This window comes from Stegodyphus dumicola, chromosome 6 (genome assembly GCF_044657685.1).
Source record: "Stegodyphus dumicola isolate Sdum_Otavi_A_Nest chromosome 6, ASM4465768v1".
Lineage (NCBI taxonomy): Eukaryota > Metazoa > Arthropoda > Arachnida > Araneae > Eresidae > Stegodyphus > Stegodyphus dumicola.
In genome coordinates this window covers 122460455-122604633 of record NC_140773.1, presented here as the reverse complement: position 1 = coordinate 122604633, position 144179 = coordinate 122460455, and the positions used below count along the sequence as shown (strand labels likewise).

At 33.9% G+C, this 144179-nt stretch overlaps 1 protein-coding gene across 1 annotated transcript; it reads right to left on the bottom strand.

Moving 5' to 3' along the window:
* Positions 1 to 53149: 53149 nt before the first annotated feature.
* Positions 53150 to 106602, bottom strand: LOC118198546 (dnaJ homolog subfamily B member 6-B-like). The gene is made up of 7 exons (XM_085818875.1): positions 106364 to 106602; positions 104452 to 104562; positions 101611 to 101720; positions 100980 to 101216; positions 92247 to 92334; positions 78395 to 78517; positions 53150 to 54362 (listed from the first exon to the last, which is right to left on the bottom strand). The coding sequence occupies exons 2-7, from the start codon at positions 104514 to 104516 to the stop codon at positions 54260 to 54262; spliced, it is 726 nt and encodes a 241-aa protein (XP_085675001.1). The 5' UTR covers positions 104517 to 104562; positions 106364 to 106602; the 3' UTR covers positions 53150 to 54259.
* Between the last annotated feature and the right edge of the window lie 37577 nt (positions 106603 to 144179).

Below are 144179 nucleotides of genomic sequence, written 5' to 3'. Positions count from 1 at the left end.
AAAAGCTTGACAATATTATAGCAGTATCTTGCTTCTATAAATTCTGATAAATAACATGTATGCCAAGCATATTGAACGGAGCAGAGAGACATGCATTTGCTAAAGGATGTTGGTGAACATTCGACAGTCCATTTTATGGTGTGATTACGTCCTTTAATTTAAAAAGTGGTTTCAAATCTGAAACGGTATCTTGAGTAACTTTTGAAAGAATATGGTAAACCATTTCACTAGTTGCATATGAAGGTAGTTGATGAACAGTACATTTATGTGTACGCGTCCTTGAAATAATTTCATGTGCTTTTCCTGATTGTTGGAGAAGATAATTTAAATGTTAGACATCACCCTTGGTTTTGCAGTGAACAGCGATTTCTCCGTTATTGATTGGTACTATTTTCATTACGTGAGTTTCAGTATTTTCAGTTTGGAGGATATGCTGAAGTTTATCAGGTAATTTTGATATATTTCGAGCATCATTGCCATATATGAGAAGTACTGGATCCTTTTGTTGTGTTTTCAGAGCTTGTGCATATGAGTGTTTGTAATTTCATTCATGGATTTCTTGAACCACAGAATTAGCTACAGAGTTTTCTCGTACATCATTAAGGTAAAGTGAAGGTTCTTGATTTGTTATGGATTCCATAGTTGTTGCAATATCTTTTCAATTTGCGTCCTGAGAGATTGGAGAATTCAAGTCAGGTATTGCAAAATTGTTGTTTCGATTTACATCCTGAGAGACTGAAGAATTCTTGTCAGGTTCCTTGGTTAACTGGTATAGAGTTGTGCGAAGGCTTTGTAATTCCTGCCTAAGTACAGTTGGTAATCCGTATTTGGAGCTGTAGCGAAAATGACTTTGTAAGGTTTTAATTTAAACTAACCAAATTTCTTTTTATTTTAAGTTACCCTTTCCTGTAAACTCTTATTTCAACTTCCCTTCAGAATGAGCGCGCGGTTCAGCTTAATGTTAATTTGTGTTGGAGCCAAGTTTTGTATTTAAAGGTTAATGAGAAACTTCTCAAGTGTGAGAGGGCTTTTAGTCTCAGACCACTTCGGCTCGGTGGACGATCGCCAGACTAGTTAGTATTTAAATTCTTACGCCTTAGCGCTGTTACTCTAATACTTATTGAAGTGATTTAAGTGCGCTAGTAATTAGCTAAGGCTTGCTACGCACCATAGATAGGCCAAATCTCGCGTTTAAGCTCTGAGAACAGCGACTATTTAAATTTCTACTTAAGCTTTACTTTAAATTGTTTGATTGTTCAGTTTAGACCCAAGCGCGGTCATTATTTTTTTGTTATCACTTCCGAGCTGGGAGTTGTTGTAAATAGTGATTTGAATAAAAGGGTATTTTACACCCTTCTTACGTTGTAGTTCTTCTAGCACTCACAGGAACATAGCTGCATTCAGCTCACTGTTCGAGATCAGGACCTTGATACTGTCACCAGTATGTTTGCCAAGAGTATGCATAGGACACATTGTCCTGACTCTGACGGCTGAAGAAAAATAAGGGGATGGCCTGAAAAGCAAGAAGACGAACCTGAGGTACCAGCAGTACCTGTACAGAACCCGGAATCACCAACTCCTGCCCTAGAAGGATTTGGCTACATTGTGCAAACCACGCGGGCATCCATGAAACCAGCGGCAAGTTTTAACGGCAGGACAGCCGTAATCAATTTCCTGGAAAAACTGGATGCACATTTTATGTTATATCCAGTCCACGAGTTTGTGACAGGTGACGGCGGACGGGGACGCCTGCTGTTTAACATAGGTAAACAGGCGTGTGTCCCACGCCCTCCCCTATCTAGGAATAACAACTCCCTGGGGCCCCGTGAGGCTGCCTCGGGAATTTATGATACAGATCTAAAGATCAATACATTCCCAAGCAGAGGCTGAGGATTATTGTTTGACAATTGTTGCGTGACAATAACTTTGTGGGTGTGCATGGCTGTTGGAATAACACAGCTACATAAAAATATACAAAACAAGTACAAGAATAGATACATATACAGACAAAAGCAAACAAATACTAACAAATACGAACATAAGGATGCATTGATATTAAGATAAATATGAAGAGAGACACATATGTATGATACAAAAGTAGTACAAGAGTAATAAATACTTTAAAAAAAAAGAAACTAAAATACAGAGTGGGGTAAAGGGGGTCATATGTGTATTTCTGGTATCCTTGTGGTTGTAAATGTGCTGTGAGTACTTAAACACAGAGATGAAGCAATGGGTACTGGATGTAGAGTTATGGCTCCAGGAGTTAGTGTTAGAGTTCGCTGAAAGTACAGTCTGCACTATAGTTCAAATTTGCAAGAGTTCAGGCTACACTTTAGTTTAGTGTACACTGTGGTAATAATAGCACTAAATTGGAGTTTGGAAGAGTCACTGAGTTTTAATGCAATTGCTATAGGTTGGTACTGTCGTTACAGCGCAGACACTGTGTTAGGCACAGTAATTTCAGTACACTGTCACAATGGTTGCACAGTTACTAAGACTGTGAACAAGTTTAAGAGAATTATCTAAGTCACGGTGTAGGTACTGATGTTCACTGATGTGCGCACTTATGTAGTGCTTAGCCATAGTCGGAGTTGGTGCATGATGTATACGTGCGGTGTACCATGCATTGGTACAGTCACACGTGCCACCAGCGCTTTGAAGGGCCAAGCGCTAAGTTGGTTTAAATATATTGGAAAGAAACTTTTGGGTGAACCAGGAAGCCCCACCTATACGTATGAAAATTTTAAAAGTTCTTTGGTGGAAGCATTCCCGGTCGTATGAGATCGAGCCAGACTAGAGGCGGAACCTTTTAGCAGATATCAAGAAAAAATCGAAGATTTGTCAAATTTTATAAGAAAGATTCAAGTTTTCAAGCTTTTGTATAGAAATCGCCCGGATCCTGAAATCATTCAAGTTGTAATCCCTAGACTACTGCCCCAAGTTCAAGATTTTATCGATCTCAGAAACCCAACGACTTTGGATAAATTATTCGAACTCGCCGTGCAGTTTGAAAGTCGGAAGAGCTGCAGACAACGAAAGACGTCGCCAATTTGAGCGAAGAAGTCAGTGGAATACGCCAAGACCGCAGCAGAAGCAACAACAGAACTACGCGAATAAGGCGAAGCAATGGCCGAAGAAAGATGGATCCCCAAAATGACCGGCGAATGGCGAAATTTTCATCGTAAAGCAGGGAAAAACTCAGAAACTGGGCAAATTAAGAAGGATTCGACTAAGCAAGATTTAAATTAAGGGAGATTTCTTTAAGGAAGGTGGAGAAAGTCGAAGTCCTGAAAAATCCTTCCGCGATTAATTTAAACACCGTTAAAAATTTAGTCGTTAAAAATTTAAGTTTACCGAAGATTGAAGTTTTAATAAATAATATACCGGCGACGGCTCTTTTGGATACAGGTGCGCAAAACAGCTTCATTTCTGAAATTTTTTTCAAGAAACACTTCCGTCGTTATAGAATTTTTAGTGGAAGAGACTTGAATGTTATAGCGGCCCAAGGAGAGAAGTGTAAATGTCTAGGAAAAGTGTCACTTTTTGTGCGTATCAACGACGAACAGGTAAAAATTTTATTTTATATTGTGCGAGACCTACAAACATGTGTTATCCTTGGTGTGAACTTTTTCAGATTGGCAGAAGCCACAATTGACTTTCAGGAAGCCAAGCTAGCAGTCACGATGCAACCAGTTAACAAGAAGGACGATGAGCCCCCGGAGCTTGATCTACAGCATTTGCCGGCAGAAGAGAAAGAAAAACTTCAGGCCTTGGTAAGTGAATTCTCAAATTTATTTAGTGATGTACCTGGTTTCACTCAGGTCACCAGTCATGAAATCCAGACCGGGGATGCCCAACCAGAAAGGCAGAAGCCATATAGATATGATAAGGTTTGGAAGAAATATTAAGGAAATGTTGAAGAATAAAATAATTACTCCTATTTCTAGCAGTTATGCTAGCCCAGTAGTTTTATACAAGAAAAACAACGAGTTCCCGATTACGCACCCGAAGCGGTGGCGTTTCGCTGTAGACTATCGTAAGTTAAATTCCGTCACAAAATATCCCGTATATCCTTTACCTATTATCGAGGAGGTAATCCGCAATATTACCTCCACGAAATACATGTCCACACTAGATCTTACGAGTGGGTATTTTCAGATTGGGGTAAAACCTGAAGATGTCCCCAAGACCACCTTCATAATAAAGTCTGGCACGTACGCATTTCTTAGGATGCCTTTCGGTTTATACGGCGCGCCGGCAACTTTCCAGAGCTGTGTGGACATTGTCTTAAGACCGATCCTTGGTAAGAGTACGTTCATTTATTTGCACGATATTATAATTACAAGTAATAGTTTGGAACAACATTTAAAAGATTTAAGACAAGTGTTTTTATTGTTAAACGAAGCCGGTTTAAAAGTAAATGCATCCAAATGTAAAATTGCCGCAAAAGAATTACGTTATTTAGGATTTAAAATTTCTCAGAATGGCATTGAAACCGATAAGTCCAAGATTATAGCTATCCAAAATTATCCTGCTCCTAACACAGCTAAAAAGTTATCATCGTTTTTTGGTATGTGTTCATACTAGATCCTTCATAAAAGATTTTGCTAAAATGGCTGAGCCATTGCTTAAATTGAAGAGGAAGAAAGCTGGTTTTCGTGGTCAGCAGAAGCCAACTCGGCATTTCAAAAATTAAAAGACGCCCTAACACAAGCCCTCGTTTTAAAATTCCCGGAGGGGGATAAAGGACTAGAAATTTCAGCGGACGCTTCAGATTTTGCGGTTGGGGCAGTTCTTTCCCAAAATGGGCAGCCCGTGGCCTTTTTCAGTCGAACTTTAAACGAAACATAGAGAAACTATTCGGCCACGGAAAGAGAAACTCTAGCAGTTTTATTAGCGGTGCACAAATTCCACGTTTACTTTGGAAGTTCTCCAGTAACTGTGTATACCGACCACGCTGCGGTCACCAGACTCTATTCCGGAAAAAATTTATCGCCGAGATTAATAAGGTGGGCACTTAAGTTACAAGAATATAATCTAGTAATTAAACACACTCCGGGAAAGGAGAACGTTGTGGCAGATGCTTTAACTAGAAACAATTTGGATGAAAACGGAAATACAGTTAGAATAGCTATGCTTGCATCAAAAGTTTTAGAATCTCGTGAAACAGTAATAGCCGAACTGGGAAAAGATCCTGAGTTCAAAAATATATACAATTATTTAGCCGACCCTGAGAATTTCAGCCATCAAGATAATGTGTCGATAAGAAATAGGACGGCAAATTATGAAATAATTGATGGACTTCTTTTCTATACAAAAACTAGTAACGAAAATCACGAGTTTAGGCCGGTTATTTTAGCCAGCTAGCCTTAGATTTAGTATATTGGAAGAATTGCACGATTCGCCTATTTCTGGCCATTTGGGCCAGCGAAAAATGTCTCATTCTAATGTAACGCTTTCTCCGGCACAATCAGTTTCTTCAGTCTTTGAATCTTCTTCTGGCTCTATAAAAGATTTGGCTCCAGAAAAGGTTACTGGGAACCATCTAGCATTTATTAATGAATCCTATGATGGTATCTTAGCATTTTTAGTTGATGCTAATGCAAAACATAAATTAAATAATAAAGATGCAGCGAAACTTAAAATTTTGTAAGAAATATCAGATCACATTCAAACAAACGTGAATTATACATAGCTCACCTGGAAGGTTTTCACACCTGCTTGAAGGAAAGAGTCTCTTCATTGGAGAAAAAGAATTCTTTGTTGGAAAAAAGACTTTTAGAACTTGAGTTAAATTTTAATCAGTTAACACAGCTTGACCAAGCCACTGTCTTACCACATTCGGAAATAGCGTCCGATTTACAGGCCTGTCATTCCCATAGTTTAGACGGTAAATTTGATAAAGTGAATTCGGAGTTATCTTCTTCAGAAATTGTTAGACTTACTTCGAAGCCTTCACAGGTAAGGAAGATTCCAGCTCAACAGGATCACGTTTTGATTATCAAAGCTAAAGATACAAGTAGATCGCCAGACAGTATTAAGACGCAATTAGTTCAGATTATTAACCGCAAAGGCTCGGAGTAAATATTTTACAAGTTCGTCCAACAAGAGCCAAAGAGTTACTTGTTCGTTGTAAAGAGGAAGAGCAATTAGTGACATTGAAAAAAGCCATTTTGGAAAACTCGGATTTGAAGGAACATTTGGACCTGAGAATTCCAAGACTGCCAAGGGTGTCTTTCATAGTTTTTGGGGTTCCTCAGGATAGTACTTCTGAGGAACTATAAATAGCTTTTCAAGAACTCTTATCTTCAGGTGAGAAGAATTTTGTTTTTCCCAGGGAACCCAGACCCAGAGCAGACGGTATGTGCAACTGGCTTATTGAGGTGTCTAGAAAACAGGCACAATTGTTGAAGGACCTGAAGAGAGTCTATATTGGTTTCGCATCGTGCTTCTTTCGAGAATTTCATAAAGTGACGCGTTGTTATCACTGTCAGGCCTTTGGTCATTTAAGTCGAATTTTCAAATATCCACCGGCCTGTGCAAAGTGCGGGAAGGGCCACCTACTCAGGAGTGCTCCGAAAGCATTGCAAATTGCGTCAATTATATTCACTCCAACGCCTCTGCAGGAACGAAGTACGAGACATCACATCAGGCTAGCTCATCACAATGTCCGCTATACAGGCAGGAGATTCTTCGCCTCAGCAACACTCAGAAGTGACAGGCTAAATGAACATACCGGTTACTCAGAGCATCTCAGGTCTGACTTGTGCACAAGTAAATTTACAGAGATCAAGGGCAGCTACTTTTAATTTTATTGATTTTATGATTAGAAATGAAATACAGCTCGTTCTCTTACAAGAACCTTATGTCAAAAATGGCAAGACCATTGAATTACCAAACTTTAGTAAGATATTCTTTTCTGGTTCTTTTAAAGCCTTGATAATATATAACGGCCTTCTAAATCCATTTTTTGTGGCGAGAACTTTAGATGCAGTGACAATTCGCTTGCAATTTATCAATAGAAGTATTAATATTACTAACGTTTATTTTCCACCGACGGATGATTTAGATAACAATTTAACCGAACTTTGTTCGCATATTATTCATAATGATCATTTGCTTATTGCGGGTGATTTTAATGCTACGAGTCCTCTTTGGGGTGGAAATCAAGAAGATCATAGGGCTGCTAAAGTTCTTGATTTTATCCTACAAAACAGACTGTGTGTTCTTAATTCCTCCGATTCAGAGCCAACATTCTTGACTGTCAGAGCCAAGGGTTGGCCTAATATTACATTAGCTTCATCTCCGTTTGCAATTTCTTTAACAAATTGGAGGGTGTTGACAGGTTTGTCTATTAGTGATCATCAAATTATTTTGTTTGCAATTGGAATCTCGGAAGACATAATTTTGAAACGTAGATTTAAAACTTCATATGGCGGACATGAAAAATTCATTGAGAAACTTCGTCCACGAATTTCTCAATTTCTCAATTTATTTGAATCTAATACTTCTCGAGAGGATTTAGAGAATAACTACGACTTTTTTATTGGCTCACTGATGGATGCAGCAACAGCGTCCTATAAGTCAAAAAGAGTACGGATTAAAACCTCTACATCATGGTGGTCCGACTCGCTCACAATAAAAAGGAACAAAGTTCGTGCTTTGAGGAGACGTATGCAAAAAGAAAGAGATGACAATATAAGGCATTCACTTTACCATTTCGGTACTATTCCGTTTGGAGGACCGTAACAAAATTGCAGCGAAAATGTACGCGCAAAAGCGCCAAACCTTGCAAACGCGCGTATTTAACAGCGCGCCAAATCTAGCGTACGCGCTGATTTCAGATTGCGTAAGTTTATGTAGTTCTATATTTCTTAGGACGCCAATGAAATACTAGTTTAATTTTAATATCCTTTTTTGATTTTAAATCCTTTTTAGATATCCTGTGGATTTAACAATTTGGGAATTGCCCATAACGAAAAGTCTGCATTAGAATTAGAATCACCCACTGCTTGACGCGTTTTTAAGAATTGCGCATACTCGGTATCCATGTACACATCGACCTATTTTCACTTAAAAAAAAATCCCAGAATTGCACAAAAATGTCAGTGCGCACACCCTTAATTTTATCTATGTACACATCGACATATTTTTTCACTTAAAAAATAAAACAAAATTGGCAAAAATCCAATTGTTTTTACCCTTGTAAAAAGCGCAAACAAATAAGTGGGCGATTCTGCACTTTACCGAGAATTTTTCAAAGAAAAGACATGATTCATTATAGAAAATTATGTTTGAACAACCAACGAGATGAAATTATGCTTTAGCGATAACTCGATAGCGAAATAGCGATGCAGGCATCCATTCAGTTACGTTTAGCAATTTTTATATAAATTATAATAATGATCTGAAATAGTTATTTACTTTTATGCTTCCATTCAGTCGTGTTTAGCCTTTTTTATATAAATTATAATAATAAAAAAGTGTTATATGAAATCAACCTTTCATCTAAATTAAAACATCAATCTTAGATAGTTATTTACTATTGTACTTCCTTTCTTGCGTTATGGTTGCCGTAGTTATTTTTGGCAGCACTGGTATCAACAATAGTTTGGCGAATTTTTACGGCCCTCAAAACCGAATAGTACAAAAATTTCTTATAAGAAGAAACTACCAATTCTTAGAAGATTGATTATAAAGACAAAAAAGTGAATCCTGGAAGGCATTTTGTGCAGCTATTGAAACTCCTTATGGCATTACTCAAAAGATTGCAGTGGACAGAATATTTCGACCTCTTCAGCTGCCAGTAGAGGTACCTCCGGACTGTACTTCTCTGGGAGAGAAATATAAAAAAAAATTATATGAGTTATTTCAATTGGATTTGGAAATTGACGATATGGATTTACATAAAGTAATGCGAGAAAAATTTAAAAATCAAACTTGGAATTCTACTGTAAGTGACTCTGCCCTGCTGGAGCTTGAGGAGTTAGAAAATGCAATTCGTTCTCTACTGTCTAAGAAGGTTTTCGGACAAGACGGTTTTGATAATATTATCATAAAGATACTTTTCAAATAATTCCCCCAATTTTTGTTATCTTTATATCAAGCATGTGGGAAATTGGCTTTATTTCCACGACAGATGAAAATTGCCGAAATAGTTTTATTTGCGAAAAAAGGTAAAGATCCTGCTATTTTGTTTTCTTATAGACCAGTGAGTCTTCTTTCTTCTTTAAATAAACTCTTTGAAAAATTATTATTGAACAGACTAAATTAGTTTCTAACTGAAAATAAAGTGATCAGTGACTTTGGATTTAAAAAGGGGGTTTCAACTGAAATGGCTGTTTCTAATCTGCTGAACACAGTAGAAGGCAACAGGGATGGTAACAGGCACACGTTAATCATCTCCATTGATATACGTGGTGCATTTGACACGGTCTGGTGGTCGGACATAATTGATGCATTGGATAGCGCAAACTGCCCTGTAGAAATTTTGAATTTAATTCGAAATTATTTGGAACAACGCAAAATTCAATTAACCCTTGATAATGAAATTTTAATAAAAGATTTGCAAAAAGGCTGTCCATAGGGTTCCTGTTCAGGACCAACCCTGTGGAACTTAGTCGCTAATACGGCCTTTGGTATGTTTGAAAATACTGAACAAGTAACTCTACAAGCTTATGCCGATGATTTTCTGTTAATTATCTCAGGCGTAAAGGATATTGAAGTAAGAGCTCAACAAGCGATTAATAAGTTTGAAGAGTGGGCAGACATGCATAAATTAAGAATTTCCGAAGAAAAAACTACTATGTTGTTTATCGGTAGGAAAAGAAAAATGCGTCGAAATCCGTCAGTAAAAATCCATGGAAGGCTTATAAAATGTGCAAACACCTTGAAATATTTAGGCTTTGTTATCAGTAATACGCTGTTTTAGTTTCTTACATCTTAAACGTCTTAAACAGAGATGTGCCATTCTTACGAATGGCATGACAAAGACTATGGGCCTGAATTGGGGTACTTCCCCAAAAATCTTGCGACTGTGGTATAAAACAATCACTGAAAGAGTTCTTTTGTACGGAGTCTCCATTTGGGGTTCTGATATGAGCAAAACTATGAGTGGCTTACTGAATTCAATATAGAGGCATCAGCTATTGCTTATTTCCAAAGGTTATAGAACAACCTCGACAGCCTCACTGCAGATTTTGGCGGGTATACCTCCATTAGATCTGCAGGCTCAAAGAGACTCTTTCTTAGGACGGATCCTACGATTACGATTGAATGGGGATTTATGGAACCAACATCACCTAGTAAATGATTATGAACTACGGGTTCCATCTAATCTTGGCTATCCTGCCTCTTTAAAACTCAAATCTGCAGTCAATTTATACTGTACGGCTCCAGTAGCCAATGACATTGCTCTATTTACAGATGGTTCTAAAACTGAACAGGTTGTGCATTTTGTGTATTTAACAATACTCAAAGGTATATAAACTCGAAGGCTTGATGACAGAAATACTGTTTTTCAGGCAGAACTTTTAGCGATAAACGCTGCTCTCACTTATGTTAAAAGAAATCTATCGGGCAAGACTAAGATCTTCAGTGATTCATTATCTAGTCTGCAGGCTATCTTAGACATTACGAATAGAAATCCAACTGTACGAGTTATTGAAGAGAAATTGCTAAGATTTAATTCTGAAAGACCACTTCTTATCTGGGTGCGAGCTCATGTTGGCATACTGGGCAATGAAGAAGCAGATACTTTAGCTAAATGTGCTGTTGCCCACCAGCGGCCGAGCGGTAAGGTCGCTGAACACTAGTAGTTCGGTCCGAGGTTCGAATCCCGCGAACGGGCTGGCTGCATGGGTGTTTTCGTGGTTTTCCCCATGTGTAACGTGTATACGAGCCAGTTTCCCTTAGAAAGTCCTCCCCGAAGGCATCCCTCCCCTTAGGCAGATATCCCTAGTGTGCTTTGCCATAATTAAATACACCACACTACACCTAAATGGGCTGCTAATGATATCAACAGAATTGAAAATCCAACGAAATTGCCTTTTTCACACTTGAAGGGCAAGACTTTAAATGCACTGCTTGCGAAATGGCAGGAAAGATGGGCTAATGACTCCACAGGAAGACGAGTCTTCTCTTTCTTCCCAAAAGTTTCACTCAGTCAAAGAAGCACATCGAATTTTTATACTCAATTTTTCACCGGTCATGGAACTTTTAATACATATCTCTTTCGATTTGGACTACGTACGACTGAACTTTGTTCTTGCGGGGAGTTGGGAGACCCTGAACACTTTATCTTTCACTGCTCATTTACTAAAAAACTTCACTTGAATAAACCTTTAGATCAACACAGGCCAAAATGGGCTGATCTGATATTAAAAAACTCTAGTGAGAGTAAGAAATTTAAGGAAATTATGCTTTTCTGTCAGGAGTTGAAATTTTCTGTAAATAATTCTCTCAGATCATCTCTATTAGAAATGAGTAATTGACTTTCAGCGACAGTTAGATTTTTTTACTGCATTAGATTTTTACTGCATAATGGTAATTGTTTAACTTATTGTGTTTGATGCTTATTATTGTTCAGTTTTGTTGTTTCCACTACTCATGTTACTGATTTAAAATTAGAAATGGTTTTACGCAGAACAGACGTATCTGACATTGAATGCATCTATGCTCTTATAAATTGTAACGGTTACTTGTAGCCTATTACTTTCTTATATTGTACAAATAGTCGGTTTTATTTGTGACGCACGTAGTATTTGTTGTATGGTACTGAAATCGTTCTTAATCATGTATATATCATGATTATTTTATTTACATTTGTCTTAGCGATGCCAGAAAACCTAATCTAGAAGAATTATTTTTTATACCTTTTTGCACTTTTCTGAATTGAATAGTTGACCTGTTTTTGTGAATTTGATTGGTTTTACTTGAGTTCTCTATTGTAAAATTTGCATTTAAGGCAGTATTTTATAATAATTTTCTTTGAATTATTTTTGAATGCATTTGGTTTTTGAATTTGAAATTTTTCATATCATTATGTTGGCATTATTCTTGTACTGTAAATCTATCGCGTTGTCAGCAAACCTGATGTAGAGTTTTTTATATTACTTGGAGTGGTTTTGCTTTTAAACCATATTTATGTTTTGTATTGTAGTAATATGTCAGGTTTAGTGTGTTTAATGATAATATTGTTCAGTTATCAAAGTTATTGGTTCTTAATTCTGAATTCATATGAAGAAATTTTATTTGGCAGTTTATTTTTGTCTTAGTTTACCTTTATACATTTTTTCTAAATTGAATGGTTCTTCTTGATATTGTGAATCTAATTGAAATTAATTGTGTATAATACAGTAATGGATGTATTATATTTTGTTTGTTTGTTTGTACCATAGTTTTTATTTAAATTAGTTGGACTCAGTTTTGAAAGTATTTCGTATTTTCAAAACAAATTATGAAAGTATACTTGGTTTATTGTTTGAATACTATAGGTACTACTTGTAACATGCTTTCTTTAGGGTTTATTAATGACTATATTACTTATATCCTTGTGTTCTTGAAGGCCTTGTATGCCACTGTAAACTTATTTTGCTTAGTGATAATAAATAGCTTCTGGAGGCAGGGGCTTTAATCCGTGTAAGGCAGACATCATGTTAGCTAGGTAATGAAGCCCCTGTTCTCTGGTTCTCTGTCCAAAGAGTTCGCGAGGGAGTTTTTTTTTCCCGAACTGCAAAAGTTTACTAGGGCGTATGTCAAGTCATGCCCAACATGCCAATTTAATAATTACATTAATTTCCGTCCGGCCGGGTTCTTAAATAGTGTTAAATCAGAATTCCCAAATGAAAGAATAGGGATTGATTTACTTGGACCTTACCCCAGAAGTAAATTTAACAAAAGCCGATATCTTTTAGTTAATTTAGTAGACCATTTTAGCCAAGTGGTTGGAATTGATTCCGTTAAAACGTGCTTCTGCTAAAATCGTAGTGGATTCAATTTTAAATAAGTATATTTTAAAGTACGGGGAGCTCCTAAAAGTTATTTCCGATAATGGTCCCCAATTTGTTAGTAATATTTTTGAGGAAATGTGTGTAAAACTGGGCATATGGCATTTAAAAATGGTCCCGTATCGATCGCAGTCAAACGTAGCGGAACGGGTTAACCGAAACGTAGTTAAAATTATTCGAAGCTATATAAAAAATTATCACGCTACCTGGGATAACCATATAAATGAGTTAGCATATGCCCTTAGAACGGCTAAACACGACACAACGTTGAGAACACCTGCTGAACCTTTTCTTGAAAGAAAGATTTTGGGGCCCTTAAATAAACTCTTCTTTGTCCAGGAAAGGGCACAAGAGTTTAAAATGACAGATATTCAAAAATTGATAGATGAAGCGAAAGGGAATTCTGAAATAGCCCAAAGAAAGCAAAAATACTGTTATGATCAAAAGAGAAGAGAGGTGAATTATAAAGTCGGAGATGAAGTCTTGAAGATTAAACATGCCTTATCGAATGCCCCAGAGGAAAAAGTGGGGAAAATTTTTCCGCGTTTTGAAGGCCCTTTCCTTATTGAGAAAATCACTCAAGCAGTGGTAGTGTTAAGAGCCAATAACGGCGAGAAAATTACTGCCAATGTGGACCAACTGAAGCCATATTATAATCGTAATAGAATGAAAATCTTTGAGGAATTTTTGCAGGATCCGGGGAGACCGACTTCCACGGAGGACTTACCTCAGCGGCAACAACCAGAACCGGCAACAATTGCGACGAGGGGTCAGAAACAAAAAGACCCTTGTCAACAAAGTAGAAGAAATAAGAGGACGAAAGTCGCCGTGGACCAAGGAATAAAGAGGAAGAGCGAAGGGAATAGGACTTCGAGCAGAAATATTAGACCAAAGAAGAATGGACAAGGCCAAGCCAAGGCAGTAAAGAGGGTAGCGGAAATGTCAGAAAGGAGCCTGAAACCAAGCAGCCCCGGTTGCAGCCTGATAATCAAAGTTCCCGAATACAGCAGGAGGCCGGACCAACGACGAACGAGGTTCCAGGAGCAGAGGAGAAATCCACCGAGGTGTCCAGGGAGGTCATCGACCAAACGCCCAGCAGAGCAGCCGAGAGGCGGGAGCAAATGTCCCAGACTGGAGCCTAGCTGTGTTAAACGGAAGCGTGAGATGGAGACCAATGGTCGCTGCCCCAGGTCAAGGAGGAAGTTAAATCAAGCAGAGCTCTTCGCAACCTTCGACGACTGGGTAAAGAAACGAATGGATGACTACAACAAGAGATAAGTAGCATTTCTGATGCCAACGTTAATTTCCAGGTATTACTGCAAGTTGCAGAATCTCTTTTACCTCAAGCGAGGTTGACTTATACGCCAAGTGGGCGATAAACGATTACTTATCTTGAAAATTGTTTTGGTTTAAATTATAATTTTTTTTGCGAAGATTTAAAATTACTTAATTAATATTTCTAAGATAGACTGTGAAGTGTTGCGAAGATATTACTGTTGTGAAAGCAATGAATTGCTGTGAAAATGTTAGCTAAATGTTTTTGTATTATAATACTTTGTCGAAAGACTTGTAAATTTTTAAAATTAAAAGTTGGTAGAAGTAAAACACAATTTAGTCTAGACTATTGTCCCAGTAGAATGCGATGTTAAGAAAATAACTTTGAAAAGTATATGGAAGCCCTTGCTGTAAACTTAGAAATTTAACGCATTTATTGTATCTGGTGATTTTTATGGAATTGTTAAAATTTTTTATGAAATGTTGTAACAAAATAGATTTATTGTATCAATGCACGTTAGGTTCAAAGTTAATTTTGGAATGAAGCAAATTTTATGTAAACTAGGAATGGTATGCATGAAAAAATGTGCGCTAGAAGCAATAATATGCAAGTTAATAGTAGGCTCTCCACCAAATACACATAGAGTGTTAGACTTGAAGTTAGTTAGAACCTCAGGTTTAGCTGTTTATAGGGTGTCTTCTGAGGTTTTGGTATGTCAAATTCTAACTAATGTTAAGTCGAACGTAGGCGGTAGAGTCGAACACCCCCGGACAAAAAACACTTGCAATTGCGGTTCGCTCTTCATCCAACACCGGTGGAGAGCATTGGAAAAAATTTAATTTTTTGCTTGAATGAGGGCTGTCTGCATGAACGTTTTCGTGGTTTTCCCCATGTGTAGCGTGTATACGAGCCAGTTTCCCTTAGAAAGTCCTCCACGAAGGCATCTCTCCCCTTAGGCAGATAGCCCTCGAGTGCTTTTCCATAACTCAACACACCAACACCAACACCTTTGCTTGAATGATTATGTGTGTGAAGTTACAGGGTAAGAAAACAAGTCTTTGTTAACTAGCACTTATTGTTATTATGTTTTACTAAAGTATCTTTCCTTCCAGATGTTGTTGGAAGGAGTGTGCGAAAGAGATAAACACAAGACAGATGACGATGTATGTAAAGTCCAGTTCATTCGTCTGTAAATTGTAGGAAATTCTATTTTCTGTAAAAGATTGGCCTAGGTTAGGAGAAGTTAAGATTTATTTTATTTTATTTTATTTTATTTTATTTATTTTAATTTATTTTTTTTAGAATCGCAAAGTTTTAATCAGGTCCGTTTGGACCAGTATAGCTCAACTTTTGCCAATTCATTTCATTTTAAGTTACCCTTTCCTGTAAACTCTTAATTCAACTTCCCTGCAGAATAAGCGAGCGGTTCTGCTTTATGCTAATTTGCGTTGGAGCCAAGTTTTGTATTTAAAGGTTAGTGAGAAACTTCTCAAGTGTAAGAGAGCTTTTAATTTTAGACCACTTCGGCTCGGTCGACGTTCGCCCGACTAGTTAGTATTTAAATTCTTACGCCTTAGCGCTATTACTCTAATACTTACTGAAGTGATTTAAGTGCGCTAGTACTTAGCTAAGGCTTGCTACGCACCATAGATAGGTCAAATCTCGCGTTTAAGCTCTGAGAACAGCGACTATTTAAATTTATACTTAAGCTTTACTTTAAATTGTTTGATTTTTCAGTTTAGACCCAAGCGCGGTCATTATTTTTTTGCTATCACTCCCGAGCTGGGAGTTACTGTAAATAGTGATTTGAATAAAAGGGTATTTTACACCCTTATGTTGTAGTTCTTCTAGCATTCACAAGAACATAGCTGCATTCAGCTCACTGTTCGAGATCAGGACCTTGATACTGTCACCAATATGTTTGCCAAGAGTATGCATAGGCCACATAGTCCTGACAACTTATGTCCATGCAACGTGAATAGATATGGTATGGAACAGGAGTTGGTGTGATGGTGTTTTCGTAGCGTTGTTCACTTGTATCTCAGATCGAGAGATGATCATGGTCGTTAATATCAACATCAGTAGATAAGGAGCTGACCGGAGATAACGTTGGAAGTTTAGTTTGGAAAGGAGTGCAATTGCGAGATTATATATTTGTTAAATGTTAAATGCGAATACTCATGTATTTTTACTTTTTCAGCGTACCTTTCTCTTAAAATTCGTCGTGCGCAACATTGCACGGGAAAATGAAACAGTTTTACTATAATTGTACTAAAAATAGCAAACTAAATACAAAAACCATAACAGTCACTTGATGAAGAATCAAAACACAATTTATTCATCCGTATTACACAGGAGAGTTCCAAAGACAGGCTTACAGCCATGAAAAACTATGGTAAACATGCTGAAACAATCAGAGACACAACCTTCAGGCTATAACAGTGAAGGTAGCTTAATGGCAAAGCACTAAAGTACAGTTCTCGACTCGTTCGATCGCTCTCGAGCTAATCTCTGAAATCAAGACACTATCACTGAATTCAACACACTATGCTATTACTCATGCAGGCAGGGTATATATAGCTTTTGACCTGCCTTCTAGAGTATTCTCGGGAAAACCATTAAGGATTCGTTATAGAATGTTCTCGCTTCGTCTATGGCATATCGCCAAACGGCCAATTTCTTGCCAAATCTGGCAACCCTGTGTTTTCTTGCCACTTTGATCAAAATTGTCAGAAACAGCATTTAGTTAATTTTTGCATGCTTATCTTTTCCTTATTATTAAATCTATCATTTTTATATCCGGAGTTATAGCGTGCACCCGTAAATTTTAATCTCATTGTTTGTATTGAAAGTGTGCGTTAAACGCCAGAATATACGGTATTAAAATTGCTGTGAAGTCTATATAACAGATCGGCTTGAAAAAACTGGTTACAGCTATTTAACTTTGAATCATACATTGAATTTTGTTATTCCAACTAAGGGTCTTCACATCAAAATGTGGAAAGATTATGGGGCTCTGTTAAATGGTGAAATAAAAGACAAAGATATGCGGCTGGACATCATCATATCTTTTGGCATTTATGTGGCGGTAATCCTTTGGTAAAGATAAGCCTTTTGATGCCATATTAAAATCAATTGCGGAGATAAAGCAGCTACAAATTATAAAATATTAGTTTAAACTCTTCTATAACCGTGGTGCCGTTTCGATAACGAGGGCCGTGAAAATCATATAGCACCGATTTTTATTATAAGAATGGATAAATTATTTTCCCTTTATTTCTTACTGGAAAAGTTTATTTGCTATAAGCACAAAAATTTGGAATGGATTAATTACATATACTGAGGTTCCATTGTAATTCTAACTAAAAAGATAAACCAGGTGATAATATTGAATTTTTAGACATAGAAAATATATATCTGCGGATAAGAGTGATGTTCAAAAAAGCTTTGTAGGTGAATTACGAATTAATCAACTCTTCTAACAGTTAAGTTTTAAAGATACTGCATTATATACGTTTAGTGATACTTAATCCTGGAATATGCAGAGCAGATTGTTTTTACATTATAATGCATTTGCTCTGTTCATATTATTTTTAATAAAATTGTGAAAACCACGTGCATATCTTCAACAACTGTATGTGAAGTAAGTGTGGGTAGGAATTACACAGAGAAGGGTTAAACGTGCTCTTTATTAAACTTTTTTAAATTCACAATGCGTTGACTTGACGCTAACACACTACATCTCACTTGAGCGGTAACTGACATAACCAGAAACTAAACTAAAATTCGAAGATGTTAACAAGTAGTAGAAATCACGTTATATGGATCAGAAAACTGATACTTAAAACCGCGTCGAAACTAGTGGCAGCAAAGTAAAAGCTGATATACCACATAAACCAGCAATAACTGCGGAATTAGAAACTCACGCAACAGAGGTGACGGTAATAGCTCAGGCTCTCTAATTTTCCTTGTAAAAACTCAGTATTTAAATTTTTTCTCCCCAAAGTAGAATTTGCATTTCTTCACGTGCGTTACCAAATTTAAATATTCTGGCTTTGACAATTAGGGAAATGAAGGCTTATAGGAAAGCTTAAAATTAAACTTAACTTGTTAGTTAAAATATATATAAATCTTTACAAAATGATTATGAAGATCTTATTAGAGAATGGTATATATTAAGAACTGCCAAAGTAATATACTTCATGTCATTTCTTGTCATTTAAAAAATTCACAGTTCTTAGGAATATTTTGAAATGGAAAAATTCTGTAGAACAAAAATTTCATACTTTAGCAATATTGATTAAAGTTGCATTATGTCACTCTCATTCGTCAGCAGCAACTAAATCCAGTGAATAAGAATAGAGTAAGGAATTGGTTACAAATGTAAGCATGATTGTAAATTATTTCTTGTTATTAGGCAGAATATTTACTGTGGCAATAACTAATTCTGGATGTCGTTCTGATTCACATTCAAAAATGGTGTACTATCAATATGTATAGGTATGATGCAGTAAGGATGTTTTAACGTTTAAGAATAAGTTACGTATAGGCCTGTTAAGTTAAGAGTATGGTTTATCTTTTAATAAATGTTTGTTTGTCTTTTAGAAAAGTCTTATGATTTATTAAATTAAATACAGAAGAAGCCTGGATGAATTTCTCCTCTTAACAAAGAAATAATTAAAACATCAGTGACAAAGTTTGTAATTGCTTAACAAAAAAAAAAAAAAAAAAAAAAAAAAAAAAAAAAAAAACAGCAAAATCTGCTTAAATGATGAATTAATAATTCTAGTACTATTATTTTTAAAAATGATGTAATTAGCATATTTGAATATAAATTATAGGAAATAATTAAAACGTCTATCTGGAAACATGTTTATTTTATCAATGTACACTAGAACTCAACCTGTGGTCTGCAGAACACTGATGCTCTGTGAAACCTCTTCGAGTGTTCCGCGGAAAGACCTCCCCCCTAAAAAAAGAAAATCTGAAAGGATTCAGATTTTAACGTCGCATCAGAGAATTTATTAAAGTTTTCACACTTATGCCACACACAAAATTCAAAATCAAAATTATAAAATATTAAAAAACAGCGTATGTTTAGAATTCCCCATAGAGTGTTAGGGGTTGCCATATTCGCTGTGTTATTATTATTTTGAAAAATAGCCTCTTGAGGAGTCATGCCTAAAATACTTATCATAAAAAATATCTAATGACTTTAATGAGTTCAGGTCGAGTCATTTCACAAAAATATTTAACATTTCTAATTAGACATCTCATGGTTTAAAAGCATTTTGATTTAAATTAAGCAGACCACCAGTTACCAGTTTCATTTTTCTGCTATATTGTGCCCAAAAATGAGCATATTTTTTTTATAAACAATTTTGTACTCAAATCAGCAGTCAAAACTGTTTCAAATATTGCATTTGTCAATTTAAGATTGTAGGGTTTATATTTATTTTAACTAACATTTATTTTAAGTTTAAACTATCTTTCCTGTCAAGCCTTACTTTTCCCTGGAACTGCCAATGCCAGAATATGTAAATTTGAGTAGAACGCGCAAGGATTCAAATTATCAGCGGAAGTATTCTGATTTAAATAGAAGGAAACAAGTTCGGTGTGAGATTTTCTCTTACTTAGCGAGCGCGGAGGTAGTTAGCGAGAATTGAAGAACCCCGCGTTGCGGCCTGTGTGCTTGGCGGGAAGTAGTGGTCATCGTTCCAGTGAGCTTCAAGTCTGCTGAATTAGCAGCGGTATTGTAAAACGCGGTGAGTTAGTTATTTTAGAGAGCCTCGTAGTTAGAATCTTGTCTTTATTTTCTTTTCAGGTTATTATTTTTATTTGACTGCCAAGTTGGCACCGTCTGTAAGCGTCAAGAGAACGCAATTGTAATTTATTACGTTGAATAAAAAGGGACTTAAACCCTTCACAAGCTTCTATCTTTTATACAAGTTTTCACAGTCACCTCTTGGTTGCGTGCAAGTTGGAGGCGCGCAACGTTATATTGGCGCCCGAACACTTATCGAGCTGAAATGGCCGAAAACTGGATGGAAGCCGCTGGACAACACCAAGAAATGACAACGCAGTTAGAAGGATTTGGATACCTGGTCCAGACTTTGAGAGCATCAATCAAGCCAAACGTCTATTTCGACGGAAAAAATTCGGTGTCCGTATTTTTAGAAGGTATAGAAAACCACTTTCAGCTCTACCCTGTGCCTGAAAGACAAAAAGTTGCCATCGCCACATCAGCACTAAAGCGCCGTTCCCACTGGGGTTTATCTGAGCTAACGGAGTCAGTTCCCTGTGTCGACTAGCTCCGCTGTGCCTGCAGTTCAGATTTTTCAACTTGCTGCTCTATGGGGAAAAACTGGTTTTGGGGATGGGTCGACTGCGTTAGTTGTGTTCGTTAGCTCAGATAAACCCCAGTGGGAACGGACCTTAAGAGGACAGGCCGCGCTATGGTGGAAAAATATAGGCAAATTTCTTCTAGGTGAATTTGGAAGCCCGACATATATATTTGAAAATTTCAAAAAATCGTTAGTAAAGGCATTCCCCATAGTGAAAGATCGCGCACGGCTGGAAGCCGAGCTATATAGTTTCTATCAACGGGATACAGCAGATTTGACGGACTTTATTTTACGAAAAATCAAGCTAACGGATATGCTGTATGGGAAAAAACCCGATGCGGAGATTATTGAAATAATATTACCAAGATTGTTACCCGCTGTCCAAGACTACTTTGAAATTAGAAACCCAAACACATTGCAGGAACTTTTCGAATTGGCGGTGAAGTTTCAAAATCGCAGAATAGCGGAAAAAGCGAGAGGGGAAACATATTCTCAACATACCCGAAGGAAGGAGGAAACCAGAAATGGAAATCGCTCATATGGGGGAAAGAACTATCAAGCTAACGCATCGAAACTCGAAGGTCAAGGCCCAAAAAGAAAATTTGAAAATAAGCATCCGCGTACCCAGAAGACACAGATTGAAAGGAAAGCTTTAAACGACTAGAGGGGCCTGTGAAAGGGAGGGTCCAGACCCCGGAAGTTTTAAAAAAACCCTCAAATAGAGATTTAAATACAGTCATCGTAAAAAACTCACAGCTACCAATTATACAAGTCCTGGTTGGCGATGTACCAGTAGAAGCCCTCATCGATACAGGAGCAGAAGGAAATTTCATGAGTGAAAAGTTCTTCAAAAAGAATTTTTATAGGATACGACTATTTAAAACCAGAAATACGGAAATTATAGCGGCGCAAGGAAAAACATGTCACTGCATCGGGAAAGTATCATTAAACGTACAGGTAAAAGAGGAAAATCTCAAAGTATTAATTTTTGTGGTGAAACACCTGCAACACTCTCTTATTTTAGGTATGGACTTTTTAAGGGCCGCGAGGGCCAAATTAAATTTTCAAGATAGTTCCGTGGTGCTGGAGATGGACCAGAGGGTGGTGGAACCTGTGGAGACACCTGAATTGGACCTTAGCCATTTGAATGACCAGGAAAGTAAAGCAATACAGCAAGTGGGGAGTAATTTTTCTCATTTGTTTTCAGAAAAACCAGGAAACTGTCAAATCGTGACTCACAAGATTCAATTAAATGCCGAAAAACCTTGTAGGACTAAACCGTATCGCTATGATAAACAAAAAGACTTAATCATCGAAGAACATATTCAGGAGATGTTAAAGAATAAAATAATAACGCCCATAAATAGTGAGTACGCGAGTCCAGTCGTACTATGTAGGAAAAAGAACGAGTTTCCTCCTTCAGATAAAAGGGCTTGGAGGTTTGCTATCGATTATAGAAAACTAAATAGTATCACTAAATTTCCAGTTTACCCTTTGCCGGTTATAGACGAGATCATTAGACAGATCAAATCGACAAGATATATGTCTACTTTGGACTTAACGTCTGGCTACTATCAAATAGCTATGAGACTCGAAGATATACACAAAACCGCGTTTATAACAAAATCGGGCACTTATGCATTTTTTTACGCATGCCCTTTGGGTTGTGTGGGGCCCCATCAACATTCCAGAGAGCTATGGACATTGTTCTAAAGCCTGTCCTAGGAAAATCAACTTTAATTTATCTAGATGATATAATTATAACGAGTAGTACGTTGGAACAACACATTAATGACCTCGAACAAGTTTTTAAATTATTAAAAGAGGCCGGTCTTACACTTAACGCCTCAAAATGCAAGTTCGCAACTAAAGAACTTAAATATCTCGGTTATAAAATTTCGCAATAGGGTATAGAAACGCAAGATTCAAAAATAAAAGCTATTAAGAATTTCCCACCGCCCAACACCGCCAAGAAACTTTCGTCTTTCCTTGGATTATGTTCTTACTATCGATCTTTCATAAAAGATTTCGTTAATATTGTTGAACCACTCTTAGTAATCAAAAGAAAAAAGAGTAAATTTACGTGGACAGCGGAAGCTAACACAGCTTTTGAAAGATTAAAAGAAGCGCTTATTAATGCCCCTGTTTTAAAATTCCCTGAGGGGGACGAAAACCTGGAAATTGCAGCAGATGCGTCAGACTATGCGGTGGGTGCAGTTCTTATGCAAAATAACCATCCGCTGGCATTTTTTAGTAAAACGTTGAATCAGACACAAAGGAATTATACAGCTACAGAAAGAGAAACATTAGCCGTATTAATGGCTGTACACAAATTTCGAGTTTATTTCGGCAAATCGCCAGTAACAGTCTTTTCGGATCATGCGGCTGTTGGTAGACTTTACTCGGGAAAAAACCTAACGCCCAGGTTAATAAGATGGGCTTTAAAACTCCAAGAATATAATATCACAATAAAATATAAACCGGGTAAGGAAAACAATGTAGCTGACGCACTTTCTCGTATAAAACTGGACGACGAAGAAAATGAACTTAAATGCGCTGTGTTGACTTCAAAAATTTTAGATTCTAGAGATACGGTTATTACTGAACTGAAAGCTGATCCTGAATTTGGAAATATCTATGCTTATTTGAAAGACCCCGAAAGCTTTGAGCATACAGATATCGATGCGATAAGAAATAGAGCAAAAAACTATGAAATAATAGATAATTTATTATTCTATACGAAAACAACAAACGAAAATCTTGAGTATAAGCCAGTCATCCCAGCCTCACTTTGATTAAGCATTTTGAAGGAGTTGCACGAAAAAAAAAAACAGCGGGCCACCTAGGGGTCAGAAAGACTTTAAAAAGGGTACGCGAGGCGGTATATTTCCCGCAATTATACAAAATAGTAACGGCGTATGTCAGGTCCTGCAATCAATGTCAGTTAATAAATGATATTAATTAGAGCCCGGCCGGGTACTTAAATAGCATTCGCGCTACATTTCCGAATGAAATTTTAGGAATAGATCTCCTTGGTCCCTTCCCCCAGAGCGAGTTAAATAAAAATCGTTTTCTTTTAGTAATAGTAGATCATTTTTCAAAATGGATAGAAATTGTTCCTCTTAAACGCGCGTCAGCCAAAACAGTCGCAGATGCATTCTTACACAGATACATTTTAAAATACGGTGCACCGATAAAAGTCATTAGCGATAACGGAAAACAATTCATTAGTCAAGTATTTGAAAACATATGCAATGGACTTGGCATACGCCATATCAAAATGGTTCCGTATAGACCACAGGCTAACATAGCAGAAAGAGTTAATAAAAACATAGTAAAAATAATTCGCAGTTACGTGAGCACACATCACAAGCGCTGGGATGGCTACATAAATGAATTAGCTTATGCTTTAAGAACGGCACATCATGATACTACGGGAAAAACTCCAGCAGAATTATTTTTAGGCAGAAAGTTAATTACGCCTTTAGATAAATTATTCTTTGTGCAACAAAGAGAGCAGGAGTTTAAACAACAAGATGTGCAAAAGTTGATTGATCAGGCGCTTAAAACCTCGGATACGGCAAGAAATAGACAAAAGTTATATTATGATAGAAGACGCCGTGAAGCAGATTTTAAAGTTGGGGATAAAGTATTGAAACGGAAATTTTCTTTATCAAGTGCCCCAGACAATTTTATGGCAAAGCTAGCTCCAAAGTTTGAAGGCCCCTATGTAATTCAGGAAATCAAAGGGGTAGTATTATATCTTAAGAACGACAGAGAGGAAATCTGTAAAGCAAGTCCCGACCAGGTGAAAAAATACTATAATCCAAATGATTTTGAAATCCTTAAAAGTTTCTTGCAGGACTCAAGTCTAAACGAAATAGAAGGGCCAGAGACTGCAACAACTATTCCACCACCCAAGAAACGGAGAACTGAAGAGAGACCTAGCACTTCTACAACCCGGACGTCGGTATCAAAAAGAAAAAATGATTTTCAAACTCCGGCGTTTAAGAGAAACAAAAATACAGATGAACCGGGTAAAGAAACCGTGGTAAAGACGAAAACACCACCTACAAAGGATGGCAGGAGAAATTACACATCAAGGAGAACGCGCATACGGCCACAGAGTCAGGTGCCAGCAAGGCCGCCGTTCCGGAAACTGAAACGCCAGCAGGAGGCACAAAAATACGAGGAACAGAAGAAATTCAAGAAGGACTCCAGACCGGAGGACGTCAAGACCAGCCGTCCCAGGCAGAAACGCAAAGGCCAACAAGCAGACGATTACTCCGTCAAGAGGCCAGCATGTAGAGGACGCAAAAGAAAGAGCAGCGTGGACGACACTCGGAGATCAATAAGGAGAAGATTGACATCCATGAAACCTCTAACTTGGGATCAATTTTGCCAAAAACGGATGACGGAGTTTCAAGCATCGAAAACTCAAAGATAAGTTAAAACCTTCTATAAATTTTTTTCTCTTTTGTTCCGAAATGTTATGCATAAGTACGAAGTTCTATGTTTTGACGAAAGTCAATATGTCTCGGTTGAGACTTAGTTTTGTTTTACTTTATTTAGCTAAGGCAAAAGTATTATTTTCTTTAAGTGTAAAAGCTAAAAACAAGCATTTTCTGTTGGTCGAAAGACTAATTCTGTTATGTTAAAGCCAAAATTTGGCCGAAGATAAAAATAACTTCGTATTCTTGTATTAATGAGAATTTTAGTTTCAGTGCCGCCAGCTTGGCGAAGAATGAGTAAAGTAAAATATTATTTTCTCTTATTCATTTTATGGTAAATTGTAAAAATCATATGTATTAAAATTTTGTAAATGTACGTAAATACTTGAATGTTATGTAAAAGTAGAATTTAGTCTAGAAGCATAAAATTTTAGATGCTAAAAGTAAATGCTCAAAAGGAATGAATTCAAAATTTAAGTATTAAATTGTAGATAAAGTCATGCTTTAGAGCGAAAGCCTGCATGTTTAAAGATGAATGAGGGGGAAGTTAGAATGAATGTGTTTTGTAGGGTTCTCCACCTACATTTGAATTTTTAAGAATATTAAAGTAGCTCATTGAGTTGTAGAATGTCGAGTAAGGTGTGTCTATTTGGTTGTTGAATTCTAACAAATCATGGTGGTTAGGGGAAGTGTTGTAAGACTAAAACACGAATATTCCCGTTTGACACCACACGTGGTGGAGAGCCAGGGTAAAGTTAAATTAATGCTTTAAAAATTGAATGAATGTGAATTAAGGAATAACTAAGGAAAAAGAATCGTTTAAAAACAAAAATTTATTGTGTCAAGAAAGTGTAAATTATAATGTATTTAGAAAGATACTGATACTTATTCCTTCCAGATGCTGGAAGGAAAAGACCAAGATTGATTGATGAAGTCCAGGAAAAGTTGCTGTAAGAAGAGAAAGTTATAAGTATGCACAGAATTTTAGTATACAATTTGTTACATAAGATTTTTTTTGTGTAAACGAGGTTCTCGACAGTTAGTTCAGAATTATAGAAACTTACAACAGGTCGTTTGTAGGACCTGCTTCCAAGTTTTCCAAATTCTGGCAACGGCAAATGTAGGGTTTATATTTATTTTAACTAACATTTATTTTAAGTTTAAACTATCTTTCCTGTCAAGCCTTACTTTTCCCTGGAACTGCCAATGCCAGAATATGTAAATTTGAGTAGAACGCGCAAGGATTCAAATTATCAGCGGAAGTATTCTGATTTAAATAGAAGGAAACAAGTTCGGTGTGAGATTTTCTCTTACTTAGCGAGCGCGGAGGTAGTTAGCGAGAATTGAAGAACCCCGCGTTGCGGCCTATGTGCTTGGCGGGAAGTAGTGGTCATCGTTCCAATGAGCTTCAAGTCTGCTGAATTAGCAGCGGTATTGTAAAACGCGGTGAGTTAGTTATTTTAGAGAGCCTCGTAGTTAGAATCTTGTCTTTATTTTCTTTTCAGGTTATTATTTTTATTTGACTGCCAAGTTGGCACCGTCTGTAAGCGTCAAGAGAACGCAATTGTAATTTATTACGTTGAATAAAAAGGGACTTAAACCCTTCACAAGCTTCTTTTATACAAGTTTTCACAGTCACCTCTTGGTTGCGTGCAAGTTGGGAGGCGCGCAACGTTATAAGATAATTTTTAATTACACCGGAAATAAGGCATTTTTACTTAAGGTTCGCTTTTTTCTGACGAAGATACGGAACTGGAAAATCCATTTAACAGGAGTTAAATGTTAAGAAAAACCATGTACTTTTTAAGTACACTGCAGAAAAAAAAAGTGGGATAGTTCTATATATCCCGTCCTATTGGACCGATTGACGAAATTCAAATTGGGTTTTTCATATCTCGAAAGTGCAACATAGGATATATATTAGATTTATATCTAGCTTTGTTCTAGGTATTTTGACACAACATCGGACTTTTCTGAAATGACATGCCAATTGCTTTCCGTATTTCGATTCTACGAGTTAAATTATGCCTAAATATTAACTTTTGGTGCGAAATTTACGGAGAAATTGAAAAATTTATCTTGGCGTATTTTTTCAGTTTGCGCCAAGAATAATTCACTTGGCAAACTTCTTAATTCATGGCAATCTATTTTCCTTTCCCTTTTTATAGTGCGTGAAAGAGGAGAAAGTCACATTGTTCCTACTTTGTAATAATTTTAACAAAAAGCGTAAATCACATTAGATGCTATTATCAGTTTCAACAAATATGCCAAATTTAAAAACGCGGCAATAATATATATATAAATTCACGTATACCATCGGAAATTTTGAATAAAAACCTCCAATTTTTTGCAGGTATGCTTAGAAATACATCTACTTTAAGATCATGGTAAAGTTTATAATGCAACGTTTTTCGAAAAATTTAGGAAAATTATTTTTAAATAAATCATAAAAAACGTGCGAATTATATTTGGACTAAGCTTAAATTTCGAATTCTGGAAGAAGGAATCAAGTAAGTGTAATAAAAAATGTGAGATATTAATAAATCCATACCAAATTGAATTAACATTGAGGAGCTTAAATTTTGAGAGCTAATTTTTTAAAAATTACTCGTGCGATTTTTTACAAAACTTGACAGTTTGGCAAAATTTAAGTCGTAGAATCGAAATATGGAAAAAAATTGGCACGTTATTTCAGAAAAAGTTCAATTTTGTGTAAAAATACCTATATTAGAACAATGTTATATATAAATCTAATATATATCCTAAGTCGCGCTTTCGAGACATGAAAAACGCAATTTGAATTTCGTCAACCGGCCCAGAGTAGAACGGGGGAGATACAAAACTTTTTTCTCCCCGAGTGTATTTACATTTTTATTTCTTTTCAAAATTCAGCTTTCGTATAATATATTTTAAAACATGGAGATAAGGAAAGATTCCCCCCATTTTCTTCTCGAGTAACTTTTTTTTTCATTCTGTTTCATTTCATTTCAACTGTCCCCCCCCCCATTCCTTTTCGAGCAAACACACAAAGAATGGTTTTTGGAACACTTTGGAATCCAGTCTTTCCTGAATTACTAGAGGCATTTATTAGAAACACTGCAAAGTAAAAAAAAAAAAAAAAAAAAAAAAAAAAAAAAAAAAAAAAAACACTGGCCAAATCAGGGAAGTTCTCTTTCGCGGCAAAACTGTTAAGCAATTAAAAAGTAGAAAAAATAATTTGTGAACTGCGTTCATTGCTTTTCAATCACTTGGTTTCCTACTTAGTAACAGAAAGATTAAATCTGAAAATCTCTCTGTGTATCTTACGCTCTTGTAAGATCTGTGAATCTTACGCTTTGCTCAGTGGCATCACGCTCTTACGTGGAAATAATAAGTATTCTATTTGAGGATGTGGCAACACATTCCTCGTGATTAGCCGATTATGGATTAAAAATTAAAGAAATCCCAATTCCAGAGGGATAGCTGGAAACTAATACAAACATACTCGTATATACTCTTTGATGCCAAAAATAATGGGGAGTCCTGAATCACTTTCACATGAGGATTTAATGAATAAAAAATATAAAAGAAAATCTGAAAGGTTTCAGATTTTAAATTACGTCCAAAGGGCCTTTTTTTTAAACATTTTGTGTGTTACCTCTATTTATTAAATACCATGTTCTTAAACCATAAAATTCTGCACTTAAACCATAAAATTCTGTTCAAGAGCAATATTGCAAAATAATTTTAAATTGAGCATAGTTTTAGAATTTCCGATACACACTCTCGCGCGCTGGAGATAAAAAATGTTCTTCGTACAGTGTTGCCATTGCTCGCTTAGAAATCGCTGAGTTTGTTAATCGAAAATTCGTTAAGCGTTACAAAATATGAAATAAATAATAAAACAAATTCCAAAGTTGGGCTTCCAGATGCCCATATTCGCAGTAGGATTACGTCATTCAAAATTTAATGGCTCTAGGTACAGTTGTTTTATCACGAAGGGAGAAACATACATGCATTTATGCAGATTCTTCATTGTTTAATTTCTTCAAATATAATATAGGGCGAAAATATTTGGTGGCAACAGTCTGAAAAGTGAAAGGACATTCAGAGTGATTCGACGCAAAATCGCAAAACGAAAGCCATAGTCCCTCAGGAACAGTGGCGTAGCGAGGGGGGGGCAAGGGGGTGTATGATGCCTCGGGCGCTGCTCGCAGAGGGGCGCCGAATGGTCTCCAAACATGATTTTCATCATATCACTGTGCTTTTTTCGGGGGGCGCCAAAAAGGTATTGTGCCCCGGGCGCCAGTTATGCTCGCTACTCCACTGCTCAGGGACGAAGCCCCTTTGGACTAATTAGCTAAAATTTTTAGGAATAGATTATGGTAGAAACCTTAAAACCACGTCTAATACTGCAAATGACCAGAATATTTAATAGAATTATTTCATCAAACCAATCATCAGACTCTTCCCTTCCATTGACATTATATTATCTCTGAGGTTTTACTGCATAAAACATTTCACAGCTAACGCAGAAAAACAAAAGCACCTATGCCATTAGTCATGATTTCAATTACAAGAGAAAGAAAATGTTGAGAAAATTTACACACCTGTTATTCTCAATCAGTGTGCACTTTTTTCGTGTTTTTTTTTTAATTTGTTACGTGCATTCGATTCGAATACAGTTTCAGACCATTAGGATAAGGAATAAGTCTGGAATCGATAATATTTTCCATAATCTTCCTCATGCTGGGAAGAAAGCAGTTGGGACAAAAATTCTGACAAAGGCTTATGGTCTTTGTTTGGTTTCGGAATAAGAACAATACAGGTGGTCTCGTACAACGCGATGTAGGAAATGCGTGGCGGCTCTGCCTATAGTCTTCAAATGGGTAAACCTTACCCGACACAGCGCGCCGGCGAAAACTTACCCCTAGATAGAAATTCTAGGAACTGACGCATGTTCATTCTCGTTATTCATTTGACCACCGAGAGCATCATGTTTGTGCGACAGCTGTAACTTGCTTATTTTTCTATTACTGTACTCTTACGTAGACATTCTGAGCGTGAATAAAGTTGTTTCATGTAAGAGTACAACCTAAGTAAAACTTTTAAAGTAGGCCGAACGCCCATAAATGGGTCATATTCATTTTCACGGCCACTATACCTGATAGCAATCTAAACTGAGAACACATATAACACTAGAACGACCTTTTCACCCTGTGCTTCAATTTATCCATACGCACCAAACTGCTTGCGGTTGTCCGATTCCTCCAATTCGCTGCACATTTGGCGACTTCTTGCCATGCCTAGTGTGATGATTGATTTTGAAAGGTTCCTTAGTTTGCTGTCATCCGTGGTGTTATTAATGCGACTTCTTTCTTCTCACGCATTATTATATATATATATTACTTATATATTTTACTTAATTTTGCAGCATATTGCACAAAATGTTATCTAGACCATATTGGTCATACAGTATTGTACTAACTACCTTGCTTGTTATATTATTTCTTTTTTGCAGCTATAAGCGCAAAAAGTTTCAGTAAGTTCTGATGTTTTTAGTTTTTTAGGTTTTTAAGCTTTAGCTTATAAGTTGCCGGAAATTGTTTACAGTTCCACTTTTACGATAGGTTAGTCTTCCTTCCAAAAAACACTGTAAAGCAGGCTAGCTCCCTCTTTACATTTAATTACTGACTGTATTTTTTTTGCCATTACTAGTTTCCAACGCTTAGTATTTTACTGTGTTTATTTTCTTTTACTCGTGTAGCATAATTTCTCACCCTTCAATGACATTGTTTTTTTAAATGTGTTGAACTTTTTGGAGCCACAGCTCCTGGTAACTTTTAGGCGAGCTTACTACAATTTCTAATTTACTTAATTTTGCAGCATATTGCTCAAAATGTTATCTAGACCATATTGGTCATACAGTATTGTATTAACTACATATATATATATATATATAAGGAGGTATTAATTAGATTACAAAATATTTACATAAGATTAATGTTAATTAAAGTCAATCGGAGAGTACACGCCTGCATATTATCGTGTAGTCCTATTAAGATATACGGTGAGTGCACGTCTGCGATAATCGTGCAGTCACTTCCGACGCTGTCCAAACCCTAACTGACTCTGCCCTGCGGCAATCAATCGCCAGAGGGAGTTGTACAAACTATTTCCCTCGAATACCAGAGGGAGGTAGGTATCAGACATTACACCTAGCGAATAAAGTTTTTTTTTTTTTTTTTTTTTTTTTTTTTTTTTTTTTTTTTTTAGCAATGAAGCTTCAGTTAAATCTAATTGTTAATTCTAGAGCAATTAATCTCCATGTTTTTCATTTCAAAAGTAAAAAAAAAAAAAAAAAAAAAATTAGATTATTAAGAAGTTTGTTTAATTATTCAGCATAACAGTTGCTTTCTTTTCCTCCCAATCAGTGAATGAATGAGCGGTTACTGATGAAATATTTTTATGTACATAAATTAAAGAAAATTTTGAAAATGTTACACCATAAAAGGCAGTTTTTCTCTTTTCAACAGAGAATAACATTTTTTGTATTAAGTTGGTTTCTTCTACAACCGGATTTACCACAAAGCGGTATTTTCAAGGAATGTATCTGGCACGTTAGAAGCAGGTCTACCTATACTTGAATTTATCCATGACATTGGAAAATGAGAAAGAAATAAACGTGCAACTTCACGATAACTTCCTCACAAGCATTTTATTTGAGATATTTATCAGCACTTGATGCCTTGCGATTTTTTTAATTCTTAATTATCTTTGTCGGGAGTTGTAAAATTGCACAGCGGAAAGCCTGCACGAGGAATTAATTTGATCTTTGAAGGTGTGTGTAGCGAATAGTTTATCCAACAGATGGCAAGCTCCTTTGGTAATTGTCAATGCGCATGCGCAAGCGGAGTGTAAAAAGAAGTATGTTATTAGGAGAATGAGCTTTCGTTAATAATGTTGCTGCGCGTTTTCGCTGTGTAAATAAAAGTATATTTTTATATCATAGATGTTCTTTACTCTCGAATGCGAAGCACTAGGTTAGTGCACGAATCTCTTCTGATTCAGAAACCATTTTCAAACCGTGGATCACCACAATAAAAAGTGGCGTCCGCGACAGGATGCATTAGTTAGGTAAAGGACACTTTTGATGGTTTAACAGCAGAAATGGAAACCTTGAAAGTAAGAAGAATAACACTGCGTGCAGCCTTCACGAAAGCATATAATAGCCTACATGGACATTTGAATGAGTCAGAATTGAACAGTGATGCTCTATTATCGTCCCTGGAAATTCTGAAAGATAAAGGAATTCGACTGCAACAGTTGGATGAAGAAATATTGGATCTCCTATCAAAATCGAAAGAAGTCTCGCAAGAAGAATATACTAAAGAATTTGAGTCATGTGAGACTTACAAGGAGAAATTAATAGCAGCCAGGATGAAAGTGAAGCAAATCACTGTGAAACTAGAGAAAAATTTGCTGACTCATGCATCGATAAATGAAACCAGAACTGTTGATTCAAGAACAACGGCAACGAATTTGAAGTTTCCGAAAATAAATTTGATTGAATTTACAGGTGATCCACGACAATGGTTGAATTTCTGGAATACCTTTAGTAAGATACACGAAGATCCAATGCTAGATGATCATTTGAAATTCGTATATCTGATCCAGGCTACTGCTACCAAATCGAAAGCTCGGTAAAAAGCACTTGTGGAAGTTAGACGTTATTGGTATAAATGACCCAGTTGAGTCTAAAAAGAAAGCTGAAATTCATAAGGAGACCATGCAGTATTTTGAGGAAAATTTGAATTTGGATTCAGACGGGAGATATGAAACTGCATTACCTTGGGTACTGGACCCCTCTCGCTTGTCTAATAATAAAACGTTGGCAGAAAAACGCCTGACTAATACGCGAAGGAAATTATTAGATTCGAATCAAATTAAAGTTTATCAAGAAGTATTTGATACTTGGTTGAAGGAACGAATTATTGAAGAGGTAAATGAAGGCGAAGTAGATAGAGAGCACTATTTGCCTCATAGGCCGGTTTTTAAAGAATCTAGCGAAACTACGCGAGTAAGGCCAGTTTTTGATGCTTCGGCACACGCCAAAGGAGAACTTTCCTTAAATGATTGTCTTGAGAAAGGTCCCAACCTAATAGAAATAATTCCAACATTGTTGAATCGTTTTCGGAAATATCCTGTTGCAGTAATTTCAGACATTGAGAAAGCCTTCTTGCAGATTGGTATAAGAGAGAAGGATAGAGATTATTTGCGTTTCTTTTGGAAAGGTGCAGAAGAAGAGAATACTAAAATTTACAGATATTGTTGCGTGGTTTTGGGGCTTAACTGTAGTCCATTTTTGTTAACCGCTACGTTGAACTATCATTTAAATCGTGCCCCAGATCAGTTTACAGTTACAGCCAACATTTTGAAGGAGTCCTTCTATGTTGATAATTGCCTGACTAGTTTTAAGAATGTTGAAGAATTGAATAGATTTGTACTAGAATCGAGAATGTTATTGTCACTGGGAAAGTTTAATCTTAGAGGATGGCAGTCGAATTGTGAAACCGAAATAATTCCCAACTCTAAATTAGATACATTCGTTTGCGTTTTAGGGTTAAACTGGGATTTGAAGGATGATACTCTTTCCTGTAAAATTGAGTCACTAAAGAAAGAGGAGATTGTCGCGAGTAAACGAACACTCCTTTCTTGCGCGCATAAGTTATTTGACCCAGTAGGCTTCCTTTCTCCCGTTACCCTGTTCCCAAAGGTGATATTGCAAGAGTGTTGGAAATTACGATTAAATTGGGATCAAAAATTGCCAGAACATTTAGAAAAGAAGTCCATGCAATGGGTAAAGGAAATGAAACTGCTGTATGATGTCAAAATTCCAAGATGGCTTAATATTGACAGATCGGTTAACGGAGATGTAAGTCTTCATGTTTTCAGCGATGCCAGCAAGCATGCCTATGCTACCTGTATTTTCTTAAGAGTGAAGACCGAAAATAAGGTTTATTTAAATTTTGTGCAAGCACGCACTAGAGTTGCGCCTTTAAAGAGTATATACATTCCTCGTTTGGAATTATTATCCTGCTTAATCGGAGCATGCTTGGGACGTATGGGCTTTTCAGATTTGAACATGCCAAATTTAAGAACATTCTTCTGGACTGACTCAACAACGGCTTTGTGCTGGATCCAGCGAGACGTACGGTGGGGAACTTTCGTTTAGAATCGTGTCCAAGAAATCAGAACACTTACAAAAATAGAAGATTGGCATTACATCCCTTCGGAGCTGAATGCCACCGATCTCCCTTCTAGAGGCTGTTCAGTTAAACAGTTTTTGCTGTCGAAATGGTGGGAGGGCCCATCATGGCTGTTAGAACCAGAATTGTTATGGTCAAGAGGCACCGATTTGCCGGACGAAGAGATCATAAATTCAGAAAGGCGTAAATCAGTATTGACAACTCTTAACAAAGATTTTAAACCTGACAATTGGTATTACAGGTACTTTTCATCCATAAAGAAAATTGTACGCATGTTAGGTTGGATTCTTAGGTTTTACTTTAAATTACGAAGAATTACAAACGAAACCTCCAAAATTTTGTCAGTTTCGGAAATTGAAAGAGCTGAGATAAATCTTATGTTATTGGTTCAAAGAGAATCATTTAAGAGTGTGAACGATGATAAAATTAAAGACCTCAGACCTATAGTTGATCGTGATGGTTTGATCAGAGCTAAAACCAATATTTCTTATCGCGACGATACTGATGACTTTAAGTTTCCTGTCATTTTGCCATCTGATCATGCAGTAGTAAAATTACTAATAATGGATGCACATAATGAGCTGCTGCATGCTGGTACTTCTATGGTGATGTCTCACTTGCGGGAAAAGTATTGGATCCTCAAAACTCGTAAGACAGTACGAAACTGCATTAGAAAATGTGTTAAATGTCAAAGATTTAAATCCAAAAGTTGTGATGTAACTCCAGGAATTTTGCCGAAAGATAGAGTACGTGATGCAAATGTTTTTGAGATAGTGGGTGTCGATCTGGCAGGACCCCTCTACCTTAAAGATGGTCGAAAAGCTTATATTGTTCTTTACACATGTGCGGTCTATAGGGCCATTCATCTGGAGTCAGTAACATCCTTGACAACTGAAGCTTTTTTTCAGTCATTGAGACGTTTCATTTCTCGTCGCGGAAGACCATCTATAATATACCTCAGACAATGGCAGTAATTTTAAAGGAGCGGAGAGCCTTCTGCATACAATTGATTGGGAGAGTCTGCGATCAAAGGCCGCTGAGCAAATAATTCAGTGGAAATTTATTCCTCCCTCCGCACCTTGGTGGGGCGGTTGGTGGGAACGTTTAGTTCAAATGGTGAAACAGATTCTGAGAAAAGTTCTAGGTCGTGCTGCCCTGGATTACGAGGAGTTGCTTACAGTACTATGCGACTGTGAGAGAGTAATCATTACTAGGCCACTTACCTACGTGTCGGAAGACGTTGAAGATTCATCCCCATTAACTCCAGAAATGTTCCTGCGGGAGATTTCCAAATCAGGAGTACCTGATATCGATACAGTGGATAAGGAAAAACTGAGTAAACGAGCTAAGTATCTACAAAAGGTGAGAGAACAACTTAGAGCAAGATTCCGTGTGGAATATCTAGGACAGTTACGTCAGCAGTCCATTAAAAACTCTATAGCTAAACCTTTCCAGGTGGGTGAAATTGTTCTACTTGAAGATAACAACAAAAAACGTGCTTTTTGGAACTTGGCGCGCGTCATAAAGCTGCTACCTGGTCGTGATGGACAAATAAGACTTGCTCTCATAAAAACAGAGACTTCTGAGTTTCTGAGACCAGTGCAAAGACTGTACAGACTTGAGCTGGATAACCCAGTCCAAAAGGATATGACTGAAAGTATTCCTATGACTACCAGCAGTGGTAGAACTGTGAAACCAGTGATACGTCTGTGAAATGTTTTGTACTTGTTTGAATATTTTGTAATAATTTGATTTATTTTTATTTTTCTAGATTTAGTATTATCTGTTAATATGTCTAGAAAATTATGGAATGCTGCATCTCCAGGTAAATTTGTATTTCAATTTAATTAGAACATCTTGGTAGGCATAATTTTATACTTCATTATTGTATACTGTACTATTATGCATATATTATACTTAACAGATGTGTGAATTTACCTCCCAGTAAATTCAGGTGGGAGGAATATGTAGCGAATAGTTTATCCAACAGATGGCAGTATCTGCCAAGCTCCTTTGGTAATTGTCAATGCGCATGCGCAAGCGCAGTGTAAAAAGAAGTATGTTATTAGGAGAATGAGCTTTCGTTAATAATGTTGCTGCGCGTTTTCGCTGTGTAAATAAAAGTATATTTTTATATCATAGATGTTCTTTACTCTCTAATGCGAAGCACTAGGTTAGTGCACGAATCTCTTCTGATTCAGAAACCATTTTCAAACCGTGGATCACCACAGTGTGATCACATGGGAGAAAACTAAGCCAGGAAACACTGAGCAAAAGGCTTGAGCTTCGGTATCATCGTTTTACATATATCCAAGAGTTTGTAATAGGTTTGTTGGTAGTTTTCACTTTCCTTACAAAGGTCCATTGAGATTCAACCAACTTCCATATTAAGGTTGTTATCCCTGCTTCAGAATCTGTATCCAACTTGTTTATGGAATTAATTTCTATTTTAATTCCATTAATAATAATACCCTTTTCTTGGATCTGAACGTGCTGAGGATTTTCTTGAGTACATTTCTTTCTAGAGGAACAATCTACCGTCTGCGGGTAGTCATTGATAAAGGTTTGAAAGCCTGGTGGAGAGGAGATTTAAGCAAACCATCTGGATTGCTGTTCATCTGATTAGACCTACTCGGTGAATTTGATGACACTCTGGGAAACGGCTCTATTGACAAGGCATTAATGGCTTCAAAGGCCATTGGAAAGGTAACGCTGCTGGTGAAAATATTGTCTCATGACAGTGGTTAAGCTAAATTGGTTCATATGTAAACTCGTCTGGAATACAGAGTCTATACGGATATTTGGGAATACAATTTTGAAATACAATGTCCATCTCCAGCATCATACAGTAATTTTTGTGTTTAGATTATCCATAGACGGTCAGGAAAAGGATATTTTAATTGTGAGAACATTTCACTACTTTATTCGTCATACTACTATTAACAAATATGAACCAGGTTTTCTTCCAAAGATAGTCCTTGTATCTTTTGATGGATTTGATTTAAAATGTAAACAAACATACTGCTATCAGTTGATTCTAATAATTTCTTAAAATCGCTTTTGAAGTTGGATTGACTTTGGCTGAGTGGTAATTCATTATAGTCACACAAGTCATCTTCAGTAGACGCTTTCCGATGATTTAATCAGTCGTAATTTATTATTATTATTATTATTTCCTCTTGAACGGCTTTCACCCCCTTCCTTAAATCGAGCAAAGGCTTCCGCCAATTATCTTAACTGCTCCTCCATCGCTCTTGTTACTGGCATCCAATCCCACCTCTGACACCAAAAATTGTTGCGTGCGTACGGATTCGTAATAGATTGAATGCTAAAGTCCGATAATAGGTTAATACAATTTATTCTGATTAAAAGAAATATATCAGAACTCTGGAATTTTCCTCAGAGATATTCGTACAAGTGTTAACAATATCACGCACTAAAATAAGTAGTTATATTTCAAACTACTAAAAACGTTAAAATACAACGCAATGCACAGCGTAACCAAAGACAAAGCTAAATCTGATATCGCAGGTCAAGCGGAACTTAGCAACTAACTAAAACTTTTATTCTCTATTTATAAATTATGCCACACTTAGCTAGTATATCAAACTAGCCTTTTGCCACCTCAGTAAAATAAAAATTCTCCAATGTGGTGAAAGTAGAAAATTACTTAATCTAAAAAATACACATTATGTAGTTGAAGAAAGGGGGCAAAAACATAACTGCCGCTGGAAGATAGTTATCTTGAAGCTATAGAGACGTAGCAAGCTGAAGAGGTGGCACTATCTGTCTTGCCCTGGTAAAGTTAGTCCATTCATCGTTCTTTGAAAAACCTGAATAGAGAGTTACAGATTTTCTAGCATATCAATAAAATACAAGGCAAGTTGTAGTTTTTCTTTTTGCGAATTCCTCTTTTTAAAGAGTTCAGCAAATTTCAGTAATCTACTGAAAAATCCAGCGATTTTAACTGTATTCCAGAAAATAAATCTTTCAGAGCGCTAGAGTCCATCATCTTATCAGGAGTAGCTGACGCATGCACAAAACATCCGAGGATGCATTGACTGACTAAAATGCTCTCTCCGGCCTTTTATAAAACTGGTCGCGAGATTGCCTGGAAAGCAATAAGAGGATGGAATTACCGTTGCAGCTAACTTCGTGGTAAATTACATTTGCTCAATTTCGATACAATTCCCGATACAAATTTCAGAGATAACCATTTACTCAATGTTATATGCACATGTTCCTGTATTTTTACTTTTCCGGCATAGCTTTCTCTTAAACTTTATCTTGCACTGCATTGCACGGGGAAATACAACAATTTTAATTATAATTCTAATAAAAATGATCAAACTAAATACAAAATTCGTAACAATATATATGTATGCACATAGTATATGCATGCATTCATAATCACATACCTCCATCCATTGAATCCAATCCCAATAAAGTACCAACTTATATAAAACCGTACACAGATAGTCCTTAATTACTCTTTTTTAATTAAACAACTTAAAATATCCACAAAATCTGTTAGAAATAGGTTATTTTGCATCAAGCGAAGATTTCAAAATATTGGACCTTCAAAAAAATTCACTTAGCTCTTCAGTTACTATTTTGCCTACCAAAATTTCTGCTCCCCTCCCTACATTAGTATACTTGCATAGTTTATAATTTCAAGCTAGAAACTTTCTGGAAAACTACTAATCTGAAAACTTCTAAATTAAGAGTCCATTTTAGTAAATTAATCAAAAGCAATCCACATTAATCCATGGAATGTGGAATGTACTGTACTCCACCTTTTACCCTTACAAAAAAAGTGGAATATTCGCATACTTCGGAACTGAAATTTCTCATTGTATTAAGCAGCTGAGTTCCTATGTTCATTCACCAGAACAGGTGTACAGTTGCACGTGCATTTAAAATTTTTGCTCACTAGCCTTTGTAAGTTTAATGAATTTGAACATAATATTTTCAACATTTCTGAAATGCACTATGGCAAAGAAAATGAGTTTGTATGAATTGGGCATGCAACAATTGCAAGAATTATTAGAAAAGACTATATTTCGAAAAGTGAAGAGAAGTCTGATGGTGAAATATTTAGCAAACACAGACGATAAGAATTAAATATTCAAAAATGCTTCTGAGCTGGATGATTTCGTAGGAAAAGATGGAAAACTGATGTGGAGGGGGGGGAGAGCATCCCATTCACGTAATAATATGATTTATCTTCTCACATAATATGACGCTGTAAGAGAAGCAAGAAATATTTTTGATCCATTTAGCAGCTGAAATAGTCTTTCTGATAATACAATGATTGCAAGAATGCACGGATTTATATACTTAAAGTATTCTTTGTGGTATTTGGGTGTCCCAAACTTAGCCCATGCTGCCGACTTTAGACTGTACACGATTGACATGACTACACATCAAAAACGTTAAAGAGATACAAAAATTATGGATGTTGTTGAGATGAAAGATCTTATAGGACTTTTATATTTATGTGGCCTTCACAGGTCATCACAGCTCAATTAAAGGATTTTGGGGTCACTGACGGTACAGGTAATGAAATTTTTCCTACTACTATGTTCTATAAGCGGTTTTTGATTATGTTGCATGCATTTTGATAGTTTGTTAGATAGGACATATAGAAAACGCTTTGATAAAATAGCTACAATTAGAGGATATTTTTGAAATTGTAGCAATTCATATAGCTTAGGCAAGTACATCACTACTGATAAGAAACTGAAAGCCTTTTGTGGACGATTTGGGTTCTATCAATATATCGTAAACAAATCAGGGAAATGTAGAATCAAGATTTTTTGCACTAATAGAAACTAAAATCTCTTTATACTTCTGATATGGAAATATAGTGCAGCAGACAGCCAGATGGTCCATACAAGTCAATAATAGTCCATCTGATGTAGTGATGACAAATTCAGTCATTGTATAAATCTGGCCTGACTGTAGCTAACAACATATGAGTTACTAACTAGTTGAGGATCTCCTAAAAGAAAAGCTGGCAAAAGTACAAACATATATTTATATATATATGCTATATTTAGCAAAACAAAAGAGCAATTCCTCTTGTTTTAGAAGCAAGACATATGTATATTCAATACTGTTTGCTTTTTAAAAAAGGTAAACTATTAACTTCTTAATTAAAGCTGGCTAAAGTACAAACTATACAGTAAAACAAAAGAGCAATTCCTCCTGCTTTTTAAGGAAGAGATACATTTTCCATACTGTTTGCTTTCCAAAAAGATTAAAACACCAATTTCTTACCTTCCTAAGAAATGGAAAACAGTTCCACTTTCAGTATTGTATACCAATGCAATGGACTATATTACAGCAAAAAAGAAAAAATTTGAAACTATCTTTTTATAACATGCCTAGTGGAGCAGCAAATTATTCAAATACCGGAATAATTAGAAGGTGGCTCATGATTTTTTCCCCCCTTGCATTGAATGATGTAACAATAATGGAAACAAGATGGTGGAACTTTTGGCAAAAAAAAGGAATTGATATATTCTTAAAAAGTTTATAGAAACCATCTACTCTATTCTGCTGAATTAGAAATTAAAAAAAAAAAATCGTCTAATTGGTTTACTGTACGGGCTTCCCATGCTGCTAGTGTTAAGCCCTGGAATGTGCTTTGTGGTACTTGGTGTCCCCAGACTCACCCCATGATGCCGCAGCGGCTGACTTTAGACAGACACGATTGACATGACTGCTGTTCATCTTAACACATTTTCTGCACTAAATGATTTGGATTGAATTATTAAAATGTATTGGAGAGTTCGTCACCTAATGACCTGATGATCAATGGCTTGGCATTTGTTTAACAATAATGTTGTAACAATAAATGCTCAAATTCTCGTTTTCAACAATTAATCTACCAAACCAAACATTAAAGCAGATGACTATTTTTGAAAATAAAACATCATATGGAACAACAATCAGAAAATTAAGACTTTCATGAGCTACTATACAAAAAAGAAAAGCAGATATTTTAAACAGATCCAAGAAATTTGAAAAGATTACAAATAAAAGATGTGGCAAATGCCTTCAAAGCAAGGATAGAAAAACTCTAATGTGATGTTTAAAATGTGAGAAGTTTCTGTACCAAGAACACATAAGGATTCTGTTTTTAAAAACAATAAAACTTAGAGGTATCCTTAGTATTTTCAACGATGATAATTTTAACTCCATGTACAGAACGTATTTTTTAAATTATTATTTCATTACTGAAGTTTTATTCACTTCTTCTAAATGAAAAAGTTTTAAGACTAAATTAAAATTATTTGTACAATATTTTAAGTATTGGGGTAGAAAATACCCCATGCATCTGCTCGAGCAACTTTTCAGGATGCACCTGTCCACAAGTACTGATATCTACAAATCAAAACAGCATGTGTGAATTATAATTCTTTATCCACACCTTTTTCACCTGTGCATGCTTTTAAAATATGTAATTACATATACACTATCCGACACTCAAAATGCAACACCAAGGAGTGGCTTCAAAATTATGCAGGGTAAATGTATTATTTCAGGGTAAATTCACGTCACTATGTTATGCGAATGATGTGAAATGCACAACTCTCCAGGATATAAGGGAAGGAACTGCAGAATGTTTAATTTATTTCTGCTAGAGATAGAATATTTGTTCTTGTCTCAGCAGATGTGTAACAGTAGAGAACGCCAGGCAGTTCTCAGAGGAGGTACTTCCAGCAGATAGGCAATTTTACAAAGGACATGGTGACTGGACTGAGAAGTGCAGGTCGGTCCCTATAGAAAATCTCATCTCACACACACATGGACGCATCCACAGTGCACCGGCTGTGGTGACAATTGTTGGAACAAGGAAATGTGGCAACTTCGAGGGGTGCCGATGTAGCCAGAGTGATATCAGCACGTGTGGGCCAGCACATCCGCCGACAAGCGGTGCCGCACCCGCATGCCACTTCTACCACCATTTTGCAGCATGTTCATGACACACTGGATATTCCCATATCGACCAGAACCATTTGCCGTCAATTGGTGGCTAGTGGCCTGCACACGTGGGGTCATTTAAGAAGACTGCCATTCACCCCACATCATAAGACACCAGCGTCTGTAATGAAGCTGGGCTCGAGCAATGCAGACAACGGAATGACACAGGGTCCTGTTCTCGGAGGAGCTTTTGTGTCTCCAATGATAGTCGCCACGTATGAGTGTAGCGTCGATGTGGAGACAGGTCCAATCCGGCAGCAACTTTAGAATGCCCCACCGTGCGAAAACAAAGCATCATGATGTAAGCCACTTGCATATGATTCCAGCTCACCTCTAGTTCATATTCAGGGCACTATGACGGTTCAACGAAATGTGGCTGATGTGCTGCGGCCGATGACACTCACCTTCCTTCAGGGAGTGCCCAATACCCTTTATCAAGAGGATAATGCCCGACTACACACTGCTCCCATCAGCCAACATGCTCAACAAGATGTACAGATGCTTCCCCGGCCACTGTTCCCTCCTGATCTCATCAACCGAACACATTTGGGATGTGAATGGACATTGCAGACCCTACCATTACAGCATTTAGAAGACAAACTGTGGCAAATGGTTGACATGGAATGGAGAACCATTCCTAAGAACACCATCCGTAGTCTCATTGACTCTGTAGCGTTGCTTCGTGTATCACTGTCCAAGGTGGTCCTACAACCTAATCAGCTGACGCTGTTCTCGCTCTACATCATGCATATCATTTCAAAACAGAGATCACTTTGTTGCTACTTCTCTGTCTGCAGAGTTTTAATCACTTTCAGGCCACTCCTTCTTGGTGTTCCATTTTCAATGTCGAGTAGTGTATATACACTCATGTCCATAAATTAAGGATAATTCGGAATCACGCGGAAATCGAACTCTAAAATAAATATATCACCTGTAAAATCACTACACACATCTTCAAGAATCATATGCAAATTTCAGGAAGTAACCAGATGACACCGATGGTACGTCACAATGACGAGAGTGTAAGAGAGTGATATATAAGGAATACAGGCAAAGAAGTAAAATTGTTCGCAGGCGCTTTATAAGCATTTCACTGCAATAACCGAATAGTTATGACACAAAGGACGCATTTGGATGATTTTTTACGTGATAGAATTATCGGCCGTCTGGAATGTGGGCGGGCACAACTGGAAGTATCAGACGAATTTAGAATTGCCCAGAGTGTTATCTCCAGGCTTTGGGAACGATTCCAAGATGATCGTAATGTGAGTATACGTTACAGCACAGGTCGCCCCAGAGTTACAACGCCGAATGAAGACCGGTATTTGGCAGTTACTGCCAAAAGAAACAGGCGGAGCACAGCCTCAGACCTGTCTCGTCAGCTCTCTTCAGCCACTGGTACGACAATTTCAAGGCAGACCGTGTACAGACGCTTAGGACAGATTGGTCTATATGCTCGTAGACCTGTCAGATGCGTTCGACTTACTGCAACTCACAGTAGCCTGCGTTAGTCACAGTTAGCCTGGAGTAGAGAGCATGCATTGTGGACACCGCAACAGTGGGCTTGTGTGATGTTTTCCGACGAGTCCAGGTTTAGCTCGCAGTCTGATTCTCGCCGGACTTTCATATGGAGAGCTCCAGGTACCCGTTACCATCAAGAAACCATCCTTGAACGACATCGTTACGGTGGTGCAGGAGTGCTCGTTTGGGGTGGAATTATTCTGGGTTCCAGAACTGACCTGCATGTTCAAATTGGAACCATGACAAGCCAAATCTATCGGGACGTCATTCTGGAACAACATGTACGTTTGTTTCGGGGCGCCATGGGCGTACAATTTGTGTTTATGGATGACAACGTTCGTCCTCACCGTGCAAACATCGTAAGCGAATGCCTTCAATCGGAGGATATCACCCGTATGGACTGCCCAGCATTCTCACCGGACTTGAATCCAGTAGAGCATGTGTGGGACATGCTTGGCCGACGAGTTGCAGCCCGTCAACCTCCTCCTACATGTCTACCGGAACTTCGGAGAGCATTGCTTTTTGAGTGGTGTAATATCCCCCAAGATCAGATCGATAATTTGATACTCAGCATGCCTAGGCGTTGTACGGACTGTATTGCATCGTCTGGGAGACATACAATGTATTAACAATCATACCAACCATCTAATATTGTTTTTTTATAAATAGGTTTTTTTTGTAATTTGCTCCAGGGAGGAAAAATCGCAAATTTTTTTAATAATATCAAACATATAGCATCTTTTTTTGTTCTTTACCTTTTGTTTAATAAATAAGCTTTACAAATAAGTCAAATTTGTTTTGCTTCTAACTCTTCCTTTGCCTGATTTGGCATTATCCTTAATTTATGGATATGAGTGTAGATGAAATAATGCAACATGATTAAGCACACACATTTTTTCATCATTTAACCAAGTAGTCAAAACAACTATTCCTACATTTATATGAGTTGGGATTATTTTATAATTCCTTACTGTCCACATCCAGAGTGTTTAATTATGCTATTTTTAAAACTAAATACACATTTTTATGCATTTTACTATACTCTATAAGTTTATAAAGTGTGTCCATGATACGCATGAATTTAATAAAGATTTAGCTACACATTTTAAAATCAGTACTTAAAGACCGGGGCAATAGTATAACTAGTAAAAACTAACTGAAAAGGAAAACTAATAGTAAAAACTGAAAAGGAAAATATACTATTAGTACCAAGTTAACTGCACTAATATCATTAGCTGGCATTATATAATTACAGTAGAAATTCCAAGATTCGGGCGTCCAATAACCGAAATGATCTAAAATCCGGACCTCAAAACAGCCACAATTTTTTTTTTAAATGCTTTACGCATGCGCATTCGGAACTTCAGTTAATATAGCAGATTGCCCTGTTCCTTAACTTTCTGTTTTAATCCAGTTTATTATTTTTTTTCAGGCTTTTATTATTGCAGAAATTTTATGAAAATTAAAGTTTGAACTTTCGATTATGTCAAAAAGCGTTTCTAATTCTGCAACTGCAAAAAGATTTACAAAGTGAAAATATGATTCGTTGTGCATTAAACAAAAGTGGAATTGCTACAAAAGATGGATAAAGACATAATTGTCTCAAAACTATAATGGCATTGGAAGTCAATTGTATACAAAAAAAGGAATTTTTAAATTTTTTTGTGATTTTGTAACATAAGTAAACAGAAAAAGGAATTTTTTAAATATTTTGTGATTTTGACACCGCACACACAATGAATAACTAAAAAATTATTCGTTATGCTAGAAGTGACGATCGCGACAAAATAATGATTCAATGGGTCAGACAGCATTGCAGAGAAGGCATGCCACTGATGGATAGAGTGCTAATGGCTCAAGCCAAAATATTTCATGAAGAAATTAACTTAAAAACTGAGTGCACGTATTTGACAGGTTAGTTAATAAAATTAAAAAATCGGCATGGTATAAAGCAATTAAAAATTTAAAGTGATAAAGCTTCAGAGCTTATTCTGGTGCTATGTAACTATTTGCAGATGAATTCATTGAACTCATTGATAGTGAAAAGTTATCTCCAGAACAAATTTACAATGCTGATGAAACTGGTCTTTTGTAACAATATGTACCATGTAATAACTTGGCAACTTCTACGGAAAAGGCTCTAACTGGTGCCAAAAACTCCAAAGCGAAACTAACAATTTTAGCATGTGCAAATGCTGCAGGAATGCACAAGCGTAAACTTTTCGTAATAATAAAATAATAATAATAATAATAATAAATTAAAAAAAACCATCAGCTTCAGCTTAATCTGGAACTGTGCAACTATTTGCAGATGAATTCATTGAACTCATTAATAGTGAAAAGTTATCTCCAGAACAAATTTACAATGCTGATGAAACTGGTCTTTTGTAGCAATATGTACCACAAAATACCTTGACAACCTCTACAGAAAAGGCTCCAACTAGTGTCAAAGATTCCAAAGCGAAACTAACAATTTTAGCATGTGCAAATGCTGCAGTGTAAAAACTTTTTTTAATCTAAAAAATACATGAGCTCAAACATTTCAAGGAGCAAAGAATTTCCATTATATATTATGAAAATAAAAGAGAAAGAATGACATAAGCAATTAATGAATGATTGGTTTAAAATCATTTCATACACGAGGCTCGGTAACGCATTTGAATTCAGTTCGTTTACCTGATGATGCAAAAATTGTCCTGATTGTAGACAACTGTTTGGCTCATAATTCACTTAAAGTTTTGGTGAAAGATAATGTATCTGTATAATTCTTTCCTCCAAATTGTACGTCAATCATTCAGCCTATGGATATCGGAATAGTGCGTGCCCTGAAATGGAAATATAAAGTAGAATATTTAAAATCCATGTTAAATTTCTTGAATAATGGCAAGACTATTTAAGAATTTTTGAAATATTTTATCATAAAATCTGCTTTGTGGGAGGATGTGTCTCCAGATACTTTAAAAAATGCTTGGCATAATTTATGGCAGCTAGCATATTTCGTGATGAGGTTGATGAATATGATAGCCATGAATGTGAAGGTTTTGGATATTGCAAACCAAAAGTTAAATTTTCTATTTAATGGAATTTTTAAAGAAATGTGGAGAAGCAGTAATAAATGAAGATGATATACCAGAAGTTTTTCATTGCGATCACATGGTCCCAATCATCAATCAATTAACGGATGGAGATATCTGTAGTATGATTCTAGATCCAGAAAATAGCGCAACCCATAGTGAAGAAAGTGACAAACAGGTATTTAGAAATGAAAGAATTTCAATTGACAAGTTAGCCGGGATTCTCGACACAGCAATTACATACTTGAGCAATGGAACTTTGTAACTGAATAAGAAATTATGTCTATTTACAGAATTAAAGAGATAATACTAGCACAAAAAAAAGCAACTTAAACAACTTACATACTAATGCTTCATTATTTCATAAATCACTATTTCATATTTCTGATTTTATAATTTCTGCATGCCATCTTACAAGCGTTAAACTGATGATCCAATATCCGGAAAAATCTGAAATCCGGAGTCCCGATCAGACTTTGTACTGTATATCATATGTTATATGATCATGGCTCACATTATACAATATTTATGGTACTGTTGAGGGAAAATTAAATTTTAAATAACCTAAAAATACCTTTTTAGAATAAATTATATCCAAAACATTTAGAATTAATGGTCAATTTCTTATTACATATTTTTTTTTTTTTTTTTTTAACAAACGAATCTGAAAACTGAACTTGCATGCAAAACAAAGCATTTTAAACTAGAAACTACTCTGTGGAGGACATTCATTCAACTTATTCCGATATTTTGGTTCAAGCAATGTGCCTTTTCTGAAATAGATTTCTAATAAAATTATTGGACTGTTGTAAAATCAGTAAACGTATTTATTATTCAACTTAAGTGGCTTTCTTTAGTAAAGAAAGTCACTTAAGATTCTATAAAAAGAAAGGGAATAAAAGTGGTTAAATTTACCAAGACTATCAATGTGTACCAGTTTATTACATTTAGTGTTTCTTTTATTATTTTTTTTTAATTTCAGAACTATTTTTTCAATTCAATTAAAATACTTTAAAAAAACCACAGTTTAAAAGGAACTATATAATATTTAACACGCCCTATTCTATATTAATCTTAAAGGTTAAATTATCGGAATTACATGCCCAAAGCACAGCGAGAGTTTTCACAAGATGGGAATCTGAAGAAAAGTTATATTCAGTAGCCTTGTTGTTGTTTAACAAGTCTGGATGGTTTGAAACCCATTTATGTAATTGCATGCCACTCTTGTTCAATAACTTTATTAATTCAAATTGCAAAGAAATTGTGTCTTTTAAATTTTCTGAACCTGATAAAATATCATCCACGTAGACATCGGTAAGTAAAACTGCGGAAGCAACGGGGAAAACACCCTTGCTTCTCCTCAGCTAAAGATTTTAAAGTTCTAGTGGCCAAATACGGGGCACATGTTGTACTATATGTAATTGTCCTCAGTCTGTAAGTTTCAACAGGTGAGCACGAACTTGGTTTTTACAGAATCCTCTGGAGTTCTGTATCAGTTTCTTCGACAAGAATTTGCCTGTACATTTTAGTAATGTCTGTGCTAAATACATATGTATGTGTTCAAAAACGAGTTACTATTGAGAATAGATCTTGTTGCACAGTTACACCATTGAGTAATAAGGAATTGAGACTTACTCCATTTGCGCACTTAGCTGATGCATCAAACACGACGTGAAGAGGGATAGTAGGGCCTTCTGGTAGGAATACTGCATGATGTGGGATGTAATAATTTTCACTACAGTTCTCACAATCTGAAGTAACCTTTTCCATATGATTTAACGCAAAATATTCATCCATGAATGCCGTATATAAAACGGACATAATTTGATTTTTGTCCAATTTGTTCCAGAGCGAATTTAGACGTCTTTCCGCCATTGATTTAGATTCTCCTAAACTAGAACGTTTGCCTTCCTTAATGGGTAATCTAACAATAAATCTTCCAGTGTCATTGCGCTTGTGAGTGGCCATAAAATGTTGCTCACAATATTCTCTTTCAAATATTTGAGAATCGTCATTTGTATCATCTCCTTGAAAGGATTCAAGTTCAAAGAATTTTTTGATAGAATGTTCTAAAGAATCCTCTTCAGAAATACGAGTAAGACCAGTAAAATTGTAAGAAACTGTATTTTTTACAGTCCCCGTGACCAAATACCCAAAGACACTGTTCTGAAACATTAAATTATTGTCGTGTGATCTGAATTTTTCGGGCTTAAGTAATTCAAAAAATACCTCACAACCTATAAGTAAATTGATTTTACTTGGAATGTAAAATGTAGCGTCAGCTAAGTTTTAATTCGCAAGGTATACAAATATTAGAAATGTCGATTTTCTTCACAGGTGATAATTCTGCGATTTTAGGTAGCACAAGAAATGATAATGTTTTTGAAAAGTTACCTTCATCGTTAAAAATTTTTGCTCTTACTTTATTTTTAATAAAATATTCTCCTCCGTTAATTCCTGAAATAGAGGAATTAAATTTTTCTTTCTTTAATCTCAAAATATGAGCCACTTCTTATGAGCATATAGAAACAGAACTTCCGCTATCTAAAATTGCTTTTACTTTTATTTTTTAGCCAAATATATTCTCAATAAATAGCATCGTAGTGCATAAAAGGCTGCTTTTGATGGTAGACAACACTTATCCACATCCGTGATTAATGAGGTGCCTGTAACATTTTTATTTTGATTGATTGGCGATACCATATGTGACGAGTCATCATCATGAGCGGAAACCATCTTCGAGTTATTTATAGCGTTAGAAAACTAAATGTTTCCACTACCTTGAATTGAATACATCGAGGTACTTTTATTTATTGACGAGGGGAAATACTTATGAAGCAGTGGATGGTGATTAGATTTTTTACAAACAATACAAATTCTCTTAGACTTACAATCATAAACAGAATGTTGCTTACTTAAGCAATTATAACAGAGTTTATTAATTTTAACCAAATCTAATCTGCCTGTTAATTTCATTTCTTTAAATTTATCACAGTGAGATAATGGATGATTAATTTGGGTTTTACGAGCTACACATATTTTAAATGAATCATTCGAATTGATGATAAAGGTTATGTGTTTACATGGAGTGTTGGTGTTAAAACTACTTAGAACTTGACACCTTCTTTCTAAGAATTGTAAAAAGTTATCAAAATCTGGGACTTCATTGCCCTTTAATGTGAATTCAAACTGTTTTCTTGTTTCTCTATTTTTTCGAGAACAACATTTAATAACAAGGCATTAAAAAATTTGTCTCTTTCGAAATTTTAAATTTTCAGCCATCCAAGATTTTTATTTATATTATCCATCAAGTTTCGAAGCTCTTTGGCTGACTCATGTTTGATAGCTTGAAGATTAAGAATGCTTTTAATGCGACAGTCAACAATAATTCTTTTGTTTTCGTACCTTTGCTTTAGAGCCTTGAATAAGGAATTGTAACTATCATCTGAAGTTTCTATAATTTTTGCTTCTCCTTTTAGTGACCCATGTAGATAACGAAGCTTTTTGTTTTCAGAAAGTTCTGAATTTTCGTCAATTAGACTAACAAGCTGACTTTTAAATAAGTTCCACTCCTCAAATTTTCCAGTGAAAATAGGAAGAGAGATTTTTGGAAGTTTTATTGATATTAGCTTCAACTGATCGTTATCGCTCGAATTCAAATAAGTAGAACTGTCAGTGTTTTGATTTAGATAAGCAGAATTATTTTCACTAATTTTAAGCTTATTAATCAAAGTTTTTAGACTTACCTCTGAATTTCGCAAGTCTTCATCTATCTGCGACAGCGTTTTTTTGAGTTTCTTCAAAATCTTTTTCACTGACGATTTTGTTACATTCTTCCTTTAGAACATCGAATTTTTCTTGAAGTTTCGAAATCACAACCAACTGAGCTCGTAGCTTGGAGATATTTTTATTATAATCACATATAGTAATCTTCTTTAACTGTACTTTTATATTCCTGTGTTTGCGATTCAGCATTGTAATGGCTGATTCAGTCGCCATTGTTCCTATGATTTGAACTGTTTAACTTAATGCACTGGTAAGAAACTCCAGGTCGCTAGGACCAAATATTATGGAGGATTTGATTATGGAATAGTGGACTGTAGTTTAAAATAAGAATTTATTATCAATGCACAGTTTGCATTGGACAAAAGTTTTATACTCTGCTAGTTGCTGGAGCTCGAGCATATCCTATTGATACATCCACCCCGCTAGAGGGCACACCTAGTTATTAGTTGTGGTGCTACGATATACATTACATAACAGATATCAAATTTTATAAATTCAGATTCATTAATAAAAGTACATCTAGTAATTATTACTAACAAATGGTTTTCATATTGTATCTGGCATTTTAAAAGCATACTTGCCAACCTATGACACTCAAAAATCAGGAGATTTTTCACAATGTTAAAAAGACTTTTAAAATGATAAAATGGTGCTACTTTGGTAGACGGTTGCACGGATTTTAACCATTTTTTTTGGGGGGGGGGAGCGAGCGATACGACTTATGGTAAACCCATTGCTAGACAAGTTATTTATGGTAACTGATACTTTGATGTCATTTTATTTACAAAATAATGTGTTTTATTATGCATAAATTCCGTGTTTTAAATATTATTTATGACTTCTAAATAATAAAAATGAATTTAATTTTGCATTTTTATTTTAAATAAAAATTTTATTGTTTATGATATTTTATGGAATTTTATGTTGTGAATGATGTAATGAATGATGTCACATTATTTTAAAAGTAATTGGTTTTAATACCTATAAATTTAATCTAATCTAATCATTATTTACGGCTGTTAAATATTAAAATACAATTTAATTTTGCATTTTTTAATATGATTTTATTATGAATGATTATTTCAATAATTTTAATTCTATGTTTGATAATTAGCTATTAATTAGCTAGTAAGTTTTAATAATTAGCTATGCTATATTAAAGCCTGTCGAATGTCCTTCTAAAGTGGGGACAGAAAGTAAACTGCACTCAATTTCTGAAGACTCTGCATTAAAAAAAGAAACAACAAATAAGAAAAGAAACAGTTTTGAATTGGTATTATTGCTTCCATCCGTAGAGAGGCAGAACGGAGCTGTTTTAATGCAATCAATAACTGAAGATTTATTTTTTAAACCTATTTCTTTAACAATTGCACCTGTTTTGGTCCTTGCACTTGAGTATTTCTTAGCGATTTCACTATCGGGAAACATTTTTCTAAATAAAGCTGCAGCGTGATCCGATGCATTCAGTGGCAAGTTGTGCTCCAGTAAAAAGGCAGAGAACTGACATTCTGCATTAATCACTTTTTGGTCTTTTGTTTCCGAAGAAAAATTTAATTTTTCCTTTTCTTCAGAATAACTCATGTTGTCCTTGTGTTTTTGTGTACGCACATGTTTGAGAACATCTGCCCTTCATGCGAAATCGAAAAATCGCAACGACAGATGGTACACATCGCAAATTTATTACATTTCCTTGAGGAAATAATGGAAGGAAACGTGCACGAGTATTTCACCTTTCTCGCAGACATAACAAAAGATGATAATTTCTAAAACTATTTTCCGAAGGCATGTGTACTCACACAACTCAGGAAAAGATGAACGAAATAACATCCAAATAACGGCCAACGGCCTTGAGCTTGCTTTGTGCTCATTGGCTAATATATGCCAGATGACACGCAGTGGAGCTCGTTGCCCATTGGAGAACTGGACAACGACGTTTCTGGATACGTATGCTGTCACTCACAAAGCAGAAATTCTCATCTGATTCACAAAGTTTTGTTTTAGATATAACCTAGAGAAAATTCAGTTGCTTTCAGACGTCCAAAATCACTTTTTTTTTTGTTTATATAACGAAGTATTAAGCCAAGTTCCATAAAAATTGTGAGAAATATTAAGAATAAGAAAAAGTAGGGAGAAATATATTGTAAATCGGGTGAGTTGGCAACTTTAAAAGGATTTTTTTTTAGTTTTTTAACTATGAGCAGAAGGGAAGTACTGTCATCTGTAATTTCTTTCATAGTTTAAAAAAAAAATTGGGGGAATGGAAATATTTTGAGAATTTGTTAAAAGAATAGTGTAATGAAGTAAAATACCAAATTAAGTGGTATTAAAATTTAATAATTACAAATAAGCATCTTAATTACATAAACCACCAGTGCTGAACAAGTCATATAAATGTGTTATGTAGATATTGTATAATTGAAGTATACCTGAGAATGACACTAACTCAATTAAGATTATTAGTATTTAATTTTTCACTTCAGCTTAAACCGAAAGACATCCAACATTGAAAAACAGATGTCTGCCAATTCGGTTCTTTACATGGAATAAAAGATAACAGTGACAATAAGCACAAAACAAACTGAATATAATACACAGAACATGTATATACAGAACCAAATGAGTGCATTTCACTAAAGGGTTAATGAGATGAAAAATGTGCAAAATTCAGTATTACATTTTGAAATATCATATTCACGTTATGCTTCACATTAAAATAATAATTCTTCCAAAATAAAATTTCAAAATGTATTCACCTAATGCTCATACTAAAATAATTTATTCCATAATACAAGAAAATTTTAAAACTTCCGTGTAACAACTTATTAATAAAAAAGAAATTAATGAAAATTAATATTTGAAGCATTATGATTAACAATTAAAATCTAGAACTGTTTCCAGTATTAGTTTTCATTTTAAACTTAAATGCATAAATATGAATTCACAGGGGGAATAAGTTCTTTCACATGCATAACGTAACATTTCACCACGGGAATTTTAAAAAAATTGAAATGAGCCAGTTTAAAGATAATTAAATACAAATTATACAATAATTCCGATTCTGAATAATTTCCTTTTCTAAAATTTTAAGCCATACAAAGTACAGCTTGTTTTCAATTATTTTAAGTACAGCGGAGTTCCCCGTATTGCTTAAAATCAAATATATCATACATATCATTCACATTTAAATGTTTTTAATTACTGAAATAAATACATTCCACTCTAAAATAAGTTTGTTTATGCTTAAGTACAAGGAAAAAAATGGCCATTTAAATCATTAAAGAATGGGTTAAATAAATGTACACTGCACAATGCCATTCACTCACACGCTTAGCATTATTAACAGATAGGTATTTTATATGCATCTTCAGAAAAAATTTTTACAGCCTTCAAAAGAAGCATAAATATTACAAGATTATTAGCTCAAAATATATACAATAAATGGTTGTTTTTGAAATGGCAACATATATTTGTAGCAACCAAATTATAAGATTTCTCAATGTAATGACTGAAAATAAAAGCAGAGTTTATCTTTAGACTGACAAATTGCTTAAGATATTTTAACGTAGAGCATTGAGTGGTTGTGGGACACCATTTACAGTCCTTGATTTCAAAACTCCATCTTCATGTACAGTTACTGTTTCTACGCCATTCGCTAGAACCCTAAAAGTAAAGTTATATTAAACAATACATTTTTACATATTTCATATAAAAAGCTTATTAATACAAAAAGCTTTAACTACATTAGAATACCTAAAAAGCTATGGTAATTACACTGATATAATAAAAACTATTAATTTCAAAATATCTATTTGTTATATCGTAAAAAAGCTTTACTATCATCTGAATGGTTGTTATGTATATTTATGTGAAAGCATATTTCAGAAATACAGTGGGTACCACCTAATATGATCAATGTCCATTCTGACCTTATTTCATTTTATAAAGCAGTTGAGTTTTATATGCTGTGCTGGGCCGTACGCAGGATTCTGCTTCGGCTAGGGATACAAGGCTGCATATTTTTTTTTTTGCGGGGGGAGGGGATTTATGAATGTATAAAAGTTTTAAAAATAGATTTATGTTATATAAGATTTTAATAAATTTTTATGAATGATATGTGCACATACCTGAACCTCTCTTTCCTTGCATAGGGCCTTGCCTGTTGTGATTATAAGTTATATACACTTTTTTTAAATATAACATTCATTATTTTTTTCACAAATGACAAAAGTCATTTTAATTCAGAAAAACTGTAATTATTTCTTTTAAAAATAAAATGATCACGTGATCAGACAGCGTGATTAACCGTTATCTGAATTCTTTTCCCAAGAGGCCTTGCGTCTAATGTTTTATGAAAATAAAAGACTTTGGAATTTGGATGTAACATATTTCTTGCTTATTATGTTAGTTTTTTATTTCCTGTTCTTGGATTAATTACACATTATTGTTAATGTAGGATTAATTACGCTTTGATTATCAGTCTAACATGCTAAAAAGCTATACATGGTCTTCATTTAAGAATCTCGTTTAATTTTTTAGTGATGATCATGTGATTTTTTTTATGGTGCTGAAAACCCGAGAAGGCTCTTTGGATTATTTCTTTCAGATTGCATTAGGCTAAAATTTGAACACTTGGATTGCAGGTACTGTAACTTTGTAATTTCATAGTTTATTTATCACTTGAATTGTTATTATTTTCACTTTCATTTCGCGTATAAAATGAAAACTCTTGATAAGTTGAAATCCAAGAGGAAAGCTATCAGAAGTGCTTGTGCAAAATTAATTAATATAATTGACTCTTAATTTGATAGTCAGGATATCAATAAATTTGAAAATGTTCAGGCGAATTTGTCGGAATTTTTGTTAAGTTTGGTAGAAAAACAGAATGAACTTCTAGCTTTAAACTTGAAAATCGAAGACCAAATTCAAGATAGTAAAATGTTTGAAACGAAAGTTCACTTGAGTATAATGAATCTATAAACAATATTAAATTCAAAATCAACACAAAATTAAAAAGGTATGAAAGTGAACATTTTAAATCTTCTCAAAATGTTAACGTTTGTAATACGAATATTCGCAATACATCATCTTCTATAAATTTGCCTAAATTACGTATTCCCACTTTTAATGGCAATTTTAGTTTATTTCAAGAATTCTTTAATAGTTTCTCAAGTGCAATTGACTCTAATGAGTCATTAAGTAATGTTGACAATTTCATATATTTAAAATCTTTTCTTTCGGGTGAAGCTTACAAAATTGTTTCGGGATTCGCACTCAGGGACGAAAATTATAAATCCTGTTTGGATTTGTTAAAGGAGCGATACGGTAATCAAGAACACTTGATTAGTTGTTTCATGAATAAATTATTAGAAATTGAGCCACTTCAGTTTTCTTCAAATCTCCTCGCACTTTGAAAATTGTATGAAGAAAGTGAAATTAGTATAAGAAATTTAAATTCTATGGGAGTTGCATCCGGAAATTACGCTCATCTGCTACATTTATTTTCCTGGCACAAATCTGAAGAGGGAAGAAGATTTGCAGATCCATATATTCTCTGACGTTTCATTAAAAGCTTTTGGAGCGGTTCCGTACTTTAGGTATAAGACATTGCATGACGCTTTTAAAACTAGCTTCATAGCTTCCAAATCTCGAGTTGCGCCAATTAAAAAGGTGACGTTGCCCTGACTAGAATTAATGGGTGCACTAATTGGAGCAAGATTAGCCAAATATTGTAAAAATCTTTTTAAAAATTTAGAAAAGGTTATTTTATGGAGTGATTTAACAATTATGCTGCAGAACAATGTTGAATCGTGCCTTTTATCCAGTACGTCATCTAAGAGGAAGCAATTTGTTTCAAACAGAGTATTACAAATTCATGAAACTACAGATTCCAGTGCATGGAGACACTGTATAGGTAAAGAAAATCCTGAGGACTTGTTAACAAGACGATTAACTAGTAAAGATTTGCTAACTTTAAAAAAATGGTGGCAGGGCCCAAAATGGTTATTGTACCCATAGAATACTTGGCCTTAGCCGAAGAGATTTGAATATGACTCAATAGACCAGGAGAATGAAGCTGAATATAAATCTTCTCCTATAATTAGTTCTGCAATTGTTTCCAAACAGGTAATTGATGTTAATAAGTTTAGTTGCTTATGCTAATTACTGAAGGTGACTTCCTGGGGTGGTTTGTTGATGTTCTTAGGAGGAAAACTAGTACAATGGGTCCTCTTACTAATGAAGAATATAATCGTGCTGAACAGTTTTGGGTTAAAAGTGTTCAAAGGTATGTTTTCTCTGAGGAAATTAATTGTTTGAAGAATGGCAAGCCTTTACCAAAAGACTCCAAGTTGTCGTGCTTAAACCCATTTTTGGGTTATGAAGATGTATTGCCAGGAAAGCTGAGAGTGACAGGAAGACTTGAGAAAACTCATTTATCTATGGATGAAAAACACCCTATTATACTACCATCAAAATCTAAACTCAATGAATTACTGATTTGGGAATCCCATAATAAAGTATTTCATTCTGGCGTATCTCATATGCTGGTGCAGGTGAGAGAAAAATACTGGATATTAAAGGCCAGACAAGTTACAAAATCTCTTCTAGGTAAATGTGTTATTTTCAAAAATTCAGCATTTCTCCAGGAGACCAGATTGTTGCTCCATTACCAGCTCTTGAGTATAACAATCATCCCCATTTACAGTAATTGGAATTGATTATGCTGGTCCGTTATTTGTGAAAGATAGTAAAAACAATATATTCTATTGATAACCTGTGCTCTTACAAGAAGTGTTCATCTGGAACTAGTCAGTAATATGACGGCAGATGCATTTTTGCATACCTTCTGATGTTTTGTATCTTGAAGCAGGGTTGCCACTCAAACAGGAGAATGAAATTCCCTGACTTTTCCAGGTTTTCCAGGCGCGTTTCAAGAAAATTCCAGTCTATCCGCGTAATGTACATTGGCTACGCTAAGAGGTAAATTATGGTATTACTTGTATTGTGTAGCAAATTCACTTAATTATTCAATAAATCCCAGAGGACATTTATTCTTAATTATTTTTGGTATACTTTGTTTGATAATTTTGTTTACTTTTCCACTTAAGAAACTTAATAAAATTTAAGATATATACATTGGATAACAAATGTATGTTTCATTTAATTATTACTCATGATCATCACCAGTTCAACACGAGGCTAATCCGGTCCTTATAAATCACAACGCAATGCTAAATAGTTAGGTTAGATTTTAGGTAAATTTAATTTGTGTGAGGTATGTTCTTAAAAAGCACCTTAACACTTGAAAACACAAATATAATTATAATAGTTCTTGTTTCCTCCATTGAAGATTGAGATTAGAATCTTCCCAATCTGGAATAAAATAAGGCTTTTTTTGCAGACATTCTGCAGCTAAACGAAACAAAGAAATCTATTTTAATAAATTGAGATATTTTATATTTAGTTCACAGCATACATAAAAAAAAAATATGTGCATTAAATTTCGTGATGGTAAGTCATCATACTGCTAGAATTAATTTCAAGATTATGCCAGAGAAAATTTCCTGAAATTTAGAAATATTATTTACTAATAATTAATAAATTTAGAGGGAAGAAGCATCATTAAATTATACGAATAACATAAAAATAAAGATAATTACTTAAAAATTGAATTAGAATAATCAACGATATTTTAGCGAATATAGTTATATTACATGGTTAGCCTAGATGACAGATTACTATTTTTTATTTTACTGCAAAATGGCAAGGTATTTATTAAAAAGAAAAGTTTAAAAAGATTTTGCGGTAAAATTGTAGTATACGGTAAGGCTTTGGCACGATTTTGAAAATTGTCGCCAAGACCAAAATGACCCGTTTACTGCGCATCATCATGTCGCCAAATCCATACATGGAGATTATTTTAACCAAAAAACGTCTATGCAAAGAATCTCTAATTCTTTGGTCTATATAAAGAAGAAAATTTTCCATACAAGTAAAATGCTATTACGCCGCTAGAATGCGGAGGGAAAATTTGCCAAGGGATTTGGCGACGGAACCTGGCGGCCAAAATTTCCCTCTCCGCGATGTGTACCGGAAATTGAGAAACGTGTTAAGAAGAAACGTTCTTTGACAAAAAGAAAGCTACGAAAATCCGTTTTTAAATTATTGCGAAAAATCCAAGAAGAATCGTTTTATCAAAGGACGTTTCTTCTTGGATTTTTCGCAATAATTTTAAAAACGGATTTTCGTAGTTTCCCCCCCCCCTGAAAATTACTAACCTATGAATTAATTTACTTGCACCAAAAAATATTTTCTTTTAATTTAGAGTTTAACTACTTGCGCTACAATATAGCAAGTGGTAAAGTGTCTCATTTACGCCGCTCCGCATCTGCGAGTGCAATCCAGAGCTGTAACTCGAGAAATAAACAATCTCGTTGTTAGGCGACGTGTGCACCATGTTATTTTCATTTTTGCGATAAATGCTTATCGACGTGGTGTTCACGTCGCTCGCAGTTTGAGACAAAAACATCTCGACGTGCTTGGCACGTCTTTTTAGCGCAAGTAGTTAAAGAAATTTTAAAGGATATTCATTTAATGAACTCTTGATAACGTGACCTTCGAACTTCGACACCGGTTTCCAGCTTTGGCGGCAGATATATCACGCATGCACAGCTGTTTCCCTCTATGATGGAACGGAGCCACGTCTGTTGCAGAGAGGTTTTCCTTCTTTACAATACATATTCTTTGATTCTAACCTCCATGGTACCGTATACTAAGATTAAATCCATTTTGTTTTATACGAGAACAGGTACTTTCTTTAGTTCATGCACTGCACATGCGATTCTAAAGAATACTGGAAACCAAAAGTTGCGGGAAACTTGCTTTGCCTTTCCAAAAGGCAATCAAATTAGAGCTGCGAAAATTGGCTCTATGCCAGCAGACACTCACGTGATAGGCAATTCGCCAAAAAAATTATCTCTTCCGACGTCGGCGCAAAAATCGCTTTTTTTGGCGGGATCATTGTATGAAATTCCCTGACTTTTCCAGATTTTGACAAAAATACTTAAATTCCCTGACTTTTCCCTGAATTTTTTGGTCAATTTTCGAATTCCCTGACTTTTCCCGGTTCTCCCGGTTTTCCAGGTAGCGTGGCAACCCTGTTGAAGGGGCTTGTGTTCTGTGGCCTCTTCGAGATACAATAACAGACCAGCACGTACTTTCAAACGTGCTGAACTTGAGCTGAAACAAATTTGGTCAGTAATGAATCATTCAGAAGTAAAAAAAAATTTATGCTGCCAACAGAATTAAATGGAAGTATATTGTGAAAGAGCAGCCTGGTGGGGAGGCTTTTATGAACGCATGGTGCGTTCTGTGAAATTAGCTCTATGGAAAATCCTTGGAAAGTCATCTCTGACCACTGAGCAGTTGCAAACCGTTCTTATCGAAATTTAAAGTATGATTAACTCTCGGCCAATTTCCTGTGTTGGAAGTGACTTAAAGGAACCACGTGTTTCAACTCCAGCGCATTTCCTTTTAGGAAAAAGAATATCATTATTGCCTTCAGGGATACTTAACCCTAATTCAAACTTTTCTTCCAGGAAGTCTTTGAAAAAGCCTAAAGTTATCGCGAAAAACTTGATGAAAAAAAAGTGGAAAAAAGAGTATTTGTTGAATTTAAGATCTGCCCATTCAAGTTTGATTAAGAATGATGTTCCCAAATTTAATGATATAGTTTTAGCTAAGGAGGATCATTTACCCCGAAATTTCTGGAGATTAGGGAGAATCCTTGAGTTATTTCCTGGAAGAGATGGCAAGGTGAGGGCTTGCAAGGTAAAAACAGAGTCATCGGTTATCAGACATCCTGTACAACTTTTGTACAATTTAGAACTTCAGAACTAAAGTGTTAATCTTCAGTGTTAATTTGCAAATATGTATTGTGAGTATACCTTTTTATGGCTGCTTATTATTTTTTGAATTATTCTGTTAAAATTTGTAATTCTAGTAACTTCCATGCACAAATTTAATAATTTAAAATGGACTTAAGTTCACAGAGTCATGGTAGGCTCTTTTAGAGGGCCATTGAATAATCTTCTAAAAAGGTGAATATTTCTTTTTTGAATTTGATAATGTTATATTTAAATTGCTTAATGTTTTATTTGAATTTTCAGTTATTTAGATGATATATATTTTTTTCTTGTGCCTAGAACTCGAATGTTTTTTGTAGTATGAATGTATACTGTTTATATACAAGTTTGATGAACCTCTTGTGGTTCATTTGGGGGGGGGGGCAAGCTGTTAAAAATAATATGATCATATGATCAGACGGCATGATTAATGGTTCAGGGTTGCCACGCTACCTGGAAAACCGGGAGAACCGGGAAAAGTCAGGGAATTCGAAAATTGACCAAAATATTTAGGGAAAAGTCAGGGAATTAAAGTATTTTTGTCAAAATCTGGAAAAGTCAGGGAAGTTCATACAACGATCCCGCCAAAAAAAAAACGATTTTTGCGCCGACGTCGGAAGAGATAACTTTTTTGGCGAATTATGTATCACGTGAGTGTCATTCGAGTAGCTGGCATAGAGCCAATTTTCGCAGCTCCAATTTGATTGTCTTTTAGAAAGGCAAAGCAACTTTCCCGCAACTTTTGGTTTCCAGTGTTCTCGAGAATCGCATGTGCAGTGCATGAACTAAAGAAAGTACCTGTTCTCGTATAAAACAAAATGGGTTTAATCCTAGTATACGGTACCATGGAGGTTAGAATCAAAGAATATGTATTGTAAAGAAGGAAAACCTCTCTGCAACAGACGTGGCTCCGTTCCATCATAGAGGGAAACAGCTGTGCATGTCTGATATATCTGTTGCCAAAGCTCGAAACCGGTGTCGAAGTTCGAAGGTCACGTTATCAAGAGTTCATAAAATGAATATCGTTTAAAATTTCTTTAACGACTTGCGCTAAAAAGACGTGCCACGCACGTCGAGATGCTTTTGTCTCAAACCGTGAGCGACGTGAACACCACGTCGATAAGCATTTATCGCAAAAATGAAAATAACGTGGTGCACACGTCGCCTAAGAACGAGTTTGTTTATTTCTCGAGTTACAGGTCTGGATTGCACTCGCAGATGCGGAGCGGCGTAAATGAGACACTTTACCGCTTGTTATATTGTAGCGCACGGCACCGCAACCGTGAAGTTTAGTCTTAGCGCAAGTGGTTAAACTCTAAAGGAAAAGAAAATATTTTTTGGCGCAAGTAAATTAATTCATGGATTAGTTATTTTCAGGGGAAAAAAAAACTACGAAAATCCGTTTTTAAAATTATTGCGTGGATTTTTCGCAATAATTTTAAAAACGGATTTTCGTAGTTTTCTTTTTGTCAAAGAGCCTTTCTTCTTAACACGTGTTTCTCAATTTCCTGTACACATCGCGGAGAGGGAAATTCTGACCGCCACGTTCCGTCGCCAAATCCCTTGGCAAATTTTTCCTCCGCATTCTAACGGCGTAATAGCATTTTACTTGTATGGAACTTTTCTTCTTTACATAGACGTTCTTTGGTTAGAATAATAATGAGATTTGGCGACATCATGATGCGCAGTAAACGGGTCATTTTGGTCTTGGCGAGAATTTTCTTCAAAATCGTGCCAAAGCCTTACCGTATACTAGAATTTTACCGCAAAATCTTTTTAAACCTTTTTTTTTTCTTTTTAATAAATACCTTGCCATTTTTCAGTAAAATAAAAAAAATTGTAATCAGTCATCTAGGCTAGCCATGTAATATAACTGTATTCGCTAAAATATCGTTGATTATTCTAATTCAATTTTTAAGTAATTATTTTTATGTTATTCATATAATTTAATGTTGCTTCTTCCCTCTAAATTTATTTATTATTAGTAAATAATATTTCCAAATTTCAGGAAATTTTCTCCGGCATAATCCTGAAATTAATTATAGCAGTCTGATGACATACCATCACGAAATTTAATGCGCATATTTTTTCCTTATGTATGCTGCGAAATAAATATAAAATACCTCAATTTATTAAAATAGATTTCTTTCTTCCGTTTAGCTGCAGAATGTCTGCAAAAAAAAAAAAAAAAAAAAAAAAAAAAAAAAAAGAGCCTTATTTTGTTCCAGATTGGGAAGATTCTAATCTCAATCTTCAGTGGAGAAAACAACAACTATTATAATTATATTTGTGTTTTCAAGTGTTAAGGTGCCTTTTAAGAACATACCTCACACAAATTAAATATACCTAAAATCTAAGCTAACTATTTAGCATTGCGTTGTGATTTATAAGGACCGGATTAGCCTCGTGTTGAACTGGTGATGATCATGAGTAATAATTAAATAAAACATACATTTGTTATCCAATGTATATATCTTAAATTTTATTAAGTGGAAAACTAAACAAAATTATCAAACAAAGTATACCAAGAATAATTAAGAATAAATGTCCTCTGGGATTTATTGAATAATTAAGTGAATTTGCTACACAATACAAGTAATACCATAATTAATTTACCTCTTAGCACAGCCAACGTACATTACGCAGATAGACTGGAATTTTCTTGAAACACACCTGGAAAACCTGGAAAAGTCAGGGAATTTCATTCTCCTGTTTGAGTGGCAACCCTGATGGTTGTCTGAATTCTTTTCGCAAGAGCCTTGTGACTAATGTTTTATGAAAAGAAGACTTTGGAATTTTAATGCAACATATTTCTTGCTTACCAGGCTAGTTTTTTATTTCCTGTTCTCGGATTAATTGGGCATTATTGTTAATCTCGGATTAATTACGCTTTGATTATCAGTATAATATGCTTTTTTGTGTGCGATGTGAATAAAAATAAGAAAAAGCTAAAGAACATGGTCTTCATTCAAGAATCTCGTTCAATTTTCTAGTGATGTTATTGTTATTATTTTTTTCAATTTCAACACTGCATCACTCTTTTCATAGCAAGTCACATTTTTATTGATTCCCAATTTTTGAGCAAGGTCTCATCATGCATTTCTTCTTCACTACCCTTGTCTTCCACAGGGTTCATAGCCACATTTTAGTTAAAAAAATAAGCACCTATAAGCACTTTTCAGGCACATTTTAAGAAAAAAAATAAGCACCTGTCTAATTACATTATACACAACTGCATAACCTTAAAAGAAAAATTAGACTTGCAATTTAAAATATTAGCAATGCGATATTTATTAAGAGAATGAGCATTACCTCAACCATGGAAAACAATTAACTTTTTTTTTTTTTTTTTTTTTAAATTTTAAATGACAGTTCAATTTACAGAATTAGTTTACAATGAGAGGAAAAAAAAAAAAAAAAACTATGGAGAACTAAAATATATTACAAGATTTAATGATGACATTTCAGTTTAAAATATAGAAAATAAATAATAATAAGCCATATTAATTGTATTCGCTTGGCACCTAATAATAAATACAATTTATTTTTCCACTCATATTAATATTTAAATAATTTAACTTAAATCAAAATTCTTAACATTTTCTAAATTTTCATTGTATAACAAATTTCCCTTAACATACATTCCAAGCAAAGTAATTTAAGTAAAAAAGAGGAACATTTCTGAAATCAGGAGACGGAAATTGCTTCATGCAGTCATCATTTAACAGTAAAAGCTTAACTAACCTACATACTCGGAAATTGCCGAATATTCCGTATAGTCGAGTGTAACTGGAAAATGAGGAGGGAGCTGGAGATTGTAGCCGTTCTTTAGATTTCTCGGCTAAATAAATGATTTTGACATTTCGATATGTGCATCAATCATATAAAAATAGACCAATGGAACTAAGAAATATTCTGCTTAGAAAGAACAGTAAAACTCTTTTAAGTGTTCATAAATAAATCTCAGACTGAACATCAAAATTAATTATCTCTGCAAAATACCGCAAACGTTACTGCGCAATACGTGCAGCGTAATTCTTACATACGTGATATTACGCAATCGGAATCAACAGCTGCCGGTATTTCAGAGAATAAAGAACTAAATAAAGGAAAAGAAAGAAACTTACTAATATGGGGTGTTTTTGATTCTAATTTTGAACAGACTGTTAAATTTCCGGAATAGAATCATTCTTCGCTTGGGTAGACCGCAAATCTTTTAGTCCTATCCACCCGGTTTCTCTTGATAGAATTTGATACGAAGGGGGATAATCCCCATCTTTTGATTTGAAATTAATCTCGAATTATGTATATATTGTAATATAAAAGATGTGTATAAATAAAAGTCATTAAGACTTACTTGAAGTAGTGATTTGAATCGAATATACAAATCGAAAGCTCTCCCAAATAGAACTAGGGATTATAGAAATAACATATTTTAGTGGTGCCTTCACCAAGAAACTTTTAGATTAGAATTTTGAAGATTAGCAGATGGATTACCTGTAAACAGGTAAGCAATTCCTTTTTTCTTTGAAAATTTGGAAAAAAAAAAAAAAAAAACTGAGTTTCAATATTGTGATTAATCAATTTTAAACATGGAAGCTTTAAGACAAACTGAAGCAGAAACGTACGCATGAACGCAGTAGCGTTACGAAATTAATTACAAAAATAGAATCTTTGTTATCAGAAAACATCGAAAACACAAACATTGAGGAATTGCAGGAGATGTATGAAACAATTCTCGAAAGAGAAAACACATTGAAAATATTGAATTCACAAATCGAAACTCGGTTAAAAGATGCTAAGAATTTGAAAAAGATATTTCTGCAAGTGATAAATACAATGAACAAATTATGTCTGCAAAGTTTAGAATTAAAATAAGATTAAATAAAGGTAATGAAAATTTGTCTGTGAAAAATGCATCAGATGCAAATTCTTTGAACACTTCCGTTTCTGAAATAAATGTATCATGAAATTGCCAAAGTTAAATATTCCAAAATTCTCAGGAGATGCAGGAAAATGGTTAGAATTTTTTAACAGTTTTCAAGCTGTGATTGATCAGAACAAAGCGTTAAGCAAGATTGAAAAATTCGTATACTTGAAATCATTATTGATACGGCAAGCATATAATGTCGTTAAAGGATTTCAGTTAACCGAAAAAAATTACGATTCGTGCTTAGAACTTTTAAAAGAACGCTTTGGAAAACCAGAGAAAATTATAAAATCACATATGAATAATCTTTTGGACATAGAACCAGTTAAAAATTCTTCTAACGTAAATGCGCTAAGAAGATTACACGACGCTTGTGAAATAAACATTCGAAGCTTAAGTAATTTAGGAGTAACTTCAGGTTTGTATGGACACTTGTTAAATCTGATATTATTGCCTCATGATTTGATTCTCGAATATCACCGAAAGCATGATCCAAAAGAGGAATCTGATGTTACAGATTTAATTGCTTTTTTGAAAAATAAAATTGAATGCCGCGAACAAATGTACACAGTTAACAAACCGGAACCGAAATTCGTTCCATTTTACAGAAAGAATAAACACTTCGCCAAGCACAAAAGTAATTATAAATACACAAACAATAAGTTTAACTCTAAAATTAACCCCTTGTTGGTGGCAGAATTATTAGCTCCTGTGAAAGAAGAAAACTGTATTTTTTGCAAAAATAACACACGTAATAGTGAAAAGTGTAATATGAGTGTGAATGAAAAACGAAATGTACTGAGATTACAAGGTCGATGTTATGTTTGTCTGGCTCAAGGCCATTAATTTTTCGATTGTTCTGAAAAAAACTCTTGTGTATACTGTCACAAAAAACATAATGCAACCCTTTGTTACAAAAATGATAAAAAACCTGAAGCATCGCAATCAAAAGTAGAAAATTCAGCATGCAATAACATTAGCATCGGTAGGAATAAAATATTTTTACAGACGGCAACAGTAGAACTCAAAAGTAGGTCACGCAATAAATTAGTTCGTTGTTTATTTGACAGCGCTAGTCAACGCTCATATATTCAGAAACGCCTGTCTAAACAACTGGGATTAAAAGTCGTGCGAAGGGAAGAAATAATGATTCATACTTTCGGATCTCAAGTGCCTACCAAACAGAACTGTGCGCGAGTAGAAGTAAAAATAAAAAACATTTTCGACAACCAGGAATTAATTATTCAGGTTTTAGAGACTGATGAAATATATAGTGCTGAGCTAGACTATCCTCCGGAAAATATTAGGGAGTTGTTAAAAGATAGGGGAATAATTTTAGCGGATGTTGATCACGAATCTTTAGATAACAACATACCTTTACTTATTGGAGCTGATAATTATTGGAAATTAGTAAAAGACAAAATTGAATGTTTGAACTCAACATTAGTTACAATGGAAACCAAAATTGGTTGGATTTTAATGGGAAAATTGTTTGATCATATATCGACGATAAGAAAAATGTGACTAAAGCCGTCGCAGTGACTTCTTTATTAATTCACACATCAAAGATTGAAAATTTGTGGAAATTAGATTTATTGGGTATTCGAGACCCTGTTGAAACAAAATGCAAAAAGGAAATGGAAATTGCCGCATTGAATTATTTTAACGAAACTGTTACCTTTAAAGAGGGAAGATATGAGGTTCAGTTGCCTTGGGTAATAAAGAAGGACTGTTTAAGTCAAAATTTCGATATTGCTTAGTAGCGTTTAAACAATGCGATATAAAAGGTTGATACAAAAGGGCAAATTAGAGGATTATGAAAATGTTTTCACAGATTTGTTAAATAACAGAATTATAGAAGTCCCTGAACACGAAATGAATAATTACTGTCACTATTTACCACATAAAGGGGTATTCAAAGAAACTTCGACCACGAAATTGCAACCGGTTTTTGATGCTTCCTGTAAAGACAAAAATTTGCGCTCACTTAATGATTGCCTAGAAAAGGGTCCAAATTTGCTGGAACAAATTATTCCTATAATTTTAAGATTTCGCAAGAATACAATAGGAGTTATTTCAGACATAAGAAAGGCTTTTTGCAAATGTCAGTGAATAAGAGTGATCGAGATTTCTTACAATTTTTATGGTGGAAAGACTTTGACAAGGAGGAACTTAGAGTTTTTAGACATAAATGTGTTGTTTTTGGATTGACTTGCAGTCCCTTCTTATTGGCTGCTGTATTAAGCCACCACATTGATCTAAATTCGTCTAAATATCCTGAAACAGCAGAAAATTTAAAAGAATCATTCTACGTAGATAATTGCATTACATCTGTTCCTGATGAAGAGACACGCGATTCATCGAGGAATCGAACCAGATATTAGATTCTGCGTCATTCGATCTGAGAGGGTGGGAGGACACTTCTCTTTTGAAGTCTGAAGACAGTATAGAACCTACTCCTGTGTTGGGAATTTTATGGGATAAGGAAGATGATAGCCTTTTCTATGAGGTGAAGACAGCTACTGACAAACCAGTAAATCTTACTAGAAGAAATATATTGTCTGAGGTACATCGCATTTTCAACCCCATGGGTTTTCTCTGCCCTATAATGCTAACACCTAAACTACTCATACAAAAGACATGGTTGTTAAAAATTGGTTGGGATACAAATATACCCGAAGACTTAGGAAAAGTGTTCTATTCGTGGATTGATGATTTGTCGCTTTTATCCAGTGTTAGAATTCCAAGGGCTTTAGATATAAATGGAAATGAATGTCTTAGACTTCATACGTTCTGGGACAAAAGTAAACAAGCCTTAAGAATGTGTGATTTATTTAAGAAAGGAAACAAGTGAAAATGTATTGGTGTATTTTCTTCTATCTAAAAGTAGAGCGAGTCCATTAAGAAAAATGACCATAAATCGTCTAGAATTATTATCTTGCTGTATAGGAGTCAAGACTCGCAGCTCTTGCTTTACAAACACTCAAATTAGACAACGTTCCAAGGAACTATTGGACAGATTCGAGTACTGCACTTTCTTGGATCCAAAGAGATGACCATTGGGTGCCATTTGTCACAAATAGAGTAAAAGAGATACGAAAATTGTCATCGGAATCTGAATAGCGTCACATTCCAGGAAATTCGAATCCAGCAGATATACCATCACGAGGATGTTTGATTAAGAGTTTTGTGAAATCTCGCTGGTGGCAAGGGCCAGAATGGCTTATGAAGAACGATGAAGAGTGGCCAACTAGTGAAGTGATTACTAACGAAGAAGAAATTATGAAAGAAAAGTGAAAGAACATTATTTCGACTTTGGCTAATATCACCGCTGAAAAATGGTATCTGATTTACTTTTCAAGTTTAAAATTGTGAGAATGATTTCTTGGATTCCAAGATTCATAAATAATTGTAGACGTGGAGGAAGAAATTATGGCAAAACCCAGAGTGTTGAAGAATTGGACATTGCTGAGAAGAAACTGGTGAAGATCATTCAACAAGAAGCATTCTCTAGTGAAGAACAGTTGAAGGGACATTTTACTTTCAGAGATGAAGAAGGGATTATAAGATATAAAATGAACATTTTGAGAAGACATGATGATGAAAACTTCCGGTGCCCCATTGTACTTCCAGCCAAACATGAATTAGTAGAAAGAATGATACAAGACTACCATTTACAACTTTTACATGCTCAAGTTCTTTTGACCAATATTCGTCAAAAATTTTGGATAATAAAAGGAAGAAAAACAGTACGAGGTGTCATATCGAAGTGTGTTCGGTGCAAGAGACACTTGGTGAAAGCTCCTGATACAGTGCCTTGTCCTCTCCCAGAAGATCGAGCCAGAGATGCTTATGCATTTGAGGTGACAGGTGTTGATGTAACAGGATCACTTTATTTAAAAGAAAATAGAAAAGCTTGAATCTTGCTTTTTACTTTTAGAAGATTCATAGCACGAAGAGTACGGCCTAGAATAGTATACAGCAATAATGGCACAAATTTTGTAGGGGCAAGGAATTTGCTATGATCTGTTGACTGGAACCAAATTATCAGAAGTTCTTCGATAATGAAAATTCAGTGGAAGTTAAATACACCAACTGCAGCATGGTGGGGCGGCTGGTGGGAGAGACTGGTTCAGATGATCAAGAAATTATTGAGAAGAGTCCTGGGAAAAGTATTACTTTCATATGAAGAAATGTTAACTACCCTATGTGATGCAGAAGCAAATATCAACTCCAGACCATTAACATATGAGTCAGAAGATTCCACCGATTTATGTGCACTCACTCCATCTATGTTTATTCAGGATGTGCGAACTGCAGGTGTTCTGGATCTGGACACTTTGGATAAAATCAATTTATCGAAAAGATGGCGATACCACCAAAAGTTACGTGTGGAATTTCGTAAAAGATTTAGAGATGAATATCTTGGTCTGTTAGTACATCAACCAAAGACTGTACCTTCACGAAGAAAGGTGATTTAGTGTTTGTACAGGACGATAAAAGAAAAAGAACAGACTGGCCTATGGGTTGTGTGATCGAAACATAGCCTGGAAAAGACAACGACATCAGAGTGGTGAAAGTAAAAACATCTAGTGGTGAACTGTTAAGACCAGTTCAAAGAGTACTTCCAATGGAGATAGACAATAAAGAACCTATCTTCGAGCTTAAAACTACTGAATCATCCACATCTTTGAGAAATACTGGTAAAAGGAATGATTTAGTAATTGATAAAGACTGTGAACTTGAAAATTCCGATAAAAACATTCATTTTAGTAGATATGGCAGAAAAATTATGAAACCAAAGTACTTTAATTAGTTTAATTTTGTTTTCAGTACCATTATTATTTGTTTTCTTTATTCCTTTCTTTGATTTTAATTTTTGTATACAATTTGATTTTCCAGTTTAGTGAATTAATCTCTTTACTAGTATTTTTCAAAAAGAATTTTTTTGCCTGTTGTTTAAAGAATGTAAGTTTGCAGAATATTAAGTAAGTTTAAAAATATTCAAGATATTTGTTACACCTAGACAAAATTGTTAATTTTTTGTAAGATTTAAATTACTCATCTTATATTCTTATTTCAATTTTCATTTCACAATTGTTTTGATTTTTTCATACTTTGTCAAATATCAAAAGGTGGGAGAAATGTTACAACTTGAACGCGAAATGAGTGAAAGTTTCTCTTCTGGCAGTGGCAACGAGGAGTCGAAAACTAACTTGGAAGAGAGCAGTCGCTCACTCGGTTTCTCTTGATAGAATTTGATACGAAGGGGGGGGGGTAATCCCCATCTTTTGATTTGAAATTAATCTCGAATTATGTATATATTGTAATATAAAAGATGCACATAAATAAAAGTCAATAAGACTTAATTGAAGTAGTGATTTGAATCGAATATACAAATCGAAAGCTCTCCCAAATAAAATTATGGATTATAGAGATAACAATCATCATCACTGCTATCACTAATAACTCATAATCTCTTAGAACAAATGATGATGTCACTTCCACTATCACCTTCAAGGTCATTACTATACTCTTCATTATCACTTCTCATAACATAGTCACTTTCAAATGAATCAAAACTTGACATGGGTTATTTCGTAATTATCAGTATAAGAATCAGTAAAAGAATGAAAACAATGGTACTTTTCCGTTTCGCCGGTGCAAATCTCGCCAAGCAGACTTTGTTGCCGACAACATACAGTATACGCATAAAAAATTTTTAACAAATGTTAGTTCTAAGAATTTTTTATTTTGAAAGCATAAACTTTTTAATATGGTTTATAATTTTGTAAAAAGCCAATAAATAAAGACAACAAATTTGTAAAAAGATATTAATTTAAGAATTTACTATGCTTTCATGGTTCAACATCCTGATTCGCCGGTTCATATTGCGTGACCCCAAGTGATCTCATCTCACGTAAACTACGCTACAAAAATCTAATTCTCTCAGTAATTATCTATATTAATTTCAAGTTAAATCTTAATTTGAAATACAAGTTTAAATGCAAGAATTATTTCAATTCGTTCAAATAGCTTACTTAGAAATTATGTAAAACCGCAGAGCTTTACTTCGCTAGTGCATTCTCATTAGAACTGATGAAATTAACCCTTGATTTTGCCTATAGTTTCGCCTTCGGGTGAGCGGTGTGATTGCATCCTAATTGACTTAATTACCGCAAATGGTCTTAGGGCATAAATTTTACTTTCTTTGTAAATATTCCATGTAATTGTATGCCAGTATTGAAAGAAACATTCAATCTGGGATGAAATTGTTGCGACTTGTTTTGAAAATGAGGCGTAAAAGGTTACCAGCAAAGATATTCCGTTTGGCATCAGTTGTACCATTATTGGCGACTTTATCGTTTGCGCCGGCAAAATGGAAAAGTACCAAAAACAATTTCCAATTCCTATAAAACAACTGCTCTCAATAATTGCGTAAAGTATACTAATCAACAGCAGCATCTTTGCATTCTCGATACAAAACAAGAGAAGCGATATCGCACTGCGACGTATTTTTGGCATACAACAAGTGAAGTGCGACAGCGCTTCGCCGGACTCAAACGGTTAAACATTAAAGTGTGCTGAGGTCGGGACCCGATAATAAAAACCTGTCTCATCAGTTTTAAAATTTAATGTGGTATGCATTCTTGCAAAACTCTTTTCTATCCAATTACCGGCTTCATTACAGTCTGCATCTTCTCTCTCACAACGTAATTTTTCTGAAAACGATATTGTTTCTTTCCATCTTGTGAGCCATCTAGAAGTATAGACAAACAAATCCTCTGATAACATTTTGGTGAATTCTGTTGCCTTTTAAAAGGATTTCTCACAACATCGTGGTGAAGGTGTTCCTGGCATTTTGAAACCACTCCAAGAGGGCAGTTTGTACATTGGTAGACTTTCGACCTATGAGACTGCTTACGAGAGACACTTGCATTGCTCTCATTTCATTTGAAATTGCCTCCTTTCTTTTCAACAACATACATAATGCAGATTGTGAAATTCTGAGTTGTGTAGAAGCTTCACATTGGATGCATTTTGACAAAGCATCATACTGCTTCAACAATTCTTTTTATCTTTCAAGCCCTAATTCTTGCATTTGGACATTCTGAGGCATGACTAAACAATAAAAGCATGATGTGGATTGGGTGAACTGTGTGAGCAAAAAAAGACAAATTAAAAAAAAATTCTTCTTCACCTTTTTTTTAACGTTTCCCCTTTCTCCAACTGGTCACACCCAGTTCCGACAAATCTGCGACTCACCTCAAACTGGTCCAGATAAGAAAAGTCTAGTATCTGCAGCTCTACGTGTAAAAGCAAATCGGCCTAGCGACTTTGAAACACAAACTTGGTTGTTTTGACAATTTCAGATAACAAAATTCTGGCATTTGCACCTTCACATATGAAAGTGAAAGTTGATTTTGAAAACTTGAAAGACGAAGTTGGGGTTTCAACTTCACAATTTTAAAAGCGATTTGATTTTTATAAGGGGTGGTGTTGATTTTATTAAGCAGTTGTTTTACAATGATATTGTAGTCATTTGAATTTATTCCTTGGGTTTTGATTTCAATAAATGGTTGATTTTATAAGGCAGTACCCACTATACAACAGTAGATAAACACCAATGAAATAATTACAATATATTTTATACAATTAACAAATATACAAAATAATATACAATTAACAGTACAGATAAACACCAATGAAACTGTAGCTAGATGTTTAAACAGCTGATACTGCCACTAGGAATATCAACAGAGGGGTTGACGATGAAAATGAGGTAAGTGCCAAAATTTGTGAGACTGCATTTTTTCACTGAAACTAATCTATGTCCCAACGACAATAGCATTGAAAAAGAGGCAAGTGCCAAACGAACTCTGTCTAGTTTCAGTCGTTGCTGGAAGATGGGGTTGGGGGGGTATCCACCAAATGCTTGGCATTGAAAAAGAGGTAACAGAAAAACTCGCGCAGAATAACTTTAATCTCCTGCCAATCTGCATTAACTGAAAAATGCCGAAACGGGAAACTGAGTTTTTCCTACCTCAAAAAGGCAAGTGTTGGTTTATTTATTGTTGTAGAAATAATATTGAAGATGGCTAACCTTGACTTTGTACTGAATAAAACCACTTTTTTACTTATTTCGTCTTGTTTCAGGCAACCTGTAAGTGTAAATATTTGTGCAAGAGATTGTCGTCCAGTGACATCCTCAAAACTGCACACCAAGTTCCACTCGCTTACCCACAAAGCTCAAAATACTTATTTGATGAGCTGAGTGCATTTGACAGCAATCGGGAGAAGATGGCACAGAACTTACATTGATGCAAGTAACAGCAGATGGCAAACGTTGGTGACATATACAGTCCCATCAGCCAATGGCTCTATTCAGGTTTTTAATAATACTTTTGTCCGGGGTTCGAAACCCAGGCTGGGCAAGGTCAACTTAGCCTTTCATCCTTTGGGTCAATAAAATAAGTACCAAGTTCGCTTGGGGACTAAACACTGGGGGCCTGCGACAAGCTGTTACGCACCCTGGTGCCCACGGTCAAGAAAGCAGATTTTGGGGCACTGCAGGCCTTGGCCCATTGGGGCTGTTTGAGCCACTGAGTTTAGTTTTAATAATACTTTTAGATTAATATTTGATATTTCTAAAAAGAGAAATAAAGGCATTTTAAATCACCTAAAAAAAGGAGATATCGTATTCAGGGATGGTTACGGGGAAAAATGTACAATCTTGTCACCTGAAATATACAACTGATGACAGGGGCTTGATAAAGGAACACATCCTTTCATTTCCTCATGAGAAAAGCCATTATAGCCACAACAAATCTTCAAAGGAATATTTAAGCCCAGATTTGAATATACACGAATGCACGTAGCATTTAAAAAAAATACCCTGCAGTTCAAATAGATTAAAGATATTACCAAAGAGTTTTCAAGGACTTTCTGAAGCTTAGTTTCAAGAGGCCATGAACCGATACTTGCCGTATATGTGACAAATTCACTGCACAAATAAAAATAGCTCCTGGAGTTGCAAAACTGCTGCTAATAGGTAAGAGGGAACTTCATCAACGAAAAGCTGACAGAGCATTGCATTTGCTCTCTGTTTCGTTTCTTAACAGTCCGTATCCTTCTCGCGCAGTTGCTATTGACATGCAACAAGTGTTGTTTATGCCGACCCTCACCCAGAGTAACATGTTTTATTCAAGACAGTTATCAAATTACAACCTTTGCATATGTGTAGGAAGCAGTTCAACAAGTTACAAGTGTATGTGCCATGAGATGATTACTGGACATGGAGGAAATGAAGTAAGTTCATGTCTTTCCAAAGTTTCTGACATCAGGATTCACTCCTAGAAAACATTTAGAAATATGGTGTGACAACTGTGCCGAACAGAATAAGAATCGCATGGTGCTAATAATGATTGCATTTCTTGTCCTGAAAGGCTATTATGAAATAATCGACCTTAAATTTCTTGTTTCTAGCCATTCCTACATGCCATGTGATAGAGACTTTGGTGTTATAGCAAAACAGAAGAGAGTGAGCAAGTGCATGGTTCCAGAAGAGCTTCAAGAAATGGTGAGATCTACAAGACTCGTAACTCCGTTTCAAGTGATTCTAATGGGAAAAGGTGAATTTTTCGACGTTAGATGTATTTGCGATTTGTTCCTGAACACTACTGCTCTAAAATTTTTTTAACTTTCTTGAATTCGCATATCGAATTCAACACTTCCTCTCATCAACACCAAAAATACAATGAATTAGAAGAGTGGAAACAGAAGACAATTTTCAAGAAGCAAAAATTTAATGGATTCAAACAAATGACTGATAAATCAATTGAAAATTTTGATGGCTGATAAACAAGCTAACAAGTGGAATGATTGCATGTGATTTGTAGAAGAAGAAGTACATGAAGAATCATGCCCAACATTCTGTGATTAAAAGAATTCATACGAAGCCATGCTTGGTTGTCCCGCAAAAGTGAGACTGTCTTTTTCTATTATATCACAAAGTGTATTATATTTGATAAATCCTGAAGAAGACTGAAAAAATCAGAAGATTCACAACAGACTGTGACTATGGGATCACAATCAAATCATACTAAAGAGGACATTTCCATTATCCCCTGCTTTCACAAAATCATCTTTGGAAATACAAAAATTTATTGATAGTAATCTTAAATTGCCTGCTATACTGTTGATTGAGGATACAGTTATGAAGAATATTCAGTTACCCTGCACCTGCAAGGAATCACCTTTACATGTTGAAGAAGTCATCACCGAGTTACCCTCAATTTCAGAGGAATCACCATCACAGTTTTGTACAAAACCTGTAAAGAGGATTATACAAAACATGGTCTATTGTTTGCTCCAAAGCAGCATCAGGTGCTTACAAGTGTAAATCATGTGATATGTTTGTTTACATAATTTGAGGTGAAATAGTCCTAAAGAGGAAGGATTATTATGCAACATCTGCAAAAAAAAAAAAAGAAAAAATAAAAAAAAAAAAAAAAAAAAAGAAAAAGGTATAATGAAGCCAAGAAAGGTTTAGAAAAGCAAGAAAAGAAACCACTAGCAGTCTCTAACCCAAATGTCAATGAAGGTGTCACTGTGAGAATTAAAATACCCGATGTAAACAGAGTAAAAACTGAAAGCCACTCGACTTTAGCTGCGGTTTTTAGTAAAACAAAGGATGGCTTTTATAAACTTGGTATTAAAATGGGTATTTTAAAATAATTGTATACAAGATATGAATTCAATTTTTGCAAAGAGAGATTTTTAATGATATAAGATGTCCCTGATGTAGAAATATCTTTATGTCAAACAGCAATAAAACAATTTCTTGGGACTGGGCAGGGTTTCAGAAAATGTGACTACAAATTTAAATGTACCACAAATATGCGTGCTTGTCACAAAAAAAAAAAAAAAAAAAAAGCAGTTGCTGTGTAATTGAAAGTGTCACCAATCTTTAGATTGCACTATTAAGTAAGCATAATTTTATCATATAGTTTGCAAATTCATTTCACTTATTTTAATAATATTTTAAATCATTTGATTCTTTGTATTATAGTTTTTTTAATTGATCGATGATTGATTGTACTAACTTGATTCTTTAGATATCGAAAAATAAATAACATTATGTTCATTTAAGGGTACAGAAATCTTGCTCTTGTTTCCGCCAAGATCTTACTTTCATCTTTTCACTTTTTACTTGCCTAATAGGTAATGTGCAGATTAACGAGTGCCTAATAGGTAATGTGCAGATTAGCGAGTGCCTAGTAGGTAATGCTCATATTATCCAGGTAATTTTCACAGTATGTAGGTAATTTAAGAAATGAAACAATTTTGGGCACTTTAACAGATCACCCTAGTTAATCTGCACATTCCTTAGATAATCTGTAGAATAACTTATTTCTGCACTTTAACGATAACATGATTACTGGTAGCATACTTTCATGTCTCAAAATAATTGACTTGAGTAAGATAAGAATATCTTTATTATGAAGTCATACCATAAAAAGTTTGGTACATACTATTGCCCTTTCTTTACTCTTTTTTACTGCAGACATTGTGATAAGAATGGTTTAAATAAAACTCAAGCACTGGCTGGCCCATCTTCAAACATGTGTATGATAAGTCACTGAAGTATATAATATTAACCACATCATTACTGAATCTACTAGCTGGAAAATTCAACTTTGACTGGACACACAATACAGCAAAAAGTGACACTGCCTCTTGGAATGCCTTGCCAGTCTTCTCTAAGTTTCAAAATAGGCATACTACTCATTTCATCCCTCAAACACTGGAGAATTCTGTTCCAATCAAATGGTACTTTATGATTATATCTTTGTGCCTGTGTGTTAAGTTAACCAGCAATTTAAACTGTTAGATGCATCTATAACCAATATTTCATTTTTTTTCAGAACTAGGAAAAGGTTAATTCACGAAAACGATTCCATCAAAGCATTGCTTTAAACAACTAACGATCTGTTAAACAGCATTGTATATTAAAATTTACTGACTGAGAGTTTTTTTTTTTTTTTTCCCGAATTAATGTGCACTTCAGCTAAAACAGTTTATTTTCTAGTCATATATTTTTTTCATCTCAGTTGAAATTAAATATCTCCACATTTTGTTTTCTTTCTTTCCATGACCAAATAATAATTACCACTGATTTTGATTATAGAAATGCAAGGGCCAGTATACATATGGAGGTTTCAAAAATACAGGCACCAGTATACATATGGCTTTTCTTTTTCATGTGTCTTGATCTGCATGACACATCAAGCATCAGATTGTACTTTTCACTATGATATAAAAAATTCCCCCAAATATTAAATTCTCTGGTACTTTTCACTTTGATATACAAAATTCGCCAAAATATTTAATTCTCAAATAAAAAATTCCAATTTTTCCTGCGAAGAGAAGCCTGGGATATTGTATCTAATTTTGCTATAATAAATTATTTAAAAGCTATTCAGTTTGTGAATAAAAACTATGATAGAATTTGTGCGAACATGTTATTGGTTACTTTGTCATTTTCTCTTTAACAGCTCGTTATATTTTCATATTGCATTCAAATTCTAAATTAATAGCTGGCATTTTTACATTAATTCATTATTAACATATATGGGAGTTAAATGAGACAAAAAAAAATTTTAAACAATTTCTTTGATTCCATATAAGGTTAATTCAATTAGCAATTTCACTCCTACATTTTTCATGAAAATAAAATTATAATAGAAAATTAATTCAAAAGTAGTAAGAAGTCATTCAAACACTTCAAAATTGAAAACGAACTATATAACAGTTTTATAACACCAATGAAATATCTTAAGGAAACAACTTTGACATACTTCTTTGTTTCAATTTTCTTGCCATTTACAAATCGAGTAGAAGTGCTAGTTTTTCTAACACCGACGCTTGGTGTATTGCCAGTAGACACAGTTGCATTAAAACTACTGGTGAAATCAGGAAATCTGTAATATTAAAATATACTTATGCACAGTGCCAAAATACAAAAAAGAAAATAGTGAAATTTATGTAAAAATCATACAACAAAAAATAATCCAAATAATTTTCAAATTCTGACATTCCAGTTTTTATACTTTACAAATAAACATTTTAAAACAGGTTGGCTAAGCACCAAATACACTCATCTAAATTTGCATTTAGTTTTTTCCATAAACAGGTTTAGAAAATTTTAAAATTTCAAATAACTGCTTATAACAAGGTAATGAAACTCTACACAATATGAAGCAGATAAAATAATTTTTACAAGAAAATAAAAAATACAATAATTCATTATTTATTGTTTTTTTTAAAGGGTGGACTGTTTATTGGTTTTATGGTCTATAATATATTTTTGTGGACTGTTTATTGGTTTTATGGTCTATAATATATTTTTATTACTTGATAGTATTATTTTGCACTTTTTTAACTTCCTTAACTGTCTGGGAAAAAAATTCCAATTTTTTGTGATATTATAATTTCACTGTAATAGATGATTTAAAAGCTATTCAGTTTATGAATAGAAACTATAACACAATTTGTACAAATATGTTTTTGGTTTCTTTGTCATTTACTCTAACAGCCTGTAATATTCTCTTTAGTTCAAATTTTAAAGTGAAATCTGACATTTTGATTATTCAACATATCACTGAGCTAAATGAAAATTTAAAATTTTAAGCTATTTTTTTCGTTTCCATATACAGTTAATTAAATTCAGTTAGCAATTTTACTCCTATATTTTTCATGAAAACAAAATTATTATGGAAAATTAATTACAAAGAAGAAGTCGTTTAAACATTTCAACCTTAAAAAAAAAAAAAAAAAAAAAAAAAAAAAAAAAAAAAAAAAAAAAAAAACACTAAAAATACACACATATTATAAAATAGTTTTTATGATACCAATGAAATTAATACGAGTTTGGATACCAAAACATGAATGCCAAATCTCAAAATTCTATATAATAAGAATAAAGCCTGCAAGTCTTTTTCCAGATAAAAATGTAAAAGTGCAAATATTCTGTTGATATTAAACTGGTTTAATTACTTTGATAGATGTATTCAAATTCATATAAAAATTCAAGGAATAAAATTCTAAATATGTTACAGTATTGCATTTCAAAACTATTTACACAAATGTTTTGAACGAAAATTTAAATTTTCAGTATTATCTGATATAAGCCACTCTTCTTCAGGGGCAAAATAATTCAGATCAAACTTAAGATTAAAGTTTTTAGCAAAAATATTTACAAATCAACACTCACAATGGCTGTAAGAAAGAATCTTAATCTGATAGAAAACACTGTGAGCAAGCAATAAACTTCAACTCTTACATATTAATGCAACTACCTCAGCAGAAGTTGCCAAACTCTGGCATCTGTGCACATAACCATTTTCTTCGCAACTAAGCTCATAAGAATCCTTCAGTCATGCAATGTCAGTTTTCGTATCATTAACAAATTGTTGCCTTAGTTTTAAAATATAAGCTTGTGGAATTTGCCAGCAAAGGAAGAAACTGCAAGAATACAGAATTTTCCTGAACATTTTCTAAAGGAAACAACAACATAAATGTGTTTCCTAGACAAATGCTATTGCCAAGCTGTGATATCTGGCGACTGTTTGGCGATCAACAGAGCGTGCTTGGTGCATGTAGCTCTTCTCCAAGAAGGGTTAATGTATTTATTGAGAGTTGCATGTTAGCTTCGGAAGAGAAAGGCAGTAGATTGTACTATGCGGTAGGAGCGACGTACTGCTCCGAGTTACTATTATGCTTTGAATGATATTTTCCTAAGAAATGTTCGTTACGTCTTGCTAAATGATGCCTTATTAAACCATCACAACACGTTCTCTTACGAGATCACCAGAGAGGTTATCACCAGAGCGTGAAAACGGAAGTGGAGTAAAGTTAAGCCTAACTCACAAAAGAAGTGCACATTTGCAAAAGGAAATAAAAACATGAGAATTATTTAATCGAGAGTTCAAAAAGCTTGATTCTAAAGGAAAATAGAAGGAAATGTTCAAAAATGCAAAGAAAGAGGATTTAGTAACAGTTCTATTGGAAACTGGCGAAGAAGCATCCCCAGATTTGAAGCTGGCAGAACTGAAACACAAACTCTAGAATAGCAAGGAATACATCGAAGATGCTGATTTCGTAAAAGAAATTCTGATTACTACAGTGGAGAATAGAAAAAGAAAAGAAGAAATGGAAGAAGAAAGATTAAAAACAGAAAGAGAACACAAAATAGAATTAGAGAAGATTCGAGCAACTCAAAATGAAGGAAGTAGAAATATGATACTTTCAATCTAAAACACAGAACGAGAAACCGAAATTTCCCTCGACAAGCTGATCAAAGGAGTAGAAACACTGACTATACCAGTACTGAAGAGAGCAGAAGCATGGAAGATATTTTTCGATTCTATCAAAGAGCATTTAAGCACAAGAAGGTTCTGGAAGAATACAAATCGAAAATATTATTGAAATTAATTGGAGAAAAAGCTTCAAATGTTCTTGTTTATATAAAAGAGGAAGATCTGCAAAATTACTAAAAAGTGAAAACTCTTCTTTTGAAGGAATACCAACCTATTCCTCAAACCTGTTTAGAAAACTTCAGAAGAACTAAACGTTATTCCGGCGAAACGCATATCCAGTTCGCTTCACGACTAACAGCTACATGGGACTATTACTGCAAGTCAAGAGAAGTAAAGGATTTCGAAACACTCAAGGAGTTAATTATGAACAAGCCAGAAAAGCGATCTGACAAGATTCCCATCACACCGGTCAGAAGGCCAGGATTACCTTTCGAAACAGTTAACATCGACGTTATAGGACCTATTGAACCTCCCTCTGCTAGGAAACACAAATATGTGTTATATCTGGTAGATCAACGTTCCTGATGGCCAGAAGGCACTCCTCTGAGAAGCTTGACAGCAAAAGCCACTTGCGACACGCTTTTGGAGATTTTCATGAGAACAGGAATCCCTAATACAATAGCCAGTGACAACGGAAGTAATTTTGTTTCAAAATTAACTAAAGAATTCCAGAAAAGACTAGGTTCTCTACACCTGCTTACAGTGCTTCAAATGGATTAGTAGAAAGATGGAACAAGTCCTTCAAGCAAATGTTACATCATATCATCAGGACTGATCCTTTGAATTGGGATAAGCACATCCCATACCTGCTCTTTGCATACAGAGAAGTACCAAACTGCACCACGGGTGTCTTACCATTTCAGCTGATGTATGGAAGACAACCAAGAGGTCCTTTAGCAGTACTGAAGTCTTCATGGTCAGGAGATATACCTATACCACCTAATCTAAGTGAATCGGCAGTAGATTACTTACAGCATTTAAAAATAAGGTTAGAACAAGCAGCTGAACAAGTCAATTTAATTGCAAGTGATAAACAACAAAACTATGCTGAATACTTTAATCGGAAATCAATACCAAAAAATTTCAAATCGGAGAACACGTTTATTTACTCATACCAGATTCAAATAACAAACTCTATGCACGATGGACTGGACCAGGAGAAATCGTGAATCATTGTCCATCTCATTCCTATAAAGTAAAACTACCTGATGGAAATATCAAACATGTTCATGCAAATAAAATTAGAAAATTCCAAGCTAGCGTCAATGCAGTTGGAGTGATATTTGAAAATGAAGAACAATTTGGAGAAATTATAACTTTGCCAGGAAAAGATATCTCGACCCCCTGGAAGATTTTAAAATAGATGCAAATCTGAATTTAGAAAATTTGAATCCGCAATCTCTTATCAATAAACACCGAGCACTATTCACCGGAAAGCTGAAAATAGCTAAAGTTGAAGCTCATAAAATTAGATTAATACCCAATATGGAGAGGAAGAAACCTTACATTATAGGATTCCTGAAGCATTGAAAATGAAGGTCGATGAAGAAGTAGAAGAATTATTGAAATCGGGACTAATAGAAGAAAGTAATGCAGAAATAGCTCATCCAGCAGTTTGTGTACGCAAAAAATCTGATGTGTACACCACATGACTTCCTTGTATGGAATATTAAATTATACGCATTTTTTCTTGCATTTTATTTAAACTTATTACATTGAATTAAACCTACTTCGCCGACAGCACATAAACCACAATAGAATAAATGCATTCTTTAAAATTTACTTTGTTTACCATAGCGACACTCCAGCGCTAGGTTTACTTAACAGTATTATATTTCATTCATATTATAACTCAGATTGCACAAAATGTATATCATTTAAAGAATTATCTAATCATTGCCACATATTCTATTCAAATACTATAATAAAGCTAGAACTATGTATAAAAGAAATTAAGCAAACAAAACAAAAAGAAACAGTTTTTCACAGACGATTGAGTATTTCTCATTTAATTAATTCAGTTCTCACTTCGCAAGAAGGCAAAAATACATAAAAACTCAAAATATCTATATTAAAAATTACTAAGTAAATCTCAAACACTTATTTCCTCCAAAAAATTCCAGAAAGAATTAAGCATGATTTAATTGGCAATAATAAATGAATGTGTTATCTTTGTTGTTGCAAAGCTACGTTTCTCTAGATTGGTAACAAATCCACTAGTCTGCTGTTTCAAATGTAAACAAACAATGGCCGCCATCAATAAAAGGATTAGGCTTAGCGGCACTTAAACAACTTTAAAATTGTTGATAATTCTAAAAATATTGCATAGAGATTTACTAAAGGCATAAAAACCTTAACTGGAAGATAAAAAGAACATAATTCAATCATTTTTAAAGCAAAAAATGTACAATTTACAAACATATAAGAGTAAAGAAACTGAGATCACTGAGCCGGGTAACAGAGTGGACATACATATAAATATATTTATATACGTTTGGTGCGGCCGATTGCAACCAAAATACGAGGTGCACATCTACATGTTATAGCAGTCCTATATACAAAATTTCAACGTTCTGAGGCTACTCGTTTTTGAGTTATGCGAGATACATACGTACGCCACGAAAAATTCTCATCAGAATTAATTTCAAAGCAGTTTTATAATTTTTTTGAAGGAAAAGAGTATTTTATTCTGTCCTTACGTACAGATATCACGCAAAAACATCGTTAAATTGCATTCGACAGCGGTCAAAATGGATATTTTCGTTGAAGTATGCTGCCTGATACTTTTCGTGATTACAATATTTCCATTTTACTTTGTACAAGGAAGTAAAAAGATGGAAATATCAGATTGTGTTTAGATTATTGAGCTTTGAATGCAGTGACGAAGCCAGATGACTTTCCTATGCAAAACGCCATTGATTTAATGTACAGTATAGGAAGAGCCAACGTCATAACAACTTTGGATTTACTGAAAGGATATTGGGAAATTCCCATGGAGGAACAAAGTAAAGAGTACAATCCTTCAAAACTCATCGAGGTCAATATCAGATTAAAGTGCTGCCCTTTGGACTAAGGAACGCAGGAGCAACTATTCAAAGAGTAATGAATACACTGAAAGAATTTCAACAATTTTCAAGAGCCTATATTGACGACATAGCTATATTTTCCACGGATTTTGACACTCATCTCCAACATCTGGATAAAGTTTTCACCAAACTAGAGTCACTTGGATTTATTATCAATTCGAAGAAATGTTCGTTTGCAAAACCTCAAATTAAATATTTAGGACACATTATTGGATCAGGAAAACATCAACCAGATCCCGAGAAAATAGAGGCAATCAAGAAGCTGGAAACGCCGAAAAAGAAAAGAAATCTTAAAAGTCTGTTAGGATTATGTAATTATTATCGTGATTATATCCCAGGGTATGCAGACGTCGCCTACCCACTCACAGAACTCACGAAAAATAAACAACCGGAAATACTCGAATGGAAAGAAATTCATGAGTTAACATTTCAACAACTGAAGGAACGATTAGCGATGTTAATGGAGTTGATCACCCCAACACTGCAGGATCCGTTTGTTATTCATTCTGATGCATCCCAAATCGGAATAGGTGCATGTTTATCACAGCAAAGGGGGGAGAAACAATTTCCCATCTGCTACGCGAGCAAGAAATTATCGAAACCTCAACAAAGCTGGCCGACTATAGAGCATGAAGCTTATGCTATAGTATGGGCATTGAAGAAGTTTGAACTTGGATATTCAATTCATCGGTTAAAATTGTGACTGATCATAATCCTCTAGCCTTTATAGTGAGAAATGCTCCGCAATCCTCCAAATTACAACGATGGGCCATAGCTTTGCAGCAATATAATCTCAAAATAGAACACTGCCCTGGAAAAAAACTGTTGAACGCAGATGTATTATCCAGACTCCCCACCTGTGAACTTTGAACATTAATTTACTGTTCACGGTCATGAATATTTAGTATAGTTAACGATTAGGTAGTTTTTCTTTGCTTTTCTTAATAATTTTACAATTTTGTGCAAATAAGATGTTTATGTAATTTGAAATAGATAGAAAAATTATTCGACAACAAATATTCGAGGTAAGTGGTAAATTTAGATATTTGTCTCCCAAGGTTATAAATTATGCTGCAGCATCATTAATTAAAGAGAACGTTAAGAATATAATTATATATATATAAGAAGTTTAATAATTTTACTGTCATCATTGGAATAATATTAGGGTATATTTTAACATGTTTATAAAAGAAAAAATATCAGCTTGGTTTCTTTGGGTTAAGAATAGATAAATTGTTACAATAATAATAATAATGTTCGGAACAAGTGAAGTTAAAAATGTGTTATCTGTGTTTATATATGTTTATGTAGTAAGTTGATGTGCAATTGTAGGTATTACATTGCAAATGTCTATAGTAGTTGAGATTTGAAAATTAGGGTAGAATGTATAAATGTATATGTAGTTTTTTCTTTTTCTCGTTGATCGCAAACAGTTGCTAGATTTTAGTTTCCAGATTGCTGATTGATTTGTAAATAATATCAACAACAATCTCATGACGGGGATGTGATATCTGGCGACTGTTTGGCGATCAACAGAGCGTGCTTGGCGCATGTAGCGCTTCTCCAAGAAGGGTTAATGTATTTACTGAGAGTTGCATGTTAGTCTCGGAAGAGGGAGGTGTGTGTGTGTGTGTGTGATTATGGCAAAGCCTCGAGGGCTATCTGCCTAAGGGAGGGATGCCTTCGTGGAGGACTTTCTAAGGGAAACTGGCTCGTATACACGTTACACACGGGGAAAACCACGAAAACACCCATGCAGTCACCCTGTTCGCGGGATTCGAACCTCGGACCGAACTACCAGTGTTTAGCGACTTTACCGCTCGGCCGCTGGTGGGCCGAAGAGGGAGGTAGTAGATTGTACTATGCGGTAGGAGCGACGTACTGCTCTGAGTTATTATTATGCTTTGAATCCTATTTTCCTAATAAATGTTCGTTTCGTCTTGCTAAATGGTGCCTTATTAAAATACGAAGTCATCACACAAGCATTGCACAAAGCAGAGTATTCGTAATTCTTAGATTTTTTTTTTTTAAAGTGAAAACAGATCACTATGTACTTCGAGAGTAAAATTGTACAAAAAAAGATTTGAAAAAGAATGTTAAGTTTTTTTTTTTAATGTACCACGTAATTCTTATTTAATAAATAGAAATTTATATTTTAAATCACTAAAGTATTTTTTTTTTCATATGATGAAAATGTTTAGACTTTAAAAAAAAAAAAAATAATGATAGTTTGGAAATTAAAAAAAAAAAGTGCAAAACCACCAACTTGCACCCAATAAGTAACATTTATCTTTTCATCAGTAAAATTGCCAAATTGACCTAACGTGGTTGCATTAATAGCCAAGTACCTAAATTTCACAGCAAGGAAAGTAAAATTATTAATTATACTGACGAATATCTTTCAGGGTTCATAGCCACATTTTAGTTAAAAAAATAAGCACCTATAAGCACTTTTCAAGCACATTTTAAGGAAAAAAATAAGCACCTGTCTAATTACGTAAGTAAGTTGAAAAATAAGTATCCCCTGTCGACTGTGGTCAGTGTTGTGTATGAATGTCAAAAAATAGAATGAGACATTAAAGATATCACATACCTTTATTTTTCCACATAGGTACCAAGTACATTGAGACATTTGTCATATCGCTTGATAAGCTTCAAAAAGCCCTCCAGGAAAAAATCAGGGCTTTGCATATGGAAGAAGCTTTGAACGGCTATGGGCAAAAGGCGACACAGCAGGAAAACGCGCAAGTCACCGATACACCATTGGGTAGAGGTCGCTGCAAATCAAGCAGATGGCACTGTTGCAGTGCCTGCGCAAAGCGGAGACCAGCTTCTCATTTGAGCCCCGGTAGGTATGGAGAGAAGATGCGTTTTGAATTCGTGGTCAAAGGAGGAAGTGAGAGCGGTTATCCGCTATGAATGGGCACGTGGAGTATCAGGAACAGAAATTCATAACCGCCTCGTGGAAGTCTATGGGCCAGGTGTGATGTCGAAGCCAATGGTGCGGAGATGGTGTCGCACATTCAGTGATGGACGTCAGCAAGTGGAGGACATACCGAGAGATGGACGGACGCGCACGGCCACTACAGATGCAAATGTCAGGAAGGTGGATGACATGATTAGAGCGAACCAGCGTATCACCATTGATGAAGTAGCGGAAGAACTTGGAATCTCACATGAGCGAGCTCAAAACATCATCTACGACATTCTTCGATACAGAAAAGTGTCAGTACGATGGGTGCCCCGACAATTGACCTCGACACACAAGGAACAGCGCATGGGGGTCAGGATGGAACATCTCGTGCGTTACCATGAAGATGGCAATGACTTTCGGTCTCGGATTGTGACGGGGGATGAAATGTGGGTCCACCATTTCACGCCAGAATCGAAGGCCGCATCTATGGAGTGGAAATATCCGTCATCACCTGTCCGAAAGAAGTTCAAGACAACTCCCTCTGCAGGTAAAGTGCTCCTCACAGTTTTCTGGGACGGCCAAGGAGTTTTGTTGCTGGACTTTTTGGAGGTTGGAACCATCAATATTGTGACACCCTGTCGAAATTGAAAGAGGCGATTCGGAAAAAGCGGCCGGGCCTTCTCATATCTGGCGTTCTGCTGTTGGATGACAATGCCAGACCACATTCAGCGACGGCAACGCAAAACCATATTGCAACTCTTCGTTGGGAGCGCCTACACCATCCGCCATACAGTCCTGATCTTGCACCAAGCGACTTCCATCTGTTTCCGGCTTTGAAGAAAAATCTCGGGGGAAGGCGCTTTGGAAGCAATACTGAAGTGAAACAAGCCGTTCAACGCTTCTTCCATATGCAAAGCCCTGATTTTTTCCTGGAGGGCTTTTTGAAGCTTATCAAGCGCTATGACAAATGTCTCAATGTACTTGGTACCTATGTGGAAAAATAAAGGTATGTCATATCTTTAATGTCTCATTCTATTTTTTGACTTTCATACACAACTCTGACCACAGTCGACAGGGGAAACTTATTTTCCAACTTACCCTCGTACATTATACACAACTGCATAACCTTAAAAATTAGACTTGTAATTTAAAATATGAGAAATGCAGTATTTATTAAGAGAGAATAAGCATTACCTCAACCATGGAAAATAATTACTTTTTTTTTAAATTTTAAATAACAGTTCAATTTAAAGAACTAGTTTACAGTGAGAGAAAAAAAAAAAAAAACTATGCAGAACTAAACTATATTACAAGATTTAATGATGAAATTTCAGTTCAAAATAGAGAAAATAAATAATAATAAGGAATATTTATTGTATTCGCTTGGAACATAATAATAAATACAATTTATTTTTCCACTCGTACTGATATTTAAATAATTTAAATCTAAATTCTGAACATTTTCTAAATTTTCATTGTATATCAGTTTTCCTTTAAAAGATATTGCAAGCAAAGTAATTTAAGTAAAAAGAGGAACATTTCTGAAATCAGAAGACAGAAATTTGCTTCATGCAGTAAATTAACAGAAAAAGCTTAACTAACCCGCATATTTGGAAATTGGCGAATATTCGAACAGTCGAGCGTAACTTGAAAAAGAGGAGCGGAAGAGAGGGGGTAGATAGTAGCCGCTCTTTAGATTTTTCCGCTAAATAAATGCTTTTGACATTTTGATATGTGCATCATATAAAAATAAAAAAATGGAACTGAAAAATATTCTGCTTAGCAAGCACAGTAAAAAATGTTCATAAACAAATCTCAGACAGAACATCAAAATTAATTATCTCAGCAAAATATTGCAAACGTTATTGCGCAATACATGCGCCGTAATTCTTCCCTACGTGATATTACGCAATCGGAATCAACAGCTGTCGGTATTGGGAGAATAAAGAACTAAATAACTGGGGTGTTTTTCATTCTAATTTTCAACAGACGGCGTTAAATTTCCGGAATAGAATCATTCTTCGCTTGGGTTGGTAGACCGCAGAACTTTTAGTCCTATTCAATCCAGATTGGAAAGTGGAAAAAAAAAAAAAAAAAAAAAAACGTTTGCAGCGAACTGTAACAGTTTCAACATTCGAGATTTTGCGGAGAAAGGGGAGAACCTCCCAATCTTCGTACTGTATAATGTATTGGCAAAAAAAATTAAATTATTTTGACTATTCGATTACTTTCCCTTTATTTAAGCCATTCCAAATGTTATTCATTAGAAAGCTAATCTGTGTTAAAACATAACCATTTTTGGAAGTTTACTATACTTCAGCAGTTACTGCAACTATGTTATTATAAACATTCATACATATGCTCATAATATAAGCATAATGATCATAAAAAACACGAATATGAACTGACCAAGCAGAACGAGAATGCAAATTATTAAGATCTTGATAGAAATTCAAACGTGTGCAGTATTTGGGTGGGAGGAAAAGAATGCCGAATGTACTGGAATTTTCTACTGCTTTTGCAATTCTTTGACCAATAGAACGACGGGTACCTGTCTGTACTTTTCGTGCACTCCAAAGGTTATGTTAATGCAGAGAAAGGGAGGAAAGCTATTTCCGGGATTATGATTCACCATCTGACGTTGCATATAAGGAAGAAAAGTTGTTTATTTAGTTTCGGCTTTGTTACGGGAAAAAAATGCGCGTTCATTAAAAACAAAGGATTAAAAAAAAAAGCACTAAAAGCAAAAAATAAGCACTAAAAACAAAAAAATAAGGGCTTTAAAGAAAAAAGTAAGCACCTATAAGAGCCTTTATATTTTATTTTTAAATATAAGGACTTATAAGCACTTGTAAGGACTGCTACATACCCTGTCTTTTTATTATTATTTCCAGTATATTAAAAGGCTTTGGAAACTCAGGCGGTAAGATGCAAATAAAATACAGAGTGCACACATACAAATAAAATTCAATAGCTGAACCTGAATTCAGATGACAAAATTTAAAATATAACAAACAAAATTTTAAAACATTATGAAGAAAGTCTCATGTGATCCTGAGCCCCATAACAATCATAATAAACTGAATTCTTTCAAAAAGTTATTAAATAATAGGTTTTACAACCTGAATGGATGTACTGCAGCATTATACTTTCTATCACTACTACATTAACTACAAATATTTGTAATAACTAGCTGCCTAAAATAATTACTGAACAAAAGAAAAAATATATAATCCATTTAATGTAATTTCATGGGCCCAATTCATAACGATTGAAATGAATCTGCATTCATTGCTTTTAAATCACTTAGTTTTCCAAATAATAACAGAAAAATATGAAAGAAAAATGTCTTATGCTTTGCCGAATGACTGCATATTGCAGTGTAGAAAATAAAAATATTTAAATTTGGGAACTGACAAAACATTTCTTTTAAATTACTGAGTTTATTGCTGAGTGTTTTGCCGAGTGGCAACACCCTTTTTTTCTGTAGCTGAGTTCGATTAAATCTGAAACATAAGTATCTTATGCTTTGCACAGAGGCAATAAATTAGTTTTAAATTTTTCAGTTAATCAAAAATTCATTTAATTTTTAAGAAAACAGAAAATAAATAAAAACTCAAAATTTAAAATTTGGTGGCTCTAAGTGGAGCCATTTTTCCACAATGAAAAGAAACATATACACAATTTTTCATTATTTAATAACAAAGATATGCAGTAAATTACGCTGCATTTCCAATTGCAACTCTTACAATGTAACATTTGTCAATCTCTCTACACAGTCCACCAAACAGCCACTATTGTTAAAGTACTCTATTCGCTTTGTAAAAAAGACATCAATATTTTGTTAGACACTGATTTTACCGGAGGTTTTGTTTAGAATGCTACAAGTACATTCTGCAGATTAACTGTTCAAATTTATTACTGTTCTATCAACCATATCCAGTTGTTCTTCTTACCATTCAACATATATTAACTCTTTTGATCAGCTGTAAATAAACTGAACTGCAACGCATTCGCAAATTTGATTCTACTGCTCTCAAACCACATTACTCTTTAAATGGATATTCTCATCAAAACTGTTCATGCTGAAACACTTTCCTTTATCTGTTTTCAAATAATGTACCACACTGTGACCATTAACACAGTGATTGCTGTGGGGGTTACCGGTGACATGACCAATAGTAAAATACATAATTAGATATCGATACTCATAAATTTTAAAATAGCATTATTGTTACTATAATGGTTTGAAGAATAATAAATTGAAAAAATTTAAATTATAAATCACAATAAAGGTCTAAAGCGCCTTGGGTGTCACTGGTAACCCCCACCACAAAAAATGCATCAAACACGATTATATAACTCACATTATCTTCTGTAGATAATATTTCAACATAATATACATCGCATAATAAAAATTTCAAGTTGGCGTCATGGGCAAACCACATCAAATGTGCGCTGCAGTCAACCTGTTAATAGACTTTTTTTAATGGCAGGATCCCATAACTTTGAAAATAATTCATTGTTTGCTCCTCTTGGAGGCCAAATCCAATTTTTAATTATTATTATTATGTTTTCCTTCAAAATAGAAGAAAAAACAGCAATAACAACTAATTTAGAAGTCAAACAACAAAAATCAGCATTATATTCGGAAATTTTCCAGGACTAGGATGATGGTTCGGTTAAATCATCGAAACTAGTCCTGGAAAATTTGTGACTATAGTGCAGATTTTTGTTGTTTGACTTCTAAATTAGTCTATGTCCGGCATGTTGTACTAGCCTAAACAGCAATAACAGCTAATTCATATCCTTGTTCATAAAAATGAAAGGTGGCTTATCAAGAATCAGTTGGGGCTATATCAAACGAAAGTGCAAAAACAGTTTCATGGTTGACAGAACAGTAAGTAAGTATATTTATTTATATTTTTTGTACATAGTTAATTAACCCATAAGTTCAGTTTAACTAACATTTTCTATTAAAGAGTATACTTTTATCAGCCAACCAATCAAAGACATTGATAGGTAAAACAGGCAATTTAATTTTATTAAAATCTATAATAAAAGTTCCTAGCAATTATATTTAACACAAAACAATAATTTTTAAGAAATTCTTTTATGGATCATATAATGAAACTACATTTTATATAGCCTGAGGCTGGGGAAATAATTAAAAAACATCTGATATGATTTCATTAATATTAAATGAAATTCTTTCACAAGTATAATATTATAACAACAAAGCTTTTATTTTTTACTTTTAATGCACAATTTTATGAAAAAACTGATTTAAAATTTATCAATATACAAATCAAAATTTAAAATCAATACATACCCTCCCTGCATATCATTAGCAAATAATTGTGGAAAATTACCAAAGCCAAATCCTAAATTTTGGAATGGATCACGAGTTCGTAAGCTTCCTAATAAAATAAATTTGCAAAACTTTCACTATTACTATGAAACACATGGTTACACATATTTATTGAAATAATAATAATAAAGCAAATTTAACTGCAAAAAAACATACACAAAGAAGTGCCAAAAAGCACAAAATATGAAAATAATAGTAAAACAATTTGAAAGCTTCCAGATTTTACATTATGCATATAGGAGCTTTTTTTAATGTTTTGTGTGTTACCTTTATTTATTAAATATCGTACATTTGTCAGCAATATCGCAAAATAATTTTTAAATGAAAATCTTTAGGATTTCCGATACACAGTTTCGCATGGTGGAAATAAAAATGTCCTCTCTCCCGTACAGTGTTGCCATAGCTCGCTTTGAAATCATCGAGTTTGTTATTTAAAAATTTGTTAAAGTGTTACAAAATATGAAATCCATAATAAAACAAATTTCAAATTCCAAATTAGAACTTCCAGATGCTCATATTCAGTGGAAGATTACATTATTCAAAATTTGATAGCTCCAGGTACTGTTGTTTTATCACAATGTGAAAAATATACATTTATGCAGATTCTTCATTTTTTAATTTCTTTAAATATAACACAGAGCGATAATATTTGGTGGCAACAAACTGAAAAGTGATTCAATGATTACAGTGAATCGAAGCAGAATGCTAAAACAAAATTAATAGTCCCTCTGGGCAAATTGCCCCTTCGGACTAATTATACACAATATGGTAATCTTTTATACACTTAATGCTTAATTTTATGCAGACTAAAATGTTGTGACAGCTCAGATCTTTTCCAGATAACATAAATTGATACAGTCAAAAGTCTTTAATCCGGAATGATCTATAATCCAGACCTCAAAACTACAAACTTTCTGCGCATGCGTCAATGCATTATGCGTTGATGCATGCGCATAATACCTTTACGCATGCATGTTTAATGTATAATGGACGGTATAAGCTAAGCTAAAATCATCTAATTATCCATTTCGGTTAATTTTGCAGATAGTGTTGTTCCTTAATCTTCTAATTGGATCCAGATTATTATTTTTGCAGATTGTTAGAGCAACTTTATAAAAGTAAGCTTGAACTTTCGATTACGTCAAAAAGAATTTCCGATTCTGGAGCTGCCAAAGATCTACAAAGCGAAAGGATGTTTCGATGTCCATCAAACAAAAAGTGGAATTGCTGCAAGAAACGGATAAAGGCATATCCTTTGTTTCTCTAACTATTCCGAAATCTCATCCACACTGCTCTGCCCGGGGGCCATCACGGCGCGCAATGAACTGGAAGTTGATTTGTCAGCACCAGTGGCAGCTTGTGACTAAAATTAGTGGGGGGAGGGGGGGCACTGTTCCAAACAAATTTAATCTTTCAAAATCGTAAAAACAACCTTGTATTTAGTGTAAGTATATTGAAACACTCAATCGATTTCGAGGGCAGCTAAAGGTCCCTCTTAATCAGGAGAAAGAAATACCTAGAAAGAAGAAAAATAAAGGGGAAGGAGTCTCAGAAACACGTGGTCCTTATCAGCACTGCACGTGGTTATAACTGGAATTTTAATCAGAGTTATGCTGGCCGCCTACTTTTACTGAGCCAGGCTATTTAAAGCTTTACTATTTAAAGATACTTGACATTGAAGAAACAGGAACGAAAAGAAATGTCTTATCAACAATAGGTCGCCTCTTTGATCCGTTAGGTTTAATTGGACCTGTTACGACAAAAGCTAAAATATTTCTACAAAAACTTTGGCTTTTAAAATTAAATTGGAATACACTTCTTCCTAAAAATTACTTTGAAGAATGGAAGGAATTTCTGCATAGTCTAAAAATAGTCAACGATTATCACATCCCCAGATTTGTTCTCACCAATACATTACAGCAAGTAGAAATTATAGGATTCTGTGATGCTAGTCAGAAAGCCTATGGTGCTGCAATTTATGTGAAATGTATGTCATCTTCAAATGAATGTTCATCAAGACTTCTGTGCAGCAAGTCTCGTGTGTCACCTCTGAAGTCAATTACCATTCCTCATTTGGAACTTTGTAGTGCAGTTCTATTGGTAAAACTAATGAAAAGAATATTAGAGGCCATTCAGCTGCCTATAGTGAAGGTGTATTACTTCACTGATTCGTCAATAGTGTTATCATGGATTAAGAAGGAACCTTATCAACTAAAGACTTTTGTTGCTAATAGAGTATCTGTTATTCGAAGCATGACTGCTGTTCATGAGTAGTACCATGTTAGCACTCACAATAATCCAGCTGATTTGATATCACGTGGAGCTGAACCTAAAGATCTTCTTCATAATGATTTATGGTGGTATGGACCAACTTTCTTGACTAAGAAGAGGTTTTTGACGAATCCTTGTGAATTAATTTCATCTGATATGGATAATGTGGAATACGTCAAACAACTCAAACTTAAGGATAATGACTTAGTTAAATTAAATGTGAACTCTAATTCCCTTATTTTAGATCATATTCTTAACATTAGTAATAACTATATTCGAATTATTTGTGTATTAAATTTTGTTTGTAGATTTATAGCCAATTGTAAGGGAAAACATTTAATAGGTTCTCTAACTGTTAAAGAATTGGATGACGCTGAGAAAATCATGATCAGGTATGTACAGTTACAACATTTTAGCAAGGCTATTCTATCTTTAAAAAATAAGAATTGTGTTTCTTCCAAAAGTAAGTTAAAATTTTTATGTCCATTTCTAGATAATGATTCTCTTCTGAGAGTAGGAGGCAGACTTGCCAATAGTAATCTTAATTACAAACAAAAGTTTCATTATGTAATGCCAAAAGATCATGTGTTTACTAGATTAACTTTTCAGTATTACCATGTTAAATATTTACAGCTTGATGCTCAAGCACTATTGCATCAGGTTCGTAGCAAATTTTGTGTTATTAATGGTCGAGATATAGCTCGAAAGGTGGTACATGAACGTGTAACATGTTTTAAGGTTAAACAAACTATATGTGAACAACTTATGGGAAATTTACCTGGTGAAAGAGTTAATCCAGGGTTTGTATTTAATACTTATGGACTCGATTTTTCTGGTCCATTCCTCATCAAGTATAAAAATCAGAGAAAGGGTAATTATGCAAAAGTGTACGTTGCTATAGTATTCATATGTTTAGCTACTAAAGCAGTACATTTAGAGGTAGTAACTGATTTAACCACAGATTCATTACTTGCTACTATTAAAATATTTATTGCTAGATGTGGAAAATTTAATACCATAATGTCAGATAACAGTACTAATATTGTTGGTGCAAAATCAGAACTGAAAAAATTACATAACTTAGTCCTTAAATTTAATTTTGATATAGCAGATTTCTTAACATCTGAAGGTATAAATTGGAAACTAATTCCACCTAGAGCACCAAATTTCGGTGGTTTATGGGAAGCAGGTATTAAGTCATTTAAATACCATCTTCAGCATACAATCGGCAGTTATAAATTAACTTTAAAAGAAATTTGGACTGTTGTCACACAGATTGAAGGTATTCTCAATTCTCGTCCAATTCTACCTTTATCAACAGATGCAAATGACTTTGAAGCCTTAACGACAGGTCATTTTTTGATTGGACGTTCCATTACTTCATATCCTGAACCAGATTTGTCTCATCTTACAGATAATAGACCTTCTAAATGGCAAATTATTACCAAGTTCATTGAACTTATTTGGAAACGTTGGCAAACTGATTATTTAAATCATCTCCAACAACACACCAAATGGTTTATCAATAAAGAAAATTTAAAGGCAGGTATGTTAGTTGTGTTAAAGGAAGATAATCTTCCTCCATTTAAATGGTCTTTAGCTAGAATTCTAGAAGTTTTACCTGGTAAAGATACCTGTAAAGATACCAGTTTTACCTGGTAAAGTTTTACCTGGTAAAGATAATAAGGCCATAGTTGTTAAAGTGAAAACATCAAATGGTGTGTATATTCGATGTATTAGTAAAATTTGTTTATTACCTATCCAGGATAATAATGCTTAGTTTACATTATGTTCTTATTGAAAATTGTGATTTACATAAAAATAGAACTGTTTAAGAATAAGTTCGATTGTAGCATAGTGAATGTTAATGTTCTTGAATGTTTGTATAATTTTATATTATGCTCATGATGAAAGATTATCTATTAGCTTTCATATTGTATTGTAGAATTAGTTATTCTTGGAATGTTAAATTGTATGTTTGTTTGTAATTTACATGTTGAAATTTGTAATTTCAACAGGCAGCGGCATGTTAAGTTAGAATACAGCGCCACCTATTGAATAAGGAGAGAAACTCGCACTTGGCCATCTGGATTCAGCTAAGCAACATGTCAGAGCATGTATAAGAATGCAATGTAGTTAATTACTGTAAATAAATTAGTTCTTTTGTTATACAGTCCACTCATTACTTTAGAATCATAGTACACCCATGAAAAGTTGCTAAATGATTTGGGCTAATTATACACAATAAAGTAATCTTCTATACACTTGTTGTTTAATTTTATGTGAACTAAAATGTTGTGACAGATCAGATCTTTTTCAGATAACATAAATTGATACTTTCTGATTATCTGCACTCCCATGAAAAGTTGCTAAATCACTCGTGAATTTGCGGATTAATGAAAAATACTTGCTTAACTATCTTTATGGCTTCTAGGTACTGTTCTGATTATAAATAATGATAAACTTTTTATATGAAAGAATTAAAATCTTTACGGCTTTATTAACATATTATTTGATTTTGTGCTTTAACCTAAATCATGTAAACTCATGTGTACTCAAACATGTATCGTATGTTTGAATGCATGAATGGGTTCATTACTGTTACATATACAACTCAGAAATATGCCCCAAACATGGCAATTCAGAATGTTGAAACCAGGAGTACAGCACTCATGAAACAATTTACCGACATGTCAGATCATACATACTGCATTCGCTTCTGAAGCAACCATACCTATTATCCTACAGTTAACCCTCTGTGCAGCACGGTTTTGGTTCTGCTCAAGAAGACCTGTATTGAAACTGAATTTTAATAGCTAAATTTGTACAATTACCATATTTGATGGCATATAAGATGCACTTTTTTTTCCTAAATTTGGTCTAAAAAAAAGTTACCTGCGTCTTATACGTGAAGGACACAGGTTAACTTTCAATACTGAATGCTATTTTTAGCCCGGATAAAGGTCTAGACACACATAACTTTTTCTACATCTACATGTGTGTGGCCTTCTAAATAAGGGTGCGTCTTATATGCCGTCAAATACGGTACTTATCTTAATCTCTGTTTTCATAAACTTTAAATATCTACATCATTAAGGAAATTAAGAAAGCAAAATATCTTAAAATATAAACTAATAAATAATGACACACAAAAAAACTCATGACCCGATAAAGGTGGTCTTGGCACTCAGGGGGTTAAAGCTGTTTTCTGATAAAACAATCCTTTTAATTCCACACTATAAATTTACATTAGCCATAGAACATTTTTAATGATGAAATCAACTAATATCAGGCAATATATGTTTGAATTCCCCCTTTCCAGAACTATACTACGTTTTATTTCAGTTTTTTAAATACATCAAGATATTTACTATATACTTCCAATTTTTGTTGAAAACATTCTCCCAGAGTTCTTTATTTTGGAAAACTTTTTGTTTGGAAATACGCATACCAAACCAATATTTATACGAATAAAACCTCTAATCACCATTTTTCAGCACTCCTTACATGAACACAATTTTTATGCTACAGCAAATTTATAACTGTACATTCCAGAAACTTCATTAGTTTAAAGCAAAACATTACAATTTAAAAACAGCTTATAGAAAGAACTGCAGCCTTCACTATCCAGAATTGATACCTGTAGTACAAAAATTAAAATTATGAGCATTTGAAGTTTAAGACAAGGTAACCAATTAAATGAAAACATCTTTCCCTTTAAAAAAATGATACCATTTATTATTTTATCTAAATATGGCAAAGTACATGAACTATCTGCCTCAGGGAAGGTACATTTCATGAAAGATTTTGAAAAACTAGCTCTGTTATTTATCACCTTTAAAAGCATTAGTAAAATCTGCATAGCTGCCAAACTTAAAATATTAAAAACTGGGATGTTTTCATGCTGCACATTGCAGCCCTTTTAAAAGAACTCTACATTTACTTAAATTCACATTATAATGCATGGTTCAGGTTATTGAACTATTTATGATATGATTCTGATGTACAATATACCAATATTTAATTGATATTCTAAATTGCATGTTCTATGGATAATTTCATTTTGAAATTTTTTAGCATTTTTGTACTGAGAAAATCCTGACAGGCATATATAATATACACTCTAGTTAATTAAAGTGCTTTTAAAATTTGATGACACTGAAATTAATATACATATATTTACACTTTTATGTAAACAAAATTAAATGCAGTTATTAACTGATTAATCAATGGCTGAATCTTCATAAAAAGTTCTACAATTGTCTACAGTAGATTAAGACAATTCAGATAAAAAAATTAACAAGAAACATATGCTGAAAATCACTAGGGGTAAGGAAATGGAATCTGCACAGTTTAAGTTTCATTATTCAATAAATTTCGCTTATAGTTGGGTAAATATTTTTCCTCATAAAGGCTAACAATTAAAAATTCGTTGATATACTGGGACAGTTGGCAGCTATGATTTTGGTACTTAACACTGCCCCTTTAATACAACTATCTCCAAAGAAAACCAAATTTGAAAGAAATTGCTTGAGTTATGTTTTCACTGCATGAACTGAGTTATGATTTCATTGCATTTGAGATATGATTTCACTGCATTTGAGTGGTTGTCTTATGATTTCACTGCATGAACGTTTTCTTCAGTCAATTTATAGAACACAGTTTAACTGCTAAGCAATTCTTGCAAGAATGCATGAAAACTGCAGGACATATTTTGAATTGATGTTGTCTATTGACTTATATTTTATTATAATTATATTTTGACTTGATGACTGAGCAACAAAGACACACTGAAACTCGCAAGAGCGCTGCGTCGCGGTTCTCAAGACAAATGAACGCAGTCAAACAATTAAGTGAACAATGTGTTCTAAGAAAGTGGAAAATTAAAGCAATAAGAATTGTAAGTACTATTCGGTTTCGAGGGCCGTAAAAAGTCGCCAAACTATTGTTGATGCCAATGCTGCCAAAAATAATTGCGGCAACCCTAATAATTGCGGCAAGAAAGGAGGTATAATAGTAAATAACTATCTAAAGATTGATGTTTTAATTTAGATGAAAGGTTAATTTCATATAATACTTTTTATTATTATAATTTATATGAAAAAGGCTAAACATTACTGAATGGAAGCATAAGAGTAAATAATTATTTCAGATCATTATTATGATTTATATAAAAATTGTTAAACATAACTGCTGCATCGCTATTTCGCTACCGACTTATCGCTAAAGCATAATTTCATCTCGTTGGTTGTTCAGACGTAATTTTCTATAATGAATGATGCTTTTTCTTTGAAAATATTCTCGGTAAAGTGCAGAATCGCTCACTTATTTGTTTGCCGCTTTTTACAAGGGTAAAAACAATTGGATTTTTGTCAATTTTCTTTTACATTTTAAGTGAAAATAGGTCGATTTGTACATAGATAAAGCCAAGGGTGCGCGCAGTGCCATTTTTGTGCAATTCTGTGATTTTTTTCAAAGTGAAAATAGGTCGATGTGCACATTGATACCGAGTATGTGCAATTCTTAAAAACGCGTCAAACAGTGGATGATTCTGCACTTTACCCAAAATTCTATTTCCAACTTTTCGTCATGGGCAATTCCCAAATTGTTAAATCCATAGGATATTAAAAAAGGATTTAAAATCAAAAAAGGATTAAAAAATTAAACTAGTATTTCAGTGGCGTTGTAAGAAATATAGAACTATATAAACTTACGCAATCTGAAATCAGCGCGTACACTAGATTTGGAGCGCTGTTAAATGGGTGCGTTTGCTAGATTTGGCGCTCTTGCGCATACATTTTCGCTGCAATTTTTTATGGTCCTCGAAACGGAATAGTACCGAATTTTAAATGTTTTTTTTTTTTTTTTTTTTTAACAGAAAAAAATGGTTTTAATGTCTCAAATATGAAAAATTTGGTGATGTTAAGAAACAGATTTTATTAATTACACATACAATGGCTTGATTTTACCTTTCTTATTACACTTTGACAGTAAATGATAGCAGTAAACTGAATAATTTAAGGCATAACTAGAAAACTTTATATTTGTTCTAGCAACATTACTGATGCTGCTTGAATAGGTATCAGAATGGGAACATTCATTACAGTAAGAATGCTGCCTATTTGAATATTCACTCGAAATGTGATTCGGTGTGGGACCTAATATGTCCTCTTACTAGAGAGTATAAGGTTTTGACAATTACAGTACATGACACCGTACTTGCTACACAAGCATTATTTACTCTAAGTACAGGTAGTAAAATGCATTCACCTTAATTAGACCTTTAATTAGTATACCTTTAAATGATGCTGTTTTCTTATTCATATAATTATACTACTACTTGCCTACTTTCCATTCCCCGGAAAATTTTAGTATAAAATTAAAATAACAAAAATGAAGCTTTCGTATGTGAAAGAAACTTACCACTCCCATTTTGATTTTTCCTATCAGAGTTTCCTCCAAATAAGTCAGCAAATGGGTCACCACCAAAAAATTCTCGGAACACATCTTCGGGATTACGGAATGAAAACTGGAAGAATGGTGAAAAGTCATGATCAAACATTGATTCAGCTCCCCTTCCATGATAGTGTCGCCTCATTCTTTTAGCTCCCCCTTCCAATCCCTCTTTACCATACTGGTCATAAATTTTACGCTTTTTCTCTGCATAAAACAGAAAGTAAAACAAAATTAAAAAATGTAAGTTTTCAAGAATAAGAAAATGTGCTTAGTAAAAAAGTGATACTTTAAATAAACACAACGAACATGTGGCTGAAATTTAAACCATTTTTTTAAAAATATTTCTCACTTTATATGTTAGAAAGAAGAAATCCTTACAACACATTTAAAAATCTGAAAAATAGTATAAAAAATTAAAAGTTATTGAATAACATGAAAGAATTGCAACATTAACTAAAATTCACATTTTAGTTTTGCTTTCAAAATTTTGAATGTATTCATAAAAACATAGATGCCAATATAACTTAAAATTATTTACATATATATATATAAATTCAGGTTTTACACAACAGACTACAAATGAACATATTAAAATTACCGTCAGAAAGAACCTCATATGCCTCATTTATTTCCTTAAATTTTTTTTCTGCTTCTTCTTTTCTATCTAAATTTTTATCTGGATGCCATTTTAAAGCAAGTCTTCTATACCTATAATAAGAAATGAGATAACAATTTCCAATGAGTATCAGAAATGAGAAATACAGAAAGTTTTATATAGCTTTTTTCTGTAGTGAATTCAGAAAAAATCATTTTGATGCAAGAGTTACAATTTAAAATAAAATTTCCTTTTTACTATCTACAACAGAGAGAAAAAATACTATCTACAATTATAACTAAAAACATTTTGCCCCGTATCTTATTTTTATTTCATTAATGGGAGAGACCATACTGTTATTGTTCTTTTAAGTAATTTCCAATATACTGCACGCTTTTATTTCAAATCAGTAATAAAGTATGATAAATATTTTTCAAAATACAATTCTTTTAAATAAAAAAGATCTTCACCAACCTTATCAGTTTGCAACACAAAAACAGTTGCTCAGAACTAATTGTTTAAAAATATTATTCTGGATTTAATTCTAATTAAAACACCTTTTGCTTTCTTAACCCTTCAAAGCAGCCACGAGAATAGCTCCCACATCCCAAATTTCTCAAAACTGTCATGAGAAAGAGGTGTTTTATAACTAGTAACTTTTATTATAACCTGCAAGATTATAATACAAAATGACTCTGGTACTTTATACCTGGATTATTTTCCTTTTATTCCACAGCAATAATTTCTTGCACATAGCAAATTCAAAATCCAAGACCATATCATGCAGGTGCAAGCAAACACAGTAACATAAAACCAAACCCGGGTCTATACAAAAAGGTTACTATTACAAAAAAATAGCAAAAATCCAAATTTATCATAACACGTTTGGCAATATTCGCAGAAATAGCTGATTTTTTAACAACAAAAACTTTTTAAAGAAAATTTCCTCAAGGTTAGTTTTGCCAGCATTATCAACACCAGGATTACCGAAAAAAACTATTTCCCGAACAACTACTTGATGATTTTTGCAGATGGAAACCAATGGGTACCATACAGTAAAAATCAACCCAAAATATAATTACTAATATAGGAAAAGCTTAGTCCAGAAATTTGAAAAATCAACGTATTTTTACGTAGTTATACATAATATTCCTTCTCCTCATTACTATGCTGTTTCTACTGACATAAAATTACTTCCTTTAAGCATGTTGTATACAATTACTCATTTAATTTATTTCTGTGTGTAATGCTGTCTTTACAGACATAAAATTATTTCCTTTAAGCATGTCGTATATAATTAATCATTTAAATTATCTCTCTGTTTGAACAACTGAGTTTTAAATAAATTTGTTAATAAGCTTGAAAATTCAAGTCCCATAGGAATGTAAAACAAAGTTTGATAAGTTTCTATTTCGCTTTAGGGGGGGGTCCTCACAAAATAACGTTTACAACATACATTTAATTACACATGAAGAAAGCAAAATTACAGCTGCTATCTTTCTCTACACATGCCCATAAAGAAAGATTCTCCACCTACATAGGTATCAAAACAATATACAAAACTCACTTTAGTGTATATAATAAGGCACTCGCCTGCAATTAACAGTTGAACCTAAAATAAGAAATCTGTGTACAAATATGCAACCATACATTTCTCATTTATGTCTTAAATTAGGCCTACTTAATTTAGGCAACCCTTAGTTGCATAATAAAATTAAATTGTAATTGCCTTCCAGAATGAGCAATAAAAATTTCAAATTGTAAGTAATGAACTGAATATATATTACTGAATTGCATATGATGATTAACATTATAAGAACTTATTAATGATCCTCTCAGCAATAATGCAAAATATATGTCATAACATAAATTGGTTTGACTTATTAAACTTTGTAAGAACATATATGCATGGTTAATTTCTGACAATATCACAATGAGAATAAAGTAATGTACATTAAAAGACATAAAAACATAATTTCCTTTTACGGATCTTGTTTAGCCATCTTTTTATTTTACATTCCATTGCTTAGATAGCTTTTTATTTTACATTCCCAGACTATCCATAGTTCCAGAGCCATATTAGTATTCTCAATTCATGAAAAGAACTATTACTACTTTAAGGAAACACAAGACATGAGAGAGGCCTAAAATGTTAGTCTTATAATCCTAACTCATTATCTGAAGATATGTATTATGTGTTCCTTTCACTAATTACCAGTTTAAAAGCCATTTTAGTTTATCTTGTATGTAACATACTGATGGTAAATGTCAGTATTTCTATGATGTTTAATTTTTTAGTAAATCATTCACATTTAGACCATGGCACAGTGAAATGCATAAGAATCTTTCTGACTAAAAGACTGAACTTGTTGCTAAGTGCTACGACTCATTCAAACCAACTCGCATCTTTCTGTTCACACATACTTCATAATGCTTTTGAAGTAGCAATACATTCATGTCTTATAGTGTCATGGTATTTCTACAGAAATTTTGCATCTCTATGTGTACCCATAAGATGTTGGAAAGTCCATTTATAATTAAGACATCTAACAACCTTTATCTTCAAACTCAAAGAATGATCAATATAATGCAACACATAAATGCAAGAAACATGCAACATGAAAATTTTAATTTTGAAGCAAGTTACAACAATTAACATAGTCTCAAGACTTCTGAAAGTTTCCTTTTACATAATTCTGACGGTATTTACTAAATTTCAATGCACAGTACTTTAATCATGATTTCTTTATTAAAATTTACATCTTTTAAAATTAAAAAATACATAAAAAATCTGTCAATACATTTTAAACATTTAGCTAATTTAAAAGTCAAGTTCATACTTACGCTTGTTTGACTTCTTGGGTAGTAGCAGTACGAGATAATTCCAAAGCCCCGTAATAGTCAACCATACTTTTACACACAATCAAAGACTTAATATATTTTTATTTTCAACAACTACAAGGAAAAAAAAAAAAAAAAAAAAAAATAGAATAATTATATATGCAGCTACAAATAAGAATGAATAACACTAAATTAAAATATCAGATGGATTCCCCCAAACTACTTTTAATTACATTTAAATTGCTTATATTATAATTGCTAGAAGAAAATGATGCTAACTTTATAATCACACAAAATTTTAAACTTAGATTGGCACTAATTTTAAAGAAATGTCCTACATGTTTTGGGGAAGGGGGAAGAACTGATAATTCTTTAAGGACCAAATTATTCTCTGAATTACTTCAATATTATTTAGGTATGTGTTCTTAAAGAAAAGAGATTTTTTAATCAGAGTTGTTCTTCAAACAAATTTGCCAAATTGCATCACTTAATTAATGTAAACCCCATTTAAAGAGTTTACTTCCAGGAATGTATATGTAAACTTATATACATGGAAATAACTAACATACCAGGAAATTTCACAGGATAAAACTTAGGTATGTATTAACATTTCTGGACTCTCCTAGAAATGTTACCAACATAATTTAGTTTAACTAGTCATCATAAACTTGTTTACTTCAAAAATCAGAGGGGGGGGGATTTCATGGGTGACTATTCCACATATTAATGCATTCTGCTCTCACAAATCAAATTTAGATAACAGCTCACTTTGTTTGTAATATGAAACTAACCAATTAATCTCACCAATAAACAATTATTAACTTTTATTCTCTTTGATTAACTTGTATCAAATATTTTAAGATTGTGTGAGGAATATTTATTAAAGGAATATGAGGTGTAATTAATGTGAGGAATATTTATTAAATTCCTCACATTAGGTACAATCAAATTAAAAATAATAAAAAAAGATAATCGGACGAAATGTTTAAATAAAATAATAAATTAGTTAAACAATTATTTCAAGATAATAAAAACTGTGAAATCTCGAATTTTAAATAAAAATTTCAACACCAACAATTCCATTTCAGTGTTTTGTATTAACATCTCATATTTAAAAGTAACATTCATATGTTCAATTATAATATAATGCACAAAATTTTAAAAATATTCGACAATTATAAACATTTATAATTATCCACTTGTTCACGTCAGATCACATTTAAGCAGTGGACGTGAGAGCTAAAACTATACACAAACACCAAAACATAACTTTAGGTACACAATATTAAACTTTTATACACAATATAAGGAAAATTTTTGGATACATAAATATTCTCTTACGAAAATGCTTTTCACATACAGATCTTTGCAAATTTTAAATAATTAACTCAACGTAATTACTTGCGAGGCTTTTTAGGTGTATATTCAGTTCGAAATATTTGGCAATAATGTATACTGCCCAATTTAATAAAACAGTTAAAAGATTTTACTTATATTACTAATTCGGATATAAGTGGCAACTGTGCACAATAAACACTAAAAAAAAGTAATTCTCAAAATGTTAGAAAACGGAAAACAAAAAGTGTAAACGAACGTGGCAATAATTCTCTCCTCTTTATTAATTCATTTGATTCATTTGCTAAAGTAGCATATGTACAATATTTAATACTTCACTCGCATATTAACATTATATAAAAGGATAAACGATCTTATGTACAATTTTCACAGCTGCATGCAATTTTATCACAAACTAAGCAACACTAGAGTGCACAGCAAACAATATTTTTTTTTGTCCAGACATTTACACGGAGTGTAGTTTTCAAGGTATGTATTAGAAAGGTAATATTGTTTCGTTTAATTAATAATATAAATTAACTTGTGAAAAATAAGTCAAATTTTCTTAAATTTTACTCACCTGTAAGCAAAGAAACTCGACATTATACCCACACTGCAACGCGAACTGTAGGTGTGCTAATGATATGGTTACAATATTTCTGGCAACAAATCTGTAATGCTCCATAATACAATATTTGGCTGTTAAGCGTACTTTTTATTCAGTTTTCAATAGCTCCATTAGATTTCTAAATTGCTGAAGACACATTAATTACTAAAATTATTTCATTTTAAATAAACCGGAACCCTGAAACTTCTCAGTTTTTGTGTAGCTACCGCTGAAAGCTAACCGCAGCCTCAAATTTATGAGCTTCTAATTTACTATTATGAGAGTATGAGAGGGGGGGGGGACCTCCAGGAAACTTTTAGGAGTTCCTGTTCTTAAGACACAAGATCTGTTTATTATCTTATAAAAAATTTGGAATCTCTTTCGAACGCGGATTTCTCGCAATTGCCACTTGATCGATTCTACAGATCCGCCTTAGGATTCGGCAGTTTTTTGTGATAAAAATGAACCACAAATATCAACAGAAAAAAGCTTATTCTTGTTGCAAAAGAACGTTCCACGAATTAGAACGGATTTCTTTATATATTTTTGACAATTCTAATGCATTAACACTTGTCTGCAGTAAAATTCTTCATGGTTACAGAACTGGGTTTTTGAATACACAGGGACAAATTTTGCATGGGATTTCATAACTTTATGTACTCCATGGTGTCTACGTATTAACGCAACCGTACTTACGTACTATCGTAACCATCTTGGCGCAATTTGGCGATTTTTTACGGATGGAAATGTAAAAGTTATTTAGCATGCGCAAGTTGGTGGTTTTCAAAAAGATTTCCAAACTACCAAAGTTTGGTAACCAATATCAACATAAGAAAAGGAAACATAATTTAGTAATTTAAAATGCAGATTTGAATTTTTAAATAAGTCTTATGTCATACATTAAAAAATAAAACACATTCTATCTGAATCTTTCTGCACTTTTTTGAATCCAAAGGGACAATTTGCCCTGAAGGACTATTATTTTCGTTTTGGCTTTTTGCGTTGGTTCACTATAAATGTGCAATTCACTTTTCAAATTGTTGCCACTAAATATTATCGCCCTGTATTGTATTTAAAGAAATAAAATAATGAAGAATAAATGTACGTATGTTTCTCGCATTGTGATAAAACAGCGGTATGTGATAAAACAGAGCCATCCAATTTTGAATAACGTACATTTCCACCCGAATATGGGCAACTGGAAGCCCAAATTTGGAACTTGGTTTATTATCTATTTCATATTTTGTAAAACTTTAATGAATTTTTGACTAACAAACTCAACGATTCAAATGCGAGCAATGGCAACACTCTACGAGGGAAGGCGAAATTTTCTTTCTCCAGCGCACGGAGCTGTGTATCGGAAATTCTAAAGATATGCTCATTTAAAAATTATTTGCGATATTGCTGTTGAACTGAGTTTTATGGTTTAAGTGCGAAGAACATGATATTTAATAAATAAAGGTAACACATAAAACGCCCCTTTGGACGCAATTTAAAATCTGAAACATTTCAGATTATATATACATACATAATATATATGTATGTAGGAAATCACAACGTCCAATGCTGAATTAGAATACCAGGATTATGACGTCATCAGTATAGCATCACCCAGCGCAGTAAGAATCATCCCAGACAGCGCTGAGACCTGGTCGAGAGTGGATGGCAGACGTGAGCAGACGGCTCACACGTCTTCAAGAGTTTACGAACTTTAATTGTGCTTTCGATGTTATGCCTTTACATCATTATGTTAATCCTGCATACCGTTAACTTCATCTTTATATACTTTTCTTTATATACTTTTATTTCTTTCTATTAAATAAACCATTTAAATATTACTTCGTGCTCTCATGCTGTGAATCAAGTCAAATTCTACAAAAAAAAATATGGCGACCAACCGTGCGGCCTCGAATTCCAAAATGTGCGAGTACTAGAACTGTGCTTTGAACTGTGAACTGAGTGAACTGTTGTCACAAGTTATTCGATTTATTGGATTACTCGTATAAAGTGTGGATTACCCAATTGACGACGATCATCTGTCGGGTGAGTACAAAACTTTCTTTCCAATATGAAGTTAGTAGAAATTCCAGAATTGGAAACAGCTTTAAAGAACAGTAAAAGTTCTGAAATCAAAAGTTTGCATAAGCTTATTTTTAATACTGATGGAGATCGAAATAACCGGAAAAGATTACGTGAATTTTCTGGCTTTATATTTAAACCAGATTCTGAAGAATTTAATAAGAAAATAGATACAGTGCAGAATAGTTTTACTTTGAATGAGTTAATTAAAATTTGCAGTGTACTGTGCATAAATTCAGAAGGTTTAAAGACGGAAGTCGTAACCCGAATTGTCTCTTACCTATGTGATTTATCTGTATTATTTGAAAATATTTTGCATGAAGAAAATAGTGATATTGAAGATGAAACTATTAATAAATTTTCTGAAGTAATGCTTGATGATAATCAGAGAGACAATCCTGGTTTTAATGAGTCTCAAGTAAATAACAGTATGCAGCTTCCAATTCAAGATCATTTTAAATCTCATCTTAGTTTTTCGGATATTGAAAGTATTGTTAATCCTTTTTCTGGTAATGCATATGAAAACGTTGATAAATGGATTGATGAATTTGAAGATGTTATAAATTCTTTAAAATTGAGTGACTTGCATAAATTAGTTTTTGCTAAAAGATCATTAAAAGGTAAAGCGAAACTATTTATTCAGAGTGAACCTAAAGTTAATGACTGGTGTAAGTTAAAAAAGCTTTTGAAATCTGAATATGGTAAAGCTTTTAATTCTGCTGAGTTGCATGAAATGTTATGTAAACGTAAATTAATGCCTAATGAATCCTTAGATGAGTATTTTTTGAAAATGAAAGAAATGTGTTCGCGAGGTAACATTGAAGATGCTTCATTAATTAAATATGTTATTGATGGTATTCCCGATTCTGTGGTTAGGAAAACTATACTATATGGTTGCGAAACAATATCTGAATTTAAACAAAGGCTTAAAATTTATGATAAAATGAGATCGGACAATGATAAGTTTAAAAATCCGAAAACGAAAGTAGACACTCAAGTTAAAGATAGAAATAAGCTTTCGTCATCAAACCGAAATCAATCTAACGTTAATAAGGTCAAATGTTTTAATTGCCAGGAATTTGGGCATTATTCTAAGCATTGTGTAAACAAATCAAAGGGTGTTAAATGTATAAAATCTAAGAAGTTCGGGCATTATTCAACGGACTGTCCAGATCAGACCACCGAGACACATCAAGCAGCTTTATTACAACGAATTTGTGACAAGAATAGAATTATGAAGACTGTAGAAATAAATAATCATTTAGTTGATAGTTTGGTTGACACTGGTTCAGATGTAACGATATGCAGCGTAGAGTTACACAAGCAGATTGGTTCTCCTAATTTAAATTGTAGCGATATCACATTAAACGGAATTGAATCAAAGCAAACGTACCCCATCGGCTTTTTCATTTCTGATATTTCAATTGATAGTTTTTCACTGCGTACTAAAATTTATGTTGTTAAGTCATTATGTAATCAAATTGTATTAGGTTTGGATGTATTGAGTCAGTTTAACTTCTCTTTTACTGAGAATGGCCTTCAAATAATTTCTCATCGGAATAAAAGTAATGAAAACTTGATAACTGCTGAGTCATCTCGAAATTCTAACGTTCGTTGCGTTATGGGAAATTTGAATATTGCTGTCTCATTGAAGAATGTTTATGATCCTTCGCGATCGTCTGGCGTCCCTGTTAATGTAAACAAAAGTCCCGAAAACGGAAGTAGCTCGACGTTTAATTACCTTTCACATCTGGTGAATGCTATTTCTGTCAACGAGATTGATTTATCGCATATTTCAAATGCAGAACATAAAGAAAGACTGTGTAATTTAATTAATTCGTACCAACCACGGAAAAATAGGCAATCTGACTTCAAGATGCAAATAAATTTATGCGATGATATTCCTGTCTGTCAAAATAGAAGATACATGTCTTTCGCGGAACAAAAAATTGTTGACGATCAAATTAAGGAATGGTTGAAAGAGGGCATAATAAAGCCTAGCAATTCTAATTATTCGGCGCCTATTGTTTTGTGTAACAAGCGTAATAATTCGAAACGTTTATGCGTGGACTATCGGAAATTAAATAAGAAGATTATTAAAGACAAATTTCCACTACCTTTAATTCCGGAAGTACTTGATCGCTTAGAACAGTCAAAAGTCTTCACGACACTAGATTTGAGAAATGGCTTTTTCCATGTAGACATAGACGAAAATTCCACCAAATATACCGCATTTGTAACACATAAGGGTATTTACGAATTTCTTAAAGCTCCTTTTGGTTTATGTATTAGTCCAAATGTTTTTCAAAGGTACATTTATTCAGTATTTCGTGACTTGTTAAATGAAGGTGTACTAATTATTTATATGGATGATATAGTCATACCGGCTAATGATGAAGTTGAATGTTTAGACAAATTAGAAAGAGTATTCAAAACTGATTCGGAGTATGGGTTACAAATAAATTTCAAAAAGTGCCAATTCTTAAAACGTAAAATTGAATTTTTGGGACATGTTATTGAAAACGGAACTATTCGACCATCACCTTCCAAAACCGTTGCTGTTCGAAACTTTCCACAACCGCGTAACTGTAAACAACTACAAAGCTTTTTAGGACTTACGGGATATTTTCGTAAATTCATTCCTCAGTATGCTAAAATAGCTAAACCTCTTAGTGACTTACTTGGAAAAGGTATTGGTTTTAAGTTCGATTCCGAACAACAGGAAGCTTTTTGCAGATTAAAAGAAATTCTCTCTCAGGCACCTGTTCTACACATATTTAGGCAAGGATATCCATTAGAACTTCATACTGATGCTAGTAGTCAAGGCTTTGGTGCGGTATTACTCCAATTGTCTGATGATGGTAATTATCACCCAATCCAGTATATGAGTAAGAAGACTTCACCGCAGCAAGAGAAACTCTGTAGTTACGAATTAGAAGCCCTTGCAGTAATAGAAGCTCTGAAGAAATTTCGAAACTATTTGTTAGGGACTAAATTCAAAATTGTAACTGATTGTAGTGCGTTTCAGAAAACTTTAGATAAGAAAGATTTAACTCCTAAAATTGCGAGATGGGCAATGTTTATTGAAGAATTCGATTACGAAATTGTACATCGTTCAGGAAGCCAAATGAAACATGCTGATGCTTTAAGTAGAAATGCTCTAATTTTAACATCATACACATCCGATGTAACTGAGAAGATTCGGTTAGTACAACAACAGAACGAAGATGAACATGTGAAATTGATAAAGAATTTAGTTGAGAAGGGAGAAGAAAATGGATTCTTCGTGAGAAATGATATTTTGTACAAATTTGAAAATGGTAAAGATCTTCTAGTAGTGCCAGAATCCTTACAGAATGAAATCATACAGAAGGTACATAAAAAAGGTCACTTTGCTGTAGATAAAACTGTGAATGCTGTAGAGCAAGAATTCTATATTCCCAGACTGAAATGTAAAGTTGAAAAAGTAATTGCTAACTGTAGAGAATGTATACTGTACAACAAGAAGCAAGGAAAAGCAGAAGGATTTCTTCATCCTGTACCAAAAGAAAACGTTCCCTTGAGTACGTATCATATCGACTTTATTGGACCTCTTCCATCGACGAACAAGAGATACCAACACATTCTAACTGTTGTCGACGCTTTTACGAAATTTACTTGGTTCTATCCAGTGAAATCACCAACTACACAAGAAGTTATTTCAAAATTGAAGCAACAACAGACTGTATTTGGAAATCCAGCCAGAATCATTTCAGATCGAGGTAGTGCCTTTGCATCGAAAGAATTTTCAGCTTATTGTACTGAAGAAGGAATAGAACATGTCAAAATTACTACCGGTATTCCAAGAGGTAACGGACAAATTGAGCGAATTCATAGAATTTTGATTCCTGTTTTGTCAAAATTATCACATGAAGATTCAACGAAATGGTTTAAATATGTTTCAGATGTTCAGAGAATAATCAACAGTACAACTACGAGAAGTACAAAATATTCACCGTTTGAGCTTCTCATAGGCACGAAAATGAAGAATAAAGAAGATTTGAGAATTAGTGAGATATTGAATGAAGAATATCTAAAACAATTGATGCAAGAACGTGATGAAATGAGAGAAGATGCGAAAAACAACATTTTGAAGATACAAGAAGAGAATCGAAAACAATTCAACAAGAAACGTAAGAAACCGAAACTATACAAGATTGGCGACTTGGTAGCCATTCAGAGAACTCAATATGGGACTGGTTTGAAACTACGACCTAAGTTTCATGGACCGTATAAAATCATAGCTGTTCGATTAAATGATAGATATGAAGTCGAGAAAGTAGGATGCCATGAAGGACCAAATTTGACATCTACTGCGGCTGACCATATGAAGCCATGGTCAAATTGATTTAATGCTTGTATCAGCTCAAAGCCTAAGGACCTGATACTCTTTTTTCTTTCTTTTTTTGTTTTTTTTTTATTCTCTTTGCAGGTACATGATAGTGATGTCCATTCAACAGACATCGAGGACGATGCCTCTTCAGGCTGGCCGAAGCTGTAGGAAATCACAACGTCCAATGCTGAATTAGAATACCAGGATTATGACGTCATCAGTATAGCATCACCCAGCGCAGTAAGAATCATCCCAGACAGCGCTGAGACCTGGTCGAGAGTGGATGGCAGACGTGAGCAGACGGCTCACACGTCTTCAAGAGTTTACGAACTTTAATTGTGCTTTCGATGTTATGCCTTTACATCATTATGTTAATCCTGCATACCGTTAACTTCATCTTTATATACTTTTCTTTATATACTTTTATTTCTTTCTATTAAATAAACCATTTAAATATTACTTCGTGCTCTCATGCTGTGAATCAAGTCAAATTCTACATGTATGTATATAATATATATATATATATATATAATAACACCAATATATATATATATGTTGTTATTCTTTTTCCAAAGTACATAGTGATCTGTTTTCAATTAAAAAACATCAGAGAATTTCAAAGACTCGGCTTCGTGCTATCTTCAGCAGCAGCGGCTATCTAGAAAGCTAGAAAACACATTTCCTAGATTTCCTCTTTAGAAAACTTTCAGAAAAATTCTGCATTACTACCGAAATTTTATAGTAGTTTCTTCCATTGCTGGCAAGCAAAAAATATAACTATTTGGGCAGAAAAACCGTTGGAACGTGGAATAAAACGAAATACAACACATACGAAAATGGCGGTGTTGCTTGACTGAAACGATTGTTATCAGCATAGTTGCCGCAAAAATGGTTAACCCATGATCGTCAAAGCTTGGCACTTTCTGAAAATTTTGTTACTTCTCTTATGATGGTTGCAATAGAACATAAATACCAAAGCAACCACCTTGGTAAAATTCAATAAATTTTCAGAATGTGCCAATATCTGGCAACTATGCGCATAACCATTCTTCCAGAAACCATGCTCTGTGCTGTCATACGAGAAGGTTGTTTTACTAGTAAGAACATGTTGCTCCCGCTCGGATTTTCGTCTGCGTCGCTCCCCCCTTGTGGATGACTCAACGCACACCTGCTTTTCAGCATCACACTTGCATTTCTACGTTTGGATTACAGCTGCTGTTCCTCTTCCCGACAAGTATAACTCGTTGGATCTCTTTCTTGCGTGTTCTCTCCAAGCCGCGGCGTCGAATGCGGCCAGAGGTCTCGCAAGAAATTCAGTTGCAAGGCTGCTGAGAAGTTCCAAGTCTTCTAGTAGAGTAGATTGCAACTTCTTTTACTCTTTTTTTTTCTTGTGTATGACATCTTGTGCTGATGTCAGGTCGAATTTATAATTAGACCCAGCGCTTGCGTATACAACGAACGCGGAGGACTCAGCACACTCACATGAAACTTCTGCTCATGACTACACGAAATCTTTAGCAAATCCTCAGTTTATTTACATCCTCAGTCACAAGATAACTTTATCGAATAATGCTAACTCCACCAGGCAAGTTGCACTCGACACTGAAAATGTCTTAACTCAAACAAATGTTGGATTTTAACCCGAAACAATCAAAGAACTGCATCTGCTACTTGCAAAAGCCATCAATCAATTAAGAATACAGGAAAATGTTCAAACTACTGCAACTATCAACAAACTCAAAAGTTCTAATGAATTTTACAGAAAAAATAAACGACAGAAACAAATAAAGAACTTTTACAGAAACAAATAAAGAAACAATACTGCGAAATTCATCAAACTGGAGGTGAATTCCGTAAACAACGGAAACGCCAACTAAGAAAGTCTTCAGATTCTGAGAGCGAAAATGACGAACCAAATCTCAAAACTAATAACAAATTTCAACTTCTCCAACCCGATGACTTAATGAACTTTCTGTTTCTCAATGAACCAAAAGTCCACTTTTTCAGAATTATTTAATTTAGGTTCATTAAAGATAGTATCGACTGTTATTATAGAAGGCCCAAGAAGCAAACTTTGCCTATAGGCAAAATAAGTGCAATTGTAGGCATTCTTGATAAAATTAGTAATTGCCTTTAACATGCCACGCAGTATTAATCTGAGAAACATCAAAATTCTTTCATGAAATGCTCGTGGCCTTTTTAACAAAAAAGATGAATTTGGCGATCTTCTTCTGGAACTGGAACCTGATGTAATTCTTATACAGGAAACGCATTTGAAACCTGCGCTAAAAGTGATCAATGAACTTTCTGTTTGAAGAAGACCACCAACCCACTTCTAGTCAACCGTTTATACGTGCCACTATTCCAAAAACTGCCAAAAAGAAATTCTTTGAAAATAAAACCCAAAAGAATGGAGTTCCACTCATTATAGTGGATAATATTGTTAAAGCCGACGAATTGCTTGCAAATTTAAGTAATCAAACTGGAAGAAAGATAACGGGCACTCTTAAAGGAAACTAACCACAAATTGAACCCCCAGATGCTGATTCTCACCGCTTTATTCGCAAAATCATAGAAGAAACACGTCTTAAAGCCCATACATTTCTTCTGCCTGAAGAAAAAGTGATTAAAGTCGTAATCAAAGGCCTCCCAGTGACCATGAACCCCCAATTATATTGCCCAAGAACTAACAAACCAAGGCTTTACCATAAATCATATCACAATCATGAGAAACAGAAAGGAAAATAACCCAACTCAGCTTTTCTTACTTCACCTTACTTCACTGAAGCATCAAAACACATTTATCACATCAAGCACATCGGATATATGAATGTCACTGCTGAAACCTTAAAGCGGAGGCCTGGCCCTCCCCAGTGTTATCGTTGCCAGCAATACTTCCACAGCTCACTTTTATGTACTTGTGACTGGGTTTATGTGCCTTGTGGTGGAAATCATGAGCCTAAAAACTGTCCAGTTGACAAAGATAAGCCTGCCACTTTCTGCCATTGTGGTGGTCCACATCCAGCTAACTTCTCCAAGTGTCCAGCCAAACCTCAACATACCAAGCTGAAGTTCACACACAGCAAACCACCAACCAAAAATCAAAGAATTTACAAGACAACTTTCCCCCCCCCTCAACGAAGAAATAAGTTCTCCGAAGCCTGAAAATAATAAGAACTCCAACTTATCTGAAACTCCAACCAGAAGTCCACTTTGTCAGAATTATTTAATTTAGGTTCATTAAAAATAATATCAACTGTTATTATAGAAGGCTTCAAAACTATGAAGAAGCAAACTTCGCCTATAGGCAAAATTAGTGCAATTGTGGTCATTCTTGACAAAATTAGTAATTGCCTTTAACATGCCACGCAGTATTAATCTGAGAAACATCCAAATTCTTTCATGGAATGTTAATGGCCTTTTTAACAGAAAAAGATGAATTTGGCGATCTTCTTCTGGAACTGGAACCTGATGTAATTCTTATACAGGAAACGTATTTGAAACCTGCGCTAAAAGTGCTTTACGCAAGTGCTATTTACCGTACGGATCGAGAAACCGGACGCGGAGGTGGAATTATAGCTTTTGTTAAAAGGACCATCCAACATCAACTCAAACAAAATTTTTCTACTTCTTTTGAAAGCAATACTATCGAAATTCAAATTGAGCACAAAAAAATTCATATCTCTAATATCTACATACCTCCTAATAACAGTCCAATCATTTCTGAAATTGAACAGCTACTGGATTTTATCTCTCCTGCTTTAATTGAAGGAGATTTTAACGCTAAGCTTCAATGCTGGATTCAAGGAGCTAGCAATAGAAAAGGACGAGAAATTTTTACCATGATTCAAAATAAAAATTATACCATTTATGCCTCTGATAACCTACGCATTACGGCTATAATATTTCTTCTATTGTTGACATTTTTCTATCTAACAACCTCGACTATAATTGCCAAATTTCTGTTATTCCTGCTCTCTCATCTGACCATAATCCCATTCTTCTTGAAATCAGCATATATAGTTACTTACCTTCACTGGGCAGGAGTATTAGCGTTACAGACTGGAAAAAAAATCTCAAAATTCCTTTCAGATATCATTCCTGGAAATCTCAAAATTATCAATTAAAACGATATTGAGTCTCAAATCAAGAAGTTTACCACCTATATTCAACATGCTATCAATTTTTCAACCAATAAATTCATCAGTTCCCATCCTTTTCTTCCTCTTCCAGCCAGCATAAGACAAAAAATCAAATGCAAAAATCGTATTAGGAAAAACTGGCAAAAAACAAGAGACCCAAGGCTCAAAACACAACTGAACGCTCTTCAACGTGATATCAAGAAGGACATAAGTGACGTCACGACGCAAAGCTGGTGAAACTTCCTCAACTCTCTCGCAACTGAAGATAATTCTCTTTTTGACATTGCAAAGAAATTTAAAGAAGCCCTTCAAGCAAATTCCGCCCACTTCATGGTACCAACGGAATGATTTATTCCGACGAAGATAAAGCTAACACCTTTGCAGATATACTAGAAGAAACGTTTACTCCCAATACTACCCCGTACGACCAGTGAAGTAGCGAGCATAACTGGCGCCCGGGCACCAAAAAGCATAATTAGCTTTTTGGCGCCTTTTTCCCGAAAAGAACACGGTGATATGATGAAAATCTTGTTTGGAGACCATTTGGCGTCCCCTGCGAGCGGCGCCCGGGGCATCATACACACATTTGCCCCCCTCGCTACGCCACTGCCTACGACAACAATCATATCTCCAGAGTTAATGATATTGTTAATACCTTTTTAAAAATCCCAGGTCTTTTGAATTTTACATTCCTTGCGATGCCTAAGCTGGTTGCCAATTATATTAGCTTCTTAAAACCCATAAAAGCTCCAGGTGTTGATAGTATTTCTACTAAAGCGCTGAAACATCTTCCTATCAATGCCATCACTTGTCTTACTAAGATAATCAAATCTATCATCAAATTCTCCTACTTTCCTAATATATGGAAACATGCTATCATCGTCTTCTTCCCTAAATCGCATCAAAATTCAACGTTTCCACAGAACTACCGCCCAATCAGCCTTCTCAGTCACCTCTCTAAAATAGCTGAAAAGGTTATTCTATATCATCTCAATCAAATTATTCCACAGAGCTCCTACATTCCAGAAGAACAGTTTAGCTTCCATCATCTTCACAGTACTAATCACCAGCTGCTTCGTGTCATCAACAGTACTACTGACGGTTTCAATTGTAAGTTCCCTAGCGGAGCCATTTTCCTTGATATTGCGAAAGTTTTTGATAAGGTAGGGCACCGGGGACTTACACACAAACTTGTCAACTTAAACTTCCCCGATCATTGTATTAGACTTATTGCTATCTCCAAGACAGAATTTTTGCAATGAAAATTGGCAGTTCTGTTTCTTCCACGAGAAAAATTTTCGCAGGAGTGCCCAAAGGATCTGTACTTTCTCCATATTTATATAACATTTATATTTATGATATTCCGAAGGACCCACAAATTACCATTGCTCTTTTCGCTGATGATACTGCAATTATGATCCAAGCTTCTACTGTTACTGTTAGCCAGCTCCTTCTTCAGCATTACCTCAATCATCTAGAAAATTGGCTCACTCTTTGAAGTATTGCAGTTGATACCGAAAAATCAAAAGCACAAAATTTTCGCAGAGGCCAAACAAATTTCACTCCACCTAGACCTCTTCTGTTTGATGAAGAAATTGACTGAGTTGACGAAGTTAAATATTATCTAGGAATCATTCTTGATAAAACAAATTAACTTTTCAGAAACATCTCAGGGAAACTGTGGAAAAAAATTAATATCACGCTTTGCAACTATGCACCCACTTCTTGGCAGAAGAAGTCATATGCCAGCTTCTAATAAACTCTTCTTATATAAATCTATACTTGGACCAGCATTTTTCTACGCTACTCCTGTCTGGGGCCACGCTGCCGAAACTCACGTTCAACCCATCCAAGTTCTTCAAAACAAAGCACTCAGAGAGATTATCAACGCGCCATGATTCATTCCAAATTCGTATCCCACCGTGATTTCAAAGTATAGATACAATTCAAGATGATATTCAGAAACTTGTCAGAAATGTCTTCTATTCAGTTCTCACTCATCCTAACTGCATCAACTCTCTTAGATGTTCTCCATTTTCCAGAGAAAAGCACAAATATCCATCTGACATTCTCCATCCTAAACATTTTTTACTCATACTAGATTCTTCAATTCACTGATTTGGACCTTCAACCAGAAACTCACCTTTTCCCTCGATTAATGATGGCGGCCACCTGACTTTTACTTTCGTCTTTTTGTTTTACCGATGTTCTTCACGTGATACAGAGTAAAACGAGGCTCTGCTTTCTGAAACTCAAATTCGCTATATGTTCTTAGTAAAACAATCCTTCAGTCAAGCAGCGTCGCCATTTTTGTATACGGTCTTTTTTGTTGTATTCCAAGTTCAAACGGTTTTTATGAAAAAATTATGATATTTTTTGCCTTAACCTTAGTTTTAAAATATGAGCTTTTGGAACCTGCCAGCAATGGAACAAACTGCGGTAAAATTTCGGCAGGAATACAGAATTTTTCTGAAAATTTTCTAAACGAAACAATAAAAAAATGTGTTTCCTAGATAACCGCTGTTGACGAGATTTACACGAAACAGAGTCTCAGCAATTCTGTGATGTTTGCATTGCAGAAATATAGGTCCTTTTAATACTTTGAAAGAGATGTATTGTTTCTACTAGAACGTAAAATTCTCTCCTAGAAAAATTGATGGATAAGAAGAACGGAAAAACGCTTTGATAAGTGAGATCTCCACTCGAAACAAAAACGGAGACTTCTAATTTATGTTCCACGCGCGCTGAATGTTGCGTTCGATATAGTATAAGATCTTTCTTTTAAGGAAAGGGACTCAAAAATGTAGTCAATACATTATCGAATAATAGCTGAAAGATTTAAAAGCAATAAATTCTTTTCTTTAATTATTTAATTCCTTATTTTACATTTGTTGTAAGGTATCTAATTAATGTATTTCTATATTATATATCTAACTAAATGCTGTATGTTACGTAATCTAAAGAGAAAAAATTGTTTTTTTAATTTTTATGATAATTTACACTTTTTAATATTTTTAAATTATTTGATATTATTAATGGGTTCTTCGAGGTCTCTTATTGGGTTAATACTTGAAATTATTAATGACCTTCCTTAGTTATTAATTATTACCTTCTTTGAAGTTAACTTGTAACCTGAAGTCTTGAAATTACAATAATCTTGATTAAATGATTTTAAAATATATTTCGAAAATATTGATGACAAAATGTTTTTTGAGGTATTAGACTATAATCTTAATTTTCAGATTACAATCATTTTATCCTTTATTAGCCGCGGTGCCACTCTGGTAGATGCTTGCACGGATTTTGGCGATTTTTTTTGGCGAACGATACGACTTATGGTAAACCCATTGCTGGACAAGTTAGTTATGGTAACCGATACTTTGTTGTCATTTTATTAAAAAAAATCTGATGTGTACACCACATGACTTCCTTGTACGGAATATTAAATTATACGCATTTTTTCTTGCATTTCATTTAAACTTATTGGATTGAATTAAATCTACTTCGCGACAGCCCATAAACCACAATAGAATAAATGCATTCTTTAAAATTCACTCTAGTATTTGTTTACCATAGCGACACTCTGGCGCTAGATTCACTTAACAGTGTTATATTTCGTTCATATTATAACTCATAATGCACAAAATTTATATCATTTAAAGAATAGAATTATTTAATCGTTGCCACATGTTCTATTCAAATACTATAATAAAGCTAGAATGATGTATAAAAGAAATTAAGCAAATAAAACAAAAAAGAAACAGTTTTTCACAGTCGATTGAGTATTTCTCATTGAATTAATTCAGTTCTCACTTCGCGAGAAGGCAAAAATACATAAAAACTCAAGATATCTATATGCAAAATTGCGAAGTAATCTTAAACACTTATTTACTCGAAAAAATTCCAGAAAGGATTAAGCATGATTTAATTGGCAATGAAGGCGTTATCTTTGTTGTTGCGAAGCTAAGTTTCTCTAGATTGGCAACAAATCCACTAGTCTGCTGTTTCAAATGTAAACAATCAATGGTCGCCATAAAAAAAAGGCTTAGCGGCACTTAAACAACTTTACACACTTAAACTTAAACACACAAGCAAAAAGCACTTAAATACAAAATTTTTAAAGCACTTAAATACAAAATTTTTAAAGCACTTAAACACAAAATTTTTAGAATTATCAGCAATTTAAAAATTGTTGATAATTCTAAAAATTTTGCATGCAGATTTACTAAAGGCATAAAAACCTTAATCGGAAGATAAAAACAACATAATTCAATCATTTTTAAAGCAAAAAATGTACAATTTACAAACATATAAGAGTAAAGAAACTGAGATCACTGAGCCGGGTAACAGAGTGGACATACATATAAATATATTTATATACGTTTGGTGCGGCCGATTGCAACCAAAATACGAGGTGCACATCTACATGTTATAGCAGTCCTATATACAAAATTTCAACGTTCTGAGGCTACTCGTTTTTGAGTTATGCGAGATAAGTACGTACGTTCGTACAGACGCCACGAAAAATTCTCTTCAGAATTAATTTTAAAGCAGTTTTATAATTCTTTTGGAGGAAAAGTCTTTTATTCTGTCCTTACGTACAGATATCACGCAAAAACATCGTTAAATTGCATTCGATAGCGGTCAAAATGGATATTTTCATTGAAATATGCTGCATGAAACTTTTCGCGATCACAATACTTCCTTTTTACTTCGTACAAGGAAGTAATAATGTGTTTTATTATGCATAAATTCTGTGTTTTAAACATTATTTATGGCTTCTATATATTAAAAATCAATTTAATTTTGCATTTTTTATTTGAAATAAAAATTTTATTGTTTATGATATTTTATGTAGTTGTGGATGATGTAATGAATGACGTGACATTACTTTAAAAGTAATTGGTTTTAATATCTATAAATTTAATCTAATGTTTTAAACATTATTTATGGTTCTTAAATATTAAAATACAATTTAACTTTGCATTTTTTTGAAACATGATTTTATTATGTATAATTATTTAAATAATTTTAATTCTAGGCGTGATGTAATCAGCTCCCTGATTTTTACCGAATATTTGTGCATTACCGCGCCATTTTAAAATTTTATTATTCATCTCTTCAAATTCCTTAGATTTCATAGGAAATGTCCTATATGTCCTATGATGTCCCTTTCAAAGATTAATGTTGTTATTGGTATGTACCAAGAATTATTGGTATCGAAATCAAAAAATTGTCCTTCGAGATCTAATTTTGGCCAACCTGGCTTTCTTAATCAAAGATTTATTTATAAATTGTTAAAAGGTTCAGGGGAAGTTTATTGTAAATTTTTGGAGGAAACCTCGCTAATTTCTTCTTCAATGAAGTGCGAGATCACAGATGAAGATCGTTAAAAGAGCGGATTCTGAGAACGGCCGTATTTTGTATTGTGATCAGGGTGGAAGCAATAACCGCTGTAACGGTAAAAAAAGTATTAGACATTCCTCCTTTTTTACCGGCAAATTTTTTTTTTGCATTGATATTTAAACTATGATTTCGATTTTTTTTGTGGTACTTATCAATATACGACAAGTTAAATACTAAAAAAATGTAAATACACATTTTTCTTTTACTTTATAATTGTATACTTCAATTTTTATTAAAAAAATTAATACACTGTTTTGAAAAATTGCCGAGATATTTATTGCCACACATGTTTTAATGTTAAATAATTAGATCCTATAAAACTTATTTTAAAAATTTGAATTGAAGTGATATTTTAATTCTTTTAAACGTTGGTATGATGTTTTTAATTCGATATTCGATTTACGTAATATTTTAATCCAATTAAATGTTGGCGCAATGTTTTTATAGCGGTGTTTTTATTCTATTTCTGAAAGTAATAATTTAACCTAACTTTAGTATTTTATACTCGTAGTAAATGTATTTATTTACATTTGCCTGCTATCTTAAAAAATAACGTTTTCAACAAAAAATTATTCCATGATTTTTAACGATATTTATTTTTGTAAAGTTTCGAATACTTTACTATGCGTAAAATAACGTAAAAACAGCGTTTTTCAAGATGGCTGACGATTGTAAAAACCGCGCCAACAATTGCACCAAAGTAAATCGCCAAAAGTACGTGCTACCAAAGAAGGCTGGCCACGTCTGGCTTTTAAATGTACCATAAAAATGCCAAACATTAAATTTAAAACCTGCACAGAATCTTACTCTGCAGAACAACTTTATCAAAACAACAACAACAACAACAACAACAACAACAACAAAAAAAAAAAAATCACATATTAAAAAAATTACATTGAAATAAGCAATATCCCTTAATATAAATATCAATTATCCTAATAAATAAATTTACTAACTTCCCGTGGCAAAATCTTAAGAATTCAAATGGTATAAAGGAAGTTAAGAACTTTGTTTCGTAAAAAAAATCATGCAAAGCTTTCTAATTAAAATTATATGTAATTAAAACATAATAGAAAAAAATTATAATGAAATAAGCATTAAATTTCAAATTTTCAAGAGAAAACAGTCAGCATTCTAGTATCTAAAGCAATGAATGAAAAACTATTGCCAAAACCACATTTATAAAAGAATGAAATTATCATCAGAAAGCAAGCAATAACCAATCAAAATTGCGCTTTGTGGATGACATAATTCAAAATACACAAGACTCTTTGCTATTAGCTAATAAAGAGAGAGAGAGAGAGAGAGAGGGGGAAAGGAGATTCTTTCTGTTGTGCCTCGCGAGATACATGCGCACCAGAATAAGAAGATTGCGATATGCGTGTTGCGTGTCCAAAAATCAAAAGAAAATAAGCAGCATGAAATAAGCAATATCACTTAATAAAAATATTGATTATCCTAATAAATAAATTAACCATCTTCCCGTTGAAAAAAAAAAATCATGCTAAACTTTTCGCTGTCTTAAAAACAGTGAAATAAGCAATAAACATTTTATCTCATGTTTTCAACAGTCAGCAGTTCAGTATACAAAGCATTGAATGAAAAACTGTTGCCAAAACCACATTTCTAAAAAAATGAAAGTATTCAAAATGATGCGATTTCATCAAAAAATAAGAAATAAAAAAATCTGATTCGAATTTTGAAAAAATTCCTTCGAGGTGCACTGGCTCTTGTCTAGATGCAATTATGTATCAAATTTCGTACCCTGGGCCTATTAGCTTACAAGCAGCATGAACGAAAGACACACTCTTTCTTTTAATATATGTAGAGATTTTCATAATTCATTATTCATTGCTTTAACTTTTATTATTTTGTTTTAATCTAGCGTTAATGATCGTTCTTCCACAGGATTCCGGTGGGTTTAATTTTAGAAATTATGTCTTCATTTAAGTTTTACTATAAATAGCTATAAAGGAACTATATTACTATTATACTATAATTATTATAAATAGCCTAGCTATAGAGGAAACTACAGTACATTATGCAATAGTTAATTGTAGAGGATTAATAATTATAATTTAGTCACTTATTGTCGTCAGTTGATTATATTCTGCCATGAAAAAATAATATACTTCAGCATTATAGATTGCCCTAGCTCTCGTGGTTCTAAATCTCTTCCTTAAGTTCTAAAAATTTTGCCGCCCTTAAATACTGCTATCCAGTTGCCCCCTCTAAATTAAAAAAATTTTGCGACTCCTAAATTTTGCTGCTTGGTGTTTTATCAAATTCTAAAAATTTTGCCGCCCTTAAAAATTCTGTTGCTTTGTGTACTTTGAATTCTCTGGCGCGCCCGCCATGCCCAGGCTTAGGAATACTTCATTTAACAGAACGCAGTATATAAAAAACGTACGAAAAATTTTTGTTAAATGAAGCAAAAATTTTGTTAATCACTTATTTACTGATTACTTTACTTTTTAGTAATGTGTTTTGTTTTCTCTTTTAGCTTGTATACATGCTACCGCTAAAGTGCGGAAATCATTTATTCTACAGATTATATAGCTAATCTGCAGATTAACGAGGGTTATCCGTTAAAGCGTGGAAAATGTTCCATTCCTCAAATTACCCAGGTAATCTGCACATTACCTACTAGGTACTAGTTAAAGTGAAAATAAGATCTTTGTTGGAACAACAGTAACGTTTTTGTACGCTTAAAACAGCCACCACTTACACTTTTAAATTGTTATCGGGAAGGGTTTCAGAAAATGTTATCGCAAATCTAAATGTCCAACAAATGGGTGTGCTTGTCACAATATCCAGTTGCTGCGTAATTCAAAGTGTCACCAGTCTTTAGATTGTACTAACAAGTGAGCTTATCGTATGCTTTGCAAATTCTTTTCCCTAATTCTAATAATACATCGTATTTCAAAAAGAATATATATATTACAAAGTGTTATTTTCTCCAAACTATCGATCACTGCGCCTCAGCTCAGCTGTTGGCGAAACGAATACATAGTCTAGTTTATATTAATAGCCGCTAGAGGTCAGTTGTCTTCTTATAGAAACCGTCACATGTTTAAAATGGCTACTCCGCACCAGAAATTATTTTGTGTTCTCGAGTTTGACACTTTGTGACTTCTTCCCGTGGGGTTTGATTAAACACAGCGTTTATGTACCACCGCTGCTCCCACAGAACCTGGAAGAGGTGAAGAACCGGATCCGTACTGTCATAACATCAGTGACGACGGACATGCTTGCCCGAGTATGGGAGGAATTTTAGTATCGATGTAATATTGTTCGTGTCGCTGATGAAGGACATATTGAACATCTGTAACATCTGTAATCTGAACTTGAGAGGTTCGTACATATGTGTGTAAAGTTTCATATTAGTATGTCTTACAGTTTAATAAATATATGCATTCGAAATATGTATTTTCTTTTTGAAACAGGCTGTATTTTAAACCGTTTTATTCTTTGTATTATAGTTTTTTAATTGATTGATGATTGATTCCATCAGGTAATTTGTTAATTGTTTGATTGTATTAACTTGACTTTTTAGATATCGAAAAATAAATAAATAGCATTATGTTAATTTAAGTGTACAGAAATGTTGTTGTTCCAGAAAAGATCCGATTTTCAGTTTAACGAACGCCTAATAGGCAATGTGCAGATCTGCGAGTGCTTAGTAGGTAATGTGCAAAGCAGAGGAAAAGGAAATGAAAGAAATAAGCTCCTGAACTTAACAATACGGAAGCCTAATTGTGTATATTACTTAGGTGAAATGCGGAAAATCCATATTCCGCACTTTAACGGAGCAAAGCAATTAAGCTGCAGATTAGCTAGGTAATGTGCTCATTAACGGCTTTCGTACTTTCGCGATAACATACATATATTCTGTAAATATATCAATTTTGGATCTGTTGTGTAAGTGCGGAAAATTTGCACTTTTAACTACTAAGTTTGGATGACGAACTCCCAGTCATATTAGCCTGAATTTAATAAACTTTCCCCCCTAAAATCAAGCTCATGTTATATGAGCTTGATTTCATTATCATAATAATTAATATAACTTCTTACAATTATTTCAGTGTATTATTTAAAAATACTTTAAAGTAATTTATGATTTGTTTCTCAAATTTTACATTAAAAGAAAATATATTTACTTGGCACCGTGTACAAAAGTCCTCACCCGGGCTTCATTTTCCCAGCTTTTGGCTGTAGACTTATATTTCTACTTACAGAAAGGTTTTAAAAGACGCAAAGACTCACAATTTTTTTGGACTTAAAGATTAAAAAAAAAAATGTTTGTATAAAAACGAAATCTACCATTTTACATATTCTTATATTTAAGGAAATTTTAGCTTCTTGATAAAAAGTAAAACACAAAACGTTTCACACTCATGCAAAAAAATTGACAAATATATTTGATTTTAAGATGGATAATCATGCTTAGAGGTCTTACACAAATTGAAGAGGGAAAAGTTTGCATTTGTAAGCAAATAAGAACAAAATATAGTCTAGAAAATGTTATTACGTGACAAGCATTTCTATGCAGATTATTGTGAAAAAAAAGAGCAATGTAATTTTCAAAATAGATATCGTATTCACATAATCTGATAGAAACCATATTCTAAAAAACATTAGAAGACTTCAGTATGAACACGTAGCCGAAACGCAATATTATTTGCATTAATTAATAATATTTGGGTGCTACTTTGGTAGACGGTTGCACGGATTTTTGGCGATTTACGTTGGCGCGGTTTTTACAGTCGTCAGCCATTTTGAAAAATGCTGTTTTTACGTATTTCACGCATAGTAAAGTATTCGAAACTTTAATAAAATAAATATCGTTAAAAATAATGGATTAATTTTTTGTTGAAAACGTTGTTTTTTAAGATGGCTGGCAAATGTAAATAAATACATTTACTAAGAGTATAAAATGCTAAAGTAAGGTTAAATTATTACTTTCATATAATAGAATAAAATCACTGCTATAAGAACATTGCGCCAACATTTAATTCGAATAAAATATTATTTAAATTGAATACTGAATTAAAAACATCATACCAACGTTTAAAAGAATTAAAATATTTTCAATTACTTAAATTCAAAGTCTTTAAAATAAGCTTGATAGGATATAATTATTTAACATTAAAACATATGTGGCAATAAATATCTCAAGAATTTTTGAAAACAGTGTATTAATTTTTTAATAAAAATTGAAGTATACAATTATAAATTAAAAGAAAAATATGTACTTAACATTTTTATAAAGTATTTTACCTGTCGTATATTGATAAGTACCAGGAAAAAAAATTATCTTTATCTGTGATCCACATCTGTCGCACTTCATTGAAGAAGCAATTAGCGAGGTTTCCTCCAAAAATTTAAAATAAATTTATTTGACCCTTGTAACAAAAATAAATCTTTGATTAGGAAAGCCAGGTTGGCCAAAAATAAGGTCTCAAACGGCAATTATTTTATTCCGATACCAATAATTCTTGGTAATTACAAATAACAACCTTTATCTTCGAAATGGACACATCCATTCGCTTTGAAATCTGAGGAATTCGAAGAGATGAATAATAAAATTTTAAAATGGCCTGATAATGCACAAATATTCAGTAACCAATCAAGGAGTTGATTACATCACGCATAGAATTAAAATTATTTAAATAATCATTCATAATAAAATGGTATTTAAAAAATGCAAAATTAAATTGAATTTTAATATTTAACAGCCATAAATAATGTTTAAAACATTAAACTTATAGATATTAAAACCAATTACTTTTAAAATAATGTGACGTCATTCATTACATCATTCACAACATAAAATTCCATGAAATATCCTAAACAATAAAATTTCACGGAATTTATGTATAATAAAACCCATTATTTTAAAAATAAAATGAGAACAAAGTATCGATTGCTATATATAACTTGTCCAGCAATGGGTTTACCATAAGTCGTATCGCTCGCCCCCAAAAAATCGTCAAAATCCGTGCAACCGTCTACCAAAGTAGCACCAAGGGATCTTCGAAATCTTAAAAACAATACCTATTATTGGAGTTTTTTTTTTCAAATTTTTTTTTATTTGTAATTTTCATGATCCATTAATTTGGCTCTAAATTGCTTTATCTATTTATACATTTTTTTTTTAAAATTTTTTATTCCTGCCCTTGATATTTCATTTTTCAAATTTTTTTTCAATGATTTCTAAATTGTGATTCCGATTTTTCTTGTGGTACTTATCAATAAACGACAGATTAAATGACTAAAAAAAATGTAAGTACATATTTTTTTTTATTATTGTATACTTCAATTTTTGTTAAAAAATTAATACACTATTTTCAAAAATTGCTGAGATAATTACTGTCACATATGTTTTAATGTTAATTATATTCTATATAACGTATTTTAAAGATTTCAATTTAGTAATATTTTAATTCTTTTAAATGTTAGTATAATGTTTTTAATTCGATATTCAATTAAAGCAATATCTTAATCTAATTAAACGTTGGCACAATGTTTTTTTTCATAGCGGTGTTTTTATTCTCTTCTTCGCTATATGAAAGTAATAATAACCTTACTTTAGTATTTTATACTCATAGTAAATGTATTTATTTACACTTGCCTGCCATCTAATAAAACGACATTTTCAACAAAAAATTAATCCATTACTTTTAACGATATTTTTATTTATTTATTTATTTTTTTAAAGTTTCGAATACTTTACTATGCGTAAAAACAGCGTTTTTGAAGATGGCTGACGATTGTAAAAACCGCGCCAACAATTGCGCCAACGTAAATCGACAAAAATCCGTGCAACCGTCTACCAAAGTAGCACCAATATTTGCACTTTAATAATTTTTTGTAGAATTATCAGGTTATGGTTCTAAAATAATAAAACTTTTCTGACAATATTAATAACGCAGTTTTAAAACTTTGAAAACCTATACATTTTTTGTAGGAAAAATCTTTTGTAATAAAATTATAAATTAAAGACACTTGTAAACCACAAAACCATATCATTGAATAGCAACCGACCCTTCAATGCAAATTGAATATAACGTCAGAAATCGTTAATTTTGAAATCATATTTCAATCAAATTTTGTCATATGGGAGCGTGCTCAATTTCTTATAACTATACAAAATTTTCCTTAATATAAGAATAGGGTCCGGATGAAAATATAAAAGTTTAGATATAATAATAAGATCATATGCTTTATTATAGTTTCAGAGCGCGAAGCGTTCTTTTACTATGTTTCATATGCAGGCATATCAGGAACTAGAGTTCGTTGGTGAGCTGTTCGAGACTGGTGAGTGAGTTTTGAATTAAAATAAGCCGTTCTTCAATCGGCGAGGCGGTGGTGGCAAAACCACACTAGTTTAGCAGCGAAGTGTGAGCAATTATAGTAATTTTGTTGAGTGGTAGCAGTAGTGACGGTATCCGTATTAATGCCTGCGTTAAGAGGCAAGTATATGTGCTGGATACTTGTGTTTTTCAACAGGGATCGGAGGCTTGAAATTTCTGGGTTATGATGGAATTCAACTAATTGAAAGAAGTTGGTGGAAAGCAGGCGTATATATTCTGCTATGGTATTGCTTTTGAGATCGGTGTGAATGGTGTTATTTGGAATGAATCATGGTGCGTTTACTATCTCACGAAGCATTTTATTGTGGAGAATTTGTAGTTTTTTAATGTGCATTTTTGCCGCTTGTCTCCAGATAGGGCAAGCATAGAGAAGAGCTGGTCTGAGTATCATTTTGTATAGTATAATTTAGTTGGGTATTGAGAGTACACTGTGTCTGCCTAAGAGTGGTCGCATAGTGGCCGCTGTCATTTTAAATTTTTCGGTGACGGCACCGAAGTGTTGCCTAAAGGTAAGTTTACTATCCGGAGTGATCCCAAGCTATTTCACCTCGGGGACCTATTCAATATCATCATCAAAAATTTGGAGAGGTGCTGGAGTGTAATTCGAGGTACCTTTGCGAAAGATTATTGCTTTTGATTTATTAGTATTTATGGCAATTCTCCAAAGCGTGAACCAGTGCTCGAGTGCTAATAGATAATGCTGTAATTGAAGTCGAATGTGATTTTTATGTATTGCCCTCGTGAGAATGGCCTTAGCGTCAGCAAAGAGTGCCAGTGTAATAGTGTCGTCTTTGGGTATGTCATATGTAAAAATATTATAAAGTAGGGGGAAAAGAACTGCGCCCTGGGGCACTCCAGCTGTGATGGGTCGCGTGGAGGAGTGCGTATTGCGAATTTTGATAGTAAATGTGCGATTTCTAAGATAGGAAGCTGTTAGTCGAATAAATGATCGGGAAAGTCCAATTTGATAAGTTTGTAAATGAGACCTTTGTACCATACTCTGTCAAAGGCTTTTGACACGTCTAAGAAAATTGCTCCAATGGGAATTTTGGCATTGAAACCATCTGTGATATAATTGATGACTCTTAGAAGTTGATGCGTAGTACTGTGTTAGTGACGGAAACCAAACTGTTCTGAGGGTGTATAATGGCTGACTGGAATGTTTTTGTGAATATAATACAAAATAATTTTTTCCGTGATTTTGGATAGACTGCTTAGCAGGCTTATTGTCCTGTAGTTCTGTGGAAATGTATAATTTTGCTTGGGTTAAACCCAAAACTATGATAGAAGCTTTTTTCCAAGCTGGTGGGGAATACGAGTATTTAATAATAGCATTGATAAGTTTAGTAAGATAAGTAATCCCATTTATGGGGAGATTTTTTAATGCTTTGTTTGGTATGCTGTCTTGGCAAGAAGCCTTTTTATTTTTAAGCGCACTGATAAATTGAGCAACTAGTGTTGGTGTGGCAAGAAAGGTGAAATTAAGTGGAGCCGGAATGCCAAGATAGTTATCAACCACTGAGTTGACGTGTGCAATATGATCATTGTCATAAAGGGCTGGATTTGGAGTCTTGAATGACATTTGCAATTGTGTTGGCCTTCTCTAGGTCAGAGTAAGCCATTCCCGACGGTCCATGTAAGGGGGGGGGATTTGCTTATAGGAGTTTTTGAGTTTACGAGAGATGTCGTATAGTGAGTTATCTTCAGTGGCTAATGTATTTAGAAAATTTGTCCATTTGCTGTTTCTATACTCCTTGATTGCTATTTTGAAGTGAGTTGAGTCTACGTTTGGCCTGAGGGTCTCGGGTGTTTTGCCACTGTTTGTGTACTCTGTTTTTTATGATTATCTGCTCCCTTATGTTACGTGGAAGGGGTTGGAAACGCCTATTGACATAGAATTTATTTGTAGCATCATTAAAAGTTGCTTTAATCTGATTAGTGAATCGTTCTACTTCCTTATCGATATCCTCTTTATTATTAATGAGGGGGTTGCCTGAGACTGTACTGGAAATAATATTAGTAAATTTGGACCAGTTTGTAACTCCAACTGTGCGTAGTAGTGAAGGAGGGTTAGCATTTGTAAATATTTTAATTAGTACGGGATTATGATCTGAAGAGAGTGCTGGGATAGAGGTAATTTCGTACTGATATGGAAAATCCCTTGCGACGAAGAAGTCAATGATAGTCGATCTGTTTAGAGAGAGATGCGTGGGTTCTTCTGGTGCTAGCAGTGTGTAACGATTTTGATTAATAAAATCAAAGAGTAAATTGCCATTCCTGTTTGCTCGACCAGGATTCCAGCTAGGGTGCTTTGCATTATAATGACCTCCTACTATAGATTTGGGGTGTGAAGTGAGCAAATTATTGAGCTCTGTGATGTTTAGATGATTTGTGGGTGTTATGTAAATATTGGTAATTGCAATTGAGGTATTGCCTAATGTGATAATGATATTGACGATATTGACGTTTGATATTGACGTATAAGGGGCTGGTTTTGGAGAAAGCTGTTTGTGAGCACTGGTTTGTTGAAGTGTGAGATACTGTTTTTGACATACGTGATGACCCCGCCGCCTTGTTCTGAGAGTCTAAAAGTTTAGATGTTGGTATATTTACTACTTTATATAGTATTTTGTAAAGTTACTTAGTTGGTTATTACAAAGAGCATAAAAACTGTTAAAGGAATCTCCTTAAAGGAAACTGTTTTATATTAATATTAATGTTTTGCAAAGGGGACCAAATTTGTGTTTTAAATAAGTTAATTACTTTTATCGAACGTCTTAAATATATCAAATTCGTAATCTGACTCAAGCAAAACTTTCCTAAAGAATAACCTTAAAAAATGTAAGACGGTCTTGTCCAAGATATTTCCAATATACATCGAAACATATAATTAGGTTTCAATAAAAATTCACTTACCCCTTTCGATTGCAGAATAACTTCATACCCCTTTCAGTTCATTACACTTTTATTTTCTGTGAGAAACTAGGACATTAATCTAGAGATGTTGAATGCATGTGAAAATGCTTCAGAATAGTTTATTTTTCCTGTTTGTTAACTGTGCCTACATTTACGTGTAAGGAAGTCAACCAGCAGTTTACTGTTCTCAGGTAACCAACAATCTATACGTAGTCTCAAATTTCATAGAATTTAAGCAATGTAGACTTCAGTATAAAATTAGCAAAATCAGTATTTGTTGTTTCTAATAAAAATCATGCTGAGTATAACTTTTAAACTGAAGATAGGGTTGCCATCCCTAAGCAACAACTTCGATTTCTTTATTTAAAATGCAATGCATAAAACAATTTATACGGTTTTAGTTAGATGCTCTGAAAAGCAAACACAATTTCAGTATTATTAATTGTTGCATATGGATGTTCATTGTTTTCGGTTTTAGAACTAAGTTTTATTTTATATGTATCCATAACAACCAAACGTGTTTTTATATACAGAAAAAGTTTTGTGAGTAACTTGTGATAATAAAAATATCTAAGCCTTCTAAGTTAGTAAAAATGTTTTAGTATGAAATATATTTAGTTCACGACAACAAGAATCTTTTGCGTTACTTCTTTTGATAGTTACCATAAATTAATTGGCGTCCAGCGATAGGACAGAAATCGGCGTAACTATAAAATAAGCAAGGTACGAATTGAATTTCGACGTTAAATATTTGTATGTTTTAGTTTCTCATAAGCTCTGATATTTCACTACGGATGCTTTAAATGTACGATGTAAAACTTTACGTACAACATTTGCGAATATGACAAAAGGTTATTACCGAAGAAATTACGAAAGTGAATGTTTTCAGACTTTGCGAATTGAATTCTGTTACGTGATAAATTCCAACGCTTAGAAAGTACTCAACATTTACTTTCTGAATTACTAGCTGGCGAAGGCGACGATCTACCAGAAAAGGGATAAGTTAAGGATTTCAGCAAAGCTGAAAATTATAAAGCGCAGTACTTTCAAGTTAAAGATTGAACAATTTTAAAACCGCACCAAGGCCATACCCTGTACTAGGATTTTACCGGAGCTTTTTCCACCAGGGTATCTTTTACGTAAGTGTAATTAATTAATATTTCACTGCTCCACAAAAACATCCTGGGATTCCAAAGGTTTCTAATTACAGATAAACATCAGTATCTGAAGTGTAAAAAAAATATGCAATGACTCTCTTCCTACGGCCTACATCTTTGTCAAGTTTAGCTCTCATACTGCCTAAATTTAGTGAACTTCTACATCCTGTGAATATGTACAAAACTACTCCATTTGTGAACTTTATAAACTCTAATAACCTTTTATGGTACTATTCGGTTTTGAGGGCCGTAAAAAAATTGCAGCGAAAATGTATGCGCAAAAGCGCCAAATCTAGCAAACGCGCCCATTTAACAGCGCGCCAAATCTAGCGTACGCGTTAATTTCATATTGCGTAAGTTTATATTGTTCTATATTTCTTAAGACGCCATTGACATACTAGTTTAGTTTTTAAATCCTTTTTTGATTTTAAATCCTTTTTTGATATCCTATGGATTTAACAATTTGGGGATTGCCCATGACGAAAAGTCGGCAATAGAATTTTGGGTAAAATGCAGAATCACCCACTGCTTGACGCGTTTTTAAGAATTGCACATACTCGGTATCCATGTGCACATCGACCTATTTTCACTTAAAATGTAAAAGAAAATTGACAAAAATTCAATTGTTTTTACCCTTGTAAAAAGCGGCAGACAAATGAGTGAGCGATTCTGCACTTTACCGAGAATATTTTCAAAGAAAAGTCATCATTCATTATAGAAAATTATGTTTGAACAACCAACGAGGTGAAATTATGCTTTAGCGATAAGTCGGTAGCGAAATAGCGATGCAGGCATCCATTCAGTTATGTTTAGCAATTTTTATATAAATTATAATAATGATCTGAAATAGTTATTTACTCTTATGCTTCCATTCAGTCATGTATAGCTTTTTTCATATAAATTATAATAATAAAAAAGTATTATATGAAATTAACCTTTCATCTAAATTAAAACATCAATCTTAGATAGTTACTTACTATTATACTTTCTTTCTTGCCGCAATTATCAGGGTTGCCGCAATTATTTTTGTCAACATTGTCATCAACAATAGTTTGGCGATTTTTTACGGCCCTCGAAACCGAATAGTACACCTTTTATTAACTGAAATGACCCCATAGACATTTACCTCTTTAGTATTATTATTACAGTACATTTTAACATTGCGTTCCCAGCACTTTAAAGTTATCTCATTATGTTTATCTGTATACTAATTATATTAATCTGTTATTTTTGTTACACCAAAACGTATTGTTAAGTTAGAATACAGCGCCACCTGTTGGATAAGTAGAGAAACTCTCACTTGGCCATTTGGATTCGGCTAAGTCACATGCCAGAGCATGTATTAGATCTGAATTGTTAATTACTGTAAATAAATTAGTTAGTTCTTTTGCTATACAGTCCACTTATTAGTTTAGAATCATAGTACATTGGTCAGCAGAACCGGAGAAATGAACAAAATGCTGGCATTAGATAGAAATAAAACTTCGTTAAAAGCGAAACTAACTAGATTAGAAAATGTAGTGAAGGAATATGATGATAGTTCGAATAAGAATGAAATTCAAATAAAGTATAGATCGCTACAAAGCATTCAAATGGATATTAGAAACTTGAGGATTAGATATTTCGAAAGTGTTGATGAAAAAGATGTCACAGCCATCGATGAAGAAATCGCTGAAATGGAAGAAAGAACGGAAGTTCTGGAGGTAAGAATTATGGAAATTCTATCATCTGTCGCACATTCTGAAAATGAAAATGATTGTAACAAATTTGATCCTAAAGTACAAGTACGTTTGCCAGAATTACTAATTCCTAAATTTTCTGGTAAATATACTGAATGGAATAATTTTAAGCTTCAATTCGAAAACATCATAGCGAATAACACGCAACTGACAGAAGTTCAGAAACTCTACTATTTAAAGGCTGCATTAACTGATGAAGCAAAAAATCTTGAAACTGTTGATGATACTTTTAGTTCTCTATTTAAAGCTCTTCAAGATAAGTATGAAAATAAAAGAATATTAAATGAGAGGCATATAAAGTCAATAATGGATTTACGTACTTTAACATTCGAATCGTCTAAAGGAATAAGATACGTAATAGATAATGTTACTAAAAACGTTAGGGCTTTGAATGTTTTTAAAATATGAGAAAAATAATTTATCGGATATTCTGTTATTAAATATCGTACTTCAGAAACTAGATTTTGAAACGCGCAAACAATTTGAACTAAGCATTAATGCTACGGAAGTTCCTACGTTTGATGAATTAATTTCGTTTTTAGAGAAAAGATGTCAGTTATTGGATAACATTAACCGTCATGCTAATAAAATGAAATATCCGTTAGAAAAAAATTCGAAATCAAAGGCTTTGGTGGTTAAAACCGATAGTGTTTCGATTTGTGTTATATGTAAAAATAATAATCATCCACTGCATAAATGTGATTCATTTTTAAAATTAAATCCAAATCAAAGATATGAAATAGTTAAAAGACATAAACTGTGTCTAAACTGTCTCAGTAACGAACATTTAATCGCAAAATGCGATTCTAAGTTCAGGTGTTCGGAATGCCATAAAAAACACCATTTATTAATACATCGTCTGCTCAGAAACGGCGCCATCGAACATAAGTTAGACAAAACAAAAACGGAAGCAACGAGTGACAAAATTATAAACAAGAACGCAGATGTCTCTAATAAAAATCAGTCAAGTTGTCTTTTGACACCCAGAAAAAACGTCTTATTGGCGACTGCAATAATATATGTTTGCAATTCGGAAGGAAAAAGAATCCCAGTTCGCGCAGTACTTGATAACGGTAGCATGTGTTTAGTTTCCTGTGTGAAGGAGTTGCTAATTTGTTAAATATAAAGAAAGAAAGAATTTATGCATCTGTATCCGGAATTAATGGGAACGTTATAAATATTGTTACGAATTTGATATTTAAAAAGCTAATGTTAGTTCAATTATAAATTAAATGGTTTTATTTCTCGCGCAGTGCAGCGCGTGACGAATATTAAAAGAAAGCTAAGCCGGAAAATTGAAAATACAAGAGCGCGTGCATTAAATAAATAAATATCTCTTTTTGATTTCGAGAAAGTACTGGAATATTCTAGCGCGTGATTTTAAAATCTTATAAAAGGAGGAAAACATCTCAGTTTGTAGTTAGTTGCTTGCTTAGTTTGTTGTTGTTTTAGAAAACTGGTCTTGTTGATTGTAGCGAATTCGCAGATTAGCGTTCTTTAGCTGTTTTGAATTACGTTCTATTGGACATTTGAGTAGTTAAAAGATAACTACTGTGAGATATTGTAATACTGCATGATAATTTGAGAAAATTTAAGCATTTTTGTTGTGATAATAATAAATTTTTGTTCATTTTTCATCGGACTTGGGCATTCATTTCATAACGAACCCGTACGCACGCAACAATATTAATTATCAACTAGATGTACAGATTTCGAATAAGGATTCAACATATGTCAGATCAGTTAATTGCTTGGTTGTGTTTAGATGTGCAGTCATTAAATATTCCCATTGATATTGAATTAGCGGATCCGCAATTTGGAACACCTAACAAAATAGATATGTTACTAGGGGCCGAATTGTTCTTTGAGATTTTAAAAGAAGGAAAATTTCAATTAGAAAATAAACCGTTGATATTTCAAGAAACAGTTTTTGGATATATCGCGTCTGGTGCATGCAAGAGTAACTCAGAAGTCAATTATTGTGGTTTAGTTCTAAATAGTAAAGAAAGAGTTGAAGAAATTTTGCAAAGATTTTGGGAAGTTGAATCCATTGAGAATATCTAGGATGCTTTGAGTGAAGAAGAAAAATACTATGAAGAACATTTCAAGCGTACTCACTATAGACAAAATGATGGAAGATATGTAGTTCAGTTACCCATAAGGGAAGGCGTAGAATTAGGAGAATCGAAAACGCTGGCTGAGAAAAGATTGCATCAAGTGTGGAATCGACTTGAAAGTGATTCGAATATGAAAACATTATATAAGAATTTTATTAAGGAATATAAGGATCTAAATCATATGGAAGAAGTTCAAGAAATTGAAACATCAACTTGCAATTATCTTAGTCATCATGGAGTTTAACGGCTAGAGAAAGCCTCTACCAAGCTTCGCGTTGTGTTTAATGCATCCGCGGCTACTAGCAATGGAAAGTCACTGAACTCAATATTATTGAAAGAGCGAATACCTCAAGATTTATTTTCTATTATTATTAGATTTCGAAAGTGCAACTATGCATTAGGAGCTGATGTTCAGAAGATGTACAGACAAATACTTATTGAACCATCTCAACGAAACCTGCAGTTGATCTTGTGGAAGGAATCAGTTGGTAGTCCTGTGCAGACTTACCGTCTAAGGACCGTAACATACGGAACAGCAAGTGCACCATTCCTGGCAACAAGGGTTCTGAAGCTGTTAGCAATGGATGAAGCGAAAGACTTTCCTCATGCCTTAAGAGTCATACTGAAGGACTGGTACATGGACGACATTATCACTGGAGCCAAAACGCTGCAAGAAGCCAAGGAGTTGCAGACACAGTTAAACTGTCTTCTAGAACGTGGTGGAATGCAGTTACACAAATGGTGTTCAAACAATCCAGAATTATTGAAGAATAAAGAAAGTGCTACTCAGGATTACTCCTTTCTAGTTACGGATAAGCCTCAGATTACAAAGGCCTTAGGAATGTCATGGAATACGTCTACAGACTGTTTTTTTTTACTATTTAAAGATACTTGACATTGAAGAAACAGGAACGAAAAGAAATGTCTTATCAACAATAGGTCGCCTCTTTGATCCGTTAGGTTTAATTGGATCTGTTGAAATTATTTCTTTTTCCCTCCCGATGGAGCCAATTTGTCTTTTATTATTTATCGTCTGTCGCCGACTAGGTCACGTGACTGGCGGCAGAGAAAGAATGTAATAACTCTTTTAGTTAAGCTTGATTGCGACGCTTGAAATGATCTGTTCTTGGCCGCATAGCGGTAATCAACAATTATAATAATGGTTCTTGATAAACTAATCTTGGCCCTATGATGGGAAAATTTATATTATATGTATATTTTGTGCTTTCAATAATGTAAATAATGTACATAAGCTCTTCATTAAATATTTCTGTGTTTCAACTGGAAGTTCTTATTTTCAAGTTGAGTCTTTACGTGAAAATGGTATATTGACTCTTGATTATACTAGTATATTCTTGACTAATTTGATGCTCTCCCAACTCGTGAAAAATAGAATCGTGAATTCGTGATCATAAACGTATCAAGTTTTATACATGTATTTGGTGCCGAAATTCCAGGACCTTTAGATACTGTGAAATCGAAACTGAATATAGTTGAATATAGTTCTATGCTGGAATAATGGAAGAATACCTGAAAATATCAGGTAAGCCATTTTCTTTCATTCTTGAAGTATTCAACCTTGAAAAATAATGATTGAGTTAAATAAAAGTATTGAATATTTATGTTGTTTTATTGAAATATTACTTGAAAGAATAATACTTCATTGATGCTTGAAAAAATAATTTATCTTAATCGAAGGAAATTTGTGGACTATAAATATATTGTTTTTAAAGGAAGTGCTTAAAATATTGAAATACTGTACTTTAATTTTTGTTACAATTATTTGTTGAATTTTATAAGGTTATATTCCATTACTTGAAATATGGAAAATATAGACAAATTAAAGTCGAAAAGAGCTGCTATCAGATCTTCAATCACTAAACAAATAAATAAAGCAAAAGATTTGCTGGTAGCAGCGATTGAAAGAACTGACACAGATTCCTTGTTAGAGTGTCAGGATATTTTGTCAGAAAAGGAAAATTCTTTAAATGAAATTGATAAAGAGATAGATAAATTGATTGAAGATGAAGCTGAATATGAAAAAAAATTAAAATCGGTTGAAGAATACTCTCATAAAATTTTGAGTATAAAATCCAAAATTAAGAATAGGTTAAGAAAATGTAAAGCAGATACTGAAGTTAACGTAGTTCAAAATGTACCTGTAACTCCTGTAATCGAAAATAAATTTGTTGCGGCAATTAAGTTGCCGAAATTAAATATTGAAAAATTCTCTGGTGATCCCAGCACTTATTTAGAATTTATTAACTGTTTCAAGAATGCTGTGGATAACAATGATTCTTTGTCAAAAATAAGTAAATTTCAATACCTGAAATCTCTTTTGACAGGTACTGCATATAATGTTGTATCAAGGTTTGATCTCACTGATGAAAATTATGATGAATGCCTAAAATTGTTAAACGAAAGATATGGTAGGCGGGATACAATCATAAACTGTCATATAAATAAAATTTTGAACTTAGAGCCAGTAAAATCATCAAATAATATAAAGGGACTTAGAAATCTGTATGATAAATGTGAAATACATATCAGAAATCTCAAGTCAATGGGGGTAACAACAGGTTCATACGGCCATCTACTTATGCCTATACTGTTAAAATTGTTACCAGAAAACATGGTTCTAGAATTTCATAAGAAAAATAATACAGAAAATGAGTATAAGGTCAATGACCTATTGGAATTTATAAGAGAAGATTTACGTGCCCGTGAGGCCACATTATTAGTAAATAATTCTTCTAGTAATAAAATACATGACACTTACACTAATTTTAATTCTAAACAAAAATATAATCAGAACTTTTCTTCTAAGAAAAGTGTTCCTTCGGCTGCTGCCTTGAACACTTCTATAAAAATATATTGTGTATTTTGTGATTCTTCAGATGACAAGCTTGGGTTGTAAAAGGTATACAGACCAAGAGAAACGTTTTAAATTAAAAAAGGGAGGACGCTGTTACAAGTGTTTCTTAAAATCACACCTGTCTTCTAACTGTAAAAGTAAATTAACCCCATGTTCGAAATGTGGTAATAAATTTCACAATGAGCTGTTCTGTAACAAATCAGAAAAACATGAAAGTCCTGAAAATATTAACGCAGATAAATCCACAACCTTAGTATCTTGCGTTTCTGAACAGAAAAATAAAACTATTTCTACATTACTCCAAACTTGTATTGTATGTGTCTCTGGTGGTGAAAACAGAATCCATGCAAGGGTTTTGTGTGATAGTGGTTCAGAAAAATGCTTTATAAAAGAAAATTTAGTAAGAAAACTGAATTTAAAGCCTATAAGAAAAGAAAATTTATTAGTATATTCATTTGGCGGACGAAAACCACAAGAATCATCATTTGAAGTAGTTTCTCTTGAATTACAAAATGTTTCGCAACCAAGCAATACCATAAATATTGAAGCCTTGGTAGTTGAAAAAATAACTGACGCTACAATCAAAATTCCAGACAAAGGTTTGATTCAACGCTTGAAAATGAGAGGATTTAATCCTGCTGATACAGGGCATGAACGGGAAATAACTATTTTACTAGGGTCAGACTTTTTATGGCAAATTCAATTAGGTATTGTAGGAAAAATTGGAAAACATTTATACATTGCAGAAACTATTTTCGGACATACTATTCAGGGGCAGATAGAATCAAAAAATAGAAAAATAAATTGTTGTAGTGTATCAGTTGAGAGTGAAAATGATGAACTGAAGAAATTTGGGGATTTAGAAGTCATGGGCATTGTTGAGAATGACGAAAAGAATTCTAGTGATTTAGAAATCATAAATGACTTTCAAAATAATTTGAAATTTAAAAATGGTCGTTATGAGGCAAAGTTACTATGGAGCAAATCTCGCGATTTATTAAGAAGCAATCTTGAAGTGGCTAAAAGAAGATTTGCTAGTCTAGAAAATAAATTTAAGTGTAATGAAATGTTATTTGAAGAATACAACAATATTCTCAGGGAACAAGAACATTTAGGAATTGTAGAAGTATGCCCTGAAAACAACTCGACACTTAATTCTTATTATATGCCTCACCATCCTGTAATTAGAGACGACAAAACAACAACAAAAGTACGCATCGTTTACGATGCTTCTTCAAAATTAAATAATGCTCTTTCTCTCAATGACTGTCTTCACCCAGGGCCAAATCTAAATCCAAATGTTTTGGACGTTATTTTTAAATTCCGCGAAAATAGGATCGCCTTTTCGTCAGATATCGAAAATGCATTCCTTCAAATATCAATCGCAGAAGAAGACAGAGATTATCTGATATTTCTTTATTTTAAAAACCTTGATAGAAAAGAGAGTGTAATTTCTTACAAAATGACAAGAGCAACCTTTGGTGTAACTTGTAGTCCTTTCATCCTTGCCTGCACAATAAAATATCACATTGATAAGTACAAGAATTCTAACTTTAACACTTTTGAAATGCTTAATTCAAATCTTTACGTGGATGACCTATTTTCTGGAGCGACAACTGTTGAAGAAGCGTTTAGTCTATCAAATGAATCTGTTAAAATTCTTGCTGAAGGAGGTCTAAAGCTAAGAAAATTCGAAACCAATTCCCTAGAGCTTAAGCAGAAATGGCTTGAGGAAAAGTTAGTCTCTCTCAATAGTGAAACTCCATGTACATCCTTAAAGGTACTAGGTTTAATATGGAATAATAATGAAGCTGTCTTAGGACTAGAATTAACACCCTTACTGTCCTCTATAAACACTGACTGTACCAAACGTAATGTATTAAAAATAGCAGCCAAAATTTTTGACCCATCTGGATTTATCGCATCCTTCGTAATTCGAATTAAATGTTTATTGCAACAGCTATGGCTTCAAGGGATACCTTGGAATGAGGTCTTTTCTGGAGAACTTGAAAATGACTGGAAAATAGGGCTCTCCGAAATAAAGGAACTTAAAATGTTGAAAATTCCCAGATATTATTTTCATGTACCAAATTTAGACAGGGACACTGTTCAATTACACATTTTTAGTGACGCTAATCCGAATGCGTATGGCTCAGTCGCATACTTGAGATACAGAACTGATGAAGATAAATTTGAAACTACATTTGTTTTGGCAAAATCACGTGCTGCACCATTAAAGAAATTAACGCTTCCTCGCCTTGAATTGATGGGAGCACTGGGGGGGGGGTGCTAGGGTTGCCAACTACCTGAAAAATATTCTACATATTTCAAATGTTATTTTATGGTCAAATTCGGAAATAGTTCTACATTGGATTAAAGGTACAGCTAAAAGATGGAAACCTTTCATTGCTAATAGAATTTCAGAAATACATGAAATTTCAGATCCTTGTTCATGGAGACATTGCGAAGGAAAACTCAACCCTGCAGATCTAATAACAAAGGGTTGTTCTGCAAAAGAACTGATAAATTCTTCGAAATGGTGGCATGGCCCTGCATTCCTTTCGTTACCTGAAAGTCAATGGCCAAAACCCAAACTATCAACGTCAAAATTACATGATGTATCAGAAGAATCTCGAAAATCGGAAGCTATCCCAGCGTGTGTGATCAAAACGGACAAAACTAAAAAAATTCCACTCATGAATTTGACGAAATTTAGTTCCTTGAAAAAACTTTATCATGTGACTGCTTGGATTTTCAGATTTATGTCAAATTTAAAAGTAAAAAGGGAAAATAGAAATTTTGCGGATAGAGTTAATGAATCTCCGCCTTTCGTAATTTGTGAACTCTATTCTGCAGGTCCTTTGTATGTAAAAGAAAATGACAACAAATACTACAATTTATTGTTTACTTGCGCCACTACAAGAGCTATTCACCTGGAGCTCGTAAAAGGCATGAGCACTGAAGAATTTTTACTTGCGTTCCGCAGGTTCGTATCCCGAAGAGGTCTGTGTTCCACTGTGTACTCGGACAATGCTAGAACATTTAAAAGAGCCGAACTTGAATTAAAGCAAATGTGGAAAGTGATTAACCATCCTGAAGTTAAAAAATTTTATGCTTCGCATGGAATCGCATGGAAATTCATCGTGGAACGTGCTGCCTGGTGGGGCGGTTTTTATGAACGTTTAGTTCGCAGTGTAAAAACTAGTTTAAGAAAGAACATTGGGAAATCATCTTTGACTCAAAGTGAATTAGAAATGCTTTTGCTTGAAATAGAAGCGATGATAAACTCGCGTCTATTAACATATGTCTTTTCTGATCTTGAAGAGCCTTCCGCACTTACTCCAGCCCACCTGTTGATTGGTAAACGACTCCAGCCAAAATTTTTGCAATAAAATAGCAGCCAAAATTTTTGACCCATCTGGATTTATCGCACCCTTTGTAATTGCTTTGCCAGTTGTAAGGAGGAATGACTTGAATTTACCAGCTTCCACAGAAGTAATGTTAAAACGTTTCCGTACACGAGAAAATCTAATAAATCACTTTTGGAACAGATGGAAAAAAGAATATCTCCTGTGCTTGAGATCTGCTCATTATACCGGTCAGAAGAAAC

Bases quoted from the DNA above. Each gene is read 5' to 3' on its own strand.
- LOC118198546 (XM_085818875.1), bottom strand. From the start codon at position 104,516: ATGGTTGACTATTACGGGGCTTTGGAATTATCTCGTACTGCTACTACC. The intron at 101,721-104,451 runs GTAAGTATGAAC...TTCTTATTATAG, and splicing joins ACCCAAGAAGTCAAACAAGC to GTATAGAAGACTTGCTTTAA. The intron at 54,363-78,394 runs GTATGTCAAAGT...CTTTACTTTTAG, and splicing joins AAGAAAATTGAAACAAAGAA to GGTTCTAGCGAATGGCGTAG.